The sequence below is a fragment of the Macaca thibetana genome, chromosome 13, assembly GCF_024542745.1.
Source record: "Macaca thibetana thibetana isolate TM-01 chromosome 13, ASM2454274v1, whole genome shotgun sequence".
NCBI classification, from domain to species: Eukaryota; Metazoa; Chordata; class Mammalia; order Primates; family Cercopithecidae; genus Macaca; species Macaca thibetana.
Window position 1 is genome coordinate 12,272,654 of NC_065590.1, and position 121,896 is coordinate 12,394,549.

Below are 121,896 nucleotides of genomic sequence, written 5' to 3' on the forward strand. Positions count from 1 at the left end.
TAGTTAGGTCATAAGATGCAAGATCAATATTTTTTAAAATCGTACATATCCTGCAATAAACAATGGGAAATTGAAATAAAAGTTACCATTTACAATAATATTTTTAAAAATCAAATAGAGATATATCTGACAAAAGATATGAAAGACCAGTACACTGAATACTATAAAACATTACTGACAGAAATTTTTTAAATTTAAAAATGGAGAGATATACTGTGTTTATGGGTCAGAAGACTCAATATCGTTAAGATGTTATTTCTCCTAAAATTGGTCTGCAGGTTTAACGGAATCTTAATAAAAATCCAAGCAAGTTTTTTAATGATAAAAATTGACAAGCTGGTTTTTTTGTTTGTTTGTTTTTCGTTTTGTTTTTCTTTGAGACGGAGTTTCACTCTTGTCCCCTAGGCTGGAGTGCAGTTGTGTGATCTTGGCTTACTGCAAGTAAGATCTTGGCTTACTCCGCCTCCCAGGTTCAAGTGATTCTCCTGCCTCAGCCTCCTGAGTAGCTCGGATTACAGGCATGCACCACCATGCCTGGATAATTTTTTGTATTTTCAGTAGAGATGGGGTTTCACCATGGCCAGGCTGGTTTTGAACTCCTGACCTCAGGTCATCCACCCACCTTGGCCTCCCAGACTGCTGGGATTAGAGGCGTGAGCCACCACACAAAATTTCTAAACCAAATCTTAGCAAATCAAATCCAACAATTTAAAAAAGGGTAATACTGAGAGGCTGAGGCTCACTTCAGGCCAGGAGTTCAGGCCGACAAGCTGATTCTAAAGTTCATATGGAAATACAAAGGATCTGAAATAGTTATAACATTTGAAAAAGTATGATAAAGTTAGAGAACTAACACTACATGATTTCAAAAATTATTATAAAACTATAGTAATCAGGACAGTGTAGTATCGGCACAAAATCAGAAAAATAGATTAGTAAAACAGAATAGAGATACTAGCAATAAACCCAGGTATATATGGACAACTGATTTTTTACAAAGGTACAGGCAATTTAGTGGAGAAAGGAAAGCTTTGCCATCAAATGGTGCTAGAACAATAGGAGATATTCAGATGCAAAAACAAAACAAAACAAAACTACTTCAATCCATGCCTGTACCATATATAAAAATTTACTCAAAATAGATCTAAAACTATAAAATTTCCAGAAAAAAACAAAGTAGATAATCTTTGTGATCATGGGTTATATAAACATTTCTTAGGTGTATTATCAAAAGTGGAATTCATTTTTTAAAAAACCCAAATTAATAAATTGGACTGAAAATTAAACACTTCTACTCTTTGGAAGACACTGTTGAGAGAATGAAAAAAGAAGCCACAGACTGAGAGAAAATATTTTAAAATCACATATCTGGGCCAGGCACACTGACTCATACCTGTAATCCCAGCACTTTGGGAGGCTGAGATGGGCAGATCACTTGAGGCCAGGAGTTTGAGACCAGCCTGGCCAACATAGTGAAACCCCATCTCTACTAAAAATACAAAAATTAGCCAGGTGTGGTGGTGCATGCCTGTAGTCCCAGCTACTTGGGAGGTGAGACATGAGAATCACTTGAACCTGGGAGGTGGAAGTTGCAGTGAGCTGAGATCTATACTACACTCCAGCCTGAGTGACGGAATGAGACTTCATCTCAAAAATAAATAAATAAATAAATAAATAAATAAATAAATAAATAAATAAATCTGATATAAAAGGTTGTGGATCCAGAATATATAAAAGCTTTCAAAACTCAGTAATAAGCAAACCAACAACCCATGCAAAAGTTACAAAACTATTTTAATAGACCCTTAGTTAAAGAAGACACATGGTTGGCAAATAAACATATAATAAGGTTTTCAACATCATTAGCCATTAGGAAAATACAAATTAAAACCATAATGAGATACCTTTACATACTCACTAGAATGGCTAAGATTAAAAAAACTCACTATTCCTAGTGTTGGAACTCTCACACACTGCTGGTGGAATTATAAAATGAATATCCACTTTGGAAAAACTATTTGGCAGGTTTTATTTATTTTTTACTTTTAAAGTTAAACCTATCCCTACTGTGTCACCCAGCCATTCCCCTCCTGGGTATTTTCCCAAGAGAAAATAATGCATATATCCAAACAAAGACTTGCATAAATGTGCATAGCAGCTTTATTTGTGTTAGCCATTGTTAGTTTCAAGCCCCAGCTAAGGCCCAAGGGGAGTGGGTGGACGGGTGGGGAAGAGGGAGGGCAGGGAGCTGGAAGAACACTCGAGAGACAGCAGGTAGATGGGACATGGCTGTATTCAGCCCCACTGTCACAGTGTTGGTGCTGCATTTATACACCTCACAGAAAATAATGGCTCAGAGTCAGGTGATGAGCTTTCCCATCTTATGGCTACATAGCTGTGATTATATAATGCACGAAATTGTGCTCCTGTGCTCCAATCCTGCTGAGTCATGCAGGATGTTTGCCTCCACCTATGTCTGCCTGGCTGCAGTGTAGTCATGTCCTTACAGTCCTTACAGATAAATTTCACTTACCTAAAATTCACAACCATCCTATAAGTAAGTAGCCTCCATACCCTTATTTTCCAGAAAATTGTTAGGAAGCGGGGAAGTGTTGAGTTAGCTTCACTTCTCAACTGGGCTCACCAACTGGGCTAATAACAGCACCTGCTTCAAAATGGGTTGGGAATTTCAAATTGAATAGTGCATATAGAGTACCCAGTCCAGTGCTGAGCACATTGTATATTCTCAATAATATAATTGATGATGATGCTGAAAATGGTTATTTTATAGTAGGGCAATGATAGTCCAAATTCATGTAGACAGAGGCTAGAATTAAGAGGACCTAAGATATAGAGGATTCTTTGCCATATTTTGCCATATATTTTAGAGAATTTAAAAATAAAGAGCTTGTTTTGTAAGGAAACAGCAACAAATTTTAATAAAGTATTATTGAATTCTGGAGGCAGGCAGGAAGGTATGCAGATTTCATTCCTTTAGGAAACAGGCAAATCTACTGAATTAGGACCAAACTGTCTGCATCAGGGCCTCCAGATGAGAAACCTGTAGTTCCTCACACCTTTACAGTTATAACAGTGGAGGTGGTCAGGGTATAACATGAGAAGATCTGTTTTCTGAAGACATATTTCCTTGTGTCAGAAGGGCAGGCCCACATTGTAACACTTTTTAGTGGTCTGAGAGAAGCAGGTGACTACTTATCTGGATAGGCAAGGCAATTAACTCTTCACTTAAGGTATTTCCCTTCTAGCCATCAAGACATTTTTTATTGTTGTCATTTGACTACACAGGTAATTTGTGATATTCTGAGTAAAACAGAAAAATGCGATCAAACAAGATGAGAGTACAGAAGCCTTACAACCCCACCTATCTATTAATCCCTTAATGGATATCTTTCCAGAACTTTTTCTAGGCAGTTTTAAAAAGAAACAAAAATGGGATAATGGCACACATATGTATTGTTTGTAAATTGATTTTTTTTACTTGACGATAGATTCTGAATTTTTTTTCATTTCAGTTGATGCATTTCTGAAACATCATTAATCTTTGTATAGGTATATCATCATCTATTTAACTAATCCCCTAATTGTGGACATTTCCAATTATTTGATATTCTAACAGGGCTTTTCTGACCATCTTTAATCCTACCACATGATTCGACAAATTATCATGACTGACAATTTTCTTAGTGGAAACTGTCTAAAAGAGAAATTGCATAGTCAAAGGGTAGGAACATTTTAAAGATATTTGGATGCATTTCCAATTACCCATCAATGAAGCTGTGCAACTATCACTGTCAGTGCACATACTGTTACTTTAAGATAAAATCCATAAGGGGAGGCTGTAATAAATTCATGTATTACTAGTGTATACCTTTTAATCTGTGACCAGTCAAATACTATGCAAATGGGGTTACTTTGTACATCTAAATTGGGATTAGGGTAGGCAACTTAGGGTAATCAGGTCAAGGCAGATGGATTTATCCCAAGCTGAGGAGCATGAAACATTAACCAAAAGATAAAAATAGAAGAAAAGAAATAGAAGTGAAAAGCCTACTCAAGGAAAGATGAAGCAATCAATAGCATATTTTTTTTTTTTTTTGCTGTTGATATTGTAAAATTGCTTCTATCTATCTATCTATCCACCTATCAATCAATTGAGATGGTGTCCTGCTATGTTGTCCAGGCTAGAAACAAATTCCTGGGCTCAAGGGAGCCTACTGCCTCCACCTCTCAAGTAACTGGGACTACAGGTGCTCACTACAGTGCCCAGCGATATATATATCAGACTATACATATATATATGTAGTCTGTTACCCAGGCAGGAATGCAGTGGCATGATCTCAGCTCACTACAACCTCCTGTTCAGGGATCCTCGGGTTCAAGCAATCCTCTTGCCTCAGCCCCCCAAGTAGCTGGGATAACAGGCATGCACCACCATGCCCGGCTAATTTTTGTACTTTTGATAGAGATGGGGTTTTGCCATGTTGGCCAGGCTGGTCTTGAACTCCTGACCTCAGGTGATCCAACCACTTTGGCCTCCCAAAGTGCTGGGATTATAGGCATATATAGTTTTAAAAGAACAAAGGGGGGATTCCATTCCAAGATGGCCCAATAGGAACAGCTCCAGTCTGCAGCTCCCAGCATGATCGACACAGAAGACAGTGATTTCTGCATTTCCAACTGAAGTATCTGGTTCATCTCATTGGGACTGGCTGGACAGTGGGTGCAGCCCATAGAGGGTGAGCTGAAGCAGGGCAGGGCATCGCCTCACCCGGGAAGGGCAAGGGGTCGGGGGATTTCCCTTTCCTAGCCAAGGGAAGCCATGACAGACTGTACCTGGAAAATGAGGACACTCTGCCCAAATGCTGTGCTTTTCCAATAGTCTTAGCAAACGGCACACCAGGAGATTATATCCCATGCCTGCCTTGGTGGGTCCCACGCCCATGGAGCCTTGCTCACTGCTAGCACAGCAGGCCGAGATCGACCTGCGAGGCAGCCACCTGGCAGGGGGAGGGGTGTCCACCATTGCTGAGGCTTGAATAGGTAAATAAATTCAAAGTGGCAAAATTCAACAGCCTTCATGCTAAAAACTCTCAATAAACTAGGTATTGATGGAACATATCTCAAAATAATAAGAGCTATTTATGACAAATCCACAGCCAATATCATACTGAAAGTGCTGGAAGCATTCCCTTTGAAAACTGGCACAAGACAGGGATGCCCTCTCTCATGACTCCTGTTCAACATAGTGTTGGAAGTTCTGGCCAGGGCAATCAGGCAAGAGAAAGGAATAAAGGGTATTCAATTAGAAAAAGAGGAAGTCAAATTACCCCTCTTTGCAGATGACATGATTGTATATTTAGAAAACCCCATTATCTCAGTACAAAAATCTCCTCAAGCTGATAAGCAACTTCAGCAAAATCTCTGGATACACAATCAATGTGCAAAAATCACAAGCATTCCTATACACCAATAACAGACAAACAGAGAGCCAAATCATGAGTGAACTCCCATTCACAATTGCTACAAAGAGAATAAAATACCTAGGAATCCAACTTACAAGGGATGTGAAGGACCTCTTCTAGGAGAACTACAAACCACTGCTCAGCAAAATAAAAGAGGACATAAACAAATGGAAGAACATTCCACGCTCATGGGTAGGAAGAATCAATATTGTGAAAATGGCCATACTGCCCAAGGTAATTTATACATTCAATGCCATCCCCATCAAGCTACCAATGACTTCCTTCACAGATTTGGAAAAAACTACTTTAAATTTCATATGGAACCAAAAAAGAACCTGCATTGCCAAGATGATCCTAAGCAAAAAGAACAAAGCTGGAGGCATCACGCTACCTGACTTCAAACTATGCCACAAGGCTAAAGTAACCAAAATAGCATGGTACTGGTACCAAAACAGAGAGATAGACCAATGGACAGAACAGAGGTCTCAGAAATAACACCACACATCTACAATCATCTGATCTTTGACAAACCTGACATAAAACAAGAAATGGGGAAAGGATTCCCTATTTAATAAATGGTGCTGCAAAAACTGGCTAGCCCTGTGTAGAAAGCTGAAACTGAATCCCTTCCTTACACCTTATACAAAAATAATTCAAGATGGACTAAAGACTTAAATGTTAGACCTAAAACCATAAAAACCCTAGAAGAAAAACTAGGCAATACCATTCAGGACATAGGAATGGGCAAGGACTTCATAAGTAACACACCAAAAGCAATGGAAACAAAAGCCAAAATAGACAAATGGGATCTAATTAAACTAAACAGCTTCTGCACAGCAAAAGAAACTACCATCAGAGTGAATAGGCAACCTAGAGAATGGGAGAAAATTTTTGCAATCTACCCATCTGGCAAATGGCTAATATCCAGAATCTACAAAGAACTTAAACAAATTTACAAGACAAAAATAACCCCATCAAAAAGTGGGCAAAGGATATGAACAGATACTTCTGAAAAGAAGACATTTATGCAGCCAACAGACACATGAAAAAAAGCTCATCATCACTGTTCATCAGAGAAATTCAAATCAAAACCACAATGAGATACCATCTCACACGGGTTAGAATGGCAATCATTAAAAAGTCAGGAAACAACAGATGCTGGAAAGGATGTGGAAAAATAGGATGCTTTTACACTGTTGGTGGGAGTGTAAACTAGTTCAACCTTTGTGGAACACAGTGGTGATTCCTCAAGGTTCTGGAACTAGAAATACCATTTGACCCAGTGATCCCATTACTGGGTATATACCCAAAGGATTATAAATCATGCTACTATAAAGACACATGCACACGTATGTTTATTGCAGCACTATTTACAATAGCAAAAACTTGGAACCAACCCAAATGTCCATCAATGATAGACTGGATTAAGAAAATGTGGCACATATGCACCATGGAATACTATGCAGCCATAAAAAAGGATGAGTTCATGTCCTTTGTAGTGATATGGATGAAGCTGGAAACCATCATTCTGAGCAAACTATCGCAAGGACAGAAAACCAGTCACCACATGTTCTCACTCATAGGTGGGAATTGAACAATGAGAACACTTGAAAACAGGACGGGGAACATCACACATGGGGACCTGTCATGGGGTGGGGGGTAAGGGGAGGTATGGCATTAAGAGAAATACCTAATGAAAATGACAAGTTAATGGGTGCAGCAAACCAACATGGCACATGTATCCCTATGTATCAAACCTGCCCGTTGTGTACATGTACCCTAGAACTTAAAGTATAATATTAATAAAATTAAAAAACAAAAAAATTCAAGAACTAAATATATTCAGATTCTGCAATGCCCATTGCTATCTGAACTTTCTCTTCAAACTATTTGAACTCAAGAACTAAATAGATTTGAATAAGAAATGAAGAAGAAAAAAAAAAAGAACAAAGGGTCTTCAGGGAGGTCATTCCAAGGCCAGAGGATGAATGCATTAGGAGGGGGCTTGCAGGATCAAAAGCTGGTGGAAAAGAAGACCTTAGGAGGTCTGAATGGAAAATCTGATGATTAATTTTTAGTAACTTATGCTTATATAGCACTTTACAGTTTACACAGTCCTTTTAATGGTGCAAAGGGAAGCAATGGGAGTTGGTGGTGAATGGTACTGGGGTTTTTTGCATTAGCACTGTACAAATCACTTCCTGACTTCTTGTTACTTGAGGGATTTGAACCACTTGCTTTGTTTAACCACCGTAGCCAGCTATCTCTTACATGCAGGCAAATGCAATTCTAACTTACACGAATGGCGAAATAATTTATAAAATTCCTAAGGGGGAGAGTGTTGTAGGATTTTAAAGAACTGTGACAGAGTAAACAAAAACATACGGTCAGAAAAAGTCACAAAGCAAAGGAAATGCTGGCATATATGCTGGTGATAGGGCCGTGGGGAGTGGTCATTGTCACAGGGAGAATGTGCATCGAAAGGAAAAGAAAAGGGCCAAGGCAAAAACCCAAGGAAAGCTGAATCTTGGAGGTGGGTAGGGCCAGGGAAGAGGGTGCAGAGAAGGAGGAAAAGAAGGAATGGCAGGATACCCAGGAAGAAACCAGCAGTGGGGTCACTGGTTGGAGAAGGAAGGCCACATACGCTGTGCTAACATATTTAAAGTTCGTTATGGAAAAGGGATTAAACTTGTTTGTTTGTTTGTTTGTTTGTTTTTTGAGACGGAGTTTCGCTCTTGTTGCCCAGGCTGGAGTGCAATGGCGCGATCTTGGCTCACCGCAACCTCCGCCTCCCAGGTTCAAGCAATTCTCCTGCCTCAGCCTCCCGAGTAGCTGGGATTTCATAAATTTGTTTTATATAACAAGTAGGTAACAAGTATTTATCTAATATGGAAGGTAAAACAAAGCACAGTGGGTGAAGATGCAGGTAGGGGAATCTATTTCCATTCAATGTAGAAGTAGTAGTTAGTGTTCCGTTCTTGTCTGTCAGGATGCCTTCGCCTCTCCAGCTTCTTCTGTTAACAACCTGGTACTTGGTTATAGGAATGGGCAAGGGGCCGGGCGTAAGTGGCTGATGCCTGTAATCCCAGCACTTTAGGAGGCAGAGGCGGGTGGATCACTTAAGGTCAGGAATTTGGGACAAGCCTGGCCAACATAGTGAAATCTGGTCTCTACTCAAAATACAAGAATTATCTGGGCATGGTGGTGCATGCCTGTAATCCCAGCTATTGGGAGGCTGAGGCATGAGAATCACTTGAATCTGGGAGGCAGAGGCTGCAGTGAACCAAGATCACGCAACTGCACTCTAGTCTGGGCAACAGAGTAAGATTCTGTCTCGAAAAGAAAAAAAAAGGTGGGGGGCGGGGCAAGATCCCAAGTCGAGTGAATAATATTATTCCATCCATCTGGCCACAGTGGCTGGTCCAGAGATGGACATATGACCCCAGCCAGGACAATCAGGACAATCAGAATCCTGAGCCAAATATTTTCTAACTGGATTAGTCTTTTCTTCTCTTTTGGTTGCTGAATTTTTTGGCTACGGGCCCAGAACAGTTTGAGGACATGCTCCCTGCTGCACAGGGAAAGTTCATCTGCAGAAGGCCTTCAGCACAAGTGTCCATAGCATGAATTAGTTATGAGGTGATTAATCAATTAGAGAACATGATCTGTGTGCTATTTCAACTGCTATTATTATAATCTCCTCTAAAACTAGCAAGTAGAGCAGGAAAAACATGGTTGGAAGCAACACCAGCTGCAATGTTTGAGTGACTTCATGCTTGGTTTATCAAAGCACCGGGTGATAAACTTGATAAGAATGTGTACAAGTTTTTCTAATGATAAGGGTGGTGGAGATGGTAAAGGAAGGGTCATCACCATCACCCTTGAGGAAGAGTCATATATAAAGTAGAAATGGAAGACAAAAGTCTAGAAACCCTTAGATTCAGACTAGATTCATATTAAATGTTAAGAAGTGTTGGAATAATAAAATATAGATCACTATATAATAAACTTCTCTATGAGAAAAGGAAGAATCCTAAGGAAGACTAAAGAGGTCAGAGAAGGGCCTTATTTAAACTGAAATCTATTAGACTACTCATATGAAATGACGTTTTTTAGGTCAAATCTGTCAACGACAGCAATTTCATATGATTCTCTCTAATATATAGGCTCTGTCTTTTGTTATGTCAAATGAGAAGCAAGATCGTTTCTGAGATATTAAATGGCTAATTACAAAGTTCCTGTTTAATATCCCAGGAAGTTTTTTGTTTGTTTGTTTGTTTGTTTGTTTGTTGTTTTTGAGACAGGCTCTTGGCCTGTTACCCAGGCTGAAGTGCGGTGGTGCAATCATAGCTCACTGTAACCTCAAACTCCTGTGTAGATCCTCCTACCTCCTGTCCCCCAAAATGCTGGGATTACAGGTGTGAGCAGCCATGACCAGCCCTTGGAAGGTAATATTTAATTGCAACTATATAGTAGGATTTGGGAATGCTTCAAGAAGAGGTATTTGCAATGGGTATTGAAGGCTGCTTGAATTAATGATGGATATGGAATAGAAAAATATTCCAGATAAAGGATAGTAGCATAAGAGAATGCATGAAGAATAGAATAGAATGGGTACAGTATTTTACCATATATATAAGAAAGGAAAACAAAGTGCATATTATTTACTTGTATAAATTTTTAAAATTTCTGAATACTCACAAAAAAACTTGTATCAATGGTTGACCGTTTGGAATGGTGTGGATTCCAGGTAGATAAAGACAGTGGTGGAGGGAAGATTAACTACTGGAAATGGAGTTTAAGGTCCAAAAGAGGATTTAGTGTACAGCAGGACTAGGGTCTTTTTAGATCAGTAGAACTTTGAATGCTTTCCTATAAGGTTTATAGTTTAGTTTCTTAGTAATGAAGAGCCACTACAGAACTTGAAACACGAGATGGACATAATGAAATCTTCATGGAAGGCTTCAGAGTTTGTTCTGCAACACTGAAGTGCAAGAAATATTGCATTCCTTTGTGTTCCAAAATCAAATCAAATTTGCTTCAGCCTCCATTTGCCAGAGTTGGCAAAAAGTCCCAGTTTCATTGGACTCGGCAGTGGTGAGGAGGCATTCTTCCCAACTCCTCAACTCTCTTAGAATCATATGAGTTCTGAGAGCTTACGGGCATCCTAAAGAAGAATATTTCAGCCTGTGGTCTGAACTTTGCTGTCTCTTCCTACCCTAGGATCAGGACCAGCTACATAATTTGCAGGCCTCAGTACACAATGAAAACGCAGAGCCCCTTGTTCAAAAATTACTGAGAATTTCAAAATGGTAACAGGTGAGCATTAAACCAAACATAGGGCTCTTTGGAGTACAGGGCCCTGTGTCACAGCACAGATCATAAGCCCATGAAGCTGGCCCTGCCTTGAAGGCAGGTAACCTAGGGTGGGACACACTTCTTTGCCAAACTGAGGTCTAGGAGTCTCAGCTGTGTCTCCCCCAAACCTGGTGTTCATTGCGTGGACCCTCAACTCATACCTCGTTAACACCAGCTGTGATTCCGCCATCTCCAGAGCACCTGCCCTGCTTCTTCAGGCCCTCCTCAATTTTTTTAATCATCTAAAGCTGGGTTCCCTGGAGGGAGAACCTGAAACAAGGATTTGGATTTAATAGTTTATTTGGGAAGTTGACCCAGAAGAAAGAGTGAGAGATAGGGGCAGCTGATGAGGGAAAGAGTGCAAGGCAATGTATAGATGTATAAGTGAGCTGGACACTGCTGACCACTGCTACTAGCGATTACTGCTGGAGTCAGACGTGAGGCCAAGAGGATTTAAAGTGTTGAAAGTAAGACACAAAAGGTATCCCTTACAGTGCTTCCCAGACTTCAGTGTGCACCAATCACATACGGATCTTGTTAAAATGCAGATTCTGATTCAGCAGGTCTGGGTGGCACCTGAGATTCTGCATTTCTACAAACTTCCGGGTGCTGCTGGTGCTGCTGGTCTGCAGACCACATTTTGAGCATCAGGGCATGACACCATTACACTAGATGCACCTCAGCCTCAACCCTCAGCCTCTCCTCCTGTATTTCCAAGGGCTCAGTCTTGGTATCCAACCTATTAGCACAGAGACCTGGCTGCCAAGGATGGGGAAGGGGGCAGAGTTCCCTTTCTGTCTACAACCTAGAAGGCACATGGTACTTAATTTCCTCATCAGGTTACCTGGATTGGTCTGTTTTGTAAAGATAATACAGGTGGCACTATGAGGCGTGAAAAAGAACCACACAGAGACAGAGAAGGGCAGCTATAATCGGACAAGATGATAAAGACCAAATTGGGGTCCTTTGGGGATTAGAATGGAAGCAACTAGAGAGACTTTCCAGGAGTTGATTCAGCTGGCTGAGAAAGCCAACTGGATGTTAGCAGGACAGTGAGAAGGAAGGAACAAAGCTCCAGAGTTTTGCCCCTGGATGTGGTTGGAATGATGAGGGTGCTATTAACAGAGGCAGGTAGAGAGCAGCAACAGCTTGTGGGAGGAACGGAATTCAGTTTTAGCCACGCTAAGTTTTAGGAGCTGTACATCCATATACCTAGGACAAATCCTAGGCATCTATCTAGGCAAGAAGAAATCAAATCAAAATGGTAAAAGAAATACAATAATGGGCATCAAATGAGTTCAGATATGAAGTACAAAGTTTTTTTAGAAATAAGAATGTGCAGCCAGGCACAGTGGCTCACGCCTGTAATTCCAACACTTTGGGAGGCTGAGATGGGTGGATCACCTGAGGTCAGGAGTTCGAGACCGCCTGACCAACCTGGTGAAACCCCATCTCTACTAAAAATACAAAACTTAGCCGGGTGTGGTGTCAGGTGCCTATAATCTCAGCTATTTGGGAGGCTGAGGCAGGAGAATTGCTTAAACCCAGGAGGCGGAGGATGCAGTGAGCCAAGATCACGCCGTTGCACTCCAGCCTGGGGGACTAGAGAGAGACTTCATCTAAGAAAGAAATAAAGAGAGAAAGAGAAAAAGAGAGAAAGAGAAAGAGAGAGAGAGAAGGAAGGAAGGAAGGAAGGAAGGAAGGAAGGAAGGAAGGAAGGAAGGAAGGAAGGAAGGAAGGAAGGAAGGAAGGAAGGGAGGGAGGGAGGGAGGGAGGGAGGGAGGGAGGGAGGGAGGGAGGGAGGGAAGAGAGAAAGAAAGAAATCAGAATGTGAGGACAAATGTTCACTGAATGGAAGAAATCTAAAATAATGTAGTGTGGAGAGAGCTGTTTTGGTGGCATAGGGTAATGCTACTCAGAAGTCTAGGGGAAATAAAAAAAACCTTTGCTTATAAGCAGGTATGTAGCATTTTCTTCTATAACAACCCGTGAAAAATATTTTAGGAAATCTTTGTGCAAAGCTTCCAAGAAAGCTGATCTGGTCCTTGCCATTGTCTGCTTTGTTGTTAAATATAGAATCTGAGACTCTGGACTTGCTCATCTGGTATCTTATGAGTACTGCTTGTACACAAAATATTCTTCTGTGTCCCATTTAATGTGGTCCAATGAATATATTTAGGTATGTGAGGTTTTTTCCCTTAGGGCTTTTTTTAAACTGACAATTTTATGAGGAAAAAATTCATACCTATAAAACAACCTGCTACAGCTTTGTCGGATGTTTCTCTAATCCTTATCAATGTAAACATATGATGTACATCTTCACTTTGAGATTGGCTATGAATCATTGGTGCGTAGATTGTTTAATGACCACATATTCCTCCCATCCTTGTTCCTATCCCCCTTCACCCTAGATGGACCTCAACCTCAACCCTCAGCCTCTCCTCCTCTTTTTCCAAGGGCTCAGACTTGGTGCCCAACCTGTTAGCACACAGAGCCCTGGCTGCCAAGGATGGGAAAGGAGGCAGAGTTTCTTTTCTGTCTACAACCTAGAAGACACAGGGTATTTAATTTCCTCATCAGGTTACTTGGATAGATACGTTTTGTAAAGATAATACACGTAGCACTATGAGGCGTGCCACCTAGAGGTGAAGTTGATTGTGTCTCCTCTTGAATCTCTGCTGGTTTTATGAATGGTTTTGCCCAACAGATTGTAGTTTCTGCTCTTGCCCTCCTGCAATGCTATTGTCATCATGTGAAGGAGCTTGCAATAGCCTTCTTGCTATGACAGACCATGTGGAGACAGAAAGGCCCACTTTCAAACACCAGACATGTGAGCAAGGCCTTTTTATACCATCCAACTTGAGTTGAGTTAACAGACGACTATAGTCACAAGAGTAAACCCAGACCAGGCCAACAAAGAGACCATTTAGCTGAGCCCAGCCCAAATTGCTGACCCATAGAATTGCATACAAATAAAATGGTGCTTGTTTTAAGTCACTAACTTTTAAGTAGTTTGTACATAATCATAGATAACTGATATAATTTGGTATCTGATATTTGCATTCTGATTTTGGAATCAACATTATTTTTTATATAATTTTTCATATATTGAATAAGTTGTAAGATAATTTTAAAAGACTGTACACAGTTCTATTATATTATCTTACCATACTTTACTTAAACTTTTCCCAATAATTGGACATTGGTTTACATAGAGCTTTTCATTTTTATGGATAATATTGTTCTAAATGTATTTGTACAAATGATTTCTAAATTCTTTCCTGCTGTTTTCTTAGAAAAATTTCTTGCCAAAAGTGAATTAGTAGAGGAAAGAATGTCAAGTGTTAACTCTCTTTACATATTACTTAACTGCTTTCCAAAAGATTTTTATCAATTTATAGGGCAGCCAGCTGTATACTTGTCTCCCTGTACCCCCTCAGCAATTTTTTTTTTAATTTAGCAATTTGTTTTTTGGAGGGGAACAGAGTTTTGCTCTTGTTGCCCAAGCTGGAGTGCAATGGCATGATCTTGGCTCACTGCAACCTCTGCCTCCTGGGTTCAAGCAATTTTCCTGCCTCAGCCTCCCAAGTAGTTGGGATTACAGGTGTGCACGACCACGCTCGGCTAATTTTTTGTATTGTTAGTAGAAACAAGGTTTCACCATGTTAGCCAGATGGTCTCAATCTCCTGACTTCATGATCTGCCCACCTTGGCCTCCCAAAGATCTGGGATTACAGGCATGAGCCACCACACCTGGCCTAATTTAGCAATTTTTAAATTGAGATGTGCTATGATCTGAATGTTTGTGTCCCCCCAAAATCTATATGTTGAAATCATAATCCCCAAGATGATGGTATAGGAGGTGGGGGCCTTTGAGAGATGATTAGGTCATGAGGTTAGAGCCTTGTGAGTGGGATTAGTGCCCAGATGAAGGTGGCCATGGAGACACCCCTTGCTACTTCTGCCATGTAAGGTTACAGTTGGAAGATGGCTATCCATGACAAAGCAGGCCCCCACCAGACACTGACTCTGCCAGTGTCTTGATCTTGGACTTCACAGCCTCCAGAATTACGAGAAATAAATTCCTACTGTTTATAATCCACCTAGTTTATGGCATTTTGTTATAGCAACTCAAACAGACTAAAACTAGGTATAGCATATATGTGGCAAGGTGTATAAATCTTAACTTTATGGCTTGATTAATATCTACAGATAGAAATAGATAGATAGATAAATATATAAGCTCTGTGTAATCACCACCCATATGAAGATTCAAAACATTTCCAACTCTCCAGAAGTTTCTCTTGTGCCAGTTCCTAGTCAATATCAGCTGCAGAAGTAACCACATTCTGACTTCCACAACCATAGATTAGTTTTGCCTAATCTTGAACTTCATATAAATTGAACCATACTCTTGTGTACTCTTGCATGCCTGCCTTCTTTTGCTTGTCACTGTATGTGTGAAATCCATCCATCTGGTTGTTGCATATGGCAATGGTTCATTCTTTTCATTGCTGACTATTATTCCACCAAGTGAGGATGCCACCTTTTCTTTACCCATTCTTCATTTGACGGGCATATATGTAGTTTTTCTTTTGATGTTATTAAAGAGTGTTTTTAAAACTTTTTTTCAATTATTTTAACAATTCAATAGATGTGTGTTGGTGCCTTAGAGGTGATTCATTATTAATATCCTCAATTACTGTTGGAGTGTAGCAGAGGAGGGACTAGGGACTAGTTTGAATGAGTGGGCAGGGAGCAGTTGATAAAGGCTTTGTGAGCCATGTTGAGGAACTTGGACTTTGGGAGTCACTGAGGGATTTGAAGCAAGAGAGGGAATTTCTCAAATTTGCATTTTTGGGAAATAACTCTTGCAGTGGGAAGGAGAATAGATGATTTGAGGAAAAGCCTGAAGGAGAAAGATTCCTAGGCAGAAGGCTAGGCAATAGCAGAGGTGAGAGATCTGCTGGGCCTGAGCTAATGTAGTGGCAACAGAACTAGTTGGACAGATCTGATGGGACTTGGGGGATGAGAAGGCAGGAGGCAATAACTAAGGGTTTCTGCTGGGTAACTAGGGTGGTGTTAGGGTGGTGATAGAGGCATGGACTAAGATAAGAAGTGAGATTGGGGAGCAGGAAGAGACAATACATTGAGAAAGATCCAAAGTTATCTTGGATATGTTGAATTTAAGATATTTGTGGCATGTCCAGGTGGAGCTACATAACAGCTCTAGAATTCGGAAAAGTGGTCCTGTTAGAGATAGAGATTTCATTAGCACATGGTAGAAAAGCCTGGAAGGTTGATGAGGTTAGTTAGAAAATCACAGAGGGAAAGAAGGCAGGCAGTGAAAACGGAAGACAATGAAGGAGGTAACAGGAAAGAAGTGTGTCTTAGAAGTCCAGGGGAGAAAATTTTTAAAAGGGAATATCTACAGAGTGGGAGCCAGATTGCAGGGAGTTGAGGAAATGGAAGGAAGTCATTAGATTTCCCTTTTAAGAAATTAAGCAGCAGATTAGAAGAAAAATGATGGTGTCATGGCCAAGATCAACGTCTTCTTTTCTTTTTCCATTCTTTTCTTTTCTCTTACTTTCTCTCTTCCTTTCTCTCTTCCTCTTTCTCTCTCTCTCTCTTTCTCTATTTCTTTCTTTCCCCAGGGTCTCACTGTGTTGCCCAGGCCTGGAGTGCAGTAGTGGCACAATCACAGCTCACTGCAGCCTTGACCTCCTGGGCTCAGGTGATCCTCCCATCTCCCACCTCAGGCTCCCAAGTAGCTGGGACTATTGGCACACCGCACCATGCCAGCTAATTTTTTACTTTTTATAGAGATGAGGCATCACTATGCTGCCCAGCCACCATGCCTCGTCGATCTGCATATCTTTTATTTCCTTTTCTTGTCTTATTGTGTTAGCCATGACTCTCAGAATGATGTTGAATAAGTCTGAAGTCAGGCGACTTCTCTAACATTCAGCTACTTCTCCCTTTCTCTGCTCTCTGCCAGTGGAGCCTGGGGGTTTTCATGGTACAGGATGTGGGGCAGAGTGGGCCAGGGGTGGTTTTGGAAAAGGCAACATTCAAGCAGGGAAAATGGGGATGTAAAGTTCTCATTTTGGGCTGTGGTTCCAGATTTCAGAGTGTGGCCCTCACCAGGGATCCCACCCTTTTCTGCCTAGAAGTTCTCCGCCTCCTGTCCCTATCAATGATCATTCCACTGCACTCCAGCCTGGATGACAAAGAAAGATCCTGTTTAAAAAAAAAAAAAAGAAAAAAAGAAAGAAAAGAAAAGAAAAAAAAAGAAAGAAAATGAGAAAGGAAGAAAATAGCAAATAAATTTTCATCTTTCTTAATGACAATAATTGTTCCTGTAAACTAATCAGAATATGTAATGTTTATGGATTTTTTGTTTGTTGGGTTTTTTTTCACTTTTATTTATTTATTTATTTTTTTTTTTTTTTGAGACAGAATCTTGCTCTGTCATCCAGGCTGCAGTGCAGTGGCACGATCTCGGCTCACTGCAACCTTTTCCTCTGGGGTTCAAGCGATTCTCGTGCCTCAGCCTCCCAAGTAGCTGGGATTACAGGTACTTGCCACCACTCCTCGCTAAGTTTTGTATTTTAGTAGAGACAGAGTTTCACCGTTTTGGCCAGGATGGTCTCAAACTCCTGACCTGAAGTGATCTGCCCACCTCAGCCTCCCACAGTGCTGGGATCAGAGGTGTAAGCCACCGTACCCAGCCTTAATGTTTATGTTTTAAATAAATATGTTCAAATTCATTTAGAGTGCTCTGGAAAACCTCTAAATAGTTTAGAAAATCCTTTTTAAAAGTTGTTTGCTTTTTAAATTTAACTATACAGATGGAGTTTTTAAAAATAATTTTTAAAATAAATTTTTAAAGCAGTTTTAATTTTACAGTAATTGATATACTTAATTTTTTTATTTTTTATTTATTTATTTTTTTTTAATTTATTTTTTATTATTATTATACTTTAAGTTCTAGGGTACATGTGCATAACGTGCAGGTTTGTTACATATGTATACTTGTGCCATGTTGCTGTGCTGCACCCATCAATTCGTCAGTACCCATCAACTTGTCATTTACATCAGGTATAACTCCCAGTGCAATCACTCCCCCCTCCACCCTCCCCATGATAGGCCCCGGTGTGTGATGTTCCCCTTCCTGAGTCCAAGTGATCTCATTGTTCAGTTCCCACCTATGAGTGACAACATGTGGTGTTTGGTTTTCTGTTCTTGTGATAGTTTGCTAAGAATGATGGTTTCCAGCTGCATCCATGTCCATACAAAGGACACAAACTCATCCTTTTTTATAGCTGCATAGTATTCCATGGTGTATATGTGCCACATTTTTGTAATCCAGTCTGTCACTGATGGACATTTGGGTTGATTCCAAGTCTTTGCTATTGTGAATAGTGCCGCAATAAACATACGTGTGCATGTGTCTTTATAGCAGCATGATTTATAATCCTTTGGGTATATACCCAGTAATGGGATGGCTGGGTCATATGGTACATCTAGTTCTAGATCCTTGAGGAATCGCCATACTGTTTTCCATAATGGTTGAACTAGTTTACAATCCCACCAACAGTGTAAAAGTGTTCCTATTTCTCCACATCCTCTCCAGCACCTGTTGTTTCCTGACTTTTTAATGATCGCCATTCTAACTGGTGTGAGATGGTATCTCATTGTGGTTTTAATTTGCATTTCTCTGATGGCCAGTGATGATGAGTATTTTTTCATGTGTCTGTTGGCTGTATGAATGTCTTCTTTTGAGAACTGTCTGTTCATTTCCTTTGCCTACTTTTTGATGGGGTTGTTTGTTTTTTTCTTGTAAATTTGTTTGAGTTCTTTGTAGGTTCTGGATATTAGCCCTTTGTCAGATGAGTAGATTGCAAAAATTTTCTCCCATTCTGTAGGTTGCCTGTTCACTCTGATGGTAGTTTCTTTTGCTGTGCAGAAGTTCCTTAGTTTAATGAGATCCCATTTGTCAATTTTGGCTTTTGCTGCCATTGCTTTTGGTGTTTTAGACATGAAGTCTTTGCCCATGCCTATGTCCTGAATGGTACTACCTAGGTTTTCCTCTAGGGTTTTTATGGAATTAGGTCTAACATTTAAGTCTCTAATACATCTTGAATTAATTTTCATATAAGGAGTAAGGAAAGGATGCAGTTTCAGCCTTCTACTTATGGCTAGCTAATTTTCCCAGCACCATTTATTAAATAGGGAATCCTTTCCCCATTTCTTGTTTCTCTCAGGTTTGTCAAAGATCAGATGGCTGTAGATGTGTGGTATTATTTCTGAGGACTCTGTTCTGTTCCATTGGTCTATATCTCTGTTTTGGTACCAGTACCATGCTGTTTTGGTTACTGTAGCCTTGTAGTATAGTTTGAACTCAGGTGGCGTGATGCCTCCAGCTTTGTTCTTTTGACTTAGGATTGTCTTGGAGATGCGGGCTCTTTTTTGGTTCCATATGAACTTTAAAGCAGTTTTTTCCAATTCTGTGAAGAAACTCATTGGTAGCTTGATGGGGATGGCATTGAATCTATAAATAACCTTGGGCAGTATGGCCATTTTCACGATATTGATTCTTCCTATCCATGAGCATGGTATGTTCTTCCATTTGTTTGTGTCCTCTTTTATTTCACTGAGCAGTGGTTTGTAGTTCTCCTTGAAGAGGTCCTTTACATCCCTTGTAAGTTGGATTCCTAGGTATTTTATTCTCTTTGAAGCAATTGTGAATGGAAGTTCATTCATGATTTGGCTCTCTGTTTGTCTGTTACTGGTGTATATGAATGCTTGTGATTTTGCACATTAATTTTGTATCCTGAGACTTTGCTGAAGTTGCTTATCAGCTTAAGGAGATTTTGGGCTGAGACAATGGGGTTTTCTAAATATACAATCATGTCATCTGCAAAGAGGGACAATTTGACTTCTTCTTTTCCTAACTGAATACCCTTGATTTCTTTGTCTTGCCTGATTGCCCTAGCCAGAACTTCCAACACTATGTTGAATAGGAGTGGTGAGAGAGGGCATCAGTGTCTTGTGCCAGTTTTCAAAGGGAATTTTTCAGATTTTGCCCATTCAGTATGATATTGGCTGTGGGTTTGTCATAAATAGCTCTTATTATTTTGAGGTACCTTCCATCAATACCGAATTTATTGAGCGTTTTTAGCATGAAGGGCTGTTGAATTTTGTCAAAAGCCTTTTCTGCATCTATTGAGATAATCATGTGGTTCTTGTCTTTGGTTCTGTTTATATGCTGGATTATGTTTATTGATTTGCAAATGTTGAACCAGCCTTGCATCCCAGGGATGAAGCCCACTTCATCATGGTGGATAAGCTTTTTGATGTGCTGCTGAATCCGGTTTGCCAGTATTTTATTGAGGATTTTTGCATCGATGTTCATCAGAGACATTGGTCTAAAATTCTCTTTTTTTGTTGTGTCTCTGCCAGGCTTTGGTATCAGGATGATGTTGGCCTCATAAAATGAGTTAGGGAGGATTCCCTCTTTTTCTATTGATTGGAATAGTTTCAGAAGGAATGGTACCAGCTCCTCCTTGTACCTCTGGTAGAATTCAGCTGGGAATCCATCTGGTCCTGGACTTTTTTTGGTTGGTAGGCTATTAATTATTGCCTCAATTTCAGAGCCTGCTATTGGTCTATTCAGGGATTCAACTTCTTCCTGGTTTAGTCTTGGAAGAGTGCAAGTGTCCAGGAAATTATCCATTTCTCCTAGATTTTCTAGTTTATTTGCGTAGAGGTGTTTATAGTATTCTCTGATGGTAGTTTGTATTTCTGTGGGGTCAGTGGTGATATCCCCTTTATCATTATTTATTGTGTCGATTTCATTCTTCTCTCTTTTCTTCTTTATTAGTCTTGCTAGTGGTCTGTCAATTTTGTTGATCTTTTCAAAAAACCAACTCCTGGATTCATTGATTTTTTGGAGGGTTTTTTGTGTCTCTATCTCCTTCAGTTCTGCTCTGATCTTAGTTATTTCTTGCCTTCTGCTAGCTTTTGAATGTGTTTGCTCTTGCTTCTCTAGTTCTTTTAATTGTGATGTTAGAGTGCCAATTTTAGATCTTTCCTGCTTTCTCTTGTGGGCATTTAGTGCTATAAATTTCCCTCTACATATTGCTTTAAGTGTGTCCCAGAGATTCTGGTATGTTGTATCTTTGTTCTCATTGGTTTCAAAGAACATCTTTATTTCTGCCTTCATTTCGTTATGTACCCAGTAGTCATTCAGGAGCAGGTTGTTCAGTTTCCATGTAGTTGAGCGGTTTTGATTGAGTTTCTTAGTCCTGAGTTCTAGTTTGATTGCACTGTGGTCTGAGAGACAGTTTGTTACAATTTCTGTTCTTGTACATTTGCTGAGGAGTGCTTTACTTCCAATTATGTGGTCAATTTTGGAATAAGTGCGATGTGGTGCTGAGAAGAATGTATATTCTGTTGATTTGGGGTGGAGAGTTCTATAGATGTCTATTAGGTCTGCTTGCTGCAGAGATGAGTTCAATTCCTGGATATCCTTGTTAACTTTCTGTCTCATTGATCTGTCTAATGTTGAGAGTGGAGTGTTGAAGCCTCCCATTATTATTGTATGTGAGTCTAAGTCTCTTTGTAAGTCTCTAAGGACTTGCTTTATGATGGGTGCTCCTGTATTGGGTGCATATGTATTTAGGATAGTTAGCTCTTCCTGTTGAATTGACCCCTTTACCATTATGTAATGGCCTTCTTTTCTCTTTTGATCTTTGATGGTTTAAAGTCTGTTTTATCAGAGACTAGGATTGCAACCCCTGCTTTTTTTTTGTTCTCCATTTGCTTGGTAAATCTTCCTCCATCCCTTTATTTTGAGTCTATGTACGTCTCTGCGTGTGAGATGGGTCTCCTGAATACAGCAGACTGATGGGTCTTGACTCTTTATCCAGTCTGCCAGTCTATTCTTTTAATTGGAGCATTTAGTCCATTTACATTTAAGGTTAATATTGTTATGTGTGAACTTGATCCTGCCATTATGATATTAACTGGTTATTTTGCTCGTTAGTTGATGCAGTTTCTTCCTAGCCTCGATGGTCTTTACATTTTGGCATGTTTTTGCAATGGCTGGTACCTGTCGTTCCTTTCCATGTTTAGTGCTTCCTTCAGGGTCTCTTGTAAGGCAGGCCTGGTGGTGACAAAATCTCTAAGCATTTGCTTATCTGTAAAGGATTTTATTTCTCCTTCACTTATGAAACTTAGTTTGGCTGGATATGAAATTCTGGGTTTAAAATTCTTTTCTTTAAGAATGTTGAATATTGGCCCCTACTCTCTTCTGGCTTGTAGAGTTTCTGCCGAGAGGTCTGCTGTTAGTCTGTTGGGCTTCCCTTTGTGGGTAACCCGACCTTTCTCTCTGGCTGCCCTTAAGATTTTTTCCTTCATTTCAACTTTGGTGAATCTGGCAATTATGTGTGTTGGAGTTGCTCTTCTCGAGGAGTATCTTTGTGGCGTTCTCTGTATTTCCTGGATTTGAATGTTGGCCTGCCCTACTAGGTTGGTGAAGTTCTCCTGGATGATATCCTGAAGAGTGTTTTCCAACTTGGTTCCATTTTCCCCCTCACTTTCAGGCACCTCAATCAGACGTAGATTTGGTCTTTTTACATAATCCCATACTTCTTGCAGGCTTTGTTCATTTCTTTTTCTTCTTTTTTCTTTTGGTTTCTCTTCTCACTTCATTTCGTTCATTTGATCCTCAATCGCTGATACTCTTTCTTCCAGTTGATCGAGTCAGTTACTGAAGCTTGTGCATTTGTCACGTATTTCTTGTGTCATGGTTTTCATCTCTTTCATTTCATTTATGACCTTCTCTGCATTAATTACTCTAGCCATCAATTCTTCCACTTTTTTTTTCAAGATTTTTAGTTTCTTTGTGCTGGGTATGTAATTCCTCCTTTAGCTCTGAGAAGTTTGATGGACCGAAGCCTTCTTCTCTCATCTCGTCAAAGTCATTCTCCGTCAAGCTTTGATCCGTTGCTGGCAATGAGCTTTGATCCGTTGCTGGCAATGAGCTGCGCTCCTTTGCCGGAGGAGATGCACTCTGATTTTTTGAATTTCCAGCTTTTCTGCCCTGCTTTTTCCCCTTCTTTGTGGTTTTATCTGCCTCTGGTCTTTGATGATGATGGTGACGTACTGATGGGGTTTTGGTGTAGCTGTCCTTCCTGTTTGACAGTTTTCCTTCTAACAGTCAGGACCCTCAGCTGTAGGTCTGTTGGAGATTGCCTGAGGTCCACTCCAGACCCTGTTTGCCTGGGTGTCAGCAGCAGAGGCTGCAGAAGATAGAATATTGCTGAACAGCGAGTGTACCTGTCTGATTCTTGCTTTGGAGGCTTCCTCTCAGGGGTGTACTCCACCCTGTGAGGTGTGGGGTGTCAGACTGCCCCTAGTGGGGGATGTCTCCCAGTTAGGCTACTCAGGGGTCAGGGACCCACTTGAGCAGGCAGTCTTTCCCTTCTCAGATCTCAACCTCCGTGTTGGGAGATCCACTGCTCTCTTCAAAGCTGTCAGACAGAGTCGTTTGCGTCTGCAGAGGTTTCTGCTGCTTTAGTTGTTGCTTAGCTGTGCCCTGTCCCCAGAGGTGGAGTACAGAGACAGGCAGGTTTCCTTGAGCTGCTGTGAGCTCCACCCACTTCAAGCTTCCCAGAGGCTTTGTTTACCTACTTAAGCCTCAGCAATGGCGGGCACCCCTCCCCCAGCCTCACTCCTGCCCTGCAGTTAGATGGCAGACTGCTGTGCTAGCAATGAGGGAGGCTCCGTGGGGGTGGGACCCTCCTGGCCAGGTGTGGGATATAATCTCCTGGTGTGCCTGTTTGCTTAAAGCGCAGTATTGGGGTGGGAGTTACCCGATTTTCCAGGTGTTGTGTGTCTCAGTTCCCCTGGCTAGGAAAGGGGATTCCCTTTCCCCTTGCGCTTCCCAGGTGAGGTGATGCCTCGCCCTGCTTCAGCTCTCGCTGGTCGGGCTGCAGCAGCTGACCAGCACCAATTGTCTGGCACTCCCTAGTGAGATGAACCCAGTACCTCAGTTGAAAATGCAGAAATCACTGGTCTTCTGTGTTGCTCGCGCTGGGAGTTGGAGACTGGAGCTGTTCCTATTTGGCCATCTTGCTCCGCCCCCCCCACCCCTGCCTTCTCTGGTTTTAATTTAGCATTTTATGATTCCATTTTCTCTTCTCTCTTATATCAGTTATACTTCGTTTTAGTGGTTTTCCTAAATTTTTAATATACATTTACAAATAATGCAAGCCCACTTTAAAGTAATAGTGTACAGCTTCACGGTGCAAGTACCTTATAATGGTTTTCCCTGTGCCTCCCTCCTACGCCTTACAGCATTGTGGCCAATCATTTCACTTATTCATAAGCAATGGTCACTGAAAGCATGGATTGTGTAAGTTAGAACTAAGTTGTATAGTGAAAATTTCATGTATTTTATAATTAATTTTTCTCGTGGCTATTGTTATGCTCTACCATTTTATATTTTATTAGTGATTTTATATTTTATTAGCTATCCAGTGATTTTTGAAGACAAGGTATGAGACAGAAGAAAATATTATAGGCCTAGATCCATGGACTCTTCTGATGGGGTTGGTAAAGAGTTTTAACCTGTATTTATTTATTTATTTATTTAGGAGATAGGCTCTCACTCTGTCATCCAGATAGAGTGCAGTGGTGTAACTATAGCTCACTGTAGCCTCAAACTCCTGGGCTCAAATGATCCTCCTCCCTCAGCCTTCAGAGTAGCTAGGACTACAGGCATGTGCCACCATGCCTTGTTATTTTCTTGTTGTTGTAGAGATCTTGCTATGTTGTCCAGGTGTTTTCAAACTACTAGCCTCAACCAATCCTACCATGTTAGCCTCCCAAAGTTCTGGGATTACAGATGAGAGTCACCATGCCAAGAATTTCAATCTTTTGAAGCATTTTACTGCACTAGGCAACAAGGAACTCTGGTAATCCAAATTGTTCCATTCCTTTGTGCATTGTCTGTGGTAAACAACTTACACATCCAGCAACGGCTCCAGCAAAACCGCCAAGACTCTTAACTCCAAAGCACAGACATTTGACAAGTAGAAGGGCAGATTATTTTCAGTGGCTACTGGAACATTGAAAGAGAGTAAAGCTTTTGTTAAGCAAAAAACAAAGTTGTAGTCAGTGAGTAGCCTCAGGAAGCAAGCTATTTAGTAGCAATTATTTATTGTCCAGAAAAAGAAAATGCGGAGTGACGAGAACCTAAATTAGAGTAAATAAAATGCTAGGGCCAGCTCAAGCCCAGTATTGAGTCCAGTTTGGGCAACATAACAAAACGCTGTCTCTAAAAACAAACAAATGAAATACTAGGACAAGACGTAGTATGCGAAAATGAAAAGTTTTCTCTCTCAATACCATTAATCAACATATTGCTGATATATGTCATAAATGGAAACAAACAGTTCTCTATATACGTTGATGAATCAACAGATTTTACCAATAAATGTCGTATTATTGTGTCCGGAATTGGTGGGTTCTTGGTCTCACTGACTTCAAGAATGAAGCCACAAACCCTCGCGGTGAGTGTTAGTTCTTAGTATGTCCGGAGTTTGCTCCTTCAGACGTTCAGATGTATTTGGAGTTTCTTCCTTCTAGTGGGTTCGTGGTCTCCCTGTCAGGACTGAAACTGCAGACCTTCGCGGGGAGTGTTATAGCTCTTAAAGGCAGCACCTCTGGAGTTGTTCGTTCTTCCTTTTGGGTTCGTGGTCTCGTTAGCTTTAGGAGTGAAGCTGTAGACTTTCTCCGTGAGTATTACAGCTCATAAAGGCAGCCCGGACCCAAAGAGCGAGCAACAGCAAAATTTTTTGCAAAGAATAAAATAACACTCTCATCACTACGTGAACGCGGACCCCAGCGGGTTGCGCTGGCTGGCCCTGGCAGCCTGCTTTTATTCCCTTATCTGACCCCACCCACATCCTGCTGATTGGTCCATTTTACAGAGAGCTGACTGGTCTATTTTACAGAGAACTGATTGGTCCATTTTGACAGAGTGCTGACTGGTGCATTTACAATCCTTGAGATAGACACAGAGTGCTACATGGAAAAGTTCTCCAAGTCCCCACTAGGTTAGCTAGACACAGAGTTAGCTAGATACAGAGTACCAATTGGTATATTTACAAACCTTGAGCTAGACACAGAGTGTTGATTGGTGTATTTACAAACCCTGAGCTAGACACAGAATGCTGATTGGTGTATTTATGATCCTCTAGCTAGACATAAAAGTTCTCCAACTCCCCACCAGTTTAGCTAGATACAAAGTACTGATTGGTGCACATACAATCCTCCAGCTAGATATAAAAGTTCTCCAAGTCCCCATATGGCTCAGGAGCCCAGGTGGCTTCACCTAGCGGATCCTGCACTGGGGCTGCAGGAGGAGCTGCCCGCCAGTCCCAAGCCACGCCTGCACTCCTCAGCCCTTTGGCGGTTGATGGGACAGGGCTCCACGGAGCAGGGGGTGGAGCCCGTCTGAGAGGCTCAGGCTGCGCAGGAGCCCACAGCAGCAGGGGAGCTCAAATATGGCTGGCTGCAGGTCCTGAGCTCTGCCCCGTGGGGAGGCGGCTGAGGCTCGACGAGAATTCTAGCACAGCGCCTATTGGCTGGCACTGCTGGGGGACCTGGTGCACCCTCTGCAGCTGCTGGCCCGGATGTTAAGCCCTTCACTGCTCTGGGCCGGCGGCGACGGCCCGCCACTCCGTGTGCGGGGCCCTCCGAGCCCGCGACCGCGCCAGCTGGAACTCACACTGGCCTGCGAGCGCTGCGGCCAGCCCCGGTTCACGCCCGCGCCTCTCCCTCCACACCTCCCAGCAAGCAGAGGGAGGCGGCTCTGGCCTCAGCCAGCCCAGAGAGGGGTTCCCACGGTGCCATGGCAGACTGAAGGGCACCTCAAGAACCACCAGAGTGGACCTGGAGGCCAAGGAGGCACTGAGAGTGAGGGGCTGCTAGCACATTTTCACCTCTCATTATAACATTAGTTGTTGTCTGAGACGGAATCTCGCTCTGTCGCCCAGGTTGGAGTGCAGTGGTGCAATCTTGGTTCACTGCAACCTCTGCCTCCCGGGTTCAAGCAGTTCTCCTGCCTCAGCCTCTCAAGTAGCTGGGACTACAGGCACACGCCACCACACCTGGCTAATTAATGTCATAACATTTGGAAGATTTGTATACAAGGTGTTTTTCAAGACTTCCCCTCCCCCCCCCCCCCGCCCCCCTGCCGCCCGGTGCAAAGAGTTGTCCCAAACAAGCAAAATCCCAGATGCATTTTTTTTTTTTTTTTTTTTTTTTTTTTTGAGATGGAGTCTTGCTTTGTCACCCAGGCTGGAGCACAATGGCACGATCTTGGCTCACTACAACCTCTGCCTACCAGATTCAAGTGATTCTCCTGCCTCAGCCTCCCGAGTAGCTGGGATTACAGGCATGTACCATCACGCCCAGCTAATTTTGTATTTTTAATAGAGACAGGGTTTCTCCATTTTGGTCAGGCTGGTCTGAACTCCTGACCTCAGGTGATCTGCCTGCCTCAGCCTCCAAAAGTGCTGGAATTACAGGCGTGAGCCACTGTGCCCGGCCCCGGATGCATTTAATGTTGTGTCATTGTATCTGGAATGAAAAGATCTGATCTGGAAGAAACATGTGGGCATCTATACTGACAAGACTCATCAGTGAACTCCAGGAAAGGCAAAGGGAACACAGGAAATTCTGACTTCATTCACAACACACTCTTTTCTTCATAGAGAGGTGCTGGTGTCAAAGCCTGTCAAGAAATTGTAAAAGTCTGGATGATATGACAAAAATAGTCAACTTTCTTAAACAGAACTACAGTCTGATCATGTACTGAAGATGAGATTTACTCATCTATCTCTTGACAAACTGTGGATTTCTATGAAAAAATAGGTTTCTGCTATTCACTGGAAAGCAACAAACACCTTGGTGGTTTTTAACTTCTTTTTTTTGAGACGGAGTTTTGCTCTTGTTGCCCAGGCTGGAGTGCAATGGCTCGATCTTGGCTCACGGCAACCTCCGTGTCTCGAGTTCAAGTGATTCTCCTGCCTCAGCCTCCCGAGTAGCTGGGATTACAGTCATGTGCCACCACACCTGATTAATTTTGTATTTTTAGTAGAGACTTGGGCTTCTCCATGTTGGTCAGGCTGGTCTCGAACTCCCGACCTTAGGTGATCCCCCCGCCTCAGCCTCCCAAAGTGCTGGGATTACAGGCGTGAGCCACCATGCCTGGTTGGTTTTTAACTTCTTAAACTTGTAAATAAACTTTTTCTTGTTTTTGTTTTTTGAGACAAGGTCTCATTCTGTTGCTCAGGGTGGTGCAGTGGCATGATCACAGCTCATTGCAGCCTCAACTTCCCAGCCTCAAGCCATCCTCCACTTCAGTCTCAGGAGTAGCTGGGACAACACATGCATGCCATCACACCTGGCTATTTTTATTTTTATTTTGCAGAGGCAGGATCGCCTTATATTGCTCAGGCTGGTTTTTCTTTTTTAAGAAGCATTTGAAATTGTCATATTTATGTTGAAGATTGTGTATTTGACAAGCAAATACACAAGCACAAGTTTCAATTAAGGGGTAAAGTTCATTCTTTAGTTTTAGTTTCAAAAAAGTGTTTAATACACTTTCAATACTTTTATATAGACCAGTTAAAGAGATCAAGAAAGTAATACATGGATATAACAATTTTGTAATTGCTAGGCCTACATGGGAGTGTGTTAGTCCATTTTGTGTTGCCATAAACGAATACCTGAGGCTGGGTAATTTATAAGCAGGTTTATTTCACTCACGGTTCTACAGGCTATACAAGAAGTGTGATGCCAACATCTCTTCCTGGCTAGGCCTTCAGGAAGCTTCCAATCATGGCTGAAGGTGAAGGGGACCCAGAGTGTCACATAGTGAGAGAGGAAGAGAGAGAAGGTGGAGGGGCAGTGTTTTCTTAAACAACTAATTCTCGTATAAACTAACAGAGCAAGAACTCATTCATTACCACTGGGACAGCCTCAAACCATTCATGAGGGATCTGCTCCCATGATCCAAACTACTCCCATTGGGCCCCACCTCCAACTTTATCATATTTCAACATGGAATTTGGAGGGAACAAATATCCAAACCATATCAGGCAGCCTGATCATGTCACTCAGTAAGGAAATGCTTTTAAACTGTCTTAAAACAGTCTTAGGCCATTTTTATTCATATTGTTTTCTTTGCAGTTTTACTAACTTTTAACATTTTCAATAAATTTTCATGTTGTAAATAACATTAATTAAAATCAATTTACAACCTTTATATAAATTAAATCAATTCCTCCTACCTTTAGAAAAATTTCATTTTGTCTTAAGCCTGTTTAACAAAAATGTATTATTTTTACCATATGAGTTTTAAAATTTTATGAAAAGCCACTAGGTGTTGGGAGCAGGTCCCCCAAAATCTGGCCATAAACTGGCCCCAAAACTGGCCATAAACAAAATCTCTGCAGTACTGTAACATGTTCATAATGGCCCTAACGCCCATGCTGGAAGGTTGTAGGTTCACGGGAATGAGGGCAAGGAACACCTGACCCGCCCAGGGCAGAAAAACCATTTAAAGGCATTCTTAAGCCACAAACAATAGCATGAGCAATCTGTGCTTTAAGGACATGCTCCTGCTGCAGATAACTAGTCCAACCTATTCCTTTAATTCCACCCATCCCTTCGTTTCCCATAAGGGATACTTTTAGTTAATTGAATATCTATAGAAACAATGCTAATGACTGGCTTGCTATTAATAAATATGTGGGTAAATCTCTGTTCAGGGCTCTCCACTCTGAAGGCTGTGAGACCCCTGATTACCCATTTCACACCTCTATATTTCTGTGTGTGTGTCTTTAATTCCTCTAGCGCCGCTGGGTTAGGGTCTCCCTGACTGAGCTGGTCTCGGCAACTAGGGAGATTAATTTCAAGAAAGGTAAGCTAATCTTAATTATCTGATTTTATTTCAGGGACAGATGGTTAAAAAGACATAGCAACCACAGTAGAATCTCATTTAGTAGAAATTTGTAATAAGAATTTGGGATCTACTTGGATAAGGCAAAAATTCAAGTAGACATAATGAATTAATATCTTGTTTTTGAGAGGAGGAACCACATAAAATGATAGGCAAATAAGTTAGCCAAAATAAACAGATATTCAGGAAAAGATATAATTCTCTACTCAAAAGAGCATTGGCAATTATTATTGGATTGTTATATCTACACGTTAGTGATCATGCTAATGTACTATGGGCTTAGATAAAATAATTTTTATACAGAGGTCCCTTGAGACCTGGAAATTGTTTTAAGAGCTCCTCCAGAGGAGAAAAACTGTGCTGGTTGACCTGCTTGTGGGATAAAAAAAATTGCATAGTATCTCCTCATCTCAGTACAAAATACTATATAGCGTCTATCACTTACAATTTTAAAAATAATTAATCATGTTCATGACATCCTGTGGCAAATACACTGTAATTTGTAACAATATACCAAAAATTTTAAAAAGTATATGATACGATCTATAAATATTAATACTGTTTATTTTAATAATTATATATAATTTTAGCAAATTATATACATAATACATTAAATTATATATATATAATTTTAATAATTTCTTTTTTTTTAGACAGAGTCTTGCTGTGTCATCCAGGCTGGAGCCTACTGGCATGATTGCAGCTCACTGCAGCCTTGACCTCCTGGGCTTAAGAGATCTTCCTGGCTCAGGTTCTTGAGTAGCTGGGACTACAGGCATGTGCCACCATGCCTGGCTAATTCTTATTTTAAAATTTTTAAAATATTTTGTAGAGATAGGGTCTCACTATGTTGCCCAGGCTGGTCTTGAACTCTTGGGCTCAAGTGATCTTCCCACTTTGGCCAACCAACGTGCTAGGATTACAGATGTAAGACACCACACCTGGCCTAATTTTAATAATTTCTTTCTGTACCCCAATAAATCATTTTTCATACATTTAGGGATGCATACACCCACTTTGGAAGCTACTGTTCCGGTCATAGAATTTTATCATTAACACTACCAACTGACCTCATTTGATTAAGATATATTGACCATTACACCCTACAACAGCAGAATATAAATTCTTTTCAAGTGACCATGAGAATATTTATTAAAATATAGCATATTTTGGCCCAAAAAGCAAGGGTCAATAAGCTAAAAAGAATTTAAGTCACATATAGTATGTTCTTTGACCACAATTGAAATAAATTAGAAATCAATGACTGCTGAAAAATTGCTGGGCAGACCCCAAATATTTGGGAACTAAATAACAGACTTCTAAATAATCAATGGGACAAGAATAAATCAAAAGAGAAATGAGAGTATTTTAAATGGAGTGAAAATGAAAACCCATATATCAAAATGTGTGGGATGCCCTTGAAGCAGCACTTAAGGAAAATTTTACAACATGAAACACTTACGTTAGAATAGAAAAAAAGGTCTCAAATCAATAACTTCAGCTTCCATCTTAAGACACCAGAAAAAGATTAAACTCAACATGCATAGAAAAAAGAAAATAATAAAGATCACAACAAAAATAATGAAATAAAAATCAGAAAAACAATAGCAAAAATCTGTGAAACTAAAACTGATTCTTGGAAAAAATAAATCAATCAAATTGATAGACCTCTAGCTAGGGTGATTAGGAAAAAAAGATAGAAGATGCAAATTAATATCAGTAATGTGGGACACAACATCACTGCAAGTTATACAGATATTAAAAGATAATAATGGAATATTATGAATGACTCTACGCCAATGAATTCAACAAGTTTGAGCGAATTCTTTGAAAGGCACAAAATACCAAAGCTCACTCAAACAGAAATAGATAGCCTAAATAGTCCTATACTTATTTTAAATATTTAATTTGTACTTAAAGGCTTTCTCACAAAAGACTCCATATCCAGATGGCTTGCTGCTCTGATGAAGTCTACAAAATCACAAAAATAAAATAATAATAATTCTACTAAAACTCTTTCAGAAAATTGAAAAGTAGGGAATATTGCAATGAATTCCATAAATTAAGGATTAACCTGGTACCAAAAAGCAGACAAAGACAAGCAAACTACAGACTAATATTCCTCATGAGCATAGATGCAAAAATTCTAAACAAAATATTAGCAAATTTAATTCAACAATATATAAAAAGGATAATGCAGCCAGGTGTGGTGGCTCATGCCTGTAATCCCAGCACTTTGGGGGGCTGAGGTGGATGGATCATGAGGTCAGGAGTTCAAAACCAGCCTGGCCAATGTGGTGACACCCCATCTCTACCAAAAATACAAAAAAAATTAGCTGGACATGGTGGCTTATGCTTGTAGTCCCAGCTACTCAGGAGGCTGAGGCAGAAGAATCACTTGAACCCACACAATTGAGGTTGCAATGAGCCAAGATGGTACAACAGCACTCCAGCGTGGGTCACAGAGTGAGACTCCACCTCAAAAAAAAAAAAAAAGGATAATGCATCATGACCAAAGTGGGGTTTATTCTAGGAATGCAAGGCTGGTTTGAGATCTAAAAGCCAATGAAGGCTGGGTGCAGTGGCTCATGACTGTAATTCTAGCACTTTGGGAGGCCAAGACAGGGGATCACTTCAGCCCAGGAGTTCAAGAACAGCCTGGGCAACATAGTGAACCACTGTCTTGACCAAAAAAAAAAAAAATCCAGCTGCGTTGGTACTTGCCTATAGTCCTTGGTACTTGGGAGGCTGAAGTGGGAGGATCACTTGAGCCAGGGAGGTCAAAACTGCAGTAAGTCATGATTGCACTACTGCACTTCAACCTGGGTGACAGATTGAGAACTTGTCTCTTAAAAACAAACAAACAAACAAAAAAACAAAAACCAATCAATGTAATTTACCATATTAACAAACCAAAAAGAAAAAACACATGATCTTCTCAATAGATGAAGAAAATGCATTTAGCAAAACTCAGCAACAATTTCTGATAAAAACTCTAAGCAAATTACTATTAGAACATCCTGAACTTGATAAAGGGTATCCAAAAAAAATTACAGTTACCATTATACCTACTAGCAAAAACCTAAATGCTTTCTTCCTAACATCAGGAACAGATAAGGATGTTTACTTTTACCACTGCTATTCAGTATGGCACTGGAGTTTACAGCCAGTGCAATCAGACAAGAAAAAGAAATAAAGGGCATCCAGACTGAAAAGGAAGAAGTAAAATTGTTATTATTTGAAGACAACATGATCATTATGGAAAATCCAAATGAATTTGCAAAACAGGTAGATATTAGAAGTGACAAGTGATTAAAAGTAGGTTTAACAAGGTTATAGGATATAAGGGCAAAATACAAAATTCAACTGTACTTTCATACACTATTGAAGAACAATTTGAAACTGAAAAAAATTTAAAACCACACATATGATTGCATAAAAAATTAAATACTTAATGATGACTGAAAACTACAAAATATTGCTAAAAGAAATTAAAGAAGACCTAAATGGAGAAACACACTTTGTTCATGGATTGGAAGACTCAATATTAAGATGTCGACTGTCCCCAAATTGATTTATATATTCAATGCAATCCCAACCAAAATCCCAATAGGTTTTTTGTAAAAACTGACAAATTGATTATTAAACTCAAATGGAAATACGAAGTACCTAGAATAGCCAAAACAACTTTTACAAAAGAAGAACAAAATTGAAGAACTTTCATGATTCCAAGGCACTATAAAACTACAGTAATCAAGACAGTATGGAATCAGCATTAAGACAGACAAATAGATAAGTGGAAAGATGGTGGATCCCAGAAATAAACCCACATATATATAAACAACTGAAGTTTTCATAAACTTTAAAGGCAATTCTATTTTTTTCAACAAATTTTACTGGAACAATTGGATATCCATATCCAAAAAAAAAAGAAAGAAAAAAAGAAAATGAACTTTGATCCATACCACACAGTACATAAAAAAATTAACTCAAACTGGATCACAAACCTAAATGTAAAACCTAAAGCTATAAATGTTCTAGAAGAAAACACAGGAGAAAGTCTTTGTGACCCTGGTTTGGTCAATGGTTTCTTAGAAACAATACCAAAATCACAATCCATCTATGGTTTTGTTTTTTTTTTACTTTACCCAAATGAAGAACTTCTGCTCTTTGAAAAATACTATTAGGAGAATGAAAAGACAAGAGACAAGTGTTGGAAAAATATTTGTAAATCACATATCTGATTAAAAAAAAAAGTGTCCTGTAATGTGCAAAGAATACATATATTTTCAAAACTAACTAATAAAAATTCAAAAAATTAACAACCCACAGGGCCACGGTGGCTTATGCCTGTAATCCCAGCACTTTGGGAGGCTGAGATAGGCAGATCATGAGGTCGGGAGATTGAGACCATCCCAGCCAATATGGTGAAACCCTGTCTTTACTAAAAAAATACAAAAAAATTAACTGGGCATGGTGGTGGGTGCCTGTAGTCCCAGCTACTCGAGAGGCTGAGGCAGGAGAATGGAGTGAACCCAGGAGGTGGAGCTTGCAGTGAGCTGAGATCGCATTACTGCACTCCAGCCTGGGAGACAGAGCAAGACTCCATCTCAAAAAAGAAAAGAAAAGAAAAAAAACATTAACAACCCAGTACAAAAATGGGCAAAACAAGACTTCATCAAAGAAGATACACAGATGTCAAATAAGCAAATGAAGAGATGTTCAAAAAATCATTAGCCATTAGACAAATACAAATTTAAAATCACAATGAGAATCTTCTATACCCCAATTGAAACACCTTAAATTTTGAAGACTGTCCATGCCAAGTGTTATCAAGGATGTGCAACAAATGTAACTCATATATGTTGCTGGTGGGAATGAAAAATGGTAAACCACTTTGAAAAACAGTTTGGTAGCTTCTTAAAATTTAGACATACCATATAACCCAGTTGTAGCATATAACAAATTCCTCTTCAAAGGTTTTAGCCTGTAAATTGTTAAGTACAATGCGTTCTGGTATCAGTATGTTCAGCATCCTGTTCTTTATTTTACAGCTTAACCTCCTCGTTCTCTTTGTCTCCTTACCCCTAGTTTCAGTAAACAACCCCCTCCTAGCCTCTATCACCTGCTCCATCCCGAGTCACCCCTGGTCACCTGCTCTGACCTCTGTCACCCAGGCTGGAGTGAAGTGGCCCAATCATAGTTCACTGCAGCCTTGACCTCCCTGGCTCAAGTGATCCTCCCACTTCAGCCTCCTGAGAAGTTGGGACTACAGGCAAGCACCACTACATCCAGCACTTTTTTTTTTTGAGACAAGAGTCTCACTCTGTTGCCAGGCTGGAGTGCAGTGGTGTGATTTCAGCTCACTGTAACCTCCGCCTCACAGGTTCAAGCAATTCTCCTGCCTCAGCCTCCCAAGTAGCTGGGACTACAAGCGTGTGCCACCATGCCCAGCTAATTTTTGTATTTTTAGTACAGACAGGGTTTCACCATGTTGGCCAGGATGGTCTCAATCTCTTGACCTCGTGTTCTGCCCGCCTCAGCCTCCCAAAGTGCTGGGATTGCAGATGTTAGCCACTGCACCTGGCCTTTTTTTTTTTTTTTTTTTTTTTTTTTTTTTTAAGTACAGACATGGTCCTGCTATGTTGCCCAGGCCGGTCTTGAACTCCTGGGCTGAAGTGATCCTTTCACCTCGGCCTCCCAAAGTGCTGGGTTTACAGGTATGATCCACCACACCCAGCTTAATTATTTCTTAAATTGTGCATATTGGCTGGGCACGATGGCTCATGCCTGTAATCCCAGCACTTTGGGAGGCCGAGGCGGGTGGATCACCTGAGGTCAGGAGTTGGAGACCAACCTGGCCAATGACTCTGGAGACTGAGGCAGGAGAATCGCTTGAACCCAGGAGGCAGAGGTTGCAATGAGCCAAGATCGCACCATTGCACTCCAGCCTGGGCAACAAGGGCGAAACTCCATCTAAAAAAAAAAAATCGCGCATATTGCTGGCCTTTCCTTTACCTTCTTGTATAGCTCTGTGTCTTGTCAGTTGGAGCTTAGATGCACAGAGCCGCATCCTTTTTGGAAGAGACTTTGGATACTGTGATCTCCCAACCTCCTCAACTTATACACAAGGAAACAAAGGTACAGAGAATGTCTTACCTAAGGCCAAATAACTGGGTGAACTGGTTTGGAACATCAAAGTTTTATGCCCCTTGTACTACACATCCTCTTTTTCATCTTTTTAAGATGGATCGTCATTTCCCTTGAAGGGTTCTCTGCTTAACCTCCCCGTGACTTGAGATATGTTTTCATGTTGTTTCCTTTATTACTTACTAGCTACATTGCCTCATTTCTCTGAGGGAAGCAAACCTTTGTTGTGTGAGAACGTTTTTAATAACCTTTTCCCCTACCCTGCTACTCTGACTATGACCTGTCTTCTGATAACACTGTCTTTTCCTAATTTGTAGTCCTCAGGTCTTGTTTTTTGTTTTTACTTTCTTTTCTTACAGTCAGTTCAGTTGCTTCAGTCTCATGTTTGTGGTTCTTAAGATTTTCCCTCCATTTTCTTCCTTTTTCTTTGGGATCTTGAGGTTAAAAAACCTTTCCCTCCCACCCTCATTATGACTGAGACTTTGTTAATTCACGTCTTGTTTAATCTTATTTTGTTTGTCTTCTGCATCTCTATTGTTACTTTAGTGGGTTTTCTGAAAACACTCATATTCATTCCATCTTCTTCACAGAACCCTTTTGCTTATAATTCGGGAAAACAGAGAAGTTCGATTGTATTCTACAAACTATCATGTGAAGTAAATTACCAGTAAAGATTAGGATGGTAAATACTTTTTGTCTGACTCCTCCCCTTGTGAGCCATCTCTCTGAGCACCCCTTGTTTCCCTCATGAGCTCTTGCTACCAGGTAAACAGAATTGATATGAGATCAAATGAGAAAGTGTGCATGAAAATAATTTAACTAAAAATACACGGAGCAAATATATTAGCATCAAAATCATGATATCAATTAACTAAGATTATTAATTAATATTAAACTTTAAAATAAAAGATAAAGGATAGTTATATGTATATTACAGTTAAATTAAGTGCTGCTGTTGTGGGGGCACATGGTGGACCACTGTACTGGAATTCCTTTTTCCAGAACTATGCAGGCCAGAGCCACATTTCAGAAACTATTTTTTTAAATGATCAGAAATCAATTGGAATTATAATAAAACACATAACACATCTGATGAAACATAATGTTCATATAAAATAAAATGTGCTTACTTGATTGCAATTATCTGTACGTATACATTTTTACATACAGTAAAATCTTCAATCATCTATTTTTCAGACACTGAGCTGGAACCACCCAACTAAGCTACTCCTGGATTTCTGAATGTCTGAAATTGTGCAACATAATGTTTGTTGTTTCAAGCTGCTAAGTATTAGGATAATTTGTTATGCAGCCATACTTAACTAATACAGCAACTCTGCCATGACATTTCCTCGAAACTCTTTCAGGGTACAGGGGACTGGGTAATGAGAAAGGAAGACCAGTTCAGGAAATTGTTCCAGGGCTTTCATCATTGGGAGTGGTTGGATCAATCCTTTGTCACTTCTTTTCCAACAGTAAGTCGAGTCATGGATTTCTGGCACTCCCTTAGTTCTAAAGGGAGAACCTTGACTCTGATCATAGCAAGAACATGGAGTCTCTCACAGAGGCATTTTTCTCTTTATGTGTGTATAAAGTTAATGTGTTGAGGCCGGGCGTGGTGGCTCACACCTGTAATCCCAGCACTTTGGGAGGCCGAGATGGGCGGATCACCTGAGGTCAGGAGTTCCAGACCAGCCTGGCCAACATGGTGAAAACCCATCTCTACTCGAAATACAAAAATTAGCCGCGCCCGTGGCGCTCGCCTGTAATCCCAGCTACTCGGGAGGCTGAGTCAGGAGAATCGCTTGAACTGGGGAGGCAAAGTGAGGTTGCGGTCAGCTGAGATCGCGTCACTGCACTCCAGCCTGGGCGACAGAGGGAGACTCCATTTCAAAAAAATAATAATAATCTGTTGAAAAATTAAGGAGTATCATCATCTTGAGCCCTCATCAACAGGCATTAAATGTAATTTTTTGTTGTTTTTTTTGAGACGGAGTCTCGCTCTTGTCCTCCAGGCTGGAGGCGATCTCGGCTCACCGCAACCTCTGCCTCCCGGGTTCAATCGATTCTTCTGCCTCAGCCTCCCCAGTAGCTGGAATTACAGGTGCGCGCCACTGCGCCCAGCTAACTTTTGTATTTTTAGTAGAGATGGGGTTTCACCATGTTGGCCAGGCTGGTCTGAAACTCTTGACCTCAGTGATCTGCCCGCCTCGGCCTCCCAAAGTACTGGGATTACAGGCTTGATCCACTGCGCCCAGCAATGTAATTTATTAAACTGCTAATTATTCATTGGTCTTAAAAACTTCATTTCTAACAAGTGAATTTTATATAATTACAGTTAATATTAATGGTAATAGAAAAGGAGGAGACCTAGAATTTTTCAAAACAGTCAGTGCATTGACATATTATAATTTTTGTATTATAGAACAGAATTCTTGTTTTTTGATACAGGGTCTCAGTCTGTCATCCAGGCTTGAGTGCAGTGGTGTTATCACAACTCACTGCAGCCTCAACCCTCAGGCTCAAGTGATCCTCCCCCTTCTGAGTCCTAAATCACTGGGACTATAGGCTCATGCGACCATGCCCAGCTAATTTTTAATTATTTTGGAGAGAAGGGTCTTGCTATGTTTCCCAGGCTGGTCTTGAACTCCTGGGCTCAAGTGATCCTCCTGCTTTGGCTTCCCAAAGTGCTGGGATTACAGGGATGAGCTACCACGCCTGGCCTAAAACACAATTTTAATTCAGTGCTTCTATACTACTTAAACACTAGTCCTGAATTGGGAGAGGTGCGGGGAAGAGAAAATTGAAGAGAAATTGACAATTTAGTTATCGGGTAGGATGAGACCAGTTATTTTTCTGTTCCCCTGAAAGGGATACCGTCACTCTAAATTTAATATAAAGCAAACACTGATCTGCCAAGGGAAACTGGCAAAAGAGTTGTTAAATTGGTAATAGGTTAGTAAGTTAAAATTGCCAAACTGGGTTCCTGCCTAAGATGGCCATGGGAGACAGTAAAATTAGGTTGAATTTTCCTAAGTCGCTGAAAACTATCTTCTGTTTGGTGGAAAATATGCAAGAAGTTTTGGCTCCTGAGTATAACACACAGTGTCTTGTATGTTTTATATGGAGAAATGAGAGTGAGAAAAGTGAGAATGAGGTTGGAAAAATATGTGACAAGCTGCCCAAGGAAGATTGAAAAAATCTTGTCACTGTTTTTACAATTTCTTTCAGAAGCATGTAGATATTTTACTTCTGAGTCTCAGGAGCAGTCATATAAAATTCTTCCCAGAAAAAGTAGTAAACTTGACAAACTGCCAACAAAAGGACTTAGTCTAAGTAAAAATTCAGGAAATTTAGAAAATTATAGAGTTTTAGAGAGAATTAAGAAACCATGAGGAAAGAAATCCATATGTGTCATAGAATATATACACACATGCATATACACATACATGCAAACCCATGTATAATGTAATATTTTTAGTAAGATACTCTAAGGAAATATTGGCTTGGCTGGGCATGGTGGCTCACGCCTATAATCCCAGCACTTTGGGAGGCCGAGGCGGGTGGATCACCAGAGGTCAGGAGTTCAAGACCAGCCTGGCCAACATGGTAAAATCCCGTCTCTACTAATAATACAAAAAATTAGTCAGGCGTGGTGGTGCACACCTGCAATCCCAACTACTCAGGAGGATGACGCAGGAGAATCGCTTGAGAGACAGAGGTTGCAATGAGCTGAGATGGCGCCATTGCACTCCAGCCTGGGCAACAAGAGTGAGACCCCATCTCCAAAAAAAAAAAAAAGAAGAAGAAGAAGAAAGATATATATATATAGGCTTTAGGTGACTTTAATTGCAAATTGTTTTAGCTGATTTCTGTGCTGTGTTTTGGAACTCTAACTTTGGTATAGGGTCAGGCAAAAACCCATCATTTAATTAAGGAAAGACATCTTCTATTCCTGCACCTTTCCCAAGGATTCCAAGAAAATGTAGCACTGTTTGCCCCCACTTGGTAAAGTTGTACAGCATCTGCAGGACTAACTCCCCCTTCATAGAAGTATTTAATCTCCAAACGTCTAAAATTGCAAAACAGTTCTCATGATATGGTGGACACATTTATGAAAAGGGTATATTACAGTGGCTCACACCTGTAATCTCAGCACTTTGGGAGGCTGAGGCGGGTGGATCACTCGAGGTCAATAGTTAGAGACCAGCCTGGCCAACATGGTGAAACACTGTCTCTATGAAAAAAATACAAAAATTAGCCGGGCGTGGTGGCACACACCTGTAGTCCCAGCTACTCGGAGGCTGAGGCAGGAGAATTGCTTGAACCCGGGAGGTGAAGGCTGCAGTGAGCCGAGATCATGCCACTGCACTCCAGCCTAGGCAACAGATAGAGATTCTGTCTCTCAAAAAAAAAAAAAAAAAAAAAAAAAAAAAAAAAAAAAAAAAAAAAAAGATTATAGGCCTGGTATGGTGGCTCACACCTGTAATCCTAGCATGTTGGGGGCCAAGGTGGGTGGACTGCTTGAGTCCAGAAGTTCGAGACCAGTCTGGGCAGCATAGTGAAACTCTGTCTATACAAAAAATACAAAAATTAGCAGGTATGGTGGCACACACCTCTAGTCCTCACTACTCAGGTGGCTAGCTGAGGCAGGAGGATCGCTTAAGGCTGGGAGGCAGAGGTTGCAGTGAGCCAAGATTGCACTACTGTACTCCAGTCCAGGTGACAGAGCCAGACCCTGTCTAAAAAAAGAAAGAAAAAAAAGGTTATAACTAAACAAAGAATATTTGCTGAAGAACAGAGTAAGCAGTGACAATTTTACCTACAAGAGAAATGTACGAGGGAGCGGTCCCAGGGGGCTCCTGTGATGTAGAGAGGCTTCAAGGAAAAGGTTTGATTTCAGCTGGGCTCTGACGGTAGGATCAGACTTGGGATTGAGAGGAAGGCACTAGATTAGCAGAGGAGCTGAGGGAAGCACTAAGAACAGTGAGAATAGACAAAATGAGGAGATGAATTTAGATCAGGAGTAAAGGCTTATGCCGGGAAGTAATTTCCAGAACCAATGGATCAGTTGAGAGAGACAAGGAAAGTTACTGGGTTTAATAACTGAGCAGTGCATGGAGACCCCTGGAGGTTCTATTTCAGGAGATTAGTCATCTATGGACAGAACTGTTTGTTATTTATAATAAACCATTTGATTTTTTGTGAATAAATTCCTTCATAGTTTCTCATGAAAAATAATATTTTATCCTAAAGATCCCTCCTGGAGGACTTTATTGCTTTTTTTTGGCAGGATAAGGTACAAGGATTTTTATCCCTGATAGATAAAGTAGCTTGAGAATCTCCCCTTATTTCAGTAATTTAAATCTAACAATCTTTGTCTTAAAATCCTTGTTTAAAAAGAGGAAAACCATTTTCTGGCCCACTAGACCGGTAACAACAACAAAAAAGATTTCGGTCATTATGCCATCAAAATATACACCTTGAACAGACCTGTAGACTTTACGTTCATTTCCTCTGATTTGCTTCAAGGCATTGAACTCAACTCTTCCATTGAAAAAGCTGTTGCAGACCCAAGCCAGAGGATCCCGGCAAAGTATGAATAGTTGGTTTTGTGGCTTTTGCTTATGCCTTGGAAAATGTGTCCTGGAGAGGAGGGTTAGAGAGAAAAGGGCACATGGTACGATGTATACCTACTCTGTCTTTCTTCCATATCCCAGAGTGTAGACACTAAGACTGAATGCACCCATATCTAGGGATTGGAGAAGTACCCCGGAGATGATTGGATGAAAAATGATCTATTTCAATGCAATAATGTGTTTTAGCTGATCGTACATTATTGGATAACCATGATGGGGGTTGATTTGGAAAAAGGTGTATAAATGATCCACATTCCTTGCAATTGTGAACCCAACTGTAAACAGAATTATATGAATGAGCTTATTAAAAATTAAAACATAAAATGAGATTTTACCTTCTGATCTCTTGGAACATCTTTGCCCTTGAATCAAACATGGATGTGAAACAAAACAATGCATGTTTAAAATGTAGTTGTTAAATTCTCCAACTATATCAGTGTTGGAGGCCAAAAGAATGAGGGTTGTGATCAAGTCAGTATACCACTGGAGGCTATATGAGTAAACAGCAAACTGTTCTCATAAATGCAGAATGTTGGCAAACTGAAAAATCACGTCTGCTGCCCAGAGGAAATGCTGAGGGCAGTCACACCTCAGGCACAAGTGTTTCTTGTAATTAGGCACATCTGAAGCCTGTTAGCAATAATGGGAACCCGTGATCAATCAAGCAACTGACCAATTGTTACCTCCTCTTCCCTGCTCTTTCTATCCAACAAATATGGAGGGCTGTGAAAACTCCAGGCCCTGGCTCACTAGAAGCAAGGAGCCCCTGACCCCTTCTTTAAAACAGATTATTTTGTCTTAAGTTTTCATTTCTGCATTCGTCCTCCTTTGTTCAGTCCTGTAGTAACTGTCACCAGCGGCCTTCGTCCTCCTTTGTTCAGTCCCGTAGTGACTGTCACATATTAGGGTATACAAAATAACAGCTAAGAAAAAAATCTTATTCTTTATTGTATTTTTATGCAATTTTATTCATATGGCTTTAGTTTTAGAGACATGAGTTTCTATATTTTTCTTTCATAATGAAGATTACCCTTTTCCTTTTGTTCAAATCAATAAGACAAAGTGACTGCAGTTACAAATAAGTCCAGTCACCTACATACAATGGGATGAGGCTCTGGGGGACTTCAGGAGGCAGTGAGTATATTGTGCATGTGGAATGTGAATCACAGGGGCAGAAGATAGACTGGGGTAGGCAGCCCCTAGATGGCTCCCAGTGACAGCAGCCTCCTCTTATTCTTGCTCTTGTATAACTCCCTCACCTTGATTGTGGCCTGGATCTAGTGACTTGCTTCTAACAAATAGAATGCCAGAAAGATGAGTCACTTCTGAGATTAGGTTATAAAAATAGGGTGACGTCTGTCTTGCTCTCTTGCTTGTTCTGAGGGGGGCCAGCTGCCTTGTTGTAAGCACCCCATGGACAAGCCCTATGTGGCAAAGAACTGAGGGTGGCCTCTGGCCAATAATTAGTGAAGAACTGAGGCTGAATCCAACAACCCATGAGGACTTGAATCCTGCCAACAACCACATCAGTGAGCTTGAAAACAGATGAAGCCTTCAGATGACTGCAGGCTCAGCCAACACCTTAATTGCATGCTGTGAGTGACCCAGCTAAGCACTCCCAGATCCCTGACCCACTTGTGAGACAATTTTTTTTTTTTTTTTTTTTTTTGAGACAGAGTCTCGCTCTGTCATCCAGGCTGGAATGCAGTGGCAGGAGAGTCACTGCAAGCTCCGCCCCCCGGGTTTACGCCATTCTCCTGCCTCAGCCTCCTGAGTAGCTGGGACTACAGGCGCCCGCCACCAGGCCCAGCTAATTTTTTGTATTTTTAGTAGAGGCAGGGTTTCACCGCATTAGCCAGGATGGTCTCAATCTCCTGACCTCGTGATCCACCCGCCTCGGCCTCCCAAAGTGCTGGGATTACAGGCGTGAGCCACCTCGCCGGGCGAGACAATGTTAAGTCAAGTTTTGGAGTAAGTTTGGAGTAATTTAGAGCTTAATTTACACTGCCCTCAAGTAGTATATGGTCTAATTAAGTAAACTAAGAACATAAATAAAAATAATAGCTAACAAGTATAGTATTTACCATATGCCAGAGATGCTTCTAAGCATTTTACATTTAATTAATCATTAGTCATTTTTATTTATTTTTTGAGACAGGGTCTCACTCTGTCACCCATACTGGAGTGAAGTGGCATGATCACGGCTCACTGCAGCCTCAAACTCCCCAGGCTCAGGTAATCCTCCCACCTCAGCCTTCCAAGTAGCTGGGAGTACAGGTGCGTGTCACCACACCCAGTTAATATTTGTATTTTTTGTAGAGATGGAGTTTTGACATGTTTCCCAGGCTGGTGGTCTTGATCTCCTGAGCTCAATCGATCCACCCACCTTGGCCTCCCACAGTGCTGGGATTACAGGCATGAGCCACCACTCCTGGCCAATCATTAATTTTTTTTTTTTTTTTTTTTGAGACAGTGTCTTGCTCTGTCACCCAGGCTGGAGTGCAGTGGCGCGATCTCAGCTCATTGCAACTGCAACCTCCGCCTCCTGGGTTCAAGTGATTCTCTGCCTCAGCCTCCCGAGTAGCTGGGATTACAGGCTTCCACCACCATGCTCAGCTAATTTTTTTTTTTTTTTTTTTTTGTACTTTTAGTAGAGATGGGGTTTTGCCATGTTGGGCAGGTTGGTCTCAAACTCCTTACCTCAAGAGTTCTCCCCACTTTGGCCTCCTAAAGTGCTGGGATTACAGGCGTGAGACACCATGCCAGGTCAATCATTTCATCTTTACGACAACTCTATTAGGTATTATTACTATCACCATTTTATAAAGAAATTAAGGCAACATGAGGTTAAATAACTTGCTCATGGTCACACAGTAGAGTTGAGTGTCAAACTCAGTTTGGTGCCGGATTTCACGTTCATCTGTACTGCCTCTTGCCATTTCATACACCACAATAGAAGTATGTATGCTTTATGGAAGTACTACAGCATGGAGAATGATTGTATCTGTAGGATAAAAGGGTCAGAGGATTTGCAGACACCTAAGTAGGATTTGAAAGATGGAGGAAAGGGATTCCAGTCAGATGGAATAGCACATGTTAAGGTATGGGGGCACAGACTGACTGTTACTATTCCTTTCAAATGTTTGTAATCAGGCAGTGTGATCTTCTTCATATTCTGACCTTCATTTCCATTGATAAACACCACCTCTTTGAATCCTAGTAAACCATTACTCTTTTTAAGAAAAGTGTAATTCTTGATTCTGAACCAAGTGCAGGACAGAGGCTCAGAATAAGTTAAGCAGAAAAATCACTGTTTTGACACGAGGTGATTTAGGGGATTAGTAATGGAGGCACTTGTCTCTTGGAGCAACAGAAGCACATTGTTTACACACTGTCTACGTGCTGTCCACTTAGAGTGCCCAACCACTACAGTACTGTCCACTGCTCTTGGGAATAAGGCGAAGATCAGTCATAAGTTTGAGAACCACAATCAAGTTTCTATATTTAAATGTAACTTTAAATAATCTTGGCTGGGTGCGGTGGCTCACGCCTGTAATCCCAGCACTTTGGGGGGCCGAGGCGGGTGGATCACCTGAGGTCAGGAGTTCGAGACCAGCCTGGCCAACATGGTGAAGCCCTGTCTCTACTAAAAATACAAAAATTAGTCGGGTGTGGTGGCGGGCGCCCAAAATCCCAGTTACTCGGGAGGATGAGGCATGAGAACCACTTGAACCTGGGAGGTGGAGGATACAGTGAGCTGAGATTGCACCACTGCACTCCAGCCTGGCGGATAAAGTGAGACTCTGACTCCAAAAAATAAAAATATAAATAAATAATCTCACATCAGACCCAAATATGACAGAAAAATGAGAACAGAAAAAAGGGGGAATTAATTATTCACTGGAAAAATTAAAAGAGGCAACACTAAAAACAGAGAGAAGAGGCTGTAGATATAACTAGGGACATAAAAAGAGTGGTTGCCTTTTCCCCTCATTATCATAATTATCCTTAAAGGGTCATTAAAATGGTTTTGAGATAATTGTAGATTAAATGCAGTTGTAAGAAATAATGCAGAGCGATCCCATATACCCTTAACCCAGTTTCCCCCAATGATAACATTTTGCATAACTACAGCATGACATTACAACCAAAAAATTAACATTGATGCAGTCCATGGAATTTATTCCATTTTCTTCAGTTTTACATGCATTTGTGTGTGTGTGTGCTTACTTCATGTGTATAGAATCGTGTGAGCACCACAATTAAGGTACAGAACTGTTTCATCACAAGGATCCTTCATGCCACACTTCTGTAGCCACAGCCATTTCTATCCCTCTTATTGTCCCCAGTCCCTGGCAAACACCAATCTGTTCTTCATTTCTACAGTTTTATCATTTCAAGAACACTATATAAAAAGAATCTTTTGAGGCTGACTTTTTTCACTCAGCATAATTCCTTTGAGATTCATCCATGTTGTTGTGGTATTAACAGTTCATTCCAATTTATTGCTGAGTAGTATTCCATGGCATGGATATATCATAGTTTAACTGTTCACCCACCAAAGGGCATTAGGGTTGTTTCTTATGTAGGGCTATCACAAATACGGTTTATATAAGCATTTGTGTACAGGTTTTTGTGGGAACATAAGTGCCCAAGAATGTAATTGCTGAATGCATGTTTAGTTTTGTAAATGAAACAAAACACCATACTCTGTTCCAGAGTGGCTGTATCTTTTTATACTCCCACCAACAACGTAAAAGTAATCCCAATTTTTCTGCATCCTCAGTAGCATTTGGTATATTACTATATTTTATTTTAGCCATCTTGATAGGTGTATAGCAGTATCTCATTGTGGTATACATTTGTATTTTGCTAATAACTAGTAATTGTTGAATTCTTTTCATGTCCTTATTTGCCATCTGTATAGCCTCTTTAATGAAATGTATGTTCATGTCCTTTACCTTTTTCTGATAGGATTTTTCATACTCTTGAGTTTTGCGAGTTCTATGTATATAGTCTAGATACAAGTCCTTAGCAGGATATGTGGTTTGCAAAGGCATTCTCTCAGCCTGTATTTTGTTTTTTCCAACTTCTTCACAGAATCCTTTGCAGAGCAAAAGTTTTTAATTTTGATTAAATTCAGTTTAACAACTTTTCATAGACTGTGCTTTTGGTGTCAAATTTAAGACCCCTTTGTATAGTCCTATGTTCCAAAGATTTTCATATATTTTTTCTAAGTTTTACATTTTACATTAAATGTTTTATTTATTTTTGAGACTGAGTCTCACTCTGTTGCCCAGGTTGGAGTGCAGTGGTATGATCTCAGCTCACTACAACCTCAGCCTTCTGGGTTGAAGTGATTCTCTAGCCTCAGCCTCCTGAGTAGCGGAGATTACAGGCGCCCACCACCACATCCAGCTAATTTTTGTATTTTTAGTAGTGACAGGGTTTCACCATGTTGGCCAGGCTGGTTTCAAACTCCTGACCTCAGGTGATCCACCTGCCTCAGTATCCCAGAGTGCTGGGATTACAGGCATGAGCCACTGCACTTGGCCTACATGTTTTAAATTTAAATCAGTAATCCATTTTAAGTTAAAAGTGTGAGACTTAGGTTGAGGTTCTCTTTTTTGGGGGGGAGGGTGGGGGGCCTATGCATACCCAATTATTCTAGCACTATTTGCTGAAAAAGTTATCCTTTTTCTATTGAATTGCTTTTACACCTTTGTCAAAAATCACTTTGAGCATATTTGTGCAGGTCTATTTCTGAGTTCTCTATATTCCATCGATCTATGTGTCTATGTCTGTGCCAATACCACCCAGTCTTAGTTACTGTATCCTTACAATATTACATATATTAAGACATATATTAAAACTAGAGTGATTTTTACTACTTTATTCTTCTTTTTCAAAATTGTTTTAGCTATTCTAAGGCCTGCACCTTTCCATATAAATTTTAAGATAAGCTTATCAATATTATAAAACATCTTGCAGAGATTTCGATTGGAATCACATTAAACCTACAGCAATCCATTTGGGGATAATTGACATTTTCACTAAATTGAGTCTTCCAATTCATGAACATAGTATGTTTTTCCATTTATTTAGAATAAACTTCACTATGTCATGGTATAGAATTCTACTTATATATTGCTAGAATCCACTCACTATTTTGTTTTTTTTTTTTTACCAAGTTCATGAAAGATATTGGTCTATAGTTTTCTTTTGGTGTATAATCTTTGGTTTTGGTTTCAGGGTAATACTAGTGTCATAAAATGAATTGGGAAGTATTCCCTCCCCTCATATTTTTTGGGAGAAATTGCACAGAATTGGTGTTAGTTCTTCTTTAAAGGTTTGGCAGAATTCTCCAGTGAAACGTTCTGAGCCTGGAGGTTTCTTCTTTGAGAGTTTTAAAATTATGAATTCAATTTCATGAACAGCTAGAGGGTTGTTCAAACAATCTATTTCATATTGAGTGAGTTATGGTAGTTTGTGTTTTTTGAGTACTGGATCATTTCATTTAAGTTGCTAAATTTACCGGTGTAGAGTTGTATTAGTATTCCCTTATTCTTTGAAGTCTGCAGGGTATGTAGTGATATTCTTTGTTTTATTTCTGATATTGGTAATTACTCTTTGTCAGTCTTGCTAGAGGGCTTGCTAATTTTGTTTTACTGATTTTTCTCTACTGTTTTTGTTCTCAATTTCATTATTTTTTTCTTTATTATTTCCTTCCTTCTGCTTGCTTTGAGTTTATTTTGCTCCTCTTTTTCTTGTGTCTTGAAGTGAGACTTCCTTTTTGACCCATGGATTATGTAGAAATGTGCTGTTTAGTTCCCAAGTGTTTGGAGATTTTCCTGTTATCTTTCTGTTATTGTTTCTGGTTCGATTCCATTGTGCTCACAGAATATAACTTCAATTTCAATTGAACAAATTGAACAAATTTCAATTTTTTATAATTTGTTGAGTTTTGTTCTATGGCTCAGAATATGATCTATGTTGGTATATGTTTCATGGGCACTGAAAAAGAATGTGTATTCTTGGTGTTATTGGGTGGAGTATTCTATAATGTTGATTAAATCATGTCTGTTGGTGGTGATGTTGAGTTTTTTCATATTCTTGCTGATTTTGTCTAGTTGTTCTACCAATTGTTGATAGATGGGTGTTGAAGTCTCCAATTATTATTTTGAATTGATCTATTTCTCCTTCCAGTTCCATCAGTTTTTTATTTCACATATTTTGCTGTTCTCTTGTCTAGTGCTTACATATTTTGAATTGCCATGTCTTCTTGATGGATTGACCCTCTTATCATCATATAACGTCCAATTCTGTCACTGGTAATTTTCTTTGCTCTGAAGTCTTCTTTGTGTGATATTAACATAGCCATTTATGTTTTCTTTTGATTATGTTTACATATCTTTTTACATTCAACCTGCCTGTATCATTATATTTGAAATGAACTTATTGTAGACATCATAGAGTTGGGTCATTTTTTTTTTTTCTTTTGAGTCAGGGTCTCGCTATGCTGCCCAGGGTTGGTCTCAAACTCCTGGGCTGAAGTGATCCTCCTGCCTCAGCCTCCTGAGTAGCTGGGATTACAGGTATGCACCACAGCACCTGGCTTTTAATCCACACAGCCAATCTTATCTTTTAATTGTTATGTTTGCAAATGTACATTTACATTTAATGTAATTACATGTTAGGGCTTATGTATGCCTTTTTGTTGTTGTTGTTGTTGTTGTCTTTGCTGTTCTCTTTGTTTTCATGTATCTCATTTCCTGTTTCCTGCCATCCTGTGGGTTATTTGTTCAATGATCACCACTATCCATCTCCAGAATCTTTTCATCACCCCAAAGAGAAATTCTCTACCCATTAAACAATAATACCCCTTCCCCTTTATCTACAATGTTTTTATTGCATCCCTTCGTATATTTTTTTAGTGGTTGCTCTAAGTTTTACATTATATATATATGTAACGTAATATATATATTACATATATATGTATATATTGTTATATATGTAGTATATATTACATATATACTACATATATGTACACATCATATATATTACATATATGTATATATTGTTATATATGTGTATATATGTAATATATATATGTAATATATATATATTCATCACAGTCTACTGGTGTCATTTTACCAGTTTAAGTATAGAAACCTTACCTCCCTTTACATTGTTGCCCTGTTTATAATAGTTTTAAATATTTTCTCCACATACATTTAGAACTACATCAAACAATGCTATAATTTTTGCTTCCAATACCAATATAGAAATTTTTAAAACTCAAGAGGAGGAAAATTTATTGCATATACCCATATTTTTGCTGTGGTTTTCCTCCCTAGTGTTCCAAGTTTCCTTCTTTTATAACTTCCTTTCTGTTTAGAAAATTTCTTTAGCCATTCTTTTTGGTAGGTCTGCTGGTGACACATTCTCTTACCTTTCCTTCATCTGAGATGTCTCCATTTCCCTTTCATTACTGAAGGACATTTTCACTGGTCATTGGATTCTGGGTAGATAATTCTTTTAGTTCAGTATTTGAAGAATGTTATGCCACTTCCCTCTGGTCTCCATGGTTTCAAGTTAAAAATCTGCTGTCACTTGAATTGGTTCTCCCCTATCAATAATGCATCATTTCCCTCTGGCTGTTTTGAGTATCAATATTTTTTCTTTATCTTCAACCTTCAGAAGTTTAATTATCACATATCTTAGCATCATAGGTTTCTTTCGGTTTATCCTACTTGGGATTTGTTCAGCTTCCTGAATCTGAAGGTTCATCTCTTTTGCCAAGTAAGGGGAATTTTCAGCTATTCTTTGAATATTTCTTTTCCTTTTAAATATCCTGCAGATCCTTGAGACACTGTTCATTATTTCCCCTATCTCTATTGTTCAGATTGGGTAAGTTCTACTGGTCTGTCCTCAATCCACTGATTCTATCATATGGTATCTTCACTCTACTATTGAACCCATACAGCAAGTTTTAAAATTTTACTTGTACCTTTCTGTTTTCTGTTCTATAATTTTCATTTAATTCTTTAATAAATTTTGTTTTGCTGGGTTTTAAATTTTTGTTTCGAGAGAATTTGAATGATTGTTGAAGCATTTTATGATGCTATTTTAATATCATTGTTAAGATAATTTCAACACTTGATTTATCTCATCATTTGACAGCTATTGATTGCTTTTCTCATCTGTGTTGTGATTTTCCTGGTTCTTGGATGAATGATTGTTTATTGTATCCTGGATATTTTGGAGAGCATATTATAAGAGTTTGGATTCGTATCCTATTTAATAATTCTTCTTCTTCTTCCTTCTTCCTTCTTCTTCACAGGCATGTTCAGCTTCCCTCTGGGCCCCACTGACAGTACCTTGACAAAACTGAAGTACTGACTCACATGGCCTTATTGCAAATGGTGGGCTGGAAGTTCAGCTCTCCTATTGCTCCACTGACAACATCCCAGTGAAAGTATGGCACCAACTTTGACCACCTTGATGCCTCTGATTGGGGATGTAAGCTTGGTCAATCCCCCTTGCTCAATCTGCTGGGGGAACTGGAGCATTGCCTGCTTCTATAAGGTAGGGAATAAAAGGTCAGCTCCCAGTCAGGCCTACCAAAGTCACCCACAGGGAACTGGAGAGCTGCCTCCTACTTCCATAGGTTAAGGGGTAGGGTGGAAGGTCAACTTCCTGGTTGGCTCTGCTGAAACTGCTGGGGGTTGAGTTTTGGGGAATGCAGTTGTTCCATCAGTGTTAGGCTGGACTAGGGAAGAAGCTGATGAGGTTTTTCATTGTTGGGCCACACTTTTTTCTATTCTTTGACTAGGGAAAACGGGCTTTCCATGGGTCTTTGTTTTGTCTGTGCCTATTCATGGTGCAGGGCTGCAGACTTCCATAGTGCCTTGTCTGAAATTTAGAAGGAAATGAGGAAACTAGGGAATTTACCACATGTGATTCCTCAAGTCTTGAGATCCCTAGGCAGTCTGACTTCATTCCACCTTTCAAAGTCTTCCTATGCTTGTTTTTTGTGTTATGTCCAGGTTTTTTCGGGAGGGCCTAGGAAAAATGGGACTACTCTATCTTGGTGGAATCAGAAGTCTCAAAAGGCCATTTTTATTTTATTTTATGAGACAGGGTGTGGCTCTGTTGCCTAGGCTGGAGTGCAGTGTTGCGATTTTGGCTCACTGCAACCTCTACCTCCTGGGCTCAAGCCATCCTTTTACCTCAGCCTACCAACTAGCTGCAACTACAGGCACATGCCACCATGTCCTGCTAATTTTTATATTTTTTGTAGAGATGGCGTTTCACCATGGTGCCCAGGCTGGTCTTGAACTCTTCAGTTCAAGCAATCTGCCCACCTTGGCCTCCCAAAGTGCTGGGATTACAGGCGTGAGCCACAGTGCTTGGCCTCAAAAGGCCATTTGTAAACACTTGCTTTAGTTTACTGCCTAGAGTCTCCTCCAGGTTGTCAAAAGCCATGAATTTTGTACTTTATCAATTTACAACCCAAACCTTGCCCTGCACAGATGCATACTAAGATATAGAAACAGGCTGAATCAAATACTTAAGAAGACTTCCAGTTTCCAGTTCATGTAAGGAGTCTGGAAGTCATCATCACTCTGTCCTAACAACAAGCAAAAACTGAACAAACTCTTCTTAGATTTTGTTTTGTTTTGAAACAGGGTCTCTTTTTGCCCAAGCTGAGTGCAGGGGCATGATCATGGCTTACTGCAGCCTCGACCTCCTGGGCTCAAGCAATCCTCCTGCCTCAGTCTCCCAAGTAGCTGGGACTATAGGTGCACATCACCATGCCTGGCTAATTTTTTGTATTTTTTTGTAGAGGTGGTTTTCACCATGTTGCTGAGGCCAGTATTCTTAGATTCTTTACAGAAGTGAGGTCACGGGGCAAACTGCTGCCTCCTAAGCTGGAGGGTTAGATAGACAGATACAGAGAATTGCAACATGCTGGAGCAGAATCTCAGAAACAGAAATCTCTGAGTGAAGCAGTACTCATGAGGAAAACCTAAACTGTAATTGAGGAAATGCTGAGACTCACAGTGGACAAGTCTGAGAGTTAAAAATCCTAGGATGGGGCAGTGGGAGGAGGCTGTCCTTGAAGATCCTCACACTTGTGTGGATTTTACCTCTTAGAGCTTTGGCAGGTTCTCACAGTGAATATCAGAGAAAAAAATCCATGCTTCTGGAAGGAGAAAGGAAAAAGTTATTTTGAAATATGCCAGAGCATTCAATGATAAAGAAAAAAATCTTGGAAGAGCCAGAGGAGAAAAGTACCTTACCTATAGAAGAACAAAGATAAGAACTATATCAGGACTTCTCAGAAACTATGCAAGCAAGAAGAGAATAGAATGAAGTATTTGAAGTGTTGAGAAAAAACCCACCAATGTAGAATTCTGTATCCTGTGGAATTGTCCTTCAAAAACGAAGGAGAAATAAGCACTTTCTCAGACAAATGAAAATTGAGGGAATTTGTTGCCAGTAGACCTGCCTTGCAAGAAATGTTAAAAGAAGTTCTTCAGAGAGAAGGAAAATGATGTAGGTTGGAAATTCTGATCTACATGGAGAAAGGAAGAGCAATAGAAAAAGCATAGTTGAAAATAAAGTAAAAAAAAACTTTTTCTTAGTTGATCTAACAGATAAGAGTTTATTCAAAATGATAGCAATGATGTATTGAATGATTGTAGTTTATATTTAAATGCAAAGAATGACAGCCGTTATACAAGGGACTGGAGGGAATAATTAGGGATATTTCATTATTATAAAGTATTTGCACTACCCATGAAGTGGTACAGTGCTATTTGAAAGTGGACTTGGATTAGTTATAAATGTATATTGCAACTTTAGGGCAACTACTAAAAAATGTTGAAAAAAGAAGTACAATTCATATGCTAAGAAAGGAAAGACAAAAAGTGAAATCGTAAGAGGAAATAATAGCACCCTGCACTTCTATGGGGCTTCATGATTTGTGAGCACGTTAAAAAATTATATATATATAAAAATATGTGTATATTTGTAAATATATGTGTAATTTAAAAATGTATATTTAACAATGTTTACTTCATCTACCTTGCAACATTGATATGTATTTTCTCAATACATATTGTTGCAAGGTAGGTGGAGTAGATTTTGTTATTGAAGACAAAACAAAACAGAACAATGAAGTTTGGTTAAGGTTCTTACCTAAGGTTAAAAAGCTGGTAAGAGAAATGTTAACAATTTTTGTGAATTTTAGCCCTGTACTCCTATTAGCAAACCCGGCATTATTTACTTTAAAAGGTTACTTTGAGGACTGAGATAATCACACATTTAAAGCAGAACGCCTAGCATGTTATAAGCACTCAATAAATTGTAGCTATTTATTAAAACCAAAATCAAAAATCCAAAATCCAAACCAAAACAGAAAAATAAACCTCATCATATTTCCATAATGAGGAAGTAATGATTCAGACTCCAAGCTTTCAAAAACAGGAAGGATGCCTCTGTCTATTGCTGTTTGGTTGTGTTGCACCTCACCTGTTACTTAATAAGCCCTGGCATCTCTGTAATTTTAGAACTGGAAGGAACTTAAAGGTCATCTATTCCAAGCTTCTCATTTTATAGATAAAGAATCTGAGGCTGAGAGGGGTTGAATGAATTACTTCAAGATTACAGTGCTAGCACTCTTCCTGCTACAGCTGGTAGAGTACACCAACAGTGAGCAGGAAACAAACCTAAGAAAAACATCCAGATTCCAGAAAGGAAAAGATTCAGACAATAAAACCTGAGAGAGCAGGTTTCAAAAGGTATAAATAACCCCCTACAGGCTAAGTACCCAGGTACGAGGGTAGTGCCTACGAACTATACTCATGGAAATCTATGAGGTTCTCATGGAAGTCTATGAGGGGGTAATTTAACTGGTAGGCAACCAGACTAGAACTGCCCTGGACTTCATGAGTGGTAAAGGCCACACTGAGGAGGGCTTTGCAGCTGAGCAGAGGCTCTCTTCTACAAACATTATGGAGCTGAAAGGCGGGGATGGTGGACACAGAAGTGCAATACTGTCAATACTGCATATCCAACCCCTAAGAGTCAGTCATAATGGTGAGCAAGTATCATTAATCCAGCCAGCAAATGGACCCCAAACCACACAGGTGACACAAAAGATGCAGAAAATATTCAGATCAAGACTTTTTGCTAATAGTTGTGCTTTCACCCTTCACTTCAACTGGTCATAGCAGCAATTCCCAGAAATGTCTCAGATACATATATATTTTTTACTTGAAAATGATAAAAATGTGCCAGGCACAGTGGGTAGCTCATGCCTGTGATCTCGATTACTTGGGAGGCTGAAGCAGGAGAATCGCTTCAGCCCAGGAGTTTGAGACTGCAGTGAGCCATAATTGCACCACTGCACTCTGGCCTGGGTGACACAGCGAGACACTGACTCTTAAAAAACAAAACAAAACAAGATAAAAATTGATTTGTTTAAATGAGAAGAAACGCTATTTTTCGCAATTATTTCTTTTAGTAACACATTTTGTCAGTTTACTTTTACTTTTATATTAGTTGTGAGCTAGAGTAGTCAAGAAATTAGTAAGGTCTTTGCCAACCTCGCCGATTCATTTTTATTAATAGAATTATAAACATAGTCTTTCTTACCCTTATCTGAAAGTGTATTTTACATAAAAGCAGAGGTTTTTAAAAATATAATTTCTCAAATGTAAGAGATGAAATTTTGCCTTTTTCTATCTTGTCCCTCTCTGGTTTCAGTCTTCTAAGAATAAATCAAAGTGAAAAGAACATGTATGAGATATGTTGAATAAGCTATAAGCTAGTGTAACAGCTATTAAGCATTTTAAAAAGACGTCAAAAGCAGTTCTAAAAACTGTTTTTGTTGTTGTTGGAGAAATGTTAAGAGGACAACAAAAGCTGTTTACAAAATAGTAAATACAATAAGAGCTTTCTTTCATAAAAATGTGCATCTGAGTTTATGTGTATGCACAAAAAAGAAATCTGTGGAAATTCACCCCGAACGTTAAAACTGATTTTCTTTTTCTGGGTCTTGGGCTTTCATGGGACTTTTATTTCTGTTTACTTATTTGTGTTTTCTAATTTTCCTACAATAAATACGTATTTTGGCTGAAAGACAAAAGGTTTTCCTTTTTCCTTTCTTTTTTGATTAATATTTACTTACATTTTACAGAGTCAAATCTGGAGTGGAGGGGAAGACGAGCAAAGTCCAGAATGAGTGTCAATTAAAGCTTCTCCAGGCTGAACAGCATGTGGGGGCAGGAGTCCTTTTGATACTAAAGTGGGATTTTGTGTGTGTGTGAGTTCTTCTTTGTTGTGCAGTGAAAATGCAATTATAGAAAACTAATTTGCAGTTGCTCTGAAAACTAAATTTGTTTCCCTGTTGTTTCTAGAGGTGCTTCTTTAACAATTCAGTTTAGGCTTAAAGCAATTATGCACTGTGTTGAAAGGGCCAATACAAAGTAAAGAGGGGACATAAAATCTCTGCCCTTACAAGTACTATTTTTCTCTCCCAGCTAACTCTGAAGCCTCTTCTCCTCTAATTTGTGTATTCTTTTTCCTTTAACAAGCACTTCTTTTCATGCTGATTAAATCATGGGAGATAAAAAAAGCCCAGATCTGGAAGCTGATAGTCTAGTTGAGTCAACAAGGCACATGTTGGAAAAATTAACTAAAAAAATGGGGGCAGTATGCACTAAGACATGAAATGACTTATACAGAGGTCTTCAGCAGTTAAAGGTAGGGCTGGTAACTTTACTGTGGTCATGGTCTAGATCAGCACTGTCCAACCAAACTTTCTACAGTGATGGAAATAATTATTTTGCACTGATTAATACAGTAGCCACCAGCTACATGTGATTTTTATTTGAGATGTGATTAGTGCAATTGAGGAACTAAACTTTAAATTATCTACCTTATATTTCAATTTAGCTACATGTGGGTCGGGTGTGATGGCTCACACCTGTAATCCCAGCACTTTGGGAGGCTAAGGCAGGTGGATCACAACATCAGGGGTTTGAGACCAGCCAGGCCCATATGGTGAAACTCTGTCTCTACTAAAAATACAAAAATTAGCTGGGCGTGGTGGTGTGTGCCTGTAGTCCCAGCTGCTCAGGAGGCTGAGGTAGGAGAATCACTTGAACCCGGGAGGCAGAGGTTGCAGTCAGCCGAGATTGCACCACTGCACTCCAGCCTGGCTGACAGAGCAAGACTCCATCTCTAAAAAAACAAAAAACAAAAAACAAAACAAAACAAAAGCTACATGTGGCTGGCTGGTGATTATGGTATTCAAGAGTGCAGGCCTAGGTTCTAGAAGGTGTCACTAGTTAAAGTAAGACTTGTTACTTGAAGGAAGGGAGGATTCGAAAAACAGAATAAAGAAAAGTGTTCCAGGAGAAGACAAAGTATGAATGAGCTGTACTCAAGTCATACAGAGGGTAGAAAAGTGCTTCATGCCTGGATAGGGGTTTGTGCTGTGTTGCTACACTGGGCAGCCCACGTCCTTGAGAGAGGATTTGAAGATGTAGGTAATGAGGAGTCATTGATTATTTGAGATCAGTGGATTATCATGGCTCTTACCTTGTGCCAGGCATTTTGTTGAGTGCCTTAAATGGAATATTTCATACTATAACAACCCTTTAAAGAAAAAAAAAAAAGACTGAGGAAAGGGTGACTGAGCTTATCAAGGAGATCCTTGAAGAAAAGGGAGGAATAAACGTAGATTTGTCTAGGCAGCTTGGCAAGAAAAGAAACGAGTGCTTGAGGAGGATTAAATGAAGGTTCCTCCCCCAGGTAGGTCAAACCCATTTGGGCTGAAAGCAGAAAGGAAGAACCTACTGCAGAGAAAGAGGGGGAAGATCTGGACAGGGGTGAGAGGCAGCCCGCAGGCCTCAATGGCTGTCCTGGAAAGGGAGAAGGGGCTCCTGGGCCTTTGGGTACACGAGAATGTTCACAAAATGGATGATACACAGCAATACTTGGAAAAGAGTGACAGAGGTTGCTGGAGCTGGATTTTTTTTTTTTTTTTTTTAATCTGTGAAGTAAGAATCAGAGACATCTGCCAAGAAAAGAGGGAAGAAAGAAAAATGGAGTGGGGAGAAAGGAGATCTGAAATAACATCATTTGGGGTTGCCCTAATAATGACTACCACCACCTTTATCATGTGGTTTTCCTGAGTCTATTATGGGTATTTACATATATTATCTCCTTTATCTCACAATTTAGTTAAGTATTATTAATTCCAATTATTTCTCAGTTATACGGAAGTTAAGGCTCAAAAACGTTACCACTTTAATTTAAAAAAAAGGATTGCCTACCACCTCACGCCAGGGGCTGTTCTAAGCAAAAAAACTCAGGCAAGGGGCCTGCCTTCATGGTTTTATGTAAGTAGTGCAGACAGAAAAATAAAACATCAGATCATTTCAGAGTTTAAGTGGTGTGGAAATAATAAAATGTGTTATGGTATTAACGGTGGGGAGGAAGTACAGTTGTGTGGTCAGCCAGGGGAGGACCCTGTAAGGGGACAAGTGAGCTGAGAACTTTAGGATGAAAAAGGCAGGAGGAAGAGTTTTCCCGGCCAAGGAAAGGGCAAGTGCAGAGGCCCTGAATCACGAACTAGCTGGGCTCCTAAAGAAATGCAAAGGTAGTGCAGCCGACCCTGATCAAGGAGGTCTAGGCCAAGGCTGGAGACGCCATAGCAAGTTATGGGAAGGATTTACCCAAGGGGGCAAAGCCGATCCGATCCGATAGCATAAGGCTTCCTAGGGAGCAAGGGCCAGGCTGCCGGGCTCTCCAGCGCGTGTTCTTTCCACCCGGCTAAGCTGCCCGGCACATGGCTCTGGGGCGAGGCCACCGTCAGGAGAAGAGGTTCCCGGCCAAGGGGCCAAAGGGCCCGCGGGGGATGGGGACATGACTTCCTGGGTGTCGCAAGCCCGGGGTAGCGCTGACAGCCGGCGCGGGCCTTTCGCTAGCAGCAAGCGGCTCCCCTCGCCCGGGCCTGATCATCCCCGCCTTTAATTCCAATTAGCGCCCCAACCCGCCGCAGCACCAGCCCGGGCGGCCTGGCTTGGTTTTTCATCCCGGGAGGTGGATGCCTCGCCCAAAAGTTCGGAATGACGGTACCCCTTTCCCTTAAGAGCGATGAGGAGACGAAATAAATTGGGGTCAGGGCGACGTCCTACGGAAAACAGCCCTTTGTATTTTTGTCTGGTTTTCCCCTATGGCTTTCCAGAAACTACTCGTCTCTCGGTACGCTCTCCAAGTCACCCCCTCCAACAGCGAGCCCGTTGGTTTGGCCCCTCAGCCTGGATTGGCTGAAGGCTTACGCCTCGGCCAGGGATTGGTTTCTTACCACTCCCCGCGCCCATTGGTTGGGTTTCCCCACTTCTGGGCGGAGTGGTGAAGGCCGGTTTCCGCCCCCTTGTTTACGGAGCGCGTAGTTGTAGCGCTTTCCGAGCGCTGGGGCTGTCTCTAAAGTTACCTATTTAGCTCCTCAGGCCAATTGGGGCCTCGCTCCACCCTCGCCCTCTCCCTCGCACGCCTTCCGCGTGGTACGACCCACACCTTTAGAGCAGCGGTGCGTGTGGGCGCCGGTCGCATTCCCCCGCCCGCTCTCCCCGGGTCGCCTCCCCCCACCCGAGGGTGCGCTTGGTACGGCCCGCGCCGCCTCCTTTCCTCGCGCGGGTGGCCATCCCCTTCCCCCCAGTCGGCAGCGCTTGGTGCCGCCCGGGAGAACCAGGTCATCAGTCGGTTCCCGTGAAAACAAAAACAATCGGCCGCGCGGCCGCGGGTACCCGAACGTCGCGAGCGGGGCCCGGAGACGCGGGGCCGGGTGGAGCGAGCGAACGGGAGCAGCGGCGACGCGCCGCGGGGCCAGGGCGCCATGGGGCAGGCGGGCTCCGGCTGCGCGGGGCTCCCCCGGCGCCGCGGCTAGTGCGCCCGCCGCTTCGGCTGCCTCAGCCTCCCGCGCCGCCCGCTTGGGGGACGAGGAGCAGGACGCGGCCTCGGCGGGGCTCGGGCCGAACGGCTGCGGACACCCGGGCGCCGAGGAGCCGAGCGCCGCCGCCTCCGGCATGGATCAGTGCGTGACCGTGGAGCGCGAGCTGGAGAAGGTGCTGCACAAGTTCTCGGGCTACGGGCAGCTGTGCGAGCGCGGCCTGGAGGAGCTCATCGACTACACCGGCGGCCTCAAGCACGAGATCCTGCAGAGCCACGGTAGGGCGGCCCGCGTGGGCGCGCGGGGCAAGGCCCACCGCCCGAGCCCCGGCCCCGGCCCCGCGGCGAGAACCCCTCACCCACCCTCGCACCTCTGGCCCGGGCCTCGCCTCCCCTGGGGCGCAGAGGCCCCCAGACCCCTGAGACTTTTTCTCCTTTTTCGCCCGATTTACCTCGAACCTGCCGCGACTTCGCTGCTAATTCAGAAGGAGCGCGAACCACCCGGAAACCCGGCCAGGAGCTGCGGGCTCCAGTCCGGATAAACGTGGGTGTGGGGGCCGCCTACCGCACCTGCAAATTGTCGCCCCCGCGAGTGGGCGCCCCTCGTCCCCCGCCCCCAGCCGGCCCCGAGGGTCTCACGTGGTGCTCGCGGCGCGGTCCTGCGGGCCGTGCGCGAATCGCCTGGGACCCCAGGCTCTGAGTGATGAGGGCAGTGCAGGCGGCCCCCTTTCCCCTCTGTGCCGCCGCGAATCCTTGGCCTGGGGACTTCGTTTCTTCGTCTTATTTTGGAAAGTCGAGCGTTATTCTTAGCTGTGGGTTAACAACAGCCTCTCCTGCAACTTCATGATTTGGCTGCTATGTGGACGCAGCTTCTAACTCCGCAGCGGCTCTGACATGGTTCCTTGGAAACCAGCTCAATCAAACCCTTCTGTTCTCCTAGTGTACCTTCTGATGACACTAAGGGGGAACGGGCGACGTTTGCCCAAGTAAATTGTGCACATGTTGCTGGTTACTTGCTTGTCTGGTCAAGTTCTTTCAAAAAAAATAAATTTTCCTATAGAAGGTGTTTCACCTAGATTTTTTTTTTTATTGCCCCAAGCCCTGAGGACAAGTACTTTTAAAGGCTTGGTTTTCTTACACTTAAAAAGTCACAGCGATGATTCCTCTTGATCAATAAGTAAAGGACTTATTTAATGGGTTTATTAAAGAGGCTGAGGGGGCTTCTCAGCTTGTGGACTGAACAGAAATTTATGTGAAGGACGGTTTGGTAGCTGGGGGAAGATGCAGATTATTTGTGGCAGGTGAGATGAGGGCAGTGGCGTTAGCTGAGTGTCTCTCCCCTCCTCCTTCGTTTTTTCACACTTTGTTTTCCCAGACTGCATTTCAGTTGAGGATGGGTGCTGGTCCATGGGAAAGGAGGCTTACAGCAACTTCTCGTTCTGGGCACTGCAGTCATTTTTGAACTCCAGGAAGGAAGCAAACCTGCAGTCATAGCGGATGAGATATTAATATGGAAAAACCGTATTAATTCTCTTAGGAGTTGCAATACTAGTATGGAAAAACGAGCAGACCTTGGTGGCTGCCTGTGAAGGGAAATTTGACGTGGCGATGATGATATAGTTCATAGATACAGGGAAGTGAAGGTGGAATGGGACAGGAATCCTGGGAAGACTTTGAATTTGGTTTTGGACATGTGAGGTAAAGTTGAAGGGCTTAATGAAGATAGAATCGAGGGCTCTCATATTTACTGGTGGCTGAAGATGCATAGGTCTAAGACTGTTTTCTGATCTCATTTTTAGGAGGACAGTGGAGGGGATCACTTAGATTGCACAGAAGAAAGACTGGGGTCTAACCGCAGTCTTGAATTTCCCTTGGTGAGTGGAGAGCCAAGGCTGGATAGAGCCAGCAGGAACCGAAAAGGGTGAGGGCTTAGAAAAGGAGAGGTTGGTTGGCTTTTATTTGGCTATTGGGAGTCAGTAACCCTCTGTGTTTGCAGTTTCATAGAATTGCTAAGACAAGGCAGATTACTGGGGGTTAAGAAGAAAAATGTGATGTGAACCGAGGTGTGGGAAATCCAGTACAGGGGTGGGAGGTATTCCCTCTGTGCTCCCGGCCCCGCCAAGGAACCAGTGGAGGAAGAGAATGAAGGGCCTAGATTTGGAGAGGTGGAAGGAACATTTCCTTTGTAGGGACCAGGTCATAGGCAGAGTTTGAGAGGAAAATGATGGAACAAAAAGTACCTTTCTTCCATGATAGAGGATGTAAGTTGAAGGGGGATGTGATTGTGAGCTTTGTTTTAGAAAATTTAGGGCCAGTCTCAAATGGATAAAATGATGGTGAGGAATTGCTGAGGCAAGAATTTGTTTTTGACCTCTTCACTGGGTACTAGGGAACTTTTCTCAGAATTTATGGTCCGAGGGGTGTTGGCCACACAGTATGCTATGCTGTTAAAAACAGTCTGAGTTGGTGAGTTTGTGTGTTCCTTTTTCAGCCTAATTTTTTCCCTCTTGTCTACCAAATTGCTAGTCTTATATTGGTATCTCTTTGATTTCCTTTAATTCTTCAATAATAGGTTTAAGTGACTAAAGGTAGTTTACTTTAGTTTTAGCTAAAACTTAGTAAAAACGTGAAAGAAAATAAATACCACAAGTGTCAGGTCTAGCTTCCCAAATAAAATCTTTCTTCTTTTGGTGTTCTTTTGTGTGAAGATAAACATCATGCTTTGGCATCTAGGCTATGGTATTTTTGAAAACAAGTGATTTCTAAATTAAAGTTCTCAGCAGGTGATGTGGTAGATATTACATTGAAACTTAAATATACCCTTCTCAAAGGTATTTCACTGAAAACTGAGTTTGGAACTCTATTTTCAAGTTTAAAGGGAAGATTTGAGGGCTTCTGAATATACCTGTCTGGGCAAATGATCCCGGTAACCTGAGAGGCTCTAATTGGGACCCCTTTGTCAGGACTTCCGGACCTCATTCTTTGAGATTACGTGTGGTAATCTTGCAAGAATCTGGTGTGAATAAAACAGAATTTTTGAGGACTATATGGAACACATCATTGCATCATACTGGTGAATGACTGTTGCAGAAGCATCCTTTAGCTAACGTAAAGGGATTGGTTCAGTTTCTGAGGATGAATGTTTTATGTTAAAAATGTTTTTTCCTCTCTAAAGTTGTGAGCAGACAGCTATATATTAAATGAGCTGTTAGGATAGTTTGTGATGGAAACTGATCATACATAAATAGAGTTTAGTTAGATAGTCCTGCAGTGAGCCCTAAAATTTCTCAGGTGGTCTAAATCACCTTTAAGTAGCCTGAAATTCTTGCACATAAAATTTCTCTCATTAATCTTTTTTAAATGAAAGTTTCTTAGTGCAAATACCCTTGGGGGAATGAGGATAGTATGGGCTGGTCTCTCATACCTGGGTGAATTGGTTTGTGCTGTCCTGTTTAATCCACCTCTAGCCAAATCCATCAGCCTCAGAACAGAATATCTTTTTTTTTTTTCTTTTAAATGGGGTTGTGCTGGTATCAGGCTTGCAGCAGAGAACAATAATGGAATATAAGGCTCTGAGAGGGAAGTGCAGGCTTTGACTTGGTACTGTAGCCAGTTAGGGAATATTGGTGGTTCAGGGACAACATAGTTGTAATAGAAATATGAAGAAGCAATAAGAACCCAGGGAGAATATTGAAGAGCTGTGTCAAGGCCCAAACCATTCCTCTCCCTGGAGACTGATTGACTCTAGACTTCATGCTTTTGGAATTAGAAACCTTAGGGTGGTAGATAGGAGGGTGGGGAGTGAGCCAGAGCCTGCAGTGAGGTGCCCAAGGTAAAAGGAATAGAGATCACAACTTCTGTCATTTAGTTGTGTCAGCCTTTCAGTGAGGGTTTCCCTGTGAGCACAAAGTTTGGTGTAAGGTTCATTGTGGTTAATGTAGGCTGGTGGTCATTCCCAGTGTGCCTCGATCTAATTTGTATAGTGCACTGGTGCTTCTAAAACTTCACTCATAGACATGTGCACTCTTACTTTTCAGATGGACTAACGATTTTACTTAAGTAGATTTATCTTAGGCAATGATATTTGTGTAGTCCTACATGTGGTGCGTAGGTATTAGGTATAATACACTACATGTTAAAATAAATTCATAACCATTTAAATATTAGTTTACATACTAGCTAAAATTACCATTTGCGTCAGTGGTATGGGAGCCACGCTTTGGATAACCCTGAATTAACAGGGTTAGCTACTGTATGGTTAAATTTTGGTGATTTGATTTGTGATTATATGCCTTTTAGCATTTTTTTCCTATTGGCAAATTTATGTTGTTTCCCATTAGCACCACTGTGGTGGAAGGGAAAAACAGAAAAGAACTATTTATCATGTTTTGCTGGTATTCTGAATTCATACTTTGTGAAAGAAAATTAGGCAGAAACAGTTGGTAATGATTTCAGGACATGTTTAAAGTATACTTGGGAAAATTGCAGTTTTTGTAAGAGTAAAGGACATGCAGTATTTTTTTCTGATTATTTTTAGACTATTATTTAACGGAGTTCTAATGTGGTTTCTGAAAGTGACTTTCGAGGAATTTTCTAAATTTAAAATGCATTTATTAATTTTTAGTAGGTCATATATTTCAAATGGTATCCATTCAAACAATGAAAAAGATAACCCAGTAAATAGTACATTCAAATGGTATAAACTCAAATGATAAAAAAGCACACCCAGTGAAAAATCTTTCTACTCTTGTTCCTGGACCACCTGGTTGCCCACTTCACAGACATAAATGCCAGTTTCCAGAAAAAAATTTTCATTGTTGTTTTTTGAGACAGCCTCCCTCTTGTCACCCAGGCTGGAGTGCAGTGGTGTGATCTCAGCTCACTGCAACCTCCACCTCCTCCTTCAAGCAATTCTCCTGCCTCAGCCTCCCGAGTAGCTGGGATTACAGGCGCCCACCACCACGCCTGGCTGATTTTTGTACTTTTAGTAAAGACAAGGTTTCAACATGTGGGTCAGGCTGGTCTTGAACTCCTGACCTCAAGCAATCCACCTGCCTCGGCCTCCCAAAGTGCAGGGATTACAGACATGACCCATCACGCCTGACCTCCAGAAAAAATTGTAAAAGAATCCAGTGAAATGACGATTTGTCACTTTCCCTTTTTTCTCTAAGGAATCGGATATGTATTTCCATTTACTATGATTAAGGCTTAGTGTTATCTCACTTTGCAAGTTGGTAAAGATGTCTTTATCTGTGGGAGTGATCAACATATACTCTATTGGCACCTAAAACTCCTTTGGTGTGTGTGTATTTTGTGACTTTTCGTAGTAAAACTCATGTAAACCATAACTCCTACCCGTATCCCTTTGGTGAATCAAAGAAACTGTTGAAAATTTGGTTACCAGTTGGAGAACCGGTTTCTTTTTAAAAATGTGGGGGTAACAAATGAGAAGGTAAGGAGGCAAGTAAACATGAAAAAAAAAAAAAATCTTGTGGAGGTCACATTTTTAACTCATTGCTGTGGCATGATATTGCATCAGGACACAGAAACCAGAGGTTGAGGGTCACATGTTAGGTATAATCTTCCACTCTAAAATTTGGATTGTGTATATTATATATGTGTGTTGAAAAGTATGCTTATTTGTGTATATGGATGATCTGTGCTTTTTCAGAGCTGACCAGTGTTGAGCATATTGTTTTCAACGAAAGTAAATGTATTATATCAGGGCTTGGTAGACTAGTAGCTTATTTACCTTTTTAGCCTTTTTCTGTGGTATACATGGAGTAGGCCACATAGCCAGGTTGCCCCTTTGTTACCTAGACTTTTGCTAAATACTGACAAGACACTCTTGAGTCAATAGTGACTTTGTTTTGAATACAATTTGGTATCTGTGTTTAACATCTAGTCTGGAAAATAGTATATCAGTAGGTCATAAATAAAAGTTTGGGTGGACATTGTTCAGATATTCTAAGAGAAGAACAGACTGTTTCTCTAGTTATTTAGGCTATTTTAGGTGATAAGAATAAAAGGTCAGTATATTAGTGTTTCCTGTTGGGTTTAGAAGTAGATTTAACTTTGTTAGCCATTTTTTTTTTTCCAGGCTCACTCTGGAGATAATTAATTCTTTGTTATTGGGCACCTTATTCATTTAGACTGGCAGGTGACATAATAGTTTTCATTAAAATGGAATTTGTGGATGTATAAACAGGCTGAGGTTAGGGCTAGGCTGGCTCCAGGGGCACCAAGGATGTCATCAGGACTGATCTTCTCTTCTGTCAACTGTTGGCTTCATTTTCAGGGAAGTTTGCTTCCCATGGGGTAGAGATGACCAATGGAGCTCAAAAGACAGGAACGTGGCTGTTTTGTTGGAGATACTCCGGGGAGTACCTTTATTATTCCGTTTTGGATTCTCTCCCTAAATCAGTAACTGGGGCCGGGGAGCCAGGTCTTCTGGCCACCTTGAGCTGTGCTCACCCCCTCAGGAGGTATCTGGCCTTATGATACACTGTTCATCAGGTAGAGAAGAGACAGTTCTAGAAAGGAACACTTAAACCCAGACAGAGTAATAGATGTCTGTTACAGTGGAACAGCTACATGTTATATCAGTAACATTCTCTGAGATGTTTTCCTGAGTAGTCTCGCCTTCTCAGCTTTTGCCTTGCCTCCTAACTATAATGTTCATACAATTCAAGTAGTGAGTTGTTAGTATGACTTAATCTGTAGACTAGAGAATACAACTTGGTTCATATTCCTCTTGGGAACTTTTTTGAAATGACTTTAATGCTTGACATGGTAAAGTTAATTTTCCTAAAGTTATTTTATTTCCAAAGTAAACTCTGGATAATAACATTGGTAAGGAGAAACTTGCCAACACTTGTGTGATACTATTATACTACAGCTGATAGAGAAGTTTCTGTTGTTTTCATGTCTTAGTCTCTTAGTCTTTAGGATGGTGAAAATGGTGTTTTAGCAAACTGTTCACTTGGAATATTAAAACTAACTTGTTATTTAGGACCCTGCTTCTTCATCTGTAAGGCTTCTGAAGTCTTTGAAAATGATCCCAAAATGCAGATTAGGGAGAAAATTGTGGAGGGCCCTGGCTCTGAGCTATGTGTACTTGGAGACCCATGGTACTTCCAGGAGATGATGCTCTCTAACTGGCCGTTTCCTTGAAAGCTCTAAGAGTAGCAGAAACTTCTGGCCATTCTCTTTAGATTAGATGTTAGCTCAACCCTTCAAAAAACAAAGACTAGACTATCTGGCAGGAGTCGAGGATTTTGAGAAATACAGTGTGCTTTCACCTTATGTGGGTGTGGTGGTTGTGTGGCTGAGCTCAAAAGGGTGGTTTGGGAATGTCATTTGGGGAGGACATAGGCTTATCTCCACTTAAGATGGAGGCCTGGATGGTGATTTCTTCTGTTACGGGGGCACAATGTAGTGTCAGGCTGTGTGTTATTTCTGATGAGTTTGTTGTATCTGCAGAATTCATATGGGTTTAATTCATCTTATTGATACATGAAGACATTTGGGAGGAGATGAGGAAATAATCTTTTAAAAGAAATGTTATTCATGGCCCTGGTCCTCCAGGAACTTGGAGGCTAGTTGAGAAGATGAGTCCGTGCTTGTGGAGTAGTACCTAAAATTTTGACCCTGGGCCCAGGAGGTCTGGGTTTGAATCCTTGCACTGCCAGTTTACTGGTTCTACAACCTTTTTGGTTTTTTTTTTTTTTTTTTTGGAGACAGAGTCTCACTCTGTCACCTAGGCTGGAGTGCAGTGGTGTGTGATCTCAGCTCACTGAAACCTCTGCCTCCCGGGTTCAAGCGATTCATGTGTTCCCAAGTAGCTGGGATTACAGGTGTGCACAATGCACGGCTAATTTTTGTATTTTTAGTAGCAACGGGGTTTGACCATGTTGGCCAGGCTGGTCTTGAACTCCTGGGCTCAAGTGATCCACCCGCCTCAGCCTCCCAACAGTGCTGAGATTACAGGCGTGAGCCACTGCACCCAGCCTGATCCTACAATCTTGCTTAGCCAGTTTTTCCTTCAGTTAACTGACATCACAGAGTTATGAGAATGAAATAGATAATAGATGTGAACTGGCTTTGAAATTTGTAAAACAGGGTAGACATGTTATTTATAAAGTCTGTGCCTTAAGTAGTGTTAAGCACTTTTTTTATTTTTTTTTTTGAGCCGGAGTCTCGCTCTGTTGCCCAGGCCGGAGTGCAGTGGTTCCAGCCACGATCTTGGCTCACTGCAACCTCCGCCTCCCAAGTTCAAGCAATTCCCCTGCCTCAGTCCCCCAAGTAGCTGGGATTACAGGCACACACCCCCAGGCCTGGCTAATTTTTTTTTTTTTTTTTTTAATTTTAGTAGAGACGAGGTTTCACCATGTTGGCTGGGATGGTCTTGATATCCTGACCTTGTGATCTGCCCGCCTCGTCCTCCCAAAGTGCTGGGATTATAGGCGTGAGCCACCACGCCCGGCCCACACACTCTTTAATTGAGACACTTTGAGTAATATTTAGGTGTCTTTATTACTGGTTTATGTTAAATACCATTCTGTGCCAAGTGGTCTGATTAACACTGTAAAGAATGCTGAAAAGGTATCAGAAAGAGTCTTTAAGGAACTTAGAAGTTAGTTGGAGAAACCAGACTCATATTTGAAAGGGGGAAAAAACAAGACCGTGGCACAGTATATAACAGTGCTTCTGGTTAGTACAGACACCAGTGAAGAGAAAGAGCCCTTAGAAAGAACTGCATGGGGGTAGATAGGCATTATTTCAACTGAACTTTAGATCACCTCATCAGTAGTTATTAATCACCACTTATAGGTAGAACTAAGCAAAATCTTCTAGGAGTTACAAAGAACGGGCATTTTCATCCTCTGAGAACTTTGTGTCCAGTTAGGGAGATGAGACTGGCATTTTTTTTTAACAAACACACAAACAAAAGCAGTGCCCTATAATGCAAGGTTATGTATCTAGGCTAAATGCTACATGAGTGGTGCAGATAAAAAGGAGTGGGATTTGAGACAAGGAGAGACTCTTTTTACCTATGGGAAGTTTTAGTAGCAGAGATTGAATGCGAATAGTAGAAAAAGCAGATGGAGTGCCTGGAGGGGAGGATGGCAAGAACAAAGGTGTAGAGGAGTGAGAGGTGAAGGACCAGATTGCAGGGGAAAGGCGATAAGAGCATTAAAATTACATTGGAATCAGGTTTTGTAAAGCCATGGATACCAGGGAAAGTAGTAGACTGGGAAGATACTGAATTACTTTGGGGTGGGGTGGGAACATTTTGAATAGGGAGGGGACAGGGACATCATCAGAGACCAGTTGTCAGCAATATTTAGGTTGGTTTGGAGTTGGGAGTGAGGTTTGAGTAGAGGCAAGAAGGTTAGTTAGTTAAGGCTAAGTGTCAACCTAGATTTGATGAAATAGAGACCTGTCTTTGGGTACTGGTGGTAGAAATTTAAAGGGACCCATGAAAGGGATCTTTTGAGGGAAGGAATGACCAGGAGTTGGTGCACAGATGGAGTCTGGCAGAGTAGGAGAAAAGGGCAGGAAAAACCAAAGGTTAATCCAAGGTTTTAAGCATGAATGATGGGTAGATCATTATGGAACCAGGTAGAAAATAGAAAGTTTAGGAGAGGGAAAGGTAGGAATCTGAGTTGGATTTTGTTTTTGTTTTTGTTTTGGGTGGGGGCGGGGGATGGGTGGAAGGGGCATCTCACTGTGTGGCCCAGACTGGATTGTAGTGTCTTGGCTCACCACAGTCTCTGCCTCCTGGATTCAAGTGATTCTCCTGCCTCAGCCTCCCGAATAGCTGGGATTACAGGCGTGCGCCACTACCACCCGGCTAATTTTTGTAATTTCAGTAGAGATGGGGTTTCACCATGTTGGCCAGGCTGGTCTTGAACTTCTGACCCCAAATGATCCACCCACCTCGGCCCCCCAGAGTGCTGGAATTACAGGCGTGAGCCACCGCAACTGTCCTGAGTTTGATTTTTAAATATGAAATCCAGATTCCAATGCTACAGGAAACCTAATGTGGTCCCACCTTTCATTTCAGAGATAAATGAGATGCCTAGAGATTAAGTCTTTATACTTGGAATTTGAAGGGAGTGAACAGGTTCTCTAAAATGTGACTGTCACAGACATATGTTTAAAATCTCATCCCAGCACTTTGGGAGGCCGAGACGGGCGAATCACGAGGTCAGGAGATCGAGACCATCCTGGCTAACACGGTGAAACCCCGTCTCTACTAAAATACAAAAAAAGAAAAAAAAATAGCCGAGTGTGGTTGCGGGCGCCTGTATTCCCAGCTACTCTACTCGGAAGGCTGAGGCAGGAGAATGGCGTGAACCCGGGAGGCGGAGCTTGCAGTGAGCTGAGATCCGCCACTGCACTCCAGCCTGGGCGACAGAGCGAGACTCCGTCTCAAAACAAAAACAAACAAATAAAATCTCGTGCCTGTATCTTTTTTCTTCTCTCTGCAGTTCTTGCCTCATATACTTTGAAGCCTTTCCTGTCTTCTCTATGATAGTCATTGATATTGTTCTTTGCTCCAGTAGCACTGTTAGTCTGTACCATGTAATTGAGCTCTTAAATATTAACTTTATTTCGTTTTTTCCTCACGCTTGGTTTTGCAGCACACTGTGCCTCTAATTTGATGCAGTGGTCTTTAATAATCTCTGGATCAGAATGCCTGTCTGTCAATTTACCGTTCTCTGAAAGGTCAGGAGTTGAACACCAAATACCATGCTTGCTTTTACCTTGCAGATTTACCAGCTACTAATATATGGAAAAAAATTGGTTTTCTGTGTGTACCTCCTCCAGAAAAAAATTGATGTGTTCTATTTTATGCATTTTCTCCTTCCTCTAAGCAGCCGCTGTGTCCTAGGCGCTGAAGTAGCTCACAAGAAGCCCAAAGTTTCAGTGGACCGCAGTTTATTTTACTACAGACAAAGTGAAATAGTCCTTTATTTTTTAAAAATACCAACCTTACCTTTTCAAGTTTCAAGTTTTTCTATTCTAATACTTCGCAAGGATATCTATGGTCACCTTGTCAGTGATTTTTGTAGAGCCAATCTTAGATCTTTTTATCCTTTATCTACTTGATTCCCATTCTAAATTTCTTAAATCTGTGTAGAAATTGATAACATGGGAAAAGTATCTTGAACACTGCTGATGCAGGCCTTCAGCACTCAATAAATGTTCATTGAATCTAAATGTCATAGTTCTCCCTTTTACCTTTTTTTTCTGTTTTTTCTTGGTTTCATTTTGTATTTTAAGGCATCAGGGCTTTTATAAGAGTGGTATATCGTAGATTCTCCCCCGCACCAGCCTTCTTAGTGATGCCTAATACTCTTTTTGCTTTCTGATTTTAATGTTTTTATTTAAATAGCTAATCTAGAATGAATTCCGGAGTATATCTCTATGAGGTCTGAGTTTTTATTTAGGTGCGGTTAGATTTGTTTCCTAAATGGATTTCTTCGTATTTATCTGCATCAGAACTTGTGTTCCATTTTGCTTTCCACTTAATTCTAAATTTAAGATCTCTGTCCATCTTATGAAAGTGGAGTTAACTTTTTATAACTCAGAAGAGCTCAAATGCAATACATGTAATATTTATAAACTTGGATATTTTAAATTTTTCCTGCCTACAGGATATTCATTAAAATGTCAAGCCAGGTCTTAGTGATTTCTGGGAAATCTCATTTCTCTGAAAATATTCTAGTCTTAAGTGGTGATGATTTTCAACCTTTTTGAAAATCATCACCACAACAATACTTTTTAATATTGTGCTTCCCTCTTTTTTTATAGAGTGCTCTCAAGTATGGTGGGTCTCATGTCTCATGTTTGACTCGTGGGCAGCATGTATTTCATGGTGTAATTGACACCTTTAAACTAACTGCCTTTTATAGACCAAATTAGAACTTTTTATTATCTCCTGATGAGCAGACATTTCAGGCTACAACATGGTGTGCTGCCTACCTACCAGCTGTTTAGTTTTAGCAATGCTATCTTTAACCGTGTGTTTGTGTAGTTGAGCCCCCATCCCCCCATATCATAAAAATAAGTGGCAGACAGAAAATTAAAACTGCAAATACTGAGTAGGGATGAGAAACATGCTTGTCAGTGTTAATGATATATTTGTCTTGATTGTATTAAGGTGAGTCAAAATAGTGGGTAAATCTTGTCACAGAGCTGGACATGAGACGTAGTTTTTTTTAACCCTTGTGATCAGTAAGGAAGAAAGTAAAACAAATGTATGTACAAAATGCTAAAACTATATTGAAGGTGTAACCAGGGTATAACTAGGGATTTTACAGTTTTTAGCTTTGTGCAAACCAGTCACCCTTTTAATATGTAAATTTGTTCTACCTTCCTATATTCTGACTTAGAATGTACTTTTGTAGGGTCACATTATGTACTAGAGATGTTTCATTGCATCTTTGACAAATGTGGGAATAGTTTTGTAAAAAAGAAACTGTCTCAAAAGTGACTTGAGTCAGAGCACAAACCCATTAATTCCTGGGGTTGGTGGGAGAAGTCGTTATTTGGAAGAGAGAAGGAACTGATGCGGGGGGACTCTTTTATGAATGTGTGTTATTTGGAAATATGTGGGCATATGTGTGTTTGTATGTTTGTGTTGATCTTGGATACTGTGACCTTGTTGAACTCTCACCTATTCTTGGATTGTGTTTGTGTGTAGATTCCTTGGGATTTTCTACGTAGGCGACAATGTTGTTGACAATCAGGAACAGTATTATTTCCTAACTTACTTGATATTTGGAGAACTTAGGCTGCAGTGCTATTGTGTAGCAGATGCTAAACATTCTGTGAGAGAGTGAGGGATCAGTGAACTGCTGAGTGAAACTGCTGGCAGTTTCAGAGGGTGTTGGTAGTATCAGACAGTCTTCAATGCTGGGTTTGAAATTGAGATTATGTAATACATAATTAAATATTTTCATATGTATTCTTTTGGTAACTAGTTATTGAATGTGTAGTATATGCCAGTTACTATGCTAAACATTGAGGATTAGTCATATTTCCTACTAAAGTTAATTTTGTGGGAGGAATGGACAAATAACTATTTACAACAAAGTATGAAACTCTGATAGGAAAGTATAGGATGCTGTGGAAACATTTTTCTAATTTATTGTTTCTGTGAAACTAGTGGGAATACATGCTGAAATGGCAAAGCAGTGAGTCTCAAGGGCAGAACTTGAAAATTTTGAGAGTGTTGTGCTTAAAATCTGTTTATATAATAAAAGGTGCTGTTCTATTGTATTGAAATTTTTAACTTAATAAAGCAACACAAGTAGATTGTCTACATATGTTGGTTCTTTGCTTGTATTGAACATGCTAATTCTTATACTTGTTTAATCATAAAAGTGACTTTAAAAAGTACTTGTGACCATTCAGTGATGAGTGAGCATTGCGTCAGAGCTGTTCTTTCAGGCTCATGTATTGGGCCTGGGTTCCCTGGGTTTATTATATTGGAAGACACAGTTAGTGCAGGACTTTCTCCTGGATGATAAGTGACCACTGCAGCGGCCAACCTGGATGTAGTTATGGTGCAGATGACTGTCACAGTTAACTTCCCAGCTTTTCTTCTAGGAACTGAATCCAGTTAGATTTCATTCACATAAAGGTTCCCCTAGAAGCAGGTTGTGTTTTCATACAGAGAGATCAAAAAAACATTAGAACTCTCCTAGTAGGACTTATAGAAGTTTGGTTGACTGTCAGTCTGGTCATTATAGTGATTTTCAAACCTGTTTTTACCTTTGGCCGCTTTCCACTGAATCCATTTGAAAATGCATTAGTGAAATATTTCTCTCTTAACAGGGCTTTCCCAGGGTTCTCTTTCAGATTATTCCATTCTGCTTTTCTTGAGTTTCCAAATACCTTGTAGAAATTATTTTTCCTTGGAGCATTCTGAGAACTCTCAATATTAATTAATTGGCCGTAAACTGCTTGTATCTGTCATTCATAAAATTGAAAACCAAAAATTAGAGGAATTTGTAGATGGTAAAGGAAGAAAAGGAGGTAACAAACAGCACCAAACTCTAGGTATATAAGTTACTACGATTTGAAAATATCAGCAGATTTCAAGGTTGGTGCATGGAAGTTCAGTGGTAAATTCTAGGTGACCTGTATCCTCCAGCTTGGCTTCTCCTTTTTTATTTTTATTATTATTGTTTTTGAGACCGAGTCTCAAGTCTCGCTCTGTCACCAAGGCTGGAGTGCAGTGGTGCAATCTCAGCTTACTGCAGCCTCCCCCTTCAGGGTTCAAGCTATTCTCTTGCCCCAGCCTCCCTAGTAGCTGGGATTACAGGCGCCTGCCCAACACCATGCCTAGCTAATTTTTGTATTTTTAGTAGAGACGGGGTTTCACCATATTGGCCAGGCTAGTCTCAGGCTCCTGACCTCAAGTGATCCGCCTGCCTTGGCCTTCCATAGTGCTGCGATTACAGGCGTGAGCCACTGTGCCTGGCACCCTTTTTATTTTTTATATTTTTCCTATCTTGTTGTCTACTGATATAGAAATAAATGAGTCTGGATGGATAGGAGGTATAACTTTCTTTTAAAAAACATTTTCTTTATTTCCAAAAGAAATCCAGCACTTACTAACAGTCACTCTCCATTCCCACCCTGCCTCCTCCCACCCCAACTACCATTAATCTACGTCTGTCTCTGTAAATTTGTCTATTCTGTACCTTTCATGTAAATGAAATGACACAATATGTGGCCTTTTGTGTCTGGCTTATTGAATACTTAATGTAATATTTTCAAGGTTCATCTGTGTCATAGTATGTATCAGCACCTCATTTCCTTTAATGACTGGATAATCCATTGTTTATCCATTCATCATTTGCAGGTTTGGTTTGTTACCAGTTTTTGTCTTACGAATAATGCTACTGTGAACATTCTGATTCAGGTTTTTGTGTGGACATGTTCTTTTGGGTATATAACTAGAAGTGGAATTTCTGGGTCATATGATAACTGTTTAACTTTCTGAGGAACTGCCAACTTGTTTTCCATGGTGTCTGCCCCATTTTATATTCCAATAGCAATGGAGAAGGCTTTGAATTTCTCCACATCCTTTCCAACACTTGTTACTGTGTTTTCCTGGTAGCCAATCACAGTGGGCATGAAGTAGTATCTCATTGTAGTTTTGATTTTCATTTCATAAATGACCAATACTATTGAGCATCTTTTTGTGTGCCTATTGGCTATTTGTGTATCTTCTTTTGAAAAATGTCTATTCAAATCTTTGACTTTTTTTTTTTTTTTTTTTTTTTTTTTTTTGAGATAGGGTCTTGTTCTGTCATCCAGGCTGGAATGCAGTGGTGCAGCCATAGCTCACTGCAGCTTCAACCTCCTGGGCTTAAGGGATCCACTTGCCTCGGCCTCCCTAGTTGCTAGGACTACAGGCATGAGCCACCATGCCCAGCCACATTTTTGTATTTTTTCTGTAGAGACAGGGTCTTGCCTTGTTGCCCAGGCTAGTCTCAAACTCCTGGGCTCAAGTGATTCTCCCACCTTGGCCTCCCAGAGTACTGGGATTACAGGCTTGAACGGTGCCTTGTGCTTTGCCCATTTTTAAATTGTGGTGTTTGTCTTGTTATTGTTGAGCTTTAAGAGTTCTTTATATAGTCTGAATACTAGACCCTTTCAGAATGTGATTTCCAAATATTTGCTCCCCTTCTATGAACCATCTTTTCACTTTGTTGATAGTGTTTGCAACACAAAAGTTTTTAATTTTGATGAAGTCCATTTTAATTATTTTTTCTTTGGTTTCTTGTGCTTTTTGGTATCGTATCTGAAAAACCATTGCCTAATTCAGGGTCAAAAATGCATCTGTTTTCTTGCAAGAATTTGATAGTTTCAGCTCTTACATTTAGGTCTTTATTCCATTTTGAGTTAATTTTTATTTTTGTTTTTATTTTTTTGAGAGAGAGTCTCGCTCTGTTGCCCAGGCTGGAGGGTAGTGACATGCTCGCAGCTCACTGTAGCCTCGACCTTCTGGGCTCAAGCAGTCCTCCCACCTCAGCCTCCCTAGAAGCTTGGACTAGGGGCGTGCACCACCATCGCCTGCTAATTTTTGTATTCTTTGTAGGGACGGAGTTCTGCCATGTTGCCCAAGTTAGTCTCAAACTCCTGGGCTCAAGCAATCCACCCACCTCGGGTTCCCAAAGGGCTTGTATTATAGGCATGAGCCACTGCATTCGGCTCATTTGAATTAGTTTTTATATATTATGTGATTCTTTTGCATGTGGATATCTTGTTGTCTCAGCACCATTTGTCGAATATGGCTCTAAAAAAAAAAAAAAAAATTTTTTTTCCTCTCTTTATTTACCATCAATTCAGATACTTGTATGTGTTGCACATTTGCAGGCACTATTAACATAAAACTGGAGTATACAATTTGCAATAAGGACTTGGCCTTCCTTTGGGGGCTTATGTTTAGTAGAGACTGATGATGGTATATATACATGAAATTGTTACAATGGGTTATAGTTAAGTGCGGGGGGAGTAGGGGAGAGGGCAGAAGTTACCAGAAATTCAGAAGAGAGAGTAAGTCTGTGGTCACATGGGTTCATAGAGAAGATGAGGCTATTGAGGTTAGGTATGCTTTAAGTACAGAAAGATCAGAAATGGCCAGAACGAGCTACTGAGGCAATTAGATGCTTTTGGTCCAAGAAATCTATGGAACACCTTTTAAACAGATTTTGAAAATTTCTTGAAGTACCAAGTCTTGTCTTAGCCTAAATTATTAGAAGTTGGAAACTTAAATACAAAAATTAGCTGGGGATGGTGATGCACACCTGTAGTCTTGGCTACTCGGGAGGCTGAGGCAGGAGAATCACTTGAACCCAGGAGGCGGAGGTTGCAGTGAGCTGAGATTGCACCACTGCACTCCAGCCTGGGCGACAGAGCAAAACTTCGTCTCAAAAAAAAAAAAAAAAAAAAGGATTGAAGCCCATTCAGTGATCCCAGCTACTTGGGAGGCTGAGGCAGGAGGATCCCTTGAGTTCAGGAGTTCGAATTGAATCCAGCCTAAGCAACATAGTGAAACTTCATTTGATATAGTTTGGACATTTATCACCACCCAGATCTTATGTTGGATTGTAATCCCCAATGGTAGCGGTGGGGTCTGATGGGAGGTGTTTGGGTCATGGGGTTGGATCCCTCATGGCTTATGCTTGGTGCTGTCTTTGTAACTGTGAGTTTTCATGAGCTCTGGTCATTTAAAAGTGTGTGGCAAACCTCTCTTCCTTTCCCTCCCACACCCCTCTCCATTCCCGTCTTTCATGCTCCTGCTTTCTATATGAATTGCCTGCTCCCACTTTGCCTTCTGCCATGACTGAAAACTCCCTGAGGCTACCAGAAACTGAACAGAGGCCAATACCATGCTTCCTGTAAAGCCTGCAAAACTGTGAGCCAATTAAACCTTTTTCTTTATAAATTAAAACTGTGAGCCATTAAAAAAAAAAAAGAAAGAAAATTGGAAACACTTGATAGAAACTTTGCAACTGTATTTAGAGATAAGGAAAGCTTTTTTCTTACCTTTCATTTCTCTCAGTAGTTGTCATTGAACAGACTTAATATAGTTCCTCTTCACAGTTCCTGTAACCTTTTAGGATCTCTTTTAATAGAGCTTTAGAGAAACTATTCTTGTCATCGTCACTGGTTACTTCCACATTGTAAATCCACTGGCCATTCTCAGTCCACATCTTCCTTGACCTAGTAGCACATCAACACAGCTGGTTACTCCTCCTTCCTTGACACATTTTCTTCTCTTGGTTTCCCCAACATTATACTTTTCTTGAGTTTCCTCCTCCATCACAGTTAGTGCTTCAGCAGTCTTTATTAGCCTTCCTTTTCCAGTTCTATTTCTTCCCAGCCTCATAAACTTGGTGTTCTCAAGACTCAATTCTTTTATCACTTCTCTGTGTCTGTACTGACTCCCCCGATGATTTCATATAGTCCCATGCATTGAGTTTTATATATATATATATATGGCAGTGACTCACAAATTTGTATCTCCAGCCCTAACACTGCTGTTGAACTCCAGGTTTGTATATCTCACCAACTCCTCCACTTATGCACCGAGGTGCCTACTCAACGTCTCAAACTTCACAAGCCCCAAACTGAACTTTCTCTCTCTCCTCATCCCTCATACCTGCTCAGCCTTTATTCTTTTTTGGCAGGATGGGGAGTTGAGGTCTGGCTCTGTCACTCAGGCTGGAGTGAAGTGCTGTAGCTCCCTGCAGCCTAGATGTCCCAGTCTCAAGTGATGCTCCCGCCTCAGCTTCCCAAGTTGCTGGGACCAAAGTCGTGTGCCACCATGCCCAGCTAATTTTTGTATGTTTTATAGAGACAGGGTCTGACTCTGTTGCCCAAGGTTGGTTTCAAACTCCTGTGCTCAAGTGATCCTCCTGCCTTGGCCTCCCAAAGTGCTGATTTGTTTTTTGTTTTAATTGAAGACAACCCCATCTTTCTAGTTGACCCAGGCTAGAATCCTTGGAGACATCTGTGAGTCCTTTTCTTCCCTCATGTCCAGTCACGAAATCCTGGACTGAGCCAGTGTCATTTCTCATCTAGATTGCTGCCACAGCCTCTTATTTTCCTGCTCAGTTCTGGTACTCTTGTTGCCAGTTAGACTGACCATATGAAAATGTTTTATCGGCCAGGCATGGTGGCTCATGCTTGTAATCTATGTAATTTGGGAGGCCAAGGCAGGAGGATTGCTTGAGCACAGAAGTTTGAGACCAGCCTGGGCAGCATAGTGAAGCCCTGTCTCTGCAAAAAATACAAAAATTATCTGGTGTGGTGGCAGGCGCCTGTCATCCAAGCTACTTGTGAGGCTGAGGTGGGAGGATTGCTTGAGCTCGGGAGGCAGAGGTTGCAGTGAGCCGAGATTGTGCCTCTGCACTCCAGTATGGGCAACAGAACGAGACCCTGTCTCAAAAAAACAAACAAACAAACAAAAACCCCCCAAAAATTTTTTTTGTTAGTTTATATGCCTTCTCTGCTCAAAACCTTGCAGTGGTCCCTTTCAGTCAACGTAAAAGCGTTAAGTCTTTAAAATGCCAAAGATCCTACCAAACCAGGACCATTATCTCTTGGACCTCTTCTATTTTCCTTGGCCAGAAATCCACTTTTGACATGCTGGCCTCTTTGTTGTTTGAATAGTCTAGGTGTATTTTGCAATAGGGCTTTTCTCCCCTCAGGCTGGCATGCTTTCCCCAAAGCAGCCAGCCACATGGTAGGTAGTTCCTTCACTTTTTTCAAGTCTTGGCTCCAGTGTCATCTACTCAGTAAAGCCTACCATGCCAGCACTGTTTTAAAGTTGCAGTTGCTCCACTCATACATGCTCCCCATCTCTCTTACCCTGCTTTTTTCCCCCAGGTAGCATGTATCATCTTTTGTCATCATTTATAGTTTGCTTATTTTGTGTGTTATGTCTCTTGCCAGAAGTTAAGTTCTTGGGAAGGGATTTTTGGTTATTTTGTTTCACTGCTGTACCTGTCACATATAATGAGTGCTCAATAAATATTGGTTAAAGGAGTGGGCATCCTAGGGCTGTTGTACTCTTGGGCTCCTTGTTCAAATTCTCAGGTCCCATCCCAGACCTACTGAATGAGAAACTCTGGGGATAGGGTCCAGCTACTTTGTTTTAACTTTAAGTGATTCTGAAGTAAATTAAAATTCAAGAACCTCTGCTATATAATGTTGGTTAGCATTTCAGAAACCAGGCCTGTTGCTTACAGGTGGGAATATGTAGATATAGAGATAAATGACAAATACCATAACTGGATTTGTTTTATCTGTCTCTTTTTCTCCCTTCTCCTCTTTTTTTTCCCGCTGTAGGAACAAAATTTGGAGGGAGGTAGCTCAGGGAAAGGATGTAAACTGTAGTAACTTTTGGTTGATCATGTGTGTCAGGGGTCTTCAAACCCACCTTTAGGTTCCAGTGATTCATTAAAAGAATTCACACAATTCAGCATATAATCTTAGCTAAAATTTATTACAGCAAAAGGGTGCAAAGCAAAACCACCAAAGGGAAAAGATTCATGGGGCAAAAGTCCAAAGTTAGGCAGTCCAGAGTTAGGCAGTGGGTGCCTTGGTGACCAGCCCCCAATAAAAATCCTGGGCACTGAGCTTCTAATGAGTTTCCCTCGTAGGCAACCCTTAACACTTCTCACAACCCATGGCTGCAGGAATTAAGCATGTTCCGTGTGACTTCACTGGGAGAGGACTGTTGGAAGCTTTCTCCAAGCCAGGAGAAAGCCAGGTACTCACTGCCCAGCAGGTATCAAAATTCTAGGTTCCCAGAAGGAAAGCAGATGTTCACCATAAACCACACTGTACAACAGTTTAGGCACAATGAGCCATTCTTTTCAGCTAGGGCAGGGGTCCCCAAACCCCCGGGTATGGACCAGTACCCCTCCGTGGCCTGTTAGGAATCAGGCCGCGCACAGGAGGGGGCAGGTGGCGGTGAACGAGCATTACCGCCTGAGCCCCACCTGCCGCCAGATCAGTGGCAACATTAGATTCTCATAGGAGCATGAACCCTGTTGTAAACTGCACATTCGAGGGATCTGGCGCGCGTGCTCCTTATGAGAATCTAACTAATGCCTGATCTGAGGTGGAACAGTTTCATCCTGAAACCATCCCACCCAGCCCTCGTCCATGGAAGAAATGTCTTCCACGAAACTGGTCCCTAGTGCCAAAAAGGTAGGGGGAACACTGAGTTAGGGAGTGATGGGAACACTCCCAAACTCCCAAGTTTCTATATGTCAGCCAAGAGGCGACTTTGTAAGCAGGACTCTCTAAGGGTAGCAGTCTATGACCTGCTGTGTTAACTCTTTTCCGCACATGGTGGTATCCAGGGAAGTTTGTTTTCTTCTACTTCTTTATATGGAATATGATGTGTTTGCACTAAATCGTCTCTGTTGAGGAAATTTAGTAACAATCAGAACGTTTTGAGAATGACTTGAACAGTGTAACTGGGTTTAATAAGTGAGTTTATTCACTTAGACTTATTTTCTCAAAAATAATAGTGCCTTGACAGTATTATTCACAGTCTGTGCTGGTTTTTGTAATGGTAAAAATGATTACTTTCACAGTAAAATTTTCTTATTTCCCAAAATAAAAAAAATTATATCTTTCTTAGTATCCATTTGAAAAATCACATCTGTGAATGTGACCATCAGCTTCAAAGCAGATACTGAGTTTTCTTCACTTTTCTTCCATCTTTTGTGGTCCAAAAGGCCCATTAGAAACTTGCCATTTTTGGGTTTGTTTTAGTGAGTAACCAATCTTTCTTTTTTTTTCTTCCTTTTTTTAATAGGCCAAGATGCTGAATTATCAGGGACACTTTCACTTGTTTTGACACAGTGCTGTAAAAGAATAAAGGATACTGTTCAAAAATTGGCCTCGGACCACAAAGACATCCACAGCAGTGTTTCTCGGGTTGGAAAAGCCATTGATAAGGTATGGTATTGAAGGAAGTGTTTTGTATTTTTTAGCTTCATTCTCTTTCTTCTGTCAGTACTTTGATAACACTAGCTTTCACAAAGTGTGCTACTCCTGTCATGTTTGCTTTTGATAACTTTTGCAGGTCTTGTTTTACCATGTTATTCTTACTCAGGTTCCCTGTTGCTATTATTTAAAAAATAAAAACAAAATTAAAACTCTCTGCTTTTATAGCTTTGTTGTTTATCCGTTTGAATACATGACTAGAGCTCCTAGGGTCATGATGAATAAAGTTCCAAAGAAATTTTAACCCAATATGTGGGAGTTTGTTTACCAGGAGTAACTTCTCCTAATTCCTGAATAATTCCCTAGCTGTGACTCTGTCCCTGTTATGGGATGATTAGAATAACAGCCTTGTATCAGTCTCCCCTGCATCATCCCAACTGTTATCTTCCTATGAGCATCCCAGCTACTTTTGAATTTTGCCTTCTGTGTGAATGAGTGAGTGGGTTGGTTGCTAGGCAGTGAGGCTGGTCACTTTTATTTGATGTTTTTTTTCTTGTGACATTTTTTTAGTAAGCCATCTTTGACCTGGTGGTTGATTTATAAGCAGTTATCATTTTTAGTACTGGCGGATTTTATTCATGGAGTTCATAGTCCTATTGGGGCCTAAGAGAAGTAGCGCAAGGTTACTGTGTGATACCTCTGACTACTTCAGACATAGGGGAGATTGTGACTGGTCAGGGGTGTTTCTCTTCACACATCGTAAACTGCTGGGAGGGTAGGAAGAACTTCTGAGGAGTGCCCTTTGTAGCAAAGGCATCTTCTAAACAGTCCTATGAGTTACTTAGTCTGTACTCACAAGAGTGATAGTTGTAACAGAGGTAATAGAAGCTCATTGAATCTGAAGAGTGGTTCGTGTAACTCATGGGTAGACCCAGCTGTTAGAAATTATCCCGTGAAAAGGCCAGGCTTGATGCTGTTTGAGTCAGGACTATATGCTTATAAGGCATTACTGTTCACTGGTAGGTGTGGTATGACAAGACCGTGAGTGGCAGGGGCTCAGAGGACTTGTTTTGGTAGTCGTGGCTTACAGAAGTGTTCGTGACCTTTCAGAAAGTTCTCACCACTCCCATAGTGGTGTGAGGGGTTTGACTCGGCCAAAGAGTCAAAGGTTGGTTTTGGCAGCCACAGGGTTCCAGCCACATTGTTACATCAGTGATGGCAGTCACCAGCAAAGTCTGGGAAGGCAGTGAGTATTCTCTGAAATGGTTTTGAGGTTGGGAAGCCTGTTCGGTAACTCCAAGAGAGTGAACACAATTTTAAAAGTGGGTTTGACATCAACCCTATTTGGTACTATGATACTTGAAGTCTTCAGTTGGTTCCTGGAATGGTTGTTGGTGTGTGTGAGCTTAAGAACTATGGGAGTGGTGGTGGGACACTTCATTTTCTTCCAGCAGCTGTATCCTTCTAGAATGTGATGGGGCACTTTAGAGATGGTCTTAAATCACTGTGGGTGAAGAACCCTCTGTTCCTCTAGAGGTACAGTAACTACTTATGGTGTCTAAGAAGATTCAGATTTTGATGTTGACAGTGACCAAGGCATCCTGGTGATTCTAATGGCTCAAAGTTCAGAGAGAACCCCAATAAGTTCCTGGGGACATCTGCATGACCACCAGTCTGCTTGCAGTTACAACAGAGGGTCAGCATTTGGACAGTAGAACCAAAGGTGCTGTGACAGTGAGAAGAGCTAAAGCTTCCAAGGCAGCCAATCAGAGATTCTTGGAATAAGGGGGGATGGGCTCAGCAACTATAATTGTAGCGTGTGGGCTACTGACTAAGATCTGGAGCAGTTGGGCAAACAATTCACCAATTATGCTTTCTGCAGCTTGTAGGGTGACCATATATGTCCCCGTTTCCTAGTTTATGTTTGTTGTCCTGTCATGATTATCAGAACCTTCTTTTGCTCTTGTCCTACTTCTCCTGGTGCCTGGCTGAGCATGTCTTACTCCAGATCTAGCAGGTCTTTATAGATATTCATAAGGGTTGTCAGATATTTTGACTAATCTTTAAGGCAAAACATTGTCTGGATGTACTTGGTGCCAAAAATGGAAGTATCTTATTGGGAATGGATATCAAGGAAACACATTTATCATGAATAATCTACATTCTGGCTTATTTGGGCAGGGGGATGTGTTCGAGGTGAAGATTCCTAATTACGTATTTTTAATTTACTTGTTGCTCTTTTGAGGACGTTATTTTTCATGCCCTTGGAAGTTATAAGGACTTTTTCAAGTAAATCTTTTACAGTTTCTTTCAAAAAATTGGGGTGTTTTTGTTTGTTTTTTTTGAGATGGACTCTCACTCTTTTGCCCAAGCTGGAGTGCAGTGGCACGATCTCAGCTCACTGCAAATCTGCCTCCCAGTTTCAAGCAATTCTCCTGCCTCAGCCTCCTGAGCAGTGCCCAGCCCCAAAAATTGTTTTATGTTCCTGTGAAAGTAGTTTTGGTTCTAGGTGACCTGGATTCTGGATTCTTCTCATCCATCATATGAAACTGTATTATTTAGTCTGCAGGGCATGATGGCTCACACTTGTAATCCCAGCACTTTGGGAGGCCGAGGCAGGCAGATCATCTGAGGTCAGGAGTTCAAGACCAGCTTGGCCAACATGGCAAGCCCCCATCTCTACTAAAAATACAAAAAAATTAGGCACATTCCTCTAATTCCAGTTACTCGGGAGGCTGAGGCAGGAGAATCACTTGAACCCGGGAGGTGGAGGTTGCAGTGAGTCGAGATTGCACCACTGCACTCCAGCCTGGGCAACAGAGTGAGACTCCATCTCAATACATACATACATACATACATACTATATTATTTAGTTGACACTGAACAGTGTTTGTGGTACTGTAGTCTACCACCACAGAGGAAAGCCTGGATCTTTTAACTCAGTTCCCTAATATCTTTGAGTATACTTTCTCCCCATATTTTTGGCATCTACTTGGCCTCAGCTGAAGAGGAAGCTATTTCCCCAATAGAAGTACCTAGACATTGTGAATGGGCTTCTCGCATACATGAGGAATTCCGTGTAGGTTGTGTCACATAAGACTCCATTGCCTTGTTAAGTCCTCCAGGAGCTCTTTGAATTTGAACCTGGTAGTTGTGTAAGCTCTGGGCAGCCTGTTGTAAAGGCTGGGTGGACCTGAATTGGTGGTGACCAAACAGGATAAAGCTGAATCCACTGTGGCACAAGACTTTCAAGAACCACACCAAACAGACCTGAGTAATAAACTGGAATGTCCATCAGCCTATGCGTACCACTTCATGAACACGTGCTCCCACCCTCACAGGATGAGGACAAAGAAGCCAGTGGCTCCTTTATGAGCAGGCTGATTTTGAGTGAGAAACAGTACATTTTAGTCATGCTCAATGGTATTTTTTCTTTTATATTTTAATAGTTACGTTGTAAAGTTCCCTACATCATGTCTCTGAAAATGTAAGCAGAATAGAAGCTTCTGGTGGTGTTAGCCAAGATATTGTTTGGCTTTTAATTATTATGAACCGCGTCTCGCTCTGTTGCCTAGGCTGGAGTGCAGTGGCAGCATTACAGCTCGCTGCAGCCTTGACTTCCCTGGGCTTAACTGGTCCTCCCACCTCAGCATCCCAGTCCCAGCCAAGTAGCTGGGCCTACATGCGCTTGCTACCATGCCCAGTTAATTTTTTTTCATTTTTGCGTAGAGATGTGGTCTTGCAGTGTTGCCCAGGCTAGTCTTGAACTCCTGGCCTCAAGCGGTCCTCCCACCTTGGCCTCCCAGTGTTGGGATTATTGGTGTGAGCCACTGTGCCTGGCCCATTATTTATTTTAAATAAATAATATTTGCTCTGTGACAATTTTTTTTTTTTTTTTTTTTTTTTTTTTTTTTTTTTTTTTAGTAAAGATAATGTATTGGGCTGTTCTTAATTTCCTCTCCCATTTTTAGGTAATCTAGAATTCAGTCCAGTTTAGGGTATTTTATTCAGTATTTTATTTAGTCAATTGACTTCTAAAGTTTACTTCCTAAGAAAAGTCAACAAAAATGATTATTGCTTTAGACTTCTAGGTATGTGTGCATATGTGTTAAATAGTACTAAAGATTTTAATATATAAAATCTGATGTGGTATAATTAAAAGTTGACCACATAGTACATGTCCCTTATAAGATTGGTGTTTTGTATACATAAAATAACTGGAAAAATTCTTAGGCTACATGAAAGAAGTTTGCTGGAATAGACACTGCTTATTATAAAGTAAAGGTAATTGCTATCTTACATTTGGCTTGGAAGAATGGGTAAGATTTAGAGCAGCAGAACAGTGAGATGAAATTTTTCCTTGAGACTGGAAAAGGGCAAAATAGCAACTGTGAGAATATGCCTGACTCATGTTTAAGATGCTTCAAGATTGACTTGATTAGAGTGAGTGCTCCTGTTGGTAATAGGGAAAGGCAAATGATGGAAGGCCTAAGAGGTGTGGATTTGATGAGATGATGAAAGCAGTTGAGGGTTAATTTGACCTCATTAAATAGGATGAAAACAGACTAAGTAGTAGTCATAAGTAGGTGGATAATGGCTATCATATATTGAGTGTTGACCGTGTTCCAGATACTGAGCTAAGTGCTTTACATACATTTATATCCCATGATGCAGGGACATTATTCCCATTTTATATATGAGGAAACTGAGACTCAATGATAGCAAATAGCATACCCCAGGTATATAATTTGAAAGTGGTGGATCAAGGTTTGGAAAAAGTTTTCACTCAAGAATCTGTTCTTAAATACTGTGCTATAATAGGAAATCACTGAGGCCATTGCAGAACTGGTAATGTTGAAGGGGAACATAATAGTTAAAAAAAATTTTAAACCTCATTGTCTAAACATATATTTTGCCACTGGGTGGAGTATCTACATTGGTGAGGCAAAATGCTGACATATTAAGGAGTGAATGGAATAATGGTATAAAAAAATGACATATAGAATATTTTAAGATAGTTCTGGGTGAGCAGTCCAGAACTGACTTTTATGTAGGTATGTGTGTGGTAAACAAGGTATGTATGTTGGGTAGAGAGGGACAGAAGGACTTAATATCCATTAAACTGTGCTAGCTAATACAGTCTGCAATTTGCATTTAAGTGCTTTTAAATTAATGAATATTACTATCTCTGTATGCTTTTGTGTATTTGTTTTTATTTATATTTTCTAATAAGGATTTTTTAAATACAGAAGCAGAAGGTTTGGTGGCAACCTGGCTCTCAGATTCACGTTTGGTTAGGTTTGGCCTGGCTCTCAGATTCAGCTACTGTGTATTAAAGGTTTACTGATGGATGGATACTCATAGAGGTTTTCATGTACATTATTTACCTTAATCTTCACCAAACACTTGTAAGGTTGAGATTATTGTCTCTAGATACAGATGTGAAAACTTAGATGTGTAAGGAACCTGCCTGAAGTCACAGAGCTGGGATTAAAAACCCAGATTTTAACATTTAGAGGAACCTTTCTCAACTGGAGGTTCTTGAGAGAATTCATCCCTAGTGCCCTGAGGGCACCCACTCTACACATGAATTTCTCTCCTTTCCATAGAATGGTAAGAGATACATGTCATACTTGGGAGAATTAATAAAATAGCCACAGAAAGGCAGATAACTAATAGTGGAGGAATAGGGATGCAAATGTGACAGAAGGCCTGGCAGAGTGGTTTGGCACATTACTCGCTCACTTTTTTAAATAAAGTAATAACATAACAGTGTGAATCTACCATTCTCTTAATGTTGATAACCAAAGAAGAGGTAGAAATACCGTGAGGAGAATATGGAATGTCTGCGTCAAAAAATGCATCTACAAAATGCTGATTATGACACACTACAAAGTTCATTTTCCAGCCCTTGCTTTGGAAAGCACTGCTATCTGGTATATGCCTCAAAATGGGTTATTTTGTCATAGGACAGGTGCCTCATTATTAGCTTTACTAGGTATTGTAAAATTTTCCCCTGAAGGGTTTATACCAATTTACAGCCCTACCAAACACATATAACAACACTTCCTGCTTCCTCATTTCTCACCTACACCTGGTATAATCAGACTTCAGATGTTTAAAGATTAATCAGATGGGTGTGAAGTAGTATCTAGTTGTACTAATTTTGCCTTTCTTTGACCATCTTGAAGGTGGGGCATCTTTTCATGTTTAACATTAGGAATTTCCTATTTGTGTATTTCATGTTCTGTCCATTTTTTCTGTTGTCTTTCTTATTGAGAGATGTGTGTTTGTTTCAAACTCTTCTGAATACTAATCTTGTGTGGTTTGTATGCAAAGTAGGTATCGTCTGTTAGTCTGAGGGGAACCAGAATCCAGGTCTTCTTACTCTGTTAAGTATCCTTTGCTGTCTGCCTCTCACTGCTAAACCAGATTAACTGGATGCTTAAAAGGGAAATTAGTTCCTGGTAGGTGCAACAATAGCACATTGTTGGTTCATACACTAATTTTTCTTCAAAGTAGATGGAGAAGTTTCAAAATACATGTTAATGCTATTAGGGAATTGGCACTTAGGAATTAAATACTGAGTTTTACTGTATATTGTTACCACTGTCTGCTCAGTCATTATAATTTTATAAAATATATTTGAGAAACGGATTGGTTTTTGATGGTAAACAGTGAAAGCCATTTCTGACTGATTTGTATGTTCATGATATGGCCAAACAGGTAGGGTGGCCTGTTTAGATCTCACAATTTCATAATGATGTTGTATCAAAGTTATTTACTCCTCTTCTGCCTCAGCTTCTAGATTTAGTATGTCCTGGATTTCTCCTTCCAAGTCAGAACATCCTCTCCGGATGGACACACCCTTGGATGTGTGCTTTTTTGCATTTGGTTCTTGTTTGGATCCTTTCTTCCCAATTAAGAACAGGATGCCAAAGCTTTTCTTTGCTTAAAAAATATGAAAAGAAAAAGTATAGTAAGACAGAAGATGTTAATTATAGATGGTATTTCTCTTCATTAGCCACTTCTTGGGTGGTTTGCAGTGCTGTGGATTTTCTGGACAGCCATGCAAACGAGTTTGGTTACCTAGCAACAGAAGCTGGAACTAATGCAAGCCCTAGTGCAACAGTGAGTAAGAACCTGCAGTTATAACAAAAGGAGTTTGACTCTGTATTGCATTGCCTCAACCTCTGTATATTTTATAATCTTAGCTTTAATTTTTAATGCATGTGACCAGAAAATAAGCTATGGAAGTTTACTTATCTACCTCAGTAGTTTATACTGGAAAATCAGAATGGTAGAAGGGAGCTCAGAAGTGTCCAGAAAACAATCGAATGCATTGCTCATGCTTCTTTTCCAAGAGCAGCAAATAAGTTACAAGCTTGAATGTAGTTAGAGAGATTTTGAGTGTAAGGGTGTTTGACTTTTCTTATCTATGTAGGTAGTGACCATAGTAAGCCTTAAGAAAATGGAGGTACACATAGGGCATCGTTGTAAAACTTTGTAGCAAACCCAAAGAAAATTGTTTAAATATTAGACTCTTTTTGTAATTTTCTAGGTGATCAATACTTACTTTTAATATGTATATTAAGGAAAGAATTCAAGGGATTATTTTGTTTGATCTGAGCAGATACTGTCAGATGGTAGCTTTTAAAATTCTGACCTAACATATATATATTACCAGATAAAATTGTTTCAACGTGATCTGTGCTTTGAGCTGACCAGCGTGTCTTCCAGAGTTGTTTTATTTTATTTTTTCCTAAGGAATAGGTACTAATAAATTTGTTGTTTGGGGAAAAATCATTAAATGAATAAGTCGAAACCTGAAGGTTGTATTTGGATTTAATGCAGTTGATAAGATAGTGAGAGAACTTTCTTAATTAATCTCTTGATTCTTTGCTTATACTGTGCATTTAGACATTTAGAGAGTTATAGGCAGGTTCCTGAGTTTGTAATAAATTGTCATCTTCAGATCTTTAGAAACCCATTCCTTTATGCTTCTGAATGGCCCTTTGGGAAGTAGAATTAGGGAGAGAATAACATTGATCAGCCTCTGAGCCTCTACTCCAGAAGAGGCAGAAAGTAGTACCACCTCCAGTGTTCTAGTTGTTATAGACAGCATAAAGATAAAATAAAATAAGTTACTTTTAAAAAATGATGAACTGTTATAAAATTAGCTCTCAACAGGCAGAATCTGATCAATAGAAATTAAACATGATAATCTTATACAAGCAGTTGTGTGTGCTAGGTAACAGTTTTTTCATTATGTGCATGGATGCTGTTGCTTTAGCATCTAGGTACTTTGTATTATTTCTTTTTTTTTTTTTTTTTTTTTTTTTTTTTTGAGATGGAGTCTTGCTCTGTCTCTCAGGCTGGAGTGCAATGGCATGATATCGGCTCACTGCAACCTCTACCTCCCTGGGTTCAAGCGATTCTCCTTCCTCACCCTCCCAAGTAGATGGGATCACAGGCACCCGCCACCACGCCCAGCTAATTTTGTATTTTTAGTAGAGACGACGTTTCACCATGTTGACTCCTGACCTCAGGTGATCCTCCGACATTGGCCTCCCAAAGTGCTGGGATTACAGGAGTGAGCCACCATGCCCGCCCAATTATTTCTATTCTTTAGGTTAAGTACTTGGCTAAGAAAAATGTCTGTGAAAAGAAAATGAATAAAAATTAAGACTGACAGTACTGTTGGGTTTTTATGTTTGTTTTGTCTTGAGTGATTCCAAACCTTAATGTATGTATTCAGTTTTAGGCTACTGTTTTCACGTCTAGAAATAGGGTAGATAGCTCTTTATAGGGAGAAAAATGTGCTTAATTTTGGAGAAGGGCACTCCTGCATTGTGATTGTAAATAGTGGGTTGTTTGCAGTTGCTGTTACTAGTTACTTACTGTCTGTTCTTGTATGTCATATAAAATAATCCCATATTCGTTGGACTGTATATTTAAGCAGTGGTTGACTAGGATTGCAATTTTCGTTAAATCTAAATAGCCTTGTCTAGTTAAGTTTTTTTTTTGGTTTTTTTTTTTTTTTTTTTGAGACAGTCTCGCTCTGTCGCCCAGGCTGGAGTGCAGTGGCACGATTTCTGCTCACTGCAAGCTCCGCCGCCTCCAGGGTTCACGCCATTCTCCTGCCTCAGCCTCCCAAGAAGCTGGGACTACAGGTGCCCGCCACCACGCCCAGCTAATTTTTTTTTATTTTTAGTAGAGACGGGATTTCACCGTGTTTGCCAGGATGGTCTCGATCTTCTGACCTCATGATCTGCCCGCCTCGGCCTCCCAAAGTGCTGGGATTACAGGCGTGAGTCACTGCGCCTGGCCAAGTTTATACGTTTTTAAAAAGAAATGCAAAACATTTATTAGGGAGCAATGCCTATGAAAGATAAAGGGTGCTGAATTAGTCAGGGAAAGCTTTCACACTGTGATGTACATTTGCTCTTCTTTCACTCTTGATATTTCATGTTCCTTCTGTTGTCATTTCTTCTGTCTGAAGACTTTAGCAATGCTTTTAGAGCAAGTCTGATGGCAGTAAATTCAGTTTCCCTCCATCTGAGACTGTCTTTGTTTCATCTTCATTCCTGAAGGACATTTTCACTGGAAGTAGAATTCTAGGATGACAGTTCTTTTCTTTCAGTACTTGACAATCATGCCACTTCTTTCTGGCCTCCATAGTTTCTGTTGAGAAATCTGTAGTCATTTGAATCATGGTTCCCCTGTAAGTAACATGTCACTTTTCTCTGGCTGCCTGCAAGATTTTTTCCTTTATCTTTAGTTTTAACAGTTTGAATGTGAGATGTTTGGGTCAGATTTCTTTGAATTTGTCCATGTTGGAGTTCACTGAGCTTCTAGAATCTGTATTTATGTCTTTTGCTAAACTTGGGAAATACTCTTTAACTGTTTTTTTCTATACCGTACTGTTTCTCTTCTCCTTGTATTCTGATGACACACATGTTAGATCTTTTACAATTTTCCCACAGGTCCCTGACGCTCTGTTTTTGTTTTGTTTTGTTTTGTTTTCTGGTGTTCAGATTGGATGATTTCTGTTGATCTTCACTGACTTTTTGCACTGCCACTTTGCTTCTGCTGTTGAGTCCATCCAATGAATTTTTTATTTTGGTTACTGTATCTTCTTTTTCCTTGCTAAGTCACTCCCTTTGTTTCAAGATTGATTGTATTTTTATAATAACTGCTCTAAAGTTTTAGATGGTTCCACCATCTCTGTCATGTTGGCATTGGTGTCTGTTGATCATCTTTTTCCATGTGAGTTGAGATTTTCTTGATTCTTGGTATGCCAAGTAATTTTGCAGTATCTTGAACATTTTGAATATGTGTTATAGTACCCTAGGTCTTATTTCAGTTCTGTGGAGAATATTGGTATTTTTGGTTTAGCAGGCAATCAACCTTGTTGGATTCAGGCCACAAGTTCTAGCCAGTCTTTTCTGGGTTGTGGTTTCAATGTTAGTTTTGTTTCTAAAGTCATTACAGTTATTTAGATTTGTCCTGTATGTGTACCACCTGGTAACCAATATGATACCTAGGAATTAGGTCTGTTCCCTAGTTCAGTTTTCAAAATCTGTAGTATGCTGTTTCTAGTCAGGACCATGCATATATAACTCAAAGGCAAACCCAGAGGTGTACATAAACCACTGTCTTAACTACTTGGCCATCCCCCCCCAACCACTTTCAACCTCAATACTGCAGTTGTTGGGATGTGCCATGGATTAATATGTTGATAGGCATGTGTGTTTTTTCTCCTTTTTTCCCCTCCCATTATAGACAGTGCTGCAGTGAGCATGCTTTTACAGGTCATCATTACATTCCTCTAAAAATATTGCTATATATAATGCCTAGAAATCAGTTCATTCGCTTGATTCTATTTTATTCATGGATGCCATTATTAAATCTACTTTTTAAAAAATTCTCTAAAAATATACCTATTTACTCTTCTAGCATGACAAGTTTTAGAAAGGAGCAGTGGAAAAATTCCTTCCTGTGATACACTATAAATTGCAGTTGGGTACTTATTGGGGTATCTCAGACTGAAACAAAGACCATTTTTTTCCTGTTAAGTGGGGTGAAAATAATCTATTTATGATTCTCTTTCTCTTTTTTTTCCAGAATTTTGATTCTGACATTAGCAGTGTGGGAATAGATGGCTGCTGGCAGGCAGACAGCCAAAGGCTTCTCAATGAGGTGATGGTGGAGCACTTCTTTCGACAAGGAATGCTGGATGTAGCCGAGGAGCTCTGTCAGGTAACAGTGTGCCCACTGGGAGGTTTTGAGAAAGAAGCAAGGGAACTCCTTAGAGTTTACAGTATTTGCAGGGTGGGGTTTTGAGTCTTCCTCTAGCTGTAGATAGATTTTTTAATATTTAAATTATCAGAGATGACCTCATTTTACTAGGAGTGTTTTTGGGAATTTTTTAAGTGGCAAAAATTATAGTTCTAGAACTTGTTATCCAAATCATTTTTTTCTTGTTCCTGTCCCAGAATGTGAGTCTCAGTTCATGAATCAGAGGGCTCAGAAGTGATACTCTTTCTTCATTTCCCTTTTTGATAGAGAAGGTTAGTATAGCAGACAAGAGGAAAGGGACAAAAACATTGATGTTTGTTCTTCTGTTCTAGCCTAGCTTAAACAATTTTATCAAATGAATTTCCAACTAAAATTTTTTTACCTCACATTAGCAGCATTTGTCTTTTATTTCTATCACACATGAGTTAGGACTCTGGAACAGTTTACCAATGCCATGTAGTCATAATAGTAGCAGCTGCCATATATTGAGTGCTTACCTTAAGCCAAGCCCTGCCTTTATTCCTTGCTGCAATCCCATGAAGTACAAATTATTGTTTCCATTCTACAGATGAAAAATCTAAGGTCTGAATAAATAAGTTGCCTGAGGCCTTAACAGGTTCTTTGTGAAAGAACTGGGATTCAGTCCCTGATTCGTATGTCTTCACACTGCGTTCTAAGCCACCATGTGCTGTTGCATTTTTGTTTAGAAGCATGAAGGACTAAAAGAATTAAATAGTTTAAAAGCAGTCTGTAAACCAAACCTCTAAGCTAAGCCTTTTCTGTTTTAAACAATTCAGATAAGTGATAACTTGGTTTTTCTCTGTACCTTATAGGGATTTTGTATGTGTGTGTCCATGTAATTTCCTGCACCAAACTGTCATTGAGGATTGTTTGCTTTTAAGTAACAAAAGACCCACAATCACAGTGGCTTAAGCAAAAGTGAAGTATTTTTCTTCGCAGAAATAGGTAGTAAGACGTCCACAGCATGTTTGGTAACTCTGCTTCGTGAAACTCTTAGGGACTTAGCACCTTGTGACTCGGTTATCCCCAGGGTGTCTCCTGTCTTCAGGGTCCAAAGATAGCAGCCAAAGCTCCAGCCATACCTTTGTATCCCAGGAAGGGGCAGAGTGCATATTTATATTTCATTGGTCAGAACTTAACGTCTTACAAAGCCATACCCAGCTTTATTCCATTTGCGTATGTACCCTGCTGAAATTTGGGAATTCTACTGTGGAACAGAGGGGAAGAATGGTACTAGAGGGCAGTCATCAGTCTCTACTATAGGGAATTATCTTCAATGGCTTGCCCCATATTTTACAATCTAGAATATACTTAATCACTAGCTCCTTAGCCTGATTAATGCTAACAAAAGTCCTTTCTGTTTTTTGTTTTTTGTTTTTTGTTTTTCAGGAATCTGGTCTTTCTGTAGACCCAAGTCAGAAAGAACCATTTGTGGAGTTAAATAGAATATTAGAGGCATTAAAGGTCAGAGTTCTGAGACCTGCTCTGGAGTGAGTATTGAATTTGCTTTCTTTTGAGTACTTTCAGAACTCTTTGTAAGAAAACTCAATCAGAAAACACATTAGAGATTTTTAGATATATTTATCTTACCTGTGGTAGACTTCAGAGAAATCAAAGGAGAATTATTTATTTTGGCTAAGTGAAATATGGGGGGTGTGCAATATGAGAAAATGATTAGAGCTTATTTCACTTATCAGTTGGTCTGAATTCCCATGAGAGAAAAGGGTTTTCTGTTTCCAGGCTACACCACCACTTTGTGTGGGCTGGCATTACAACAAGCTCTATTGTTCAGCCAGTGCAAGTTTGATATTTAAGCTTCCATAATATGCTGGGTTTTGCTGGGTTTTATGCTAGCATTCTAAGAAATTATTGGTTATTGGAACTAAGTGATGTGGATGAAGAGAATAAATATTTTTGTAAAGGTACTCTGTTCATAATTATTGTGGATTTTGATAATTGACCATGAACCTCTCATTGATAAGAATTATCTGAAATTGCTGAGTAAGCTCTAATAAATATTATTCTAGAGCAGAGTCAGCAAACTTTTCCGTAAAGGGCCAAGTAGGAAATATTTTAGGCTTTTCAGTCCACATAAGGTCTCTGTTGCATGTTCTTCATTTTATTTTACAACCCTTTAAAAATTTAAAAACCCATTTTTGGCCATCTGCTATACAAAACAGGCAGCAGGCTGAATTTGGCCTGTGCCATAGTTTATTGACCCCAGTCCTAAAATTTTTTAGTGTGAGGATTACCAGGTTATTTGTAATAAATAGTTCATAAACTAAAGGGAAGAAACTGGATTATAGAAGCAGTGATTTGTTGTGAGATTATAGCTTTAGAATCCTGGTATTTTAAAACCAGAAAAATTAACCATTAGTGTTACGGAAGTTGACTTTTATAAAATGTGCACTTTTTCCCTTAAAATTTAGTTCCACTAAGCCATTTAATTCTTCATAGCTTAGTTTTTTCTTTCTGATCATTTCTCAGTTCTTTTTTCTTTTTGAGACAGGGTCTCACTGTCACCCAGACTGGAGTGCAGTGGCATAACCACGGCTCACTACTGCCCCAACCCCCCAGGCTCAGGTGATCCTCCCACCTTAGCCTCCCGAGTAGTTGGGACTACAGGACTGTGCTGTTAGGCCCGGCTAATTTTTAAAAAATTTTTTTTGTAGCGACAGGATCTCACTATGTTACCCAGGCTGGTGTTGAACTCCTGGGCTCTAGCAATTCTCCCACCTCAGCTTCCCAAAGTGCTAGAATTACAGACTCGAGCCACTGTACTCGGCCATTTCTCAGTTCTGAGAAAATTTTGTATAGTTCTAAAACCAGCCCAGATGACTAGATAGAAATTCCTGTATAAATTTATGTAAAATTCCTGTATAAATTATAATAGATCTCACTTAAGAACTGTACTGCAGTGTAAGATGCATATTACCTTTGCAGAATTTGTTTAAGCAAATTTCAGATTGTGACACATCTGGGATATAAATTCAACCAAATACCTGTAACACCTCTTAAACAAAATATGGCAACAACTACTTTTTTTTTTTTTTTTTTTTTTTTTTTTTCCCAAAAAGACAGTCTTGCTCCGTGGCCCAGGCTGGAGTGCAGTGAGATGATCATAGCTCACTGTACCCTCTCAAACTCCTGGGCTTAAGTAATCCTCCTGCCCCGGCCTCGTGAGTAGCTAAGACGACAGGTGCGCACCACCACACCTGGCTAATTTTTAAATATTTTATAGAGACAGGGTTTCTCTATGTCGCTCAGGCTGGTCTCAAACTGCTGACCTCAAGTGATCCTCCTGAAGCTTCAGCTGCCCAAAGTACTGGGATTATAGGCATGGGCCAGTGTGCCCGAGAAAGCCTACATACATGTAAACATATAATGGGTTTCCCAATTGTTTTATAGTGATTAGCAAAATAATACTTGGGTTGTCATTCAAGGTAATATTCACTTATCTATGCGTTTCTTAGTTTGTTTTCATTAAACTTTGTTCATATGTGCTAGTCATGTACATACTATGACTATATCTATAGTCACTGGCACATAGTAGTTGCTACTTCAGCCTTCAGAGTACTCCAGACTTTTCCTAAGACCCTTTTTAACTTTGTGCATATATAAGATATGTTTCTTATTGACAAGCATGTTATGTATATTGATTATTTCTGTAAACTTCTTAAGACAATTCCTCAGGCAAATAGAGGACTTGTTCCATAAGTAAAAATTTTCTCATTTCATGTTTCTGGGAATAGTGTTTAATATCAGCATGAGGGAGTGTAGTGGTAATTATAGTTAACTCTTCTTGAGTGGTTATTATATGCCTAGCATTGTTCTAAGCATTTTACATGTCTTAACTTATTCAACCCTCATATTAACCTATGAGGTAAGTCATCTTACAGAGAAGCAATTAAGGCCTAGAAGATCCTCTGTGAAAAAAAGTCAAAATATTATATGAGAAATGCTTCACATAATAGTCCCCCAATATTCTCATTTGAGATTCACTTTAACTTATTAACTATATCATCAAGCCAGGTGCAGTAGCTCACACCTGTAAACCCAGCACTTTGGGAAGCTGAGGTGGGCAGATTGCTTGAGCCTAGGAGTTCGAGACCAGCCTGGGCAACATAGCAAAACCCTATCTCTACAAAAAAAATACAAAAATTAGCTGGGCATGGTGGTGCACGTCTGTAGTCTAAGCTACTCGGGAGGCTGAGATGGGAGGATCACTTGAGCCTGGGAGGCAGAGTCTGCAGTAAACCGAGACCACACCACCACTCCAGAGCGGGATCCTCTCTCAAAAAATAAATAAATAGAAGTAAAAATGTACCATCAGTAATCCTACAGTAAAGAAACTCATTTAGCTTGGTATAACCCAGCGTTTTCTCCTCATATTTGACCAAACAATCTTGTTTTCCCTCCAGATAACAGATTTGAAACCCATAAAATTGGAGTTACACAAAACATAAGTTATACAAAACATAAGATTTAATAGAAATTGTCATTACAACAACTCAGATTTTTCCAGTCCTTGCCTATTACTTGTGGATGCAGAGCAGATACTGACAAAGCATCTTCCATGAGCTAAGTACAGAAAATTCCCTTTATTCAACTTATAGCAAAAGTTGAATGATACGGGATACCAATGTGGGGAATTCTAGTTAAGGTACAAGTGGGAAGATATCTGCCAGTTATGCAGCATCCCATTTGTTCTTGCTGGGAAGGATATCATGGAGCTCACAAGGGAAAAGAGGAAGGAGAGGATGCAGCAATTCCTCCAGGCTGCCTAGGCGGTGAAAAGGCAGAAGCCAGCCAAAAAAATTGAGGTGGCTAGGCCGGGCACAGTGGCTCATGCCTGTAATCCCAGCACTTCGGGAGGCCGAGGTGGGCGAATCATATGAGGTCAGGAGTTCGAGACCAGCCTGACCAACATGGAGAAACCCCATCTCTACTGAAAATACAAAATTAGCCAGGTCTGGTGGCACATGCCTGTAATCCCAGCTACTCACGAAGGCTGAGGCAGGAGAATCGCTTGAACCCAGGAGGCAGAGGTTGCAGTGAGCCAAGATTGCGCCACCGCGCTCCAGCCTGGGCAACAATGAAACTCGGTCTCAAAAAAAAAAAACCATTGAGGTGGCTAAAGGCCATTGAGGGCCTAGAAGGGAAGGAAGCGTGAAGAATGTTAGCTGTTTAGTTGTAACAGTGGAAAGAAGGCCCAGGGGAATGGTGATATTGTGGAGAGAAGTGGCAGAACAACACCTAACTACATAGGTCTAATCAGGACCTTGCTTACTCCTGTGTTTGTGCCCTTGTACCTCTGAGTTTGTACAGATTTTCCCCCTCATCCAGATTTCTTTTATGCTCACCCAGATTGTTTATTTGCTTTTTGAATTTCCCTTGGTGCCTAGGGTAGTGCTTACCTCATAATAGGCCCTCAATGAATAACAGTAATCTGAAGGAGAATTTAGAGCAAACGTCATCCTCTTTCATGGTGGCAGATAGAAAGCCAAAAATAGTGTTAACAAGAGAATAATAGTAACTTAATACAATGAGGTCAGAGAAATATTAGAAAAAATAGGAACTGTCCTTGTGGCTGTGCCATTATTAACATACATATTGAAAGAAAGCAGTATCTTTAGGGGAAGCTACTTGATTGCCTTCCTAAAGGTGTCTCAAAGAGTAATACTACCTTGCTGGATTTGCCACAGTCTAGTATCTGACTTTCAGCCTTGCAAACTTGGAAACTTGTTTTTGGTGTCCTTGTTTTGTTTTGTTTTGTTTTGTTTTCACTAAGAACAGGCCTTAAACGATAAAAACCTGAATTACTAAGCTGCGTGTATAGTTTGGATTATTAGGGGCTGTGAAACTAGCTCCTGGTAGGCAGGTCCATGTGGAAGGCACATGAGCTTGCTAAGCCTGGAGTTGGAACAAGAGATTGTTCTAGAAAATGTTCAATGTTGGCCAGTTGCGGTGGCTCACGCCTGTAATCCCAGCACTTTGGGAGGCCGAGACGGGCGGATCACAAGGTCAGGAGATCGAGACCATCCTGACTAACACGGTGAAACCCTGTCTCTACTAAAAATACAAAAAAAAAAAAAAAAAAATTAGCCGGCCATGGTGGCAGGCGCCTGTAGTCCCAGCTACTTGGGAGGCTGAAGCAGGAGAATGGTGTGAAACTGGGAGGCAGAGCTTGCAGTGAGCCGAGATCGCGCCACTGCTCTCCAGCCTGGGCGACAGAGCGAGACTCCACCTCAAAAAAAAAAAAAAAAATGTTCAATGTTCTTAGGCTGAAATGTCCTGATGCCATTATCTCCACAATGGAGGTTTTGTTGCAGAGCCATTGGGCAGTTCATACTTCATTCACTGACTCCTTTTCTCAAAATTGTCCTTGGCTTGCCTGGGTCAAGTTTTGAGTCTGCATTAAGTATCCCAATAGGTAATAAATATTAAGAGTACAAAATAAAAAGGCACAACAAAATAAAAATACAGTGAAAAGTAAATCTCCCCACCTTTGCCTTCTAATCACAGTTACTCTCCAAGCAGGCAGCCACCATTAACTTTTTTCTTGTGCATCTTTCTAGAGGTAGTCCATAAGTCCACAAGTTTATGTGGGTGGTAGTTCCCCACTTATCCTGAAGGGATATGTTCCAGCACCCCCAGTAGATGCCTGAAACCACAAACAGTACTGAACCCTATAAATGCTGTTTTTTTGTATATATGCATACCTTTGATAAAGTTTACCTTATAAATTAGGCATAGTAAAAGAGTAATCACAATAATAAGATAGAACAGTTATAACAATATACTGTAATAAAAGTTATATGAATGTAGTCTGTCTCAGAGTATCTTATTTTACTGTACCTCACCTATTTTCAGACCATGGTTGACTGTTGGTAACTGAAACCTCAAAAAGTGAAACCACAGATAAATTGAGACCCTGCTGTATTAAGTTTTATGTACATTTTTATGCACAAGTCGTTGCATACTATACACAGTGTTTACTTGAAAATGTTTGAAGTATTTACCTATATCAGAACATATAGAATTTTTTTTTTTTTTGGTGGCTGCTTAGTGTTCTCTTTTAGGGATTATACCTTAATTTTATTTAACCAGTTCCTATGGATGGACATTTGTAGCTTCCGATCTTTTGCTTTATAAGTGATGCAGCATCGAATATCCATTGCACGTTATTTTGAGCATGCCCACTATATATGTAGGGAACATTTCTAGAATATTGGATTAAGGTACATTTAAAATTTGGATTGTTCTTACCATATTTCTCTCTATAAAGGTTGCCCTGAAATACAACCCTAGCACAAAATACCAAAGATCATTTCACATCCTTGTTGTCACAGCTGATTTTCCTTCCATTTAAACAAACAAACAAACTTTGTGAGCCTGATACTGATAGGTATGTGTGGTAGGGGAAGAATGAGATGTCATATTTTCAGTTTGCATTTATCATATGAGTGAGTTGAGTTCAACCACATCTTTTCACACCTTCATTGTGGCAAAGGCTAAGTCCACTAGACTTCTGGCCTGAACTGTCTTTGAGGGCAATCTTAAGGCAGAAGCGACCACTGCTGAGATATGTGACCACGTATACCACAACATCATTTCCATGGGCCTGTGAGAGCATTTCATCACTGCCTCTAGGGAACCTCGTAACGCTTTTTTCAAAGAATTTGCTAACAGCAAAGCCTCAGTAAAATGCCATACAGAAAGCAGCTGGCCAGGCGTGGAGGCTCATGCCTGTAATCCCAGCACTTTAGGAGGCCTAGGCGTGTGGATCACCTGAGGTCAGGAGTTCAAGACCAGCCTGGCCAACATGGCAAAACCCGGTCTCTACTAAAAATATAAAATTAGCTGGGCGTGGTGGTGCATGCCTGTAATCCCAGCTGCTTGGGAGGCTGAGGCAGGAGAATCCCTTGAACCTGGGAGGCGGAGGTTGCAGTGAGCTGAGATTGTGTCATTGCATTCCAGTCTGGGTGACAGAGTAAGACTCCATCTCAAAAGAAAAAAAAAAAGCAACTGAATGGTTATGAGAAAGGGAAGAGAGACATTACAGCATTTTTCACAGAAGAGAGAAAAAAAATTACTTCAGACCACAGAAGGATTTAGATTGGACAGGCCATGAACAGTATCAGGTAGGCTGCTGAAATATGGGAGGACTCCATCTCCAAAGCCAGCAGATAGGTGGGTACAGAAAGAAGCCACAGGTTTCTTAGTGGTGTGTGTGACCAGTAGTCCTAAAGATGAGAAGATGCTTGACAGACTTAATAGAAATTCTAGTACCAATGGGTAAAACTGTTTATAAGCGGGAAATAGTTCTAGAAAATGAAATTGGAGGAAGCAAGCAGAGGTGCCTGATCACAGGGCCTTGACTATCACTGGAAATGAGGGTAACAGTGATTCAGCAATTTCTAGTGTTCTTCCCCCCCCACCACCACCCGGCTTTTTTTAGTTGAATAGAGATGGGGTCTCACTATGTTGTTGCTCAGGGTGGTCTTGAACTCCTGGGCTCAAGCGGTCCTTCCACCTTGGCCTTCTAAAGTGCTGGGATTACAGGCATGAGCCACAGTGCCCGGCCTGGTGTCTGTTTTCTTATTCCTACTCGTGGCTTCTTGTAGGTGAGTGGTCTCCCTGACTCAGGCACATTTTAATAGCCACATAGAACCACAGAGGAAACAAGGCTCTGATATATTTGCCAGTCCAACAGAAGGAACAATCAAGGCTTGAACAAGTTGGATTTTTTTCCAGAAGTTGATTTCTTTTTCTTCCCTCCCCCACCTTTTGGTCTTAATTTTGAAAAGGCAGAAGACGAAAGAGTTAATGGATACGTTTTAACTCACTCTCTATGCCCTAAGTCTGGTGGAGAAACCATACCTCTTAAAGAGAAGCTAATTGAAAGGTAGAAAGAGGTGCCGTTTTTCAGAAGGATACAGAAAAGAAGGAATAGAAAAGCCAGAAGAGAAAAAACATTGCATTGATAACACTGTTTTCTATTGTCTATTTTATATTCGTTGCTGGTGAAAGTTTATAGAAGTTCCAAGACTGTAGGTATTCCTTAGGAAGAAGAATAGACATTATCTGAATACATCCTCACCAAAGACTTGGGCAGTATTGGAAATGAGTGCGCAAGCCGTGACTAGAGAAATTGAGACTAGAGAAAGAGAAAATTTAAATGGTCCCTGAGAATAAATGTTTAAAAACATAAGAAGCTAAACTAACTGAGAGGCTAAACACGCATGATAGAAAAGAAAAAGGTGACCTGGGAAAGACACTGGACATGTGCTTGTAAAATGCAAGTCTAGTATTAGGTTTATAAAATACCTTGTTTTTTTTTTTGTGCAGTAAATAAGGCAATGTCATATTAAGTATTTTAAAAAGATCATTGATCTGTAGAGTTATATTGTCCAATATGGTGACCACTCCTATTTGTAGCTCTTACTAATCGCTGCATTACTGAGAACCTTAAATAAAAGGGTGTGTGTGTGTGTGTTTTAAATAGAGTCAGATATGCAATACCATAGTTTGTGTGGTTTCTTAAATAGCATGTGAAAAGGACAGAGACTCACACCAACTGTGAGATGAGTTTAATGGTAGTAGTTCCAGCAATGGACTCAGCCCGTAGCTGAGAAATTACCATTTGAAAATATCTAAGAAATGAAACATTAAGTGTTCTTTTCAATCTCTAAAGCAAAGTTATGGAGTTCCTCACTTTTTTGACTGAATTTTTATTTTTGTCAGGTTTGCCATTCTCTGAATTTTTAAGCATTTGATTGATGTTACTAAGGACATTTCACGAGGTCCACACCTGTGGAGTAAAAATAAATGTCATTCATTCACCCTGAACTTCAGCTTTTACCCCCAAGAGTATAGCCTTAAAGGAAATTAGAAAAAGAGGTTTTTGTAAGGCTTTAAAATGCTGTGAAAGGTTATAGTGGAATGTGCTGTGGGATTGGCAGGAGGCTTTTTTTTTTTCCAGTATTACTAGAAATAGACACCCAACCAGGCCGGCAAAATTGTAAGATGAGAGAGATAAGCCCACTAATGCTGTGTATTAGGTTCCTGAGGGAGAACCGCTAACTATGAAGGTGAAATCTTGTATTTATTTTTGGAATGATGTAGAAATGCTAAATATGGAGGTAACCGTGTGCCAAGTCTTTTCACAGGCCTGACAATTTGGATAATTAATGCTAATATTTCTGCTGGGTAATTGTATAGATGCGGATTGCTTCTGACTTAGTCTTCTCGTAAGTAATATTGTTTTGGGGTTTGTTGGTGGAAAGTCCCCAAAAGGCTCTTCATCAGAAGAATGTAGTGGCAGTGCACAGAGGGTGACACTGTTGATCTTACTGTCATTTTTGGGGTCTTCAGTGTTTCCGTAAATGGAGTAATTCCAAAGGTGACAGTGTTCTCGTGGTCCACGCTGGAAATTTGGGATCAGAATTTTTTTAAAAAAAATTATAGAGTTAATAATTTCACTGCATTTTTAGTTTGCTTGCCACCCCTCCGCCCCCACCATCTCTACTAAAAATACAAAATTAGCCAGGCGTGTTGGCACGCACCTGTAATCCCAGCTACTCGGGAGGCTGAGGCAGAAGAATCACTTGAACCTGGGAGGCAGAGGTTGCAGTGAGCGGAGATCACGCCACTGTACTCCAGCCCGGGCAATAGAGTGAGACTCTGTCTCAAAAAAAAAGAAAAGAAAAAAAAAAAAGGTGGGGAGGAAGGAAGGGGGAGGGGCAGGGGCAGGAATCATTTTGGTGAGAAATAGAAAACTAATCTCATTTTCTTTGTAATTCTTTAAGATTTATGAGAATGAGCCATAGACACCCTGACCTGCTCAGTTTCTCAAACTTTATCTTTCCTCATTTTATCAATCTGGAACTTCCTTGTCTTTATAAAGTAACCTCTTACCACTGAGATCTCTGTGTTCTTTCTCTCCTGTTTGGTTTTTTTTTTTTTTTTTAAGGCGGAATTTCACTCTTGTTGCCCAGGCTGGAGTGCAATGGCGCGATCTTGGCTCACCACAACCTCCACCTCCCAGGTTCAAGCGATTCTCCTGCCTCAGCCTCCTGAGTAGCTGGGATTACAGGCATGCGCCACCACACCCGACTAATTTTGTATTTTCAGTAGAGATGGGGTTTCTGCATGTCAGTCAGGCTGGTCTCGAACTCTCAGCCTCAGGTGATCGACCCACCTCGACCTCCCAAAGTTCTGGGATTACAGGCCTGAGCCACCGCACCCATCCCTTGTATTCTTTGCTGAACCTGTGGGCAGTCTTTGCAGGTTTCTAAGATATATAAATTCGTTTTTACCACAGTTTAGTTCAATAACACCTGGCTGCCAACAACACAGTTCAGATTTCAGTCACCATGATGTATTAGCTGTGAGCAGTTGTATAAAATACAGACTTCTCTGCCAGCTCTTCAGTCTATACATCAGGACGTAACAGGTGCATCATGGTCATGACCAGTTCTGTCACTTCGCTCTTGATCACTGCGCATCTACTGTCAGTTACCCTCAGGCAACAAGTGTGTAGTTGTGTCACCTCCTTAACTCCCTTATCCATGTGACATTTTACAAAAAATGAATAATTGGAAGACGGACTCGGCAACAAGAAAAATCTTAGAAGTGAAATTGAATGTGATTAGAAAGATTTGAAAAGGATGACAGCAAGACGAAGCTAGGGCAAGACCTAAGCCTACAGGAAGCTAATGGTACAAAGCATATTGGAAAAGTCCTGTCACTATGAAGACCAGGGTAAAGTCACTTCACCATCTTTTCACTTATATTGCACTAGAATAGCAAGATGCTTGTGGTTTAGATGGAACATTTACTTCGTGTGTGTGTGTGTGTGTGTGTGTGTGTGTGTGTGTGTGTCCCGGTTTGGCTACTATTCCCACCAAATTGATAATAGTTGCCTTATGGAAAGAAGATGGTAATTACCAGGATATTGAAGAACTTCACTGCCAGTAAAAGATGCTTCTATCATGTTCAGAAATTGTGAATTGACTAATGTTAAGCTATCTGAGGAAGATGTTATTGTGAGTAAGAATGCTGCTGTGAAGTTTGTACTCAGATTTCAATGATTCATTAAGGCAGATGTTAACGATGATCATCACAGAAGGCAACTCTTGATACCAGAGCTTAGCAAAAGGCACAGAATAGTGAAGAATAGTGAACAGAGTTAAAAATAGATTCACTTTCTTACTAGGAGGCAGCTGTGGAGAGTGACTTTGAATAAAACCTATGCTTATTTGGCCACTTAACTGTGGCCAGGGAATTGAAGTCAACAAAATACAAATGTGGGTTTCTGGGTACAGTCCTGGAGGTATAAGAGAGAGGTCCTATCATGTCAGGTGAGGATTTCACCTTAATTGCTTACATGTGCTTAAATGTTTGGGAGAGTTAAAAATGGGTGTCTCATCCTTAGTTTAGACATTTTGCCAGGGAGGGAGAAGCTTGGAAGTCCTTTGCCTTGTATAATTTAGTCTTAATATAATATTAAGAGGTTAAATGAGGATAGTACATTGTTTCAAAACGAATAGGATGAAAAGAAATACGACTTTTAAGAAATGTGAAATCTTGTGTTGTATGAGTTTGGGTTTTGTGTTGTCTTTTCCCTCCCAGTTCCTTTTTGTAAAGGTATCTACTTACTTTTCTAAATATTTCTTGGCAAGGAAAGGGGAGGAATTAATGCTAGTTTTTTTCTTATTTCATAGCCTTGTTTATAGCAAAATTTGAAACTGTGCAAACATAAATTTAAGTAGTACATTAAAAATTATATTTGTCTAAATAAATGCATCTCCAGGTTAAGTGGAGTACAGGTGTTTCTAGCTTATAAAGCTAAAATTGATAATTCATAACTTTCAGGAAAAGTAATTTATAATTACTCTATAGGCCTGTTCGTTAAAAGGAAGTTAAGACATTTTACTTTTACATTCGCTTAAAAAGTTATTACCTTTTAAAGTATAAAATTAATACATGTTTATTACAGAAAACCTGGAAAATATAGGACAGCATAGACTGTTATCAGTGCTGTTCAGCTGGAATTGATTGGTGTGTCTTCCTGGTTGTTTCAGACCCCTGGTGCTGATCTAAGAGTTGGTGCCTTGTTCTGATTAGTCATAGCCCATGGTGTAGCAGTTGATAAAAAATACTTGAAATCCCAGAGTCATTACTGTTAAATATTCTGGTGTCTAAAAGTTACTTTTAAAAATATATCACACTTTTGGCCAGATGTGGTGGCTCATGCCTGTAATCCCAGCACTTTGGGAGGCCGAGGCGGATGGATCACCTGAGGCCAGGAGTTTGAGACCAGCCTAGCCAACACGGTGAGACCCTGTCTCTACTAAAAATGCAAACATTAGCTGGATGCAGTGGTGCATGCTTGTAGTCCCACCTATTCAGGAGGCTGAGGCAGGAGAATGGCTTGAACCTGGGAGGCAAAGGTTGCAGTGAGCTGAGATCGTGCCACTGCACTCCAGCCTGGGCAACAGAGTGAAACTCTGTCTCAAAAAAAAAAATGTGTGTATGTCTATATCTCATCACATTTGTATATATCACACTTTCAAGTTGTTCACAGTGGCTGACACCTGTAATCCCATCACTTTGGTAGGACAAGGCGGGAGGATTGCTTGAGCCCAGGAGTTCGAGACCAGCCTGGGCAACATGGTGAAACCTTCTCTGTGCAAAAAATTACAAAAAATTAGCTGGGTGCGGTGGTGTGCGCCTATGGTGCCAGCTACTTGGGAGGCTGAGGTGAGAGAATCGCTTGAGCCTGGGAGGCAGAGGTTGCAGTGTTAAGCTGAGACCGCATCGTGTCTATGAACTTTTCCTTTTTTCTATTGACTTTTTTAAAATTAAAATTCGTAGTTACTCTATTAAATAGCTCCGGTATTTTGGCTCTACAAGCCCTTACACATACACCCCATATCAGAAACAGAAAAAAGAGAAATCTTACTGCCTTTCCTTATTTGCTAGTAGGAAAACATACTTATGCTTTTATGAGTGAAAGGGTGTATAAACTTTTGGAAAGTGATTTAATTTAAATGCACTACTTGGAACTGGAAATCCATAAGGTGCCTGTCAGGCTTAGAGACTGGCAGGCTAGCAACTGCAAAAAGCACAGTGCTGTTGGTACTGTTGATTGATGTAGGGCATTCGCAAAAGACCACTGCCAGAAGTACTTTGCTGGTTGGCCAGGCTCACACCTGTAGCTGCAGCACTTTGGGAAGCTGAGACAGTAGGATCACTTGAGCCCAGGAATTCAAACACAGCCTGGGCAACATAATGTTTACAAAAACATTTTTTAAAAAAATTAGCCGGGAATGGCAGCATGCACCTGTGGTCCTAGCTACTTCAGAGACTGAGGTAGGAGGATCACTTGAACCCAAGAGGCTGAGGCTATAGTGAGCCGGGATTACGCTACTGCACTGCAGCCTGGGTGACAGAGTGAGACCCTGTCTCAAAAAAAAAAAGTACCTTATTGTCAGCAGGTTTACCTCACTTGGTGTTACCACTTGACTGCATCATTTTAGTGCCAGGCAAGGAACCAAGGCTTACAAATTTAGGTAAGTATTTCCAAGATCCAGATGATTAATATTTTTAAAAATCACTGACTTTGAAGTCAGAGAAGCGTCATGATTTGACTGTAAGATGTGAATACATCAGCAAGTTAATTAGAATGTTTATCTGCATGTGCAGCCCTTTCTGGGAAGGTTAGGACCCGGTAAAAGTGCAGCTCTGTGAAGTCCAATCCCAATCAGCAAATTCATTATAAATAACTTGAAAGGTTTTACTCTTGTAGTTGGTGGAGTTACTCAGATTTTATATTCTTACCCAGTTCAGATTCCAGTGGTCTTTGGTGAATTGGGTTAAGTGAGGAGTATTTGTCTTAACTGATGGTCAAATTAAATAATATAATGCTAACAGCTTCTATATGTTAATATATTTAGAGAAATAAAGTAATGTTTCCTTATTCCCTTATCGCAAAATTTGATTTTAACAGCTAACTATATACTTTCCTGCCTTTGCCCTCACCTGACCTGGTAGTACCAGTTCAAGATTGATTATTCCAACTGTTTGTTCTGTAGAAGCCTGAGGTGCTGTATTTTTGGCTCGGTTAAAATAGAATCTTGTTTTTTCCCTTACTAGAACTATGTTTGTACAAATCATTTTGCACAGGAAGATTTACTGTATGATATTTGTCTAGCTTTATCTTCCTGATCAGACTGAAAGCACCTTGGGGGGAAATAACGGTATTTACTGTTTTTAATCCCAAAGTGAATAACACAAAATCTTGCAACTATTGAAAGTTTAAAAGTATAGTTGCCTTTCAGGATCTTTGATTCATGCTTGTATATATCAGGCCAGTTTTACAGGAAAAGGGGCAGTGGATCTAGGCAATCTAATTGTGAATCTCACGGCTGACACCGCTTCAAAGTGTGGTCCTGTGCAAGTTCAGATGCATCATGTGACACATCAGAGTCATTCTAGTGATTGTCATCTGCTTTAATGCTTTTTTCTTTCACTGGCTGAAGGGCCTCTGCAGGTGTAGTTATTGGTGGTTACTTTCCTGACAAAAGTCTGGGCCCTAGGGATTGATGTTACCATAGACTTCCACAAGATGGCAGACCAAGCCCCTTTTTGTTTTACTGCGTTTCAAATAGTTTTTAAGACACATTGCTTATGCTTTTGATTATTCTTAAAGTTTTTTTTTGCCTTTTCTTTAGGTGGGCAGTATCAAACCGGGAAATGCTTATAGCTCAAAACAGCTCCTTGGAATTTAAGCTACACAGACTGTACTTTATTAGCTTGTTAATGGGTGGAACCACAAATCAACGAGAGGCATTACAGTATGCTAAAAATTTTCAGCCATTTGCCCTGAATCATCAAAAAGGTGAGTCTGGAGTCAGATGTTATTAATGTTTGAAACAGGGCTATAGCCACCACTATAACTTAACGGTTCTTATTTGTTTGTTTTGTTTTTTGTTTCTGTTTTTTGTTTTTGTTTTTTGTTTTTGAGACGCAGTCTCGCTCTGTCCCCGAGGCTGGAGTGCAGTGGCGCGATCTCGGCTCACTGCAAGCTCCACCTCCCGGGTTCACGCCATTCTCCTGCCTCAGCCTCCCGAGTAGCTGGGACTATAGGTGCCCGCCACCATGCCTGGCTAATTTTTTGTATTTTTAGTAGAGATGGGGTTTCACTGTGTCAGCCAGGATGGTCTGGATCTCCTGACCTCATGATCCACCCGCCTCAGCCTCCCAAAGTGCTGTGATTACAGGCGTGAGTCGCCGCGCCCAGCCCAACTTAATGGTTCTTATCTAGAGCTAATACATGTTTGCCAGTAAACAGTTGTAGTTGATAATCACAGGAAAAGCTCTGACTGGCTCTAGAACAAAAACAAAAATATTAAAGCCTCTTAGAAGTCAGAGATGTTGCAGATTTTGGAATTCCATATTAAACTGAGAGGAGATCTGAGAAAGAGCAAGGTGTGCACTTGCTCTCGTCTACCCCAACCTGGCTGTGTGCTGCTTGTTTTGCCACAACAAAGTGTCAGAGAGCCAAGGCAGCAAATGTTAACCCCACGTATTTGTGTAGGAATACATTAACTCTGCAATCAGAGATAATGTGATGACATAATTGTTACTCCTGTAGGTAATGGTAATTATACTATGCTGTATATAAGAATTTAAATTATAAGTTCAGTATTTTCACTCCTTTCCTTTTCTCTCCATGCTGTTTAATTTAAGATGAAGGAAGAAACCAAGCTTAAGGACCAGAATTTTAAAGACCTGTTAATACATTATTTTAGGCTGTATCAGTATGGGTGGGGGTATTCTTGCTTTTCGCAGCTTATTACTGCAAGCAAACTAATGCTTTCTTGCTGGTACTTTTTTTAGACATTCAGGTTTTGATGGGAAGCCTTGTGTACCTGAGACAAGGGATTGAGAACTCACCATATGTTCACCTACTTGATGCAAACCAGTGGGCTGATATCTGTGACATCTTTACACGGGATGCTTGTGCCCTCCTGGGGCTCTCCGTGGAGTCCCCTCTCAGTGTCAGGTATGGAAATTGGCCCTGTCTGTTATTGAAGTATGCACTGCATTAGTCACCTCCCCTTAACTTGTTTGGTTCTTGATATTTAAAGCCAAAAGAACTTTTGTCTTTCTGAAGAAGAGTGCAATTGGTATTTCAAAAGATATCACAATTGGCAGTGACTCTGTTTTAGAGAAGCAGTTTTGAAAGTGTGGTGTGTGAACCTCACAGGATCCTGAGAGCCTTTTCCACTGTATTGATATTAGTACAGATGGTCCAGAAACAGTGGTGGATTAAACTGCTAGAGCCTTTACACAAGTCGGGGCGGTGGTACAAATTCCACAGATACTTGCTGGATTCCTCACCACCACACCCTAGCAGTTTAAGAAATGCTAGTTTTACTTAACCACACCTGTAATCCCAGCATTTTGGGAGGCCAAGGAGGGCAGATCACGAGGTCAGGAGTTCAAGACCTGCCTGACCAATAGAGTGAAACCCTGTCTCTACTAAAAACACAAAAAATTCGCCAGACGTGGTGGTAGGTGCCTTTAATCCCAGCTAGTTGGGAGACCGAGGCAGAAGAATTGCTTGAACCCAGGAGGCGGAGGTTGCTGTGAGCCGAGATTGCGCCATTGCATTCCAGCCCATGCAACAGTGCGAGACTGTGTCTCAATTAAAAAAAAGAAAGAAAGAAAGAATATTCTCGACCTGGTGTGGTAGCTCACATCTGTAATTCCAGCACTTTGGGAGGCTGAGGTGGAGTGAATCTCTTGAGGCCAGGAATTAGAGACCCACCTGGGCAACACAGCTAGACTCCATTTCTCCAAAATGCTTTTTAAAAAACGGATGTTCTTGATGAAACATTAAAATTATTAGTTTTATTACATCTTGACCTTTGGGTACACATCATCTTAATAATTTGACAAAATAGGAAATCCACATAAAGCACTTCAGTTTCTTGTCGAAGTATGGTAATTGTCTTGAGAAAAAGCATATTGTTTTGAGTTATAAGCTAGCTAGTCACTTTTTATCATGGAATACTTTTTTTGTTTCTTGTTTTTTTTCTTTTGTTCGTTTGTTTTTTTTTGAGACGGAGTCCCCTGGCTGGAGTGCAGTGGTGCAGTCTCAGCTCACTACAGCCTCCACCTCTTGGGTTCAAGCAATTGTCCTGCCTCAGCCTCTGGAGTAGCTGGGATTACAGGTACCTGCCACCATGCCCAACTAATTTTTGTATTTTTAGTAGAGACGAGGTTTCATCATGTTGGCCAGGCTGGTCTCGAATTCCTGACCTCAGGCGATCCACCGCCTCGGCCTCGGCCTCGGCCTCCCAAGGTACTGGGATTACAGGTGTGAGCCACCACACCAGCCATGGAATAGGTTTTACTTGAAAGAATCATTAACACAGTTACCCACACTCAGGTCTTTGGCAGTCTTTTTTTTTTTTTTTTTTTAATCTTTTTTCTTAAATTTTTCAGAGACAGAGTCTTGCTGTGTTGTTCAGGTTGGACTCAAACTCCTGGGCTCAAGTGATTCTCCTGCCTCAGGCTCCTGAGTAGCTGGGACTACAGTTGTGTGCCACATCACCCAGCCATGTTTTTAAGTGAATGAAGCAAGCCTGTCACATTTGAAAGGTCTTAAGTATGATCCTACAAAAGCATGCATGAGTAAAAGAGTCATTCAAAGTACAAGACAGACAAATGGATTTTAATGTAGCAGGGTACAAAAAGTTTAATGGTAAAGTTTCAGATTTTGCTCTGCAACCAACCTTTAGAAAACTACTACCAGTTTTGGCCAGAACTGAAAAGTCAGTTTTGGTGTGGTATTGAGGAGGAGTTTCCACAGTGATCCAAAGCGATCAAAGTAGTGCTACACATATGTGTGAAACAAGGGTTTTTTTTTTCATTTATCTCAACCAGAAGAACATACCACAATAGATGTAATGCAGAGTAAGCTATAATAATCTAGCTGTCTTCTGTCAAGGTAGGCATTCAGGAGATTTGTAAAAGTGTGAAACAGTGCCACTCTTCTCACAAATATATTTTTGTTTTGGAAACTAGTTTTTTTTTTTTTTTTTTTTACAAGAATGTTGTTTTTAATAATGGCATGGTATTTTATTTTTACATGAACTAATCGCAACTTTTGTGTTTCTCATTTTAATTTCTAATGCATTAAAGATATAACCCACAAAAAGAAAAGCTCTTTGAGATCCTTAATATTTAAGCATATAAAGGGGTCCTGAAACCAAAACATTTTAAGAACCTGTTTTAAGAAAATAACTTTTTTAATTCCACAAATGTTTTGTATATTTGCTATGTGCGAGGCACTGTGGGCACTGTGTTGGATATAAGATGAATAAGGTGTATTCCGCAGGGTTCTCCATCCTAGCATAGGAGCAGACAGATGCAATTAGCTATAATGTGAGGCATTGTTGCCGTCAGTCTGTCTGAGGAAGACTCTGAAGTGGGAATGTACATGCAGAAAGTTTATTGACATCAGCACCTGTGGGAGAATGAAAACAGCAGGATTGGGCAGAGAGGAAAGTTGGACTGTGTTAGAGTGGCAACAAGGTCTCTCCCATTCCTGAGGAACTCTGGAGCTGCTATGGGCCTGTGGAGTTGTCCCAAACTGGGCCTACAGGGCTGGGCTTTTGTACCCTCACATGGAGCAACTTGCTGGATATGACTCTGGTCAGATGACTCTTTTCAACTGAGGATAGTCCTGAAGAGACAGACACAGCTGAGAGTTGGCTGCCAACACTTCCAGATCTGAGAAATGAGTGCTTCTACCCTGGACAGGGGTGATCTGGGGATAAGAGGAACTATGCAAAAAAATGTTTCAGGAGCAAGCATGTCATTTGACTGATAAGCTGAGCCCATTAAACTTGTTTTTTTTTTTTTTTTTTTTTTTTTTGCTATTTTGTGCAATATAAAACCTTTTTTGGCATTAATGTAAGATTATTATGAAATTCTTTATGTTTTTTTTTTTTTGAAACAGGGTCTCATTCTGTTACCCAGGCTGGAGTGCAGTGGCACCATCATGGCTCACTGCAGCCTCAGCCTCCTGGCATCTTCCCACCTCAGCCTGCTCAGTAGCTGGGAGTCTAGGCACATGCTACCATACCTGGCTAATGGCTAATTTTTATATATTTTGTAGAGACGGGGATCTCACTGTTTCCCAGGCTGGTCTCAAACTCCTGGACTCAAGTAATCCTCCCACTTTGGCCTCCCAAAGTGCTGCAATTACAGGAGTGAGCCAGCACCATCTACTGTTATGAAATTCTCTAAAAACCTTATTCTCAATTCTATACTTCTTTCCTATGGACCAAAAATGGTATATAAATCAGCACCATCCTGAGACCACATTTTGAGTATCATTATTCTAATTAGCATATACCTTGGAGCACATTTTGTAAGAAAAATAAGTATGGTGGTATATAGTCTGTAAGGAAGGGAATAAGAAAGGAAGTTATGTCTTGTGTATTGCTGAATGAAGAATTTTGTGCAAGAACATCTCTTTTTCCTTCAAACTCAGATACTACAACTTCTGTATTTGGAAGAGTAGTAGTTCTTAATTCCTGCTCTTCATTTGAATTAATTGGTTCTCCAAAGCTGCCTTCTTTTTTAAAATGCATGTTTTAAAACTTTATTTTTCTATCTTCTGAGGAAGTAAGCTAAAGTTAAATTACCCTAGCAAATGAGTTTTTTTTGTTTTAAACGTTTGCATTCTTTAACTGCATTTACCCGCATATTGGTGAGGTTTATTTAGTAAATTTAGAGTTTCATTTTTTTGTTTTGTTTTTTAACTGGGATTGGTTTTCAGTAACTTCAGGAAATATACCAGTGGGCCTGGGGAAGAAGGGGAGGGAAAACAAGTTATTTTTCTTCTAGTGCAAATGGCTGGATTTACTTTTAGCAGAACAGAAGGCTCTCACCCCGCCCAGGGGCCAGGGTCTGCGGTACACAGAGTCTGGAGAAATTGAGGTCTCCTTGGACCAAGCGGCCTGACACCTGGCCTGGCACTGACGTTTCCTCTTCTGCTCTCCCAGTTTCTCAGCAGGTTGTGTGGCGCTGCCAGCTTTAATTAACATCAAAGCCGTGATTGAACAGAGGCAGTGTACTGGAGTTTGGAACCAGAAAGATGAATTACCTGTGAGTTCCATTTTCTGTTGGCTATTTACTTTAACTGCCTTGAGAAGAATATGGCATCTTTAAATGTTCACCTTTTAACCAGGAAACATCATTGTAGCCATTCGACAGGAGTTCTTTTATATATATATAAAAGATTAAACAATACAAATGAGGAGCCTAGTACATTTTGGGGACCCTGGAGGAGGAGTATTACAATTTTGACTTGAAGTGCCTTTGAAAGCTGGGGAAGGGAAACATCAGAAGTGGTGAGAGTTGTAGGTGCAGTAACATGCAGTGGGTTCTGCAGTGCAGTTCACAGACCACTCCTGTGATGGTTTTTCTAATACAAAAGCAAAGTTAATTGGATTTACTTTTGTCTTAACTATTTCTGTCAATAAGATCATGGGTTTGTGCTGGTTACATTTTCCTAATGCCAACAGAATAAGTACAGAGCTCTTAAAGGTCGTCCCTGTAACACCTGCAGTCATCAGCGGGCCTCTAGTACTGTATTTCTACTGCTCTCCTAGAAAGGACCATGGTTTTAAACATCAGCACAATCACTTGCCAACTCTAGAACTTCTCTAAGCAGTAGTGTATTCATCTCTAAGACAAGGACCAGCTTTCTCTTTATGGGGCTGCTGAAGGCTGCATAAGCATGCTTAGAACGAGATGGGACACATGGTAGGCACTCAGATTGTGGCTGCCATGGTGCACTTATGATGTGGAGTGGCGAAGGTCATTGTATGTGTGTTTCCACCAGGTCTCTGACAGGCACTAAGACTCTGGGCTGGAATTGTCATTCCTGTCATGATTGTGTCACAGACCCTGAAAAGCTGACATACGCATTTAGTTTTTTGCCCCTTTTATACCACACCTGTACACAGGTTTATTTGCAGTTGCCTTGTTCTTCCAGCGGGTAACCCTGTCAGTTGATTGCCCCAGCTTCTCAAAGATCTTTTCTGATTAAAGGCACAGGTGCAGTCCTGGTCTTGAGTGTGGTCAGGACACAAGCAGCACTCCTGCTCCACTGCCACTAACTTGAACAAGTGAAAAGAACTTGAGCCTTCACTTGTTTTGTGGAGGCAGGTGCCTGGCATCTGGCAGTTTCCCGTTTATGTTGTAAGCATCTCTGACATGCACTAAGAGCAGACTGAAATCTGAATTCACCTAAAGACTGTGTGTCAAGCCAGTAAAGCCATTAGAGGTGGTGATCTGCCCCTTAGAGGTGGTGATCTGGTCATTGTTTTTTGTCAGACTTGTTTTTACACTTTGTCAGCTTTCTTGAAAATAATCTTGAAGGCTAATTTATCGCTTTGAATCACTAAGACTGTTCATCTGAGTTAGAAGAGTGCTATAGAAAGTTACATTCAGGCGAATAGATATGATCAATGCTCTTTGCTGCACAGTATATATTACCATGTGGATGATTTTGTGAAATATGACTTCAGCTTTTTTACTTTTTTTTTCTAACAGATTGAAGTGGACCTTGGTAAAAAGTGCTGGTATCACTCTATATTTGCCTGCCCCATTCTTCGTCAGCAAACGACAGATAACAATCCACCCATGAAATTGGTCTGTGGTCATATTATATCAAGAGATGCCCTGAATAAAATGTTTAATGGTAGCAAGTAAGTGTATGACTTTTTAAAAATGTTAGCAAATAAATTTTGTTTTGGAACTTGGTAGGAGGATAAGAAGTGATGAGGATTAAAAAAATGTAGCTAGATTTAGAACTAAATAAATTTCTTAACTACTCATTTGGCAAAGTGGGTGGTATCTGATTTGAGTATTTTTAATTTATCTGTGGATTTGGTGATTAGATTTATAAGCATGTCTTTAATTTTTGGGGTAGGTGATAGATTTTCCCCTTTTTTATACAAATGGAGTTGCATACTAAAAAATGTTCTATACTTTGCTGTTTTCACTTAGTGATGTGTCTTGGAGATCTTTCTCTATGCTGCAGAAACAGCCCTCATTATTTTTTTGTTAAAGCTGCAGTATATTCTAGTGTATAGAAATATGATGGGGTAGCCAGTTCCCTGTTGATGAACATTTGTTTCTCTAAACAGTGCTAAGTGAAGGCGACGGGCATGGTGGCTCATGTCTGTAATCCCAGCACTGTGGGAGGCTGAGACAGGTGGATCATGAGGTCAGGAGATTGAGACCATCCTGGCTAACACGCTGAAATCCCGTCTCTACTAAAAATACAAAAACAAAAAATTAGCCAGGTGTGGTGGCGGGCACCTGTAGTCCCAGTTACTCAGGAGGCTGAGGTGGGAGAAGGGCGTGAACCCAGGAGGCGGAGCTTGCAGTGAGCTGAGAACGCGCCACTGCACTCCAGCCTGGGCAACAGAGCAAGATTCCATCTCAAAAAAAACAAAACAAAAAAATACAGTGCTAAGTGAATTATATACCTGATACATAAATTCCTAGAATTGAAATTACTGGTTCAAAGGATATATGCATTTGTAATTTATTTTAGATAGTGAGCCCAGCTTTTTTTTTTTTTTTTTTTTTTTTTTTTTTTTTTGAGATTGAGTCTCACTCCATCACTCCGGCTGGAGTGCAGTGGTGCAGTCTTAGCTCACTGCAACCTCTGCCTCCCGGGTTCAAGCAATTTTCATGCCTCAGCTTCCTGAGTAGCTAGAACTACAGGTGCACACCACCACGCTTGGATGATTTTTGTATTTTTAGTAGAGACAGGGTTTCGCCATGTTGCTCAGGCTGGTCTCAAACTCCTGAGCTCAAGCGATCCACCCACCTCACCCTCCCAGGTATGAGACACCATGCCCAGCCAAAATTGTTGATCTTAGTTCAGGCTGTACTGATTTCATGTGCCACTGTGAGGCATGTGGGCCGTTCTTGGTGTGGGCTTGTAAAGCTGCCATCAGATTTGCTGCCCTTGAATGGATTGTGTGACCAGTACATTTGAAATTTATTTAAAGACTGATGCAAGCTAAACCTTTGGGAAGGAGAAATTGAATTTATTTTCAAAACCCCAAAAATGATATCCAGAAAAGTTATCTTTGTTTTGTTTAAGAAACAATTTTCAATGAAGAAAAGGCTTTCCGTTTAGGATCTGGCATGGGTGGTATGTATTTGTGACCCTTCAAATCTTCGTGGTTATATTAAGGGAAAGCGTAATTCATCCTTAAAGCAAAATACAAACAGACTTGTTGTTTTTGTGTGTTCTTATATGTGTGTGTGATTGTTAAAGATACTGTATAACAAGATAAAAATTGAATGCACAGTACTGAGTCTGCTCCTTCACTCAGTGTTTTCTTCTTTGTCTTTAGGTTAAAATGTCCCTACTGTCCAATGGAACAAAGTCCAGGAGATGCCAAACAGATATTTTTCTGAAGAGATAACTTTAGTTTGCAATTTGTAAGTGAAACTGAGTCGTGGGCGCATTTCAGAAGAGAACGTTCCATATAATGCAGCTAACCAAGGACTCCTGTGTTTCTATAAGCTAATGCTCCAGAAACTTTGCCAACCTGTTAGTGTACACACACTGAGGGGAGTGCTCCCGGTGAATATTATCATAGGGCTTTATTATATTCTTGGTCTTCATTTCTGATCAAGTAAATACACCAGCAGTTGTCATTCAATGCAGGTTTTTGTACTTAATTATATGGTGATTTTTTTACTTTTTAAGAGCAGAAACAGAAATTGACCTCCCCACCATGTGTTTAATATTTCACTGCTTTTACTTTTGTCATTTTCTTGATAATCGTAAGCCTTGAGAGTGTTTGTGAAAAAGTTTTATTTCCTGTTATGTATACATAAGTAAATGAAAATTCTTCAGAAAAAGTTTGATAAATTGAATTGTGGTTATGAAACTAATTTGCATTTTTATTTGCTTAAGAAAGAAAGCTGTGATAGATTCCAGATTTGCTTTTTGATGTTTTCCTCTGCTCCAGCTCCAAGAAGTCAGCACACCTGCATTTTAGCTCTGCATGCAGCCCCAGCAGGCTGCGTGTTTAAGAATTTCATTGTTTAACCGGCTGGTGTGAGAAGTCTTCCGTTAGCATAGAGTGGAAGGAGTACTATTGTTTGGTTGGTTTTGGTTTTTTGTTTGTTTGTTTGTTTTTGCTTTTATTGCCAAGAGGTGCTTGTTTTAAAAGTATGTTTAATAAAATGAAATTCTAAAGTTAGAAGTGTTCTTAAGTTGATATTTGCTCTCTTGGTCTTGGTAGCCCTATTGTATCATTGCAGACACAGTGTTGTGCATGTGTGTATTATATATGTGCACCAGCATCAAACATTGTGTATCTGGAAGGAAAGCAGCATGTTCCAGTTCTAAAATGCAGTTACCAGACCCATCACTTTAAATCCTTAAAGTTAGAAGCTAGCAAATTTTCTGTAGTGCAGAATGTTTATTGCTGTTTTTGTGTTTGAATAGTATAATGTTTGATGCCTCTCTTCTGCAAAGTGTATCATCTCATTGACTGTGAATCTGTATATTATTCTAATGGATACAGATAATGATCTTTTCTCCTGTGAGGTATCTTCATTTAATGCACTGTCCAAAAATAGCCATGTGTAAGAGTCTCTCTGTATGATGAACTACATGGAAAAGACTTCTGTGGACATAATTCTGACTGAAACCCATGAAGTGACTTCAGTATGAGAATGTTACATGGAAATCACCAAATATTTTGCGACTTTATTTCATCTGACATGGAGTGAACATCAATAGGAATACTTTCAAAGAAAAAGAAAAAAAGAAAACACAGAAGCAAAAAGAAATGTGGCTCTTCACATTTTAAACTACAGATGGACTTGGTTCGAGGGAGGGGGAATCACAGATTTGGTGCTAAGTTACTTAGAAACTGGCAGCGTTTTACAGTAGTACACCAACCTGGATGTTTTTTTCTGAAATGTTTACCTGGGAGAGCTGGGGTTTGTTTGTGAAGGGAGAGAGTACTGTGGAAAAGCTCTGCTTGAGTGCCGTGTGGCCAGGCCTATGTGGATGGCTACTCCGCACTGTGCGGGTTCGCCAGCGGTTGCGATTGGCCCGGCTCGGAGTGCTTGTCTGGTCCAACCTCAGTCTGGCCCCATAGCGACTTTTGCCCCATGATTCTGCTTCACTGTTGGAGTCCTCTTTGAAGTTCCCCCTCTCGTTACTAAAGCAGTGAAGGAAGAGAACAGAGACAAACTCTTTGGACTGTGAAAGACAAGGTAGAGAATTCCAGGCAACAGTCTGACCAAGGGTGTAAACCAGTTTATTATGTATATTTTTTTGCCTTTGAATTAAAACCTAGAGTGTTGTTTTTTTGTTTTTTTTATGTTTTACCCTTTTTCTCCTTAGGCCAAGTTTAGCTTATTCTCATCTTTCCACCCCAAACACCTACACAACATTTAGGTTTCACGTAAGGTTTGAACAAGACAGATGTACTCTGAAGGCTGGTGGTAAATGTGTTTGATGACCAGGCACTTGATATAGTCGGCTTGGGCCACTTTTAAGGACAAAAGCCAGAGCTCAGCTTTATCCCTCTCCCAGTGCTGGGAGCCAAAAAACTGTTGACAGTTTTTTGTGCAGCTCAAGACAACTTTAAAAAGAACATGCTTTAACTGAAGCATTGGACTCTGCAGCTTTCTGTGTAAGGTCCGTGTACTCCCACTGGGCAGGGTGAGGACCAAAATTCTGAAACTTATGAATCTGACATATTACATGGAAATTATATCTTGCCTTTAAGTGCATGGACTTAAAATTCATAAGAGACTAAATGTGAGGGAGAAGTGGATTTAAAGAGGCCAGACCTTAACCAAAGATGCTGAGGTACAGCATTCTGCCCTCCCTACCCTAGAAACTCCATAAATGCTGTCACGACCCTATCATCACTGATACTTTCTGCACGTCAGCAGTCCAGGAGGATGCTTTTTGTCTCTTTATCTCTACTTTACAAAAGGTAATATGATAGAGGCAACGTTTATAACAGTCACATTTAATTATAATGTACATGAAAGACAGAATTTCAGAATGGTTTCTTAAATTTCCTTGGAAACCGTTTCCACATATCAGTTATAGTCAAAGGCCATGGGACTATGCTAAACCAATAAAACCTTTTTAGCAAATCTTTAAATTCTGACTTAGCCAGAGCATCTGAGTGTTCAAGTACAGTTTTACAGTGGCTAAGATTGTCTCTTGATCTTTTTCCTCCATTGTGTGATCATCACAGATGCTATTTCTGTTTTATTGGTGATTATATGAGACTTCTAATACATAAATGAACGGGTATTGGTGCCTCTTTATTTTAAAAATTTTGAAGAAAAGAGCCACCTCATATTCATAGAGTGTGTATTTTTTGAGTGTGTGAGCATTTAATTGAAAATAAAGTTATGAAGTAAATCTTAACTTTTCTGTAGCAGCTAATGTATACAGAGACACTAAAACCCACACCACATTTTGTGGGAAATGAGGATCCTCTTTTTGTCCTCTCCAGGTAGTCCCACAGGTTATGCAGTTTCAGTTCAGTCTTCTTTATGCTGTGATCGATTTCCACCTCAGTGGCTTAGCCTTTGGGACAGTGGATACTGCAACAGCCAAGAACTCTTGGTTATCCGCACAAGACAAGCTGCTGGTAGACTACATTAGCCCTCTGGTTTTCCAGCTCAACCTCTGATAAAGTGGACTGACAGCCACGCTGCTCAGTCTGTTTAGTCAGCCGACTCAGGTGATTTTCAGGGAAGGCATGGAGGCATAGTTTGGTTAGTTTCATCACTAGGATGTATAAGGTGACGACACAAACCAAATACCTTTCTTTCATCACTTAACTATACGTACTTGATCTCTGGTAACACTAGAATGCTGTGGTCTTGAGGGAATGTTAGCAAGGGACACATAGAAGGTTTGGTGTTTTCGTAAGCCTGTCTAGCTGTGGCAGGTTTTGTGTGGTACACTGATGTTTACCATAAGCAGGTACAAGCTTCATGGACTGTTCTTAATGAACTATAATTGAATAGATACCAAAAATAGAATGGCAAATGTATTTTAATAGCAGATGAGGCAGTTAGTTTTCGGATGAATTTTCCACTGTTGATTTTACTTCAAGACATAGCAAGAGAAACAAAATTTTGTTTTCAAGACATTTCCGCTACAGTTTCAAGCTGTGGGCATATGCTTCATTTACTTCCAAAGAGGAAGAAGCAGCTGGAATTGGCTTACAGCACTTGCTTTGTTTCATGTTATGGGTGAAGGCCTACATACACTCTTCTTGTAGCAGTCACTTAACCTTCAGCAAGGCAGTTGTGGGGTTCACTATGATTTAGTGCCTGATCTTTTTTTTGGGAAGGGGCGGGAATGAATGTGTTGGGACTGGGAGGGAAGCAGAAAATGGGAGCGTGAGTGAGTGTGCATGTGTCTGAAATTCACCATTGCCCCCACCTGCGCCTGGCAAGGAACAGGTGTTTGATGTATTTTGCTCATGACTGCAGTATGCATGTATTTTTTTCCTTCTCTGTGTTTTCTAAACTTACACTAAAGGATTCATCAAATCATCTTGTTCAGATGGCTCAGGATTGTATTTATTTTGCTTACCCCGTGCTCTTGGGTTCTATAGTATTTCTATAATTATGTAACGAGAATAGTGTTGCACTGTAATCTATCATATAGAGCTATATGTATGGAAAATTTTGATCAATTTTTTAAGAAATGTATCCTGTTTGCAAAGGCACAATAAAGTTCCATCTTATAGACTATAGGCAATAAAGCTAACAATAAACCTTATTTAACACAAACCACATCCATATCCTCTGTTCATTTGATTTTGGAAAAAGTCTAGCATATCCAGTAGTTTCAGGGAATTCATTTTAACTTTTAAGAATTCTGATATATTTAATTTATAAATATCGGACTGATAGAATTTTGGAAAACTATAAGAAATGCTTTGTTAATGTGTGTATTCCTATGTAAAACACATGACTTCTCCTGTGTATATTTTTAAAAATTAAAGAAATGCACATTGAAAAAGTATTTTGTGGAACCGGTCTGTATGAATGTGCCAGGTGACAAAGGTATGAGGGAGGGAGTAGGGAGGTGCTGATTGCGAGAAGAGAAAATTGCAGTCTGCATTTGCTAAGGGTCTGCATGTCAAGAATTTAAGAAAGTATCTGTCCCCATCTTACTCTGTTTCTGTGCCACCAACAGTGAGAAGAGAAGGTGACTGGGCACTGTCCCGAGTTGTTTGTTGTTGTTGTTTTGAGACAGACTCTCACTCTGTTGCCTGAGCTGGAGTGCAGTAGCCCAATCTCGGCTCAC

At 40.6% G+C, this 121,896-nt stretch overlaps 1 protein-coding gene across 1 annotated transcript; it reads left to right on the forward strand.

Moving 5' to 3' along the window:
- Positions 1-59,779: 59,779 nt before the first annotated feature.
- RMND5A (required for meiotic nuclear division 5 homolog A) lies at positions 59,780-121,610 on the forward strand. The gene is made up of 9 exons (XM_050754209.1): positions 59,780-59,921; positions 81,010-81,152; positions 92,268-92,402; positions 93,852-93,952; positions 108,203-108,369; positions 109,371-109,536; positions 113,555-113,657; positions 115,110-115,264; positions 116,933-121,610. The coding sequence occupies exons 1-9, from the start codon at positions 59,780-59,782 to the stop codon at positions 116,994-116,996; spliced, it is 1,176 nt and encodes a 391-aa protein (XP_050610166.1). The 3' UTR covers positions 116,997-121,610.
- Positions 121,611-121,896: the final 286 nt, after the last annotated feature.

Coding starts and splice junctions, on each gene's coding strand:
- RMND5A (XM_050754209.1), top strand. CDS start 59,780: ATGGATCAGTGCGTGACCGTGGAGCGCGAGCTGGAGAAGGTGCTGCAC. Junction 113,658..115,109: donor ACCAGAAAGATGAATTACCT/GTGAGTTCCATT, acceptor TTTTTCTAACAG/ATTGAAGTGGACCTTGGTAA. Junction 115,265..116,932: donor AAAATGTTTAATGGTAGCAA/GTAAGTGTATGA, acceptor CTTTGTCTTTAG/GTTAAAATGTCCCTACTGTC.